This window comes from Rhopalosiphum maidis, chromosome 3 (genome assembly GCF_003676215.2).
Source record: "Rhopalosiphum maidis isolate BTI-1 chromosome 3, ASM367621v3, whole genome shotgun sequence".
Taxonomy (NCBI): domain Eukaryota; kingdom Metazoa; phylum Arthropoda; class Insecta; order Hemiptera; family Aphididae; genus Rhopalosiphum; species Rhopalosiphum maidis.
Genome location: NC_040879.1, coordinates 10,298,457 through 10,442,635, shown reverse-complemented (window position 1 = coordinate 10,442,635; position 144,179 = coordinate 10,298,457). Strand labels below are relative to the sequence as shown.

The window sequence follows — 144,179 nt, the reverse complement described above, 5'->3', positions numbered from 1 at the left end:
TAAATAAATGAATTACAGGGAAACATGAAATGAGATAAGGCGATTATGTCTATGTGTGGAGGTTAACGTTAATTCAAAAAACCAAATATATTCTAGTAGGCACAGATAATAAAAAAATATTTAACTTTTATGCAGATTCGACCTAGACTGATGCTCTAAACGAAAAAATTCGTACACCCTATAATTGTGTACCCCTACAACTATTACCATTATTTGAAATAAAAATATGTATTTCAAACATCAATTTAATTAGTTAATAAAATAATAAGTTTATTATTTGTCAATCAAAAACTATACTAACTATCCAATTCCTAGTTTTTACAGTTATCAAAGTTAGAGCGTTAATTTTTAAAAAAGATTATTAGGCATAATATTTAAAAGTAAGACTGTTAATCATGTATTTAGTTTTTTAGGTAATTTCGTAAGTGCGTACGTGCGCGTCGTGCAAACATGAACGTAAACTCGATAGGTAGTCGAAACTTGAATTTTTACGAAGTGTTTTCTATGTATAGTTTAATTTTAAAAATATTTTAACTTTTTTTGAGCTATTTATTTATTTAGTAATTTTGAAATTGTCGATTTTTTTTTAATATTATTTTTTTTTTAAATACCGATAAAAAATTATTAATGGGCACAAATGTTTGAATATTTAATAGCTCCCACCTAAATCACTGGCGTTTTATAAATTTCTCTCAAATGGCTAAACAAATTAAATTACAATACTAAATACTATTTACAACTATAACATAACAGAGAACTAGAAAAGATGAAAATATTATATCAGAATTTAGTAATAAACAGCTTTTTGGTGTGTCAGTTAATACTAAATGGTTGTAATAATAATAAAAAAAGTTTGAGGAATACTATTATACGCAATTATGTTATTGTTGTTATCGTTCTGCGTGCCCACATACAGGGCCGCATTTAAGATTTTGGCGCCCTGTACAAATTAAATCGTACACCACCCTCCCTCTAGGGCATATTTTAGGGAGATATGTTTGGGTATTTATCTCCCCCCCATGAAAATATAAAATATACACTTTAATATAAATACTTTTAAATTTTATAAAACAGGAATATTTTATTGAAACAAAACAATTATTTATTTTAACATCTCATAATAATAATAATAAAATAACTTTAGTACCTACTTAATATATATTATATATTATTATGTGTATGTATAAACTTATTCTATGTTATATGTGTATTTAAAAATATACTTAGTAGATTTATACTTATAAAGATATAATTAGATATAATTCACGAGAAATATTCAAAATATTTGAAACACAATTAGAAGTCAATAGAAATTATTTCTAAGGAAAACGTAATTGTTGCCATCACTTAAAAATAAATTTAAAACAGTGCTCCACAGTCCACATGGAGCCAACCATTTACCTATACATTTTAATTTTCTAATTAAAATACTGTTCCTATTATTATTTCTATAAAATATTGTAACGCGCTGAGCGCGTGATTAACGTATTTTTCTATTATTGTGTTTCGTCTCGAATGTGTTAAATGTTAAAAAGGTTTTAAATGACTAAATTATTTTTTTTACTTTCCATCATGATTATTACAATTTATTTAATATTTTGTCCCTCTTTATTATTGCTCCTAAAAACTAAAGCCGCCCCAAAACATTTGCCGCCCCAAAACATTTGCCGCCCGGTAAAATTGTACCCATTGTACCCCCCTAAATGCGGCCCTGCCCACATATAATATTACTACATGCATCGCACTTGGTACATAGGAACTAGGGAGTCGCAATACTTAAATACACGTACACTTGTTATAAATATAAATCGACAACATTAATAATAATAATAATCATAGTTACAAACAATCATTTTCCAGCATACACGAATTTCCTGTCTACAGTTCCTATAAGTTATATAAGTTTCAGTAAATTATAAAAATATACATGTTTTATCACGAACAACCAAAAAGGAGCAAATACCCACTACGCCACATGCCCACACCGCCTGCTCTAAATGACGCCATTTTAAGGAGGGGGAGCTTCATTGAAGCTGTAATTTATTTTTATGTACCAACATGTTAAATGTTATCATTTTTTATTGTACACGATAAAAAGGCATAGAGAAATTAAATCAGTAGTTTATCACACAATAGGTTGGGATCTCTAAATGAAATAGTATTAGTAGTAGGTGCGTACCTTACCTACCATAAACTTAAGTAGTTTGCTTAAAAATGGTAGACATTTATAGTAATAATCGAATACCATTACATTATTATTATACTATGGTATTTTGAATATTCAATAAAATATTTAATATAAAACTACAATTATTCATTTAACAAAAAAATTGAACAAAATATTATATAGGTATAATATAAAAATGCAAAAAAAAAAAAATAAATAAATCAGTCATATGTGAATATTTAAGCCAATAATAGCCATACAATATTATAGTAATAAAGTATAAATATGTTTTTGCGGGTTCAAATATATGGCATAACCAGGTATAAAAATTGAACACTGAAATTCGTTACATTCGTATTTTCTTTGATACCGTACATTCAGAGTTAATACGAAAATTGATGAACTTGTAGTCCCGAAACCTTTTACGTATAACTTTATTTTTAATCGTATATAGAAAAATGTACGTAAATATAAAAAGTTATTAAATTACTATCAAAAACATTTATGAGTTCTGGGTGTTTATCCTTAAGTATGTACTTATTTATATTTTATAATATTTTCTTTGAATGCGCGCTTTGAGTAAACTTTGTTTGACATGTCGGCTGAACATTTATTTATTCTTACAAAAGCAATTTTACCGAGAATTCGTGACGGTTAAGCATTTTTTTCGTCAGTAATATTCTCAAGAGACTTCTTGTCACTAGATAATTTGGTGAGCGCATTTACTATACCTAACAGAGACTTGTATTAGTTTTTCGCAAAATATTAAATTATACAGTTAATATGCTTTATATAGGTATATATACTCGTAAATATATAGACATCAAGCAGTATGCTTTGTCAATTCCCTTGATATTGCTGCAGCCGTTGATTTATTCATGTTATAAGTCTTACTCCGCAAACCAATTATTTTAGTTTTAGACCGTTTCGTGTATGCCTTTTAAAAATAACACAAATAACATAAATTTCAGGCAGTAATACTCCGGGGAATGCGCAACTAGAATAACAATATTTTTACTTATTGGTGTTTTTTACTTTTGCGTGTAATGCGTATACATTAACTGGTATATTGAATTTTCAAAAGTCAATTAGAAAGCAACATCGAGTAACCACATTTAACCGTACAATATGCAACAAAGTCAACAGCAGATTGACAAGTATAAATAATTGAAAACAACGGTTTATACGAAAAGCTGCAGCTTCGACAAAGCGCCCGAGAATATATAGTTGTTTAAATAGGTAGTTTAATTTTAATACTGCGATACTACCTACATAACACGTACGTAAAAAATATATCATACCAATATAATCTTATATCATTATTAATTGCAACATTAAGTTCAAAACGATATTACGGAAACGTTGTAGGCAGTGGTGGTCAAACGGTGGGGGGATGAGGGGGATAGATCCCCATGATTTTCTTCTTTAATATTTATAACAATTACATTTATGTATATTGTACTATAAGGTTAATGTATTACATTTTGTTTTAATTTTTTCTCAAAATAACGCTTATGAGCGTATATTAGTATTATCTAGATTCTAGACTCATTCTAGGAACAAAGCTGTTATTATTATTAATATTTAGTAATTATAGTTACTCATACAAAATATACAGGAATTACCTATCCAGCTCGGTGATTGTGAATATTCAATTGCAATACACTCCCCCCTTGACCGGTACATTTGCTATGATCTACATCAATAAGACAGAGACAACATATGCGGGTAGAACGTCTTCTTAAAACAATAACACGTAGCTATGTCATTATAATTGGCCAATTCATTGATTATTATTACATTTGTCACAATATTTTGTTACACAGACCAGTGTTTTGGCTTTCGTACTCGTCACTCGTGTCTCGTACAGTCATATACTGTGTCGCGCATTGTACATATTTAAACTATCTGCTGTAAATTGTAATGTAGTCTATTTTATAAATTTATAATGTCTAATAAAAAAAAAAATTACCACCTATTTTACTTGCTCTACCACTAAACACTCGGACTAGGATGAAAAAAATAGTATTATCCCTAAGATCATTACAGAAAATGAAGCTGTGGGCTTGCCGATAATATTTGTTTAACTAATTAGTGTAAGTGTTTTATTTATGTCGTCTCAATGGCTTGTCCACTATGACTGTTAATCGTGGGATTATAAATATAACCTCCAATGAAGTACTGGATACAGATATTGTTAATATTACATTGTTATAAATAAAGTAGGTACCAATTTACCTTAATTTAAAAAAATTGATATTAGGCATAACCATAAATTATACCTATTTTAATGATTAATAGTAGTGTATATTCAAAAATCAGCCATATCCCTCCCCATGAGAAAATCATTTGACCGCCACTGAATATAAAACCAAATCATAATGATTATTTATGATATACAGAGTAATCCGTTTAAAATAATACACTAATTATTTAAAGACTATAACGTTTTTGAAAACATTACTTTTATATAATTTTAAGTCGTTACAAACAATAAGCTAGGAAAATATTATGCTTATTAAATACTATTTATTATCGTTATCATTTTTTTTTAAGGTTTCTATTCTTTTGAATGACTACATTATGAATTTCACATCCCTAATGCAGAATATTATTCGGACTATTTCGATATATATGAAAATGTTGGGAAAGTTGTTTACTATAGTAGAAGGTATTTAAATTTTAGATAAGTGAAGAAACAGATCAACATCATTTTGCGTAGTACCTCCCTCCACTTGTAATACATTACTCTGAAAATCTAAACTTAAAAGTTAAAATACTTAAACATCGTACACTGCTCGTTCAAAATCCGATTATACAAACTTTGATATCGAAGTATTCCAAAAAATAGTTTGTTTGTAATAAGGAATTAAAAATTCATGTTGTCATTTAAAAATTTTGAAAATGATAACGATAAAAAAATAGATTTAGGTAAATGTTTTTTTAATGACTTAATAACTTTTGAAAAAATGAATATCTTACGTTAAATGAATTGAGGATATAACTCACTGAAACAGAAGCGTCGTGCAAAGTGATTAGTAAATGCGAACACGTTTACTAATATGAATATATCATAATATATTAATATCATATTTTTATGGTAGATAGATACTTATAATTAATAACAAGATTATACTACAATCGTAGTTATAATATTTAAAACATTTTTATTAATTTGAATAGGTTTCTTTGTAAATTATTATTTCAATTTAAAAAGCTTAGGCTTATATTTTACTTGAGAAATTGAAAGACTTTTTTTATTTATTTAGTTTTATTTTACGTAAATGTACGCATACTTTAAATTAATTAATTACTATACTTAGATTTTTTTTTTTTACAAAACAGAAGCTTTTGGCAATGTTGAATTATTATTTTATTGTATAGTATGTATATTATAAATCAATGTACCATATTGTATACTTATTTAATAATTTATAAGTACTTATATATTTTCCAACAGGTACATGACTTCCAATGAAATATTTTATAAGCAATAAGATTATATTTTTAACAAAATATTATGAATTAATTTTTACAAAATTATAAATAATCTCTCAATCAACCAACTACGAGTATTTTGTAAACACAAATTTATAGAATCTTTAATTTTTATAGATAAGGTTTGAGTATACGATCTTTTTTCTTAAAAGTCAATATTTCGCAAATTGAAATTGATTCACTGTAAACAGATCGCAAGTAATATTTAAAATTAATGTTAGGTCCATTCCGAAATCCAGTGGGGATTGCTGCATTATAGTGACTTACTAGACACCTATACTGTACAGCAAAGTGGTATCCACTTGCTCGATCGACTATTTTATTTTATTACGAGTGACCGTACAAGCATCGTCAGTCGACGCTGATACCAAACGTGAAATCCGTACATATTTTCGGGTTATGTACCTGTATAGGTTGTGTATTATGATTAAAGGATTCCAAATCAAATTCCGGCGCACTGGTTGCAGTCCATAAGATATTTCAATTTAACTCTGATTGCTGTCGGTCGTCACTTCGAAGAAGGTACACTTACAAAGATATAAGTAGATATAGGGCTCCCACAAGGGGGGGGGTCAGGAGGACCCATGGTACTGGGGCCCGGACTTTCGAGGGGCCCGGCGTCCGTGCCGGGCTAATAATAATTACTTCAAAATATATTAGAAAAAATGTTTTAAATACATAAATTTTTTTCAAGATTCATGTATAAATTATTTTAGGGTTTTTTTAATTAACTCGAAAATCATATGCGAAATCTATAGCTTATGATCATATTCTAAATATTATGATATCACACCACTATTAATAACTTGAAAACAATTGATCGCCTATGAAATTGTTCCTTCTCTTTCCTTAACTAGTAACCAAAGTTGGTTAATTTATAAATGTATATACGTGGTATTTTTGTTCGTAATAATTTAGTTGTGTCATATTAATTGAATAATATTTTTCTAGATATAAGTGTTAGTTTATATTTATATATTATATCGTTATGTTATATTATTGTCGTATATTTATTTTGTGTAAGTATGCAGTTCTACACATAGACATATTAAATATTAAAACATTTATTGATTTATTAATATGTCTATGACTCTTCATTGTCCCACAAAAGTAGTGGTTATGTCTACGGTGTTCATAATAACAAATGTGTATAAATATGATACGAACAAAATTTATAATCCGAAATGTAAGCAATATTTATATTTATACAATAACTGATAATTGGTTTCATTTTAGTTTTTACTATAGCGGCGTATCGTATAGGCACATCAATTTTACAAATTTTTACAAATCGTAAAATTGTAAATATTATAATGTCTTCAATTTATAAGATACCTATAAATTTGTTGATATTTTATTTTTTAATTATACCTACTCTCATAATTTATACTTAAAACTAATATTTAAGGTTAAAGGTATATTCATGTCGAAAAATGTATTGTTATTTAAGAGAGGCCCGGATTTAGTTGTGTACCCGTGCCAAAAATATGATGTGGGGGGCCTGAGTAGATACCTACATTAATTTATAATATGGCAGTGGCACAATAGATACGTAGGTACTTTACCATTCCACCGAGCATGCGTTGGCCTTATCATTTGAATCGTAACCTTTGTTCAAAATCAATACAATTTACTTTTAATTTCTATGGAAACAAAGCAAAAAAATCAATAAACGATTAAGAACGTTTCTGTACTAATGTTTGTCTAGTACACTATTATAGTACGTAATATTTAAGAAAAGTATTGTTGTCCGGCATAGCGCGGCGCGATGTTCATTTACTGTAAATAAGTTTAATTTTAATATTTTGTTAATCCAAATTGACATTATTTTTTTATTTACACTCGTTTGTACTTCAGTTAATTATTTTTCTTATACATTTAACATGTATTTATTTTTATAAGTAATATATTTAAAATACAATAATTGATTATTTTAGTGTTTCAATACTTTCATACTATCGATATTTCATACATTAGAAGCGTGCGCAAATAAGTTTTGCCCCTGAATATTTGAGTATCCGATTCATTCTACAACTGTTGTGGTTGTATACCATAATTATAAATATCAACTCACATAAGAGTATAAGACATAACATGTAAATTTACACATATAGGTACTTATAACAAAATAACAAACAGCAATCACATAAATCATCTGTATAATATAATAATAGTTACCAATGTTACCATAGAAAGTATCCTTATGATTCCAATATGTCAGGAATACATTTTGTAACATTTTTAATCTACAATAAGTGTTACAAAAATGAAACAAATTGGCTGCTTCCCGTTGTATTTAGCTGTGGGACTTACAACATATCACTGTGTAGTGTTGGTAATATGATATAGTGTTTTGTGGTTTTGAGATGAATAATACTGCATACGTTTCACGCATCTATAAATACTTATTATTGTTAACTTGAAACGATAATTTACATAACATCGTGACTATCTCGTGAGGATTTCAATCTATGCCCCAAACATGTACAATAATATACAACGTTTTTATTTTTTTTCGTACCATTATTTTTAGTTTATATTTCTTAATTATTGAGGTCGTCGTTAAAATTGAATTTTTTGAGTCGATATTGTCCTAGTAGAGGTTTAAATTTAACATTTTTTTTTTTTATCATCATTCATCAGTATGACAGGACATTTTCGTGTAAAACTACTATACTAACGAGTACTTAATAAGTTTTAAGAAACGTCTTTATAGATTGATATACTTTAGAATAATGTTATTTTCTCCAAGCCGATGGAAATACATAACACTGATATCCACCGAAAGCTTTCGAATAAAAAAATCGTGGCTTTAATTCAATTTCACGCTGAATTGCTTTTTGAATGTCATGATTTATCACTGTTTTAAAATTTATGATAAGTTTACATAGCTTTCTATAAAATATATACCAGATATCTGCTGGTTTCTGTCTGTGCTCGTTTTTTTTTCTCACAAAAAACCTATTTACCAAACCTCTTAAGAAAATAAATTTCATTACGTTCTTCGAGCCCGAAAACTAATTTTAATTTCAATAAAAGCATCGTCGTTACTATATTCTGTCGCACTTGTCGTTTACGATGAATCTCTCGCCCATCTAGACGCGTCGGATTTTTATAGGGTTTTATTATATTATTATTATTTACCGGTTAAACGAGATTCTTCTTGCATTAACGACTAGCCGACCCTTTGTGGCTTAACAGCCACTCGTTTATTTCGTTGTACTACCATCGTGTTTTAAACTAGTAATTTAATAATAATTTATAAATACAAGAAGTAGGAACCAGTTATTTTAAGAATTCTATATAAAACTCAGCCCCTCAGTCAAAAATAAAATATAATAACCATTATGGGTAAAACTGTATAAGTCATTTGTCTGATTCGCTTGTCTCGGCGTAAGCCGCAGGTGCATATTTTATATTTTAAATCACTGGTATTCGGGGAATAAATTCGATTCATTAAAATATGTTTTGTTTTGAATACGATGTTATTAAAATGTTAATTATTCTAGTGAAGTCGTAAAACGAAATAATAATGATCAATCGCGCTTTTAATATCATTTTCAATATACAAACAGAGAATGTATTTTCTTACATTGTATTAAAATTTAAAAAAATTAATATCTCTAAGATTGCATTGAAATAATAAATATAAAAATACCTATTTCGTGACAAGTATATATACAAAAACAAAACAAAAAGGAATTCAATAATAATTGAATGATTTTTTATGGATAGTATTATATTTTGATTCAAAAAAATCAGTAACAGCTCGGTTAATATTTTAATTTTTTTTAATTTTGAACAGACTGATTGTTATTATATTTTTATAGCTTTCGAAGATCAAATACAATTTACATTTGAGATATAGCTCTGTATCCACGCAGTAATGTGCTCTCGTGACTAAATAGTCTTTTTTAGTGCGCGCGCTTCTAATATTATATTTATCATCGTCAATTCGTTCGTATCGATCGCAAACGGAGGTTTGGCTTATGGGCGAGGGGACCGTATGGAATATAAATCACTTAGACACAAAAGGGTCGAAAATGCACGTCACGCGTGTGGGGGTGTACGATTTTAGGTCGCTGTTCAGCTCAAAAAAAGAAACCGAACAACTAAAATATACGCACACATGCATTGTATTATATTATAATAGGTGTCTAAGCCGAGCCGAAACATTGTGCACTATTTTCGACTCGTTATAAAACGAATTATACATATATCGTACAACGATGTAGGTACACACATGTATTATAAAATACTATTTCGTTTTGTACGGTACACGTAAACCAACCCGCCTGCTGTGTCGATGATATAATGTACCTTTCTGTTTCTATACCACCTGTACCATACATGCACCCTTTATTAAACGGGACGCGTTATCGACGCCATAAACGAGTACCTACCTACGATGGGCCATCGGCGATGGCGCGCTTTTTATCTTTATGGTTTATACTTTTATAATAAAAATAAACAACACCTACACGTTTGCGATCCAAAAATATTATTTTGTTTACTTAAATTATTTTATGATTGAGAAATATATCCGTAAAGTTATAACATGTTCATGATTACCTATGTAAATTTCGTGCATATTTTATTATATATTATACTAAGTTTTGGTAGTGTAAGTAAAATCATTACAGACATTATAATATTTAAAGCACAATATCGTGTGATTTTTTAAACCAATGATATATATTTTGCCGTGTGCAATATTACGGTGTTGTGTTTTCTCAAATATAACGAGGTAAAAAATCGTACAATCGTGTTGTGTTTTATTTTTTTTACAAAAAAAGGTAAAAAGTCCGGAATTGCGTTACGCCTTTACACGTTATACCACACTGGTTTATTTTTATGCATAAACATAATATATGGTAGTACACTAGTACGTTATAATTATGTACAACGCTAAATCGAAATATGTAATTCCAGTGATCCATATTATAATTATGTATATTTTCGTTCGAAAATAATGTAAATGACAACCTACGTTTTTGATTTCTTATTCCGAGACACATACTTTTTTTGAGTTATGAGTATTGATATTATACAAATATTTATTAACTTATACAAGTTTATTATTTTTAAGCATTTGAAATTTTAGTTCAAACGAGTCCAATAAAATGGGCATATTTGTACTAAAAATAGGAACCGCCTTTTACGTAAGCAATTTTTGACTGTAAGTTACATTAATGGCAATAAATAATAATATGAAAATTCGTTAAGCTAATCAAATACATAATATCCTATACGATTTCAATACCCGATAACTTAGTTTATATTTGTACATAAGAATATTTACCAAAAAAGGTATATAATATTATATGAAAACGAAATTGAGTATTTATTTATTTTTCCAATGGAATAAGAATAATACGATATATTATAATATATACTAAGTAGTATTGTAGTTTGATTATCGACATACCTAAAAGCATCTATAAAATATAAAATTAAAATTAAATGTGTGTCATGTAAAACACAATTATCAAACAAATCTTTTTTTTTCTTTTGTAGATATTATATTGAACTGTATATATTATAGTAGTAGATGTCATATTTTATTTTTCACAGTAGTGTAAGAATTGTATTCTCTTTTGTGATTTGTACTTCGAAATGCTATATTTATAAATGTATGTGTATCAAAATGTACAAAATATTACTCTTACTAACGTTATTATTTATCAATAATTAGTATATTAATACTTTATTTTAGAAAGTAACATTATCAAAAACTTAAAATAATTATAATTGATATAATCACTTGATAAAATATATCATTTTATAATATATATATATTTGTAAAAATTATAACTAAAAAATGCATAATATTATATTATAAAAAAACCTGTATAGATGTTGAAATTTGGTTACAATATATTTGTATGAAACATAAAGACAGGTACTATAATAAATTAGACAGGGCAATTTTAAATTATATAATTATACAAACATATATATTTAATATTAATATTAAATATTTTTATAATGAGTAATTATACAGAAAAAAGTTGAAAAAAAAATATATATATATATCATTAAATTAATATTTAATATGTATATAATATATTATATAATGTACATTTTTAATTCAATATGTTTTACAGGAAATAATGTAAAAACATTTTTATTTTTTAAAACAATTTATGATTTAGTATTGTAAATTAAGTATTTTAATAAAACTATTTGTCGGCGTACATATTTTCATGCCGATCAACAACAACAAACGATATATTATTATGTTTTTTTACGCTATGAAATTCAAAGTGTCGTGCCTTTTTTCAGTGTCAATATAAATAATATATAGTATTCAATGGTTATTGGGTTTTGTGTGTAATATTATAACAATATTTTTAAAAAGGACCCGCAGACGCGTACCTTAAGTTAATTCCGTCTCGTTATTATGGTCACAGAGACGACATAATGCGTAGTATTTGTGTGCGAGGGTGCGAACGCATGCGCGTGCGTGTGTCTGTGTGTGCGTAGGGGAAATATAACGAATGCGTTGTTACATGTTGTTAAAGATGGGGCGAGTGAGATTGGACGTTGGCGGTGCAGGCTCCACGTGGCGTCGTACAAGTCCAAACAAAAACTTATTTGATGAAAGACGTTTTTTCTTTTTTTTTTTCTTGTGGATCATAACTACCTGTATATAATCCTGTTTGTGGAATTTTGTTTTTCTTACCGTACCGCATTCCTCGCCCATCGCGGTCGTCCGATGCCGGATTTTTGAATAGCTAATAATCATAATAATATTGTACTATATAATTTAAAATAACATCAAACTGTAGAGTTTTGAAGGACCCATACAAACGACACAGTCTAAGCATAAAATAACTGATATGTTCGTACAACTTATGTAAACGGAAAATGGCACGTGTAAAATCAAATGCTCTAGAAACGTCTATTTTACGTTATTATTTTTTTTTTGTCGAAATGCAATAATATATAATATAATAATAACAGGGTGCGATACTCCTATTCGTTATATTTCCCTAACGAATTCATTATTTTTTTTTGTAGAGTTCAACCGTCAAACTATTCTATATCGTCCGGCCAAGACGTGTATTGAATTTCGGATACATTACCCGTTACGTATTTTTACTGGATTAATAATATTATGATAAAGATGTATCAAAACGAGCTAATTAATTGAAAACATTTTAGATTCCACAGGAATGGAGGGAAGGTAGGTTATAGGTAAATCGATACGGGTTTCTACGATGATTACGTGTTTACTTGAAACCGCTTTATTTTAATATAATGTAGCCATAATATTATGTATATTATGTATAATACAGACATATTGTATACCTACATAAATATACTGGAAATCGGACTATATTCCATTACATGTTTTTGAATTTCCCAATAATATTAAATTTAAAAAAAAAGGTTTTAATAAAATCGGTTACTTACATAATGGCTTTAACGTCCATTTGTTATAAATCTACCGAGTTTATTTGTTCAATTAAGTACGATAAACGAGGTACGTCATACATGTGATATACAAAATTCCCACCTGTCGTTCGTGTGTGTATCACAAATACAGTAATACTACCCGCACGGACGATACCAAGATTATTTTTTCCAAACGAGTGATTAAAGCAACATCAAAATTGTATGATTAAATATTCAAAATTCTTTCACCTCGATAAATAAAATAATAATTAAAACCATTATAAAAAAGTGCAGTTGTATTAAAAATAAACATAAAATAAATATGTGTTTATTATTTAAAAGAAACTTAATTTAATTTATTATAATACTGCGATAATTACGTGCAACGGCAAATTGATAAATTCTTTAATTTATCCGTTTTTAAGCATAATATTTTTTATCCGAAAATGTAGGTATTATAATTATTCTATTTTTTAGACGTTTTAGATTGTTTTTCAGTACGTTTTAATTTGACCAAATCGTGTCCTTTCAATCAACGACAATGGAAATTGCACTCATAAAAAATTATCAGGTAAAATTAAACTATAGAGGACATTATGATATATATACGTGATATTAACATTCATTTAAATTGATTAATCGAAAGATATTATTTTAAAATAAAAATTATTTTTTTCACTTTCAAAAGTATTTGTCATAACTTTAGAGCTTAAGAATAATTTTTAGTTTTAATTCAAGAGAAAATAATATAACCATCATTAATCTTAGGATCGAAGGGCGAGATCATCGTGAGCGAAGTCTCTTATTGTATATAAACGCACAATAATTTATTACGCATCATTTGCAGTAGTTACTTTTACTACATTTATTATTCATATTTCGTCGTCGAGGCAGATTTTACTGTCGTTCTCGATAGAGAAAGTTTTTTTATTGATTTAAATTTATGGTAATTTTTGATTGTTGTAGTTTCGTTTAAAAAAAAACATCCCTAACAAGATGCACGTTTTATTTTCAGGCAGTAGACTTTATTGGTCCTGCATATATATTATTTGAATATAAAAGTTTCGAAGTCTAACGTTTGGTGTTGTTATTCCATTGTAATCGCATCATTATTTATAGATTACAATATATAACCCTACATAATACCAATACGATAAAGACCGTTTTTTGGACGCTGGCATGGCATGTCTTTGTGCGAGTAGTGAATAATAAATTGTATGTGTCCCAGTACCGCCTAACAATTATTACCCACATCAGATGATAGATAAATATAAAACTCACCCGTACACATGTAATTTTTTTGTTTATCTGCAGGTATAAGAAAATATTAAATCAATTTATAAACGTTAAGTATATAGGCATGTAGCTATAACGTCTGACAGAAATGTAGCTAGGGGCTACATGTTATAAGCCATTTTATAAATAACTTGAGTATAATACTATCTTAGTATTCAAATTCAATCATTTTTTCGTTTAAATTGAGGATTATCTGACAAGAGATTAAAAAATAATTACTATCTTATCATATAATATGTATAATTTATATTGTATTGATATTTTACTGTTTCTTCAAAATATAATCATTATCGCTATTTAATTTATGTCTAGATACGCTGTACGCGTTTATAAATAATTATTAGTAATAATAATAATAATAATAATAATAATATAATTATAACTGTAATAAATTTAAGTTGTTGTTAATAGCTGTTTCTACTAAAGAATTTATATTATTTTATTTGTCCAACACAAATTAAATTTTCTCCATTGTAAAAAATAATTTTATTTTTACAATAACGCTAAGGTTTTACAAATTAAAATTATACCATAAACCCAATTGCATGGAGAAATTGACTTGAAATGAAGATAGTTTAAGATAGCTAGATAACATATTATATCTTTTTTTTATTATAATTTAACCACATTTCTATTAAGCTTACTATTATTAATTTAATTAGTCATAAGCAAACTTATGTTGAATCGGGGCTAGCCCGTTAAAATAATAAAAAGTGATAACCTTAAGTCGTTATAATATATCGAATCATATTACTTTTAAATTTTAATACGATATTATTATGCCAATACGTACATATTATGTAAGTTCCAAAATGCATAAACTTTGTTTCTTAAAAATTTAGCAGATATTTTGTGAATTAGATCTTAAATTTTGAATAAGATCAATAAAATTGGAATCAAATAAATTATTATTGTGTCATTGAGTACGATAATTGATAAATAGCCCTTATATAGCTCGGTATAATATTCTACCATCAGATTGACGTAGTTATTTTCTTTACGTGTATGCGTGGTAATTTATTAATTGATTTTAAAATGTTTTAAAATGGATGTCGCGAATATACAAGAGTCCTTTATACAGCAATTATACAAAGTGTCTCTACAATCTTCATTATGGAATATATGTATATTAATTTAAAATCTGTTGTCACGTATACCATGTGAGTGACAGTAATGGATGAGACGTTTTAATCTTATGCAAATACGACTACATAACTTTACACGTGGATATATTTTATAATGGAAGTGGTTAACAGTTAACAGAATTTTAATGTCATACCTTGATTGTACAAATTAATTAACAAATCTTCATTCGTTTCAAAAGCTTTGGATTGTTGAAGTCTGATTTGAGTATGTTATGATATGTGGAATGTGAATTTCAATCTAAGCATTTAATTTTGTCCTGTTTATCCTATTGCAAACAACATTTATAATTTATAATTGTTAACTAAATTGCAATTACATATATATTATTATGTATAATTCATGGTACAAATAAAATCCAAGATTCCTGATCTATATATATATATGTTATCATCAAGGCTGGACAAGTTAGCTAATTTTATAAAAATTATTTTAATTTTACAAATTAAATATTTCAACACAAATGTGCAAATACATAATAACATAATAGAATAAAAGAACAAGGATAAAGAGGAAAATGTTTAAAGTACGGATATTATTGGTAAGGGTATATGTGGTAAATACGTGAGGACAGTGTGTGCAGACAGGTCTATGTGTATCCTTCAGTGTCCTTCTAAAAGTCAGGTAACACGATGATCCCTGTTACTATGCTGCATATGTTAATAACAGTCAACTGACAGAATAAAGAATTTCAGAAACGTGAGTTGGGTCCCGAAATATTTAATTGCGCATTAGGTTTAGCATGGGATGGGTCCGCGGTGTTATTTGATTATACTCGAATTGGGTTCACACCGTTCACGGTAATATTTTATTTTAACGGTATCTTGATAACGAGAGTTGTGGTCTTTTTAAGCTAATTTAAGCTAAAATTAAACTAATTTAATAATTATTTTAATAATTTTATACATCAAAATTAAGGTAACAAAAATTTAAAAAAATTACTGATTGAATAAATTTTTTAAAATTTTAATAATTTGTACGTCAGACTGTTACGTTTACGTTACAAAAAAAACAAAATTTAAGACCAACCCCTCGTCATACCTAACTAACCCTGGTAACGTTAATAAGCTGGATCTAACTCATGAACTTGATAATATAACTCTGGTCCGAATTCATGTCGTTTTTTAAATTTGGAACCCAACTTGAGGTTATTCTTTAAAATGACCGAGAAAAAAGTTTGTTCTATCGAGAATTCATTACAACGATATTCGTATTATAGGCCAAGATATTTTCAAGAAAACGTTAGTTTCGTTCATTATATATCGTGAGTTGAGTGTAATTTATTTATACGTCATGTTCTATGGTGAACTACGACGTGTAAATGTGTTTATGCGTCTTAGCGTCATTAGAGGTTATTTTAAAGGTGTTGTTTTATTATTCTAAAAGAGGGTATGCATGATTAATCTACATACATTAATTAATTTTTATTATATTTTTTTATCATATGTGTATACATAGAAGTTATGTGAACAATAAAATGTAATAATATACTAACCTTATTCGTAGTAGCTGGTAGATAATGGTTCAATATAATTAGAAAAGTAACTTCATACGAATTAAAATTATTTTTTTTTAAATATCACTGGAGATTAATAATTGATTTGTCCATACTTTAAATATAAAATGGCAGTCAATATTCGTATTATTAAGTCATTTAAAATGCTTATTTTATCATATTATTTTTTATTTTTAAAAAATATTTTTTAAATAACAATGATTTTTCCAAATTACTTATTTAAAATAAACCTTTTTTATAAATAGATATAAAAAAAATTCACAAAATCGTACTTATAAATTATTATGATATTACATACAAATAATAATAATAAAATGTATTAAAAAAGTAACGAGTGATTTATTTAGTAATTTTAATATGAAAAGTAACTTCAGTTACTTATATTAAAATTTAATTAATAAATTCCAATAAATTAACTCAAAAATTAATTTTTTATAGTAACTTGTAGATTTCCCAATATATGATTACGGTGTAATATAAGATATATAACTAATCTTCTTTCTTGTTGACATATTTCAAGGAAGAGTTTATTTTATAGCATTCATGACATGATGGATGATTTTTAAGGAAAGCAGAAAACTATAATTATGTAATCCTATTCAAGTTTAAAAATCAGCTACTCAGTGTACTCAAAGTGGTTTGTTACACTAATATTTTCTTGCAGTGATCACCATAGTGAAATTTGACGTTTGTTGTATTTTAGAGTGTATTATAAATGATTGAGTGGTAACAAATAATGTTAAACTTTATACTAAGCGAGTTTAACAACATTTTAATTCATGCTTTCAAAGTTTCTCCATGTATATTGATGAGCTGCCATTATCCTGGCACAACTACACCAAAGACGTATCTCGCGATGTTTATCAAAGTAATATGTTACATACAATAAGGTTTTATAGGAATTATTAAATAGTATTGAATAAACCCCAATAAATCTGTTTTTGAATTTTAATTTATGATGCAACTTTGGCTTATAAGCACCTATGCGATTCAACGTGTGGCTCAATTAAATTTGGCTAATTAGTTAATATCATTATTAATAAATTAAACTATGCATAAAAACGTGTCAACGTATTTTCTTAAGGTTTATGAGCATAATAAAAAATAATTTTTATAGTCAGAATAATGCTAATACTAGTGTTACCATATTTATGTATTTTGTAATACGAGTATTATTTAGTAATACGTGGTGATATGTGCTTTTAAAAAAGAAAATTGATCAACTAGTGTACAAAGTTTTAAAAATATTATTTTCAAGTATTAAAAAATTGAATTAGTATCATTAATTTATTCAGTAAATTATGAAAATGTATTTAAAATGTATCACGTAATGTGACATAAATAAACAAATATTATCTACGATGGCTAAAACAATATAATAAGTATTGAAAGTCTTATTCAGGCAGACTGCAAAGGTTATTATTTTTTATTTACAATACTACCTGATTAGTAATTTATATATTATATAGGAAGTATAAACGTATGGTGTTTTGTATCTACTAATGGAACTAGTCATCGATGACATCAATACAAGACTCTAAAAGCCCGTTCATTTATTTTTTTCTCTAATATGGCACCCCGATTTATGGAATATATAATAAAGCAAATTACACAAATCTGATTAGCAGAAATTATTGGGTTTTTATTTATAGTTAATTTAATGCATAACACAAATATTCTAAGGGATACTTGCGTCATTTGTGTACAGTATATGACTTATCCATATGAATATAAAAAAATGTTGGATAAAATTATAATTTTGATAATGATGCAGTACAACACTGCAACAAAATTAATAATGAATTATGATGATGGTGATGATAATCAAAATATTTATATTAACTCATGTATAAATAAATTGCATTGACATATTTACAGTTTAACGGGTGTTGGAAATATCAGCAATTCTACCATCGACCTTGAAAAAAAATCCAGTTAAGTAATAACCTCGTTATTGCCCTTATATAAAACTCCTAATCTAAAAATTAATAAAATTAAATCCCATTTGAAATATATTATGTAATATAATATTGCATACATACTTGATATTTATATAAAAAACATAATGTAATGCATTATGGATATGTTTAAAATATTATAAAAAATTAAGCAATTTATCGATTCGTTTTATTAGTTTTTTAATTAATATTATTGTATATAACAGAGAGTAAGGGGGTTCGATATTCAGTAAACCACAATTATTATCGCACCAAGTTTATATATTCACTACTACAATATCGATAAATATATACTTTTTATGGTGAATATTTTATATTTGAAAATTGAATTTTAAATTAGTTTATGGCTTTTTAGTAAACATTCTGAAATCAGCCTAAAAACAAACTCATGCTATATAAAACCTTACTAAAACCAATGGGGTCTTATGGCATACAATTTTGTAGCGCTGTTGAAAAAAAACAAATATAAATAAAATACAAACTTTCCAATTAATAACATAACTATATAAAGTATGATTACAAACGCTCCTTTTTATGTATCAAATATCATTCTCCACTGAGATTTAAACATTCAAATCACCTTTGAGGTAGCAAAACAATCTTACAAGCTATTTCGCTCCCGCCTAGCAAATCATTCAGACTCTTTGATCTTTGCCTTTGGTTCTGTCAACATCTCTGTAGAAACCTACTAACAGTGTAAAAAAAAAATAAGTCAAAAACATAAGACATTCATGTCATAAGTATTACTGTTGGATATTTTCTTAAAATTAATTCATTCATGTACATAATATTATATCATATATACTTATTGTAAAAACAAATTGTTCAAAATAAATGTTTAAAGAAAAATTATTTTAGCAAATGTAAAGTACATAATACATAATGTTGTGTATTTCAGTGTTTGTATCACAACATTTTCACTTAGTAGTTAGTACTTATACACTTTTTAACATAATTATATTACAAAAATTAACTTATTACTAAAATTATTGTAATATGTCTTATCATTATATTATATTATAGTTTTAAATATTAATAAATAAAATATCTTTTGAACACACTTTTAACTTTAAGTTATAATATCAAAAGCACAAGAGGTATCTGAGAGAGTGCAGCGTTTGTGATTGCATTTTCTTAAAAAAAAAAAAATAAGGACTTTTTCCAATTTTTATCAGAAATACAATGTTAAGATCAAAGTATTTTTATATGATACTTTTTCTCTTGGCGACAATAGTCAATAAAATGGTTCGTCGAATGATAATCTAGTTAACGTCAGCTACAATTTATGATTTATCATAAACTGTGGTATCTATATTAACGGCTACGACGGTTACCAAAGTCACCACTATAAATAATGCTATAAACTATATGAATTGATAGAAAAGTAATTTTAAAAATGTTAGCACATCTTAGATAAGTGAACGGCCACAATTATAAAAATACACATCATCATGATAAACATAAAAGAATAATATTTGAAAACAATAATTGCTTTTTATTTAGTTTACTCTCGAGTTTAAAGATTTAATTTCTCCGATGCTTTGTAGTAGCTGCTCCACATCACATCCATTAACTACATATACAATCCGACGGCATGTCTAGTGTTTTCACTGTGATTTCAACTTTCCACAGCTGAGTAAGGTTTTAACCACTTTTTGTATTATATTTTTCTGGATGATTGGTCGTTGTCAGTTACGATGAAATAATATCGTTGGCTAAGAGCGTTTACTCTTTACTCTATGAAAATCTTCACCAACCCCCTAAATAGTCAATATAACGTATATAATACTATATATTTTAGTTAGTTTAGTGAGGTCGCGCTCGTCTATATTTTTTCATGCCATAGCCGCCCATACATAAAATACTTTAACAAACAAACCAAATGTGTTTGCTCAAGCGATGAACGAGCCGAATATGTGTGTTTGCTTTCGTGATGGACAATCATAAAACCAATAACCGACCATAAAATATACGGAAAATTATATTACGCGCGGTCGTTCGTTGTCGAAAAGTGTATTATGTCATATTGCGTCCCTGCAGGCGGGAAAACACGTGATAGCCTCATACCTAGTTTATACAGTTACCCTTCTGTATAGCTTGCGTATTGGTTTGAGGGGCGAGTGTGATATAATATTTTTATATTAATATCCTGTCAATTGGGTTCATCTTCGAAATAATAATATTATTTTAGCAATCACGAATTCATATTTTCCCCGCATAATATGATGCGTACAAAATAAATATTTATTTGTCCGCTGGCGAAAAAAAGTTATTACTTACGTTTAATTTTTTTCATTCTACCGACCGGAACTCCGAACATTTGTGGATTATTGGCATACACCGCCAACTCTACCACGACACACTACCACTTATACCGACGGTCAGGATTAAATAGCCAATGTGTTTTATTATTACAACCGTAATGTTTGTTTATTATATAGAGGTGTATAATATTATTGTTATTAGTCATACGCATTCAAAATTATATTGGTGATGAGTCCACCCGTCGGGCAGGGTTGATATTTTCGTTTTATGGGGTTTCATGTTTTATATTTTATCCGGCGGCGTTGAATTTGTCAATTTATTGACAATAATACAATTATTATTGAACGGCTCGGTATAGTCAAAAACCGCCGCCACCGCAGGACATCCGATGTTTGAGTTCACAAAAAAAGTGTAAAATTATGTTCAAAATTTTATCACGATTATCGGATAATAAAGTTTAGGGTTGGTTACGAAAAATGTTGGACAGTAAAAATTAAATATGTTTAGATTCCTATGTAATTAATTTATTACCATTCTATAATATTATATTAATAATATGTTGTTTATAATTTCATACCGTCCAATGCATATCAGAACACGGTTAGTTTTCATATAATATATGCATAGTACAAGCTATACGATGTGCATAATAATAGGTACGAACAACAACCGGAAATATACGTAAATTGATTGCACACAAAGACCAATTTATCATAAAACTATTGGATAGTAAATAGTATCTTTATAGCTGAGTAATTCGCTAATTTTCGTTGTCTGTAGATATTAATAAATCATAAATTAATAACTTATAACTTACATTACAAAATATAAAATTTATTTTTGTCATATGATGACATTATGAAAGTATAAGGATTACAGACATTATTGGCATTGTAAAAAATGTTCATTACTATAAGTTAGTAGTTTTATGTATTAAATATATATATATATATATTATTGTAAACCGATTGGCTTAGTTGTTTTAAATTGTGAAGGAGCTGAATGTATTGATTTTACAATGATGTGTGTTTGTCTGTCATTACTTTTTAGAGTAGTAAAAATATTGTTCGATTTCGAGGGTGTTTAAGTATCAAAAATTCAGTCATGAATCACGATATGTTTCTACACAAGCGTTTCAAGTAAGATATTCGATAATAATTTACTATTATTATTAAGGTAGGTTGATACATTTTTTTCAAAAACAGCATTTATCTTATTAGTATAGTATAATTTATTTTTATAATAGCTAATAACATATATATAATTATAATTATAATCATTACGACATTACCTCTCGAGTCAATATACCGTCTTACCATAAAATGTACATAAGTTCATGGTATACAACTATAAATAAGCAATATCTTAAAATTAATCTGTATATTTGAAGGATATAATTGACTATAGAAAATTCATAATATACAAAAAAGTTTTAAATCTCCATAAATAATATTTTTGAATTATAAAAAAAATAATAAACATAATTATTCATTATTAAAATATTAAAATATGTAATTTCATCGACATTTGAACATTAAATATTTATAAAAAAATAATTTTGATAGTTTTTTTTTTGATTTTCCATAAAAAATTCTACTACATTTTCAAACTTTTGCTTTAAAAGTTGAAGATCTTATATAGTTATTGCATATTATTTAAATTTCTTGTAGTTTGTACTTTCTCATGATTTTAAAATATTATATAGAAATTTGAACTTCAAATGCAAATTTAAACAAAAATTATGCCTATGTACTTTTAATAATTCAACATAATAATGTTATGATTCATAACTTATGAATATTTGAAGCATTTAAAGTTATTACTTATTTGTTTTTCAGTTACAACAGAGTATTAAAAACAGTTATTATACTAGTGAATGTCAGATATAATATAAGAATGGTATAATAATTTGAACTTTATAAGGTTATAAATAATTTAAGTCACATTCAGGTAAACCTTTTATTTTTGTTAAAGGTAGAGACTAGAAACCTGAATGAAAAGTCTTTTATAGAATTTTCAAATCTGAGGTAAAAAAAAAATTTTTTTACGAATTTTTAATTACAATATAATTTGAACAGTTTTGAGATTTTGACGAAAATTCTTAAAATTCTTAATTTAAATGCTTATAAAACAATATTGTGACTATAGATTATTGATATTTTTAAATTATTAAGTTGTCAAATATTTTTGTCCAATTTTATAAATTTTTATCAGCATTTATAAAATAAACTAATCTACAATCAAAATTTATCAAAAGATTTTGAAAATCATAATATAATAAACACTTGGTGAACATTTTGATTATAAGAAAATAATGGAACCAATTTTGTCAATAATGATTTGGCTTAAAAATCTCTATTTCTCCTTTATATTTTATTTTTTGTTTTTCCCGATTTTTATTTTTTTTTATTTTTAAAAAAATACTTAAAGTACTAGAGCGAGTACCAATTAGATCCAATTTGCTACCAGAACCTCCCCTACCCTAAAAAAAGACGATGAAAAACAGAAAAAAAACACATAAAACTGTAAAATCAATGTATTCATCGCTCCGCTCAAAATGTAGTATAATTATTTACGAACCGCAATTAGGATTTTTTTCGTCACTGCTCCAATTTACCGAAAAATAATTGGTTCATCGTGAAATATGAATATCAACAATATAATTGAATCTTTTTTTAAAGATAACACTTCCGCGTGGTTTTTAGTGATAATGCTAAGTATCATTTTAAATCACGTTTTTAAAAACGTATATGTATACGTAATTAGAATAATTTACGTCTAGTCATGAAAATTTAATTCTTAAAACGCACCACAAAGTTTACTTTTATATTTATGAATACAATAATCCTTATTGAAAGAATATTAATATGCAAATGGATATCGTCATTCACGGTTTGTTTCACTCATATCGCTTGAAGCACACTTTCGTAAAATTAATAATAAGGCGCCGGGGTCTATAAATATTATAGTTGTTATTAAAATATATCACCGTACCTATAAGAATTTCGAACAAAAATTATTTTTTTATTTTTTAATGTCCCAACTACTTTAAATGCAAATTACTTAAATATCATATTATTAATTGAAAATAAAACACTGATAATCATGACAAAATTCTCATTTATCGTAAAGCTAATGTTGATATTTATAATATATACAAAATTATTTTAAAGGTTTTTTCTTTTAGTTATTATATTTAAGTATTATCCGTATTATTTTTTACTATAGCTAAAATAATTGAATATTTGATTTTTTTAAAAATTTGAATGCATCTAAATCAAAATTGAAATGACTAATTTTGAGTTATCAAGTTTATGTAGGCACCTACTAAGAATAATAACTCTTTAAGACGGTTATACCTTATACATAAAATATAAACAGGATAATGTAGGTACATATATACAATGTACTTAAAATACCTATTTTTTCCTCTTAATATTATTTTTTACTTAGTTAAGTTATTTATTTCTTGTTTGGAATTATGTTTACTTACTTATATTTTTATTATATTAATTGACTATACAATTAAGGGGCTAGCATGAGGGTGAGACTGATTTTTTTGATTAAAAACAATAAGTACATTATTAAAATATGATTTAATAATAACTAATAGATATTATTCAACGAAAATGGAAATAAATGAAATATTAGTTAATATATATTTTATGTAATACGACTAAATAATGTATCTCTCTCTTTTATATTAAAATGTATTCATATTTTTTTTTCAGTGAATGTACAGAATATACTACACTTTAACTACGGTAACTAAGTAACTGAAACAAAAACAAGAACAGTTATTAAACATGGTACATATAACTGCAGCCATGAGTTAAAAGTGTAGAGTGTCTTTATATAGGATAAATCCTCCAAGTAATAAAGTAAAATGATAATATAAGTAGTAAAAAAATATTAATTTATACAATTGTTAATGAGTTAAGTTTTTCTATTAAACATAAACAAAGAAGTTAATATTTTGTATTATATTGCGATTTTTAACAGCATATTCATATTTTGATTTGATCGAGTGAAGTAAATTGTTTTTAAAATAATTCATTATCGACAAATTTATTTTTTATTTCGTGAATTCTTGGAAATTTTTTTTATTCTTTCTTGTTACTTAGCATATATTTACATTTCTATGGCATGGCTTAATTTAATTTTGTTACCTGGTCGATATCCACTCTCTGATATTATAATTTGTTTTTAAATCTTTAATAATTACAATGAATTGACATTTGTGGTTTTTTTATGTTTTACACCAAGTTAAAACTTATTATTTTAGAGAAGCAAAACAGGAAAATATTTACTGTGCATAAAAAATAATTATATCTTGCTGTATCATATTATGAGCAGTGCATCAATGTGTTAAATTCTAAATTGTATTATTAACATTAGAAAGTTATTATTGTAGATGAAATGTCATTACCTGAAATCGTGAAGGCAATTAAAAGTTTAAACGTAAAAACACAAACAATTTATAAAATATTCGAAAAACAAAAACAAGATAATGCTGAATTGAAAATCAGTCTTCGTAGACTTCATACTCAAATACAAAAACAAAGTTAGCCAAAGCATTGATATTTAAAAACGTTGTTTTGCTAAAAGTTATATATATTAAACAATTTTAGCTTTGTTTAAGAAGAAGTTAATGAAAGAAATCGTGAATATTGATAAAACCAAAAAAGAACTCGTAGATGAACTAAATAATAAGATTTGCATTAAAAAAATAATGGTATCAAAAATCAATATTCAATTCGAAGAAATACAAAAATTAATGGGTGAAGTAAAGTTTAAATAAAACACAGATTTAAAGATGTGTAAAAATATAACAATATATTATATACAAAATACAATTATTATTTTAATTCAGTTAAAAATAGATAACATTTTAATTTTAGATTAATTGTAGAAACAACAATTTATTTGTGTATTTATTGTATTTAAAATGTAATAATAATTTTATTTAAGTAGTGTTTACTGTTTAGTATAATATAATATAGATCAGTAATAGGTAGAGAATTGTAATTATTTTCGGGGGTAACATTTTATCGATAAATTTTTAATGAATTTTAATTTACCTATTATCATTCATTATAAATAGTATTTATAATCAATGCTATTATGTACTTTTTATTTTTTATATTGTAAAATAGTGTTTTAAAATTTGATCAATCTATATCAAATTTATATTTTTATATTTCAGAATGAAATAATGAATATGATATTTTTTAGTATATCATAACATACGTAGTATACTCATATAATTTATATCTTGCATTTTTATAGCCGAAAAAGATAAAAATATCGAAAAAATTGATCAGCAAATGAAAATCACCAACGAAAATTATATCTACAAAAAAAGTATACAATTGTCAAAGGTATCTTTTAGATTTAAAGTACCTACTTAAACTAAATTATTTGAATATACTTTTATACAGTTTGAGTATTGAAAATATATTTATAATTTAAATACTTTTTCTTTTTTGTATTTGAGTTGAATTTAAATACTTTTATATTTTATATTTATGGTTCATAAACTTTTATTATTTTATTAGAATTATTAGAATTTAACGTTTATGACTTTTTGTAAACTAACGTAATATAAAATAAAATTACGCATTTAAACCTATAAATACAATTAAAGAGCAATATTTATTAAAACATATATATCATATACTCAACTAAACATACCCTCAAATTATATTATTTATTTACGAAACAATAATAATAATACTAATAAAAATATATTTCATTTAAAAACAAAAATCTACATATTATAATCTGAATATGTAGTAGCAAACTCTCGTATAACCGTAAAGTTTATGGTGGAGATGACAAATTATGAAATAACTCAAATCTTGCACCTAATAAAAATAAAATATAGTTTTTTATCTAATAAAACACTTTTATTTTAAACAATGTCAATGAAATCTTTAACTTCAATATCATTAACAATAATTTCCTCTGCGGCCATAAACGGTAATGCCTCTAATTATAATATAAATGAACGGACCTCTATAAACCGTTGTCCACCGGAAGAAGTTCCGGTATTTCACCGATATAATCTTTATAACGAAAACAGTATACGAACTTTTAATTATAAATTTATAATACTACTTGAGCACTTACCAGATGCTTTTATAAATATACAAATTTTATTCAAATACAAAAATTTAAAGTTAAAATTATTTTCAGAAATCAGAAAGAGAAAAATTAAATGAATACTATAAGTCATTGTCCAAAATATTGATGACAGAAGATATTTTACATAGTAAAATCGTTGTTGACAAAGCCAAAAAGTTGACTGATGAATACATAATATTAAAGAAAAAACATCATAGTTGTATAAAAGTGCGTTTAAAAAATGAGGAATTAGTTTAATAATATACTATAGTAGATAATTTACTACAATTGGTGGTCCACCAATTATTAATCGTAGATAACAAATTGTTATGTTTTATTATTTACTAATGTATAGGATCTGAAAACGGTATTGGGTAAAATCGAACTATATAAATACAATGTTTTGTCATATTTTGATGAAAACTACGAAAATATGGATAAAACAAAAATATTAAAGGTTGGTTCATCATAACTGATAAAATTAGTGTAACAAATATGTTTTTTTCATCTGTGGCTATAGATTTTCTAATATGCAAAAGTCCAAATTGCAAACATTTGTAAATAAATAAATTGTATAACGTACCTACTATATTATAATACATTGTCAAGGGGATTAACAGTGTAATCACTGAAGGCCCTCCCATGAGTCGATATAAAAATGTAGGTTGATATTTTGTGTGTTATTTAGTATAAAAAATAATAACGAATGCTTGTATTTTTAAATGTAAATTATTTTGCATGCACAAAATATGATAGTTAAATCTTTAAATAAAAATTTAAGACACTCCATATACGAAATATTGTACACGCAATTTAAGGTTAATTTTTGCTAATTATTTAATCATATTTCATGAACATTTCCAGAGGACTTATAACTAGATAATTTGGCCAATGTATGATTTTAGCAACCCCCCCCCATCTACAGTGTAAACAGGTTTATGGGTGAGGGTATTATAAAAATATAACATATATTATATTTCTTATGATATAACTGAATACAATAAAGCAATCATATTTTTCAACAATGTGTCAATGTATAATAAAAACATTTTAGGTGTGATATGAATTGTTTTATTTAGAAAAATAGATAAATCAATAATTGATATTCCTATATTGTATTATGTATTTTTTAATTTGCCTATCCCTGTCTATATAATAATTTAAATATATTATTATTTGACAATATCATATTTACTATATTATTTTAGTTGATAACATCAACGTTTAATCAATTAATCACTGTTGGATATATGTGTTACTGGGAATCAAAAATTCAAAAGTTTAACAAATTTGCAAAGCTTTGGACAGTGCAAAATCCATCCGGAATGCCTATACAATTCATTACACCATTCAATCGGACTATTATTTCGTTTCCTACTGCAGATGTCGTGCCGTCATTTGAGGCTTGTTATAGATTCAAAACCGCCACCCGCATAAACGAAAATACAATTGAAAATAATAACCAGAGTATCAGACAAATGAGTGCTTCGAGTCCATGAAGTAATAAAATAATTGATGTCCTTAGACTTGAATTCACATCTTACATAGGTACTGTTTCAATATCTATATCAGCTGTACACTTACTTCTAATTACGATGTATAGGTTTAAGGTTCATCGATTGATATGAATTAATTATTATTATATATTATTTGATTTTACATTGATTACATTTTGAACGTATTCGTTATTGATATTAATCACGAGATACTTTATGACAACCATTAAAACACGATAGTCTAATAAATCAGTATAAGGACTATAATTGACTTTGATTTAATTGTTTTTATACTCACAACATTATTTGAAAAATGTTATTTAGTGATCAATGATATGGTGTTAAGTGGTTAGGCGGTAGATCATGACGGTATCCGGACCTTTCCACTCAACTGATTTAAAATACAATCATGTAAAATGTTATATTTTTACGTAAAAAAATGTGATTATAAAATTATTTTATATACCTACATGGTTGTTAAAATTAAAATTTATAAACTCAATAGTTTTGTACATTTTATAGTAATAAAGAAATTAAAAAGTTGCAGTGATAATCCTACAATTATTCTATTGTCTTGACTGTTGACTGTTGACAGTACAGCCATGATATAGGTATGGTATAAGTATTGCGTCCGACAGAAATTTACCGTCCACACAATGTTAGAAAAAATCATCACCTTGAATAATTCATAAATACAAAACTGGCCTTATATATTCTGATAATATATTTTTACCCTAACGAATTCAAAATCTGAATGATTTAAACAACTTTTTATTTTTATATGTAAGTACTTATACTTCTTTCAAAATTAATGGGTTCCTGGAGTTATAATTCAATATCAATGTCGTATAAGAACACTTATCTGAATTACATTTTAGATTCTGGCCGGTGAATTTAAATTCTTTTTATTGAGTGTTTTTTTTTTTTTTGTCATGTATAATGTATATTTCTTATGGCTTGGGGTCATTCTGATTTTTTTGGCGACATAGAGAGTGAAAAAAAAGCATTCGAATACGTATAGTTGATTTTGGTTGATAGTTGTTCGACGATGTCTGCAGGCGTACATTATTGGTATTTGTAATTTTAACACATAACTTTTCATAACTATATTAATAACTTACTGTTGTGGTAAATTAATTAGTATAACATAGCAATAAGTCATATACATATACTGATGTATCTGTATAAATACAGTGTGGATATTTGTTAGGTTCTTTTTTTTTTAAAGAAGGCGTAATAATACAATACTTCTACGAAGCATGGATACTAGGTACTCAATATCTAACATTTTATTAACTTATTATTATATATTCGATATTCAATAAATTAAACACACAATAATTTCAATAATAAAACTATTCTTACAATTAATTTTTTTTTTGTGTAATATATACTCGTGTGTACTGCAATTAATTATTAAGTCAGTTTATAGGCTCAATATAATTAAAATTAGCACATTATCCGAATTCAATAATTTATTTTTATTATATTCAAATCACTCTATATTTCAGTGTTAATGACTAATGTCGATGATTGACGGAAATATCTAGTATCCCATTAAAAAATGATATGAATAATATATAATATAGTAATGGTAAAATTATATAAAACTATGACTAAAAAAAAATTATTTTTAAATAATTATCTCTATATTTTAAAAATTGAATAATATCACCAAACACAGTTTCGTTTAATTGGACAGAATTTTTGAGAGCATTTATATGTGATTGATAAATGTTATGGAAACCACTCGATTGATATAAAATATAAAAACATAAAAATAAAATAAAATGAAAGTTCATGTCCGAGTATCTTTTTATTGTATAAATATCTTATAAAATAATGGATACATAGATTAAAATGTATCATTATACAAAACACAAGATTCTTTTTAAGCATTTTAGATATAAGTATAAATCTTCAATACTGCCTATTCCTATATTTTATACTAAATGTGTATACCTATTTTTTCATATTCAATTTGCTGCATAACTTCATAATTAAATATTTAGTTACGTATTATAAATATATTCTTGACAAGCATATTATTCAAATGAATACTGTATACATGTGTTGATTGTTTATAACTGAGCAATCAAAATAATACAAATATTTATTCTTCTGTTGTTCAATATTTAGGAAATGGATTTTTTTTCATTAAACAAAGAAGTAATAATTTACACGCGAATAGTCAAGAAATGATTGGTTGTCCAATAAATTTAATTATTAATTGGAGTTTTGAAAGTAATCAAATTTAGATTCAAAATCGTATTAAAAATAAATCAGTTGATAAAATCAGCCCAACGTAATCTAAAATTTAAAACTTTTACATTATATATAACAATTGACTTAAAAAAAAATACCGTATTATAAGTTGTTTGAAAAAACCACGGGGCGGTGTATTATATTAACATTAAGGTAATCTGAAAGAAGTGGCTCAATCAAAGAGATGGGAATATTTAAAAATTGTAATACACCACAAAGTATCGCGGTCAATGCAATCGAAGTCATGATTTGTTTTAGTAAATTAAAAAATAGTAAAAATAATAGATGCATATAAATGATATATAAAAAAAGAAAAAAAAATATATATATATACAACAATTTTCATAGTACCTAATATAGATCAATTTTTTTTTCTTGAAAGTCGATCTATTATTAATTGAATGTCAATTTCAATACCTCAGTAGATCTTTAATAAGGCCAAACTAGTTAATCGTTCCTTAACCTAGTCGCGCATTTAGGTAGGGGATCAAAGGGAAAATTGCCGCGGCGGCAATATTTTTATATTGTTATCAAAAAATAAATCAATCAATACATAATACACATACATTATACGCATTGTATATTTTTATTATAAATTTATAATTTTATTATGATTTAATAAACACAGTAAAAAACTTACAATCAGTTAAGATTTATTTGGGTACAGTCATAGATATTTATAAGTTATTAATCACTTCTGTAAATGAGTTTCGTACAGATAAAGAATATATAGTCTTAACTGAAGAGTATTAACACAGCAGTTTGGAGTGTGAATTCAAATGGTCCATGATTTAAGAAAAACATTAGAAAATATCGTTGTTAATACTTTTTTATAACGCTTATAAAAGTTTAAAATACCAAATACATAAAAATTCACTGTATAGGTAAATACTATATTGTCAAAGAGATTAAAAATTATAGTGCCTAAAAAATCTTGAATAAGTATATATTTAAATTTTAACAATGTACAAAGTTCACGTCGATATGAATTAATTTAAAAATCATTTAAATCCATTTAAATATTCGTTTAAGGTTTCCATGATAATATAATACCGATTGTTTGTTTAAATATACGTACAACCGATAATAAAAAAATAAATTATGAATCAATTGTATAAAATATAAATGCAGCATATTAATGCAATAACACGTATACTTCTTACGTAATATGGAATTTAAATGTGAAAAACAAGTTTTATAAACAATTTTTATTCAAACAGATTTAAATAATGTGCCTATACAAATGTTCTCTTATTATCGTCAAAGCGCGTCTTAAGTCGTACTCAGTCACTGAATAGAGAATAGTATAGACCTGCAGGGATGGGCAACTGAAAGTTATTAGAGGGCCAATTTTTAGAAAATTAAAATTTAGCGGGCAAGTGCATAAAGAGCAAAAAAAAAGGTCATTCAAAATATGTATTTTAATTTAGCATAGACGTAGCATAGGCGATAGAGTATAGACGATTGACTTTGAAATTGTATGATGTAGTTTGAAAATGTAGTTCCGGCTCAAATAAAAAAGGTTCGCGGGCCGCCAGTTACCCGGTCAGCTCCCATTACGCCGCCGTTTCATTTTGCCGCGGTACCATTTCGCCGAATTAATTTTTTCGCAGTTCCATTTCGCCAAATTTATTTTTAAGTTACTCTTTTAAGTAAATTTAAGGTTACAAATTACATGCTAATTAGTTATATTTATGTAAAAATAGTAATAATTAGGTATCTTATATAGTCATAAATAAAAAAATCAATATTTTCATAATAAAAATAATAATAAAAGTAATCATTTAAAATAATATAAAAAAAAAGTTTTTTTAAACTAGTTATAATAATAAAGTTATTATATATTATATAAAATTATTCGTTATGTTTAATTAAATAACTAATATTGTCCAATTAATCAATCCATTTCATCTGCGGAGGATCGCTCGTCACTCTTTAAGACTACAAATTCTTTGTTCCAGTTTAACATATTTGTTGTAAATTCTTTTTACTTTTTTTCCACGTTGAAGAAGTTTCATGTCATCCTCAATTTTGGCGTGTTCTTTTCGTAATATAACTATAAATTCAAATATACTGGGATGATTTCTACTTGCTGCTTTATTTAATGCATAATGCCAACCTTCTAAATTTTCGCGCTTTTGAAATATTTCGTAAAAATCCGAACTATAAACGTTTATAAAAGAAATTGTGACTAATAATTTTTGATTTTTTTTAACTAAAATTTTCAAGTTTCTTTGGTCATTTAACATTTTTTTATCGACACTCCAAAAAAAAATTAAAATTTTTATAATTACCTTCGGAATTGGTTCAAGAGGGTTTTCTTTTGCTCTCAAACGAAGTTTCGCCTTAATACGTTTTTCTTCAATTTTAATTGGACGAGGGCTGTGGATGATTACAAAACTTATCGGAATGTACAGTGAATTCATCTGAAATTATTACACGAGCTCCACAGTTTTCAATACACTTCCAATATTTTTTATTTTTTATTTTTTTATCAATTCTAAATTAATAGTTATTGAAAATAAGGCATTCCCTTTTTTGCTGTGTAGAAATATGTTCAATATTCGACATTATTATTTAAAAATTGTGAACTATAAATGCGCAAATACCTACTGGTGATAATCATACGACACTGACTGTGTTGTTAACTTTGCAGTTATCGCTGTGACGACACACTATTCATTATATTTTATTTATATAATTATTGGGGATTTATCAAACGATAGCTTCAGAACTGAGATAGTATAGCACTAAGATCGTTTCAAACGATAAACATTTCTCTGTGTCTATTTATCACTTTTAAAATCACAAATTCATAATCATGTTTTAAGACAAAAATAATTTTATGTGGCGAAATGGGTCGGCGGCAAAATGGGATTATTTTGGCAGCGAAACAAAACGGCGGCTAAATGGGATACGACCGGTTGCCCACCCCTGGTACAGGCTATAGATAATAAGCCAATCGTAATTTATTGCATGCGGTGTTTACAAGTAAACATATGGGAGTAATTGCACCATGAAAACGTAGCTTGACCGTTCATATATTTAATTGAGTGGGTGGGGGGAATACGTCACTCGAAAAATCATTGGTCACTATAGGCCACACTGGCCTTAAAGTTTCCATCGTAAATGGACATGACAAATCGGTCGGTTAAGACGATTACACAAAGTCTATATATAGCGATGACTCATCCCTGTTTAGTATAGTACATAATATTCACTATATACATGCTGCCATGCTCGACAAAAAAAGTTGAGACACAATTTGAACATTTTCGAGGAAGATTTTCAACTATTGTTTAGGAATATCGGAAACGAGCTCACGCGGGGGTGGTGGAGTGGCGAATGGCTTACGGAAATCGTATTCGTTACATACACGCGTAGTTACGGCGTACATGCGTTTGTAGCTCTCGATCGTAGTATATATTTTTATCAAGAATATATAAAACTACGCTCTAATTACTACGGTTCAAAGAGGTTGCCATTGATTTACCGATTTCACCGTGTCGACTTTTTTTAACATTTCCAATTTGTAAATCGTACTTAAATTTTGTTTATAGATTTGGTTTTTTTTACTATTTGTCCAACTGTCAACAAAACCATTTCTTATCCACATAGCCACACCCGTACCTTTTCAGTATCGTTCTACTCACCTGCACAACATTGTCAGGACGCATTTTACGCGATCAACTATCGGTAAATTGCAACAGTTGATTGATTTTTATAATTTTTGAAGCTATAGCATCTCACAGATGTAATAACAAGTTATTACATCAATTGTGTTTGTGTATTTAAACTTTAAACACTTATAAAAAATATCTTTGAAAAAGTATTGTAAACAGTCTATAAATAACACGTTTAGAGCTCTAATATATTTTTTAATTTTTATCTTACCCATAAAATGCTAATACTTGGTGAAAAGCTCAAGTTTTAACAGATATATCAATTACAACAGAAAATCAATATATTTATATTAATCAATTGCATATTTGAATTTTTTCAAATAATCTAATTTTATTGATTGAATAAATTCATTATAATGTTTCTTATTATTGAAATGTTAATGATTAATTATATATATATTTTTTAAATAATAGTCGCTAGTTAATATAAACAATATAAAAATATGTATACAAATGTTATATATTTTATTCACACCAGAAATATCATTATAAAATGTATAAGTTAAATTCATTTCCAGTTATTGATGTGAATAGTGTACATGTGTATTATGAAATCAATACCTATATATATAATTAAGATGCTGTTTATACTTTGTATTGTACTATAGTTAAAATTTTAAGTACGAATACATAATTTACAAAACTAATAAATAAAATGACATTTAGCATATATTCATGATATAAAAATTAAAATATTTTTTATGATTATAGATAATATAAAATTGAAAAAAAATAACAAAATTAATAGCATCGAAAGAGAATAAGCAAAATCATACAAACAAATATAAATTGCATACCAACACATCGAGATATTTCTTAGAATTTCTATCTGTATTTACAACCAACACGTAAAATGTTAAAAAAAAATGCATCTTCGTGTAAATGTACAACTATAATCATTAGCCATTGATAATTAGTATATTATTTTATTGTAATATTAAATAGTTTTTTATTCAACGTGATAAAATATCATCACAATAGCCATTTTGGCTGTAAATATATTTTATTTTAATTTAATGATTTCTATTGAGAAATAAGTAAAAGATATAAAAATATCATATAGAGTAACATTTAATAAATCAAGTTACTAAAATACTATTGCTATGTGCTGATTTAATGTTCGTCAGTTCGTCACAATTAAATTTAAAAAAGGATGATTCTGGGAGGAGGAGGATGATCTCCACGGCACATCTGTGGTCCATTCTTAATTATAGAATTAAAAAAATCCATTAAAATAATATGTTTATTAATCAACGTGTACGGTGCAGGTACAAATTATAATTTATATTTTTCGATAAACAATATAATAACAACTTGAAACGACTGACGGCGTCGGACTCGAATAATTGTTTATGATCTCGTGAAGAGAGGGGGGAATGTATACCATAGAAAAGGTTCCTTTAGAAGTGTATGCAATATATTACCTATATTATTAGGTATTATAGGTCCTACAATATACCCGTTTAGTCAGGTTCGGCCGCAGAGACGCAGAGTATAATATAATTAAATAGTTTTTCTACTTTTTATCTACCCTCCCAGAGTCCCAGAAATGGTATAATATATCGATACAGAATTCTTTCCTAACAGCGATCACAACGGTTTCCTGTGTGTGTATGTGTGTATCGTTTTAAACACTGAATAATAATTATGGTCATAAACATAAAAAAATAATCATAATAAATAACACGATTGTATAATATGTAAGAGTGATTTTCGTGTTCATTGATTATTATCGTAGCCTACAATACGTTTAGTTTCACGGAAAACCTGTCTACAGCGATATTTTTTTTCTTATAAAAACACTTTAGTACGAACATCGTTTTTAACGACGTATCAATACCATTAATAATAACGTCATTGTCGTCTTAGTATTGGGATAATTCAAAACGAATACTGTTGTTTTTTTGGGTAATGACGATGAAGACGCAATTGTAAAATAAAGATAATATGTTTAAATTTCGGTGGAATTTGTTATAATACTTTGGGTATCATACATTCATGCGTTCAAGTTTTATTTCACTTACAGCTTATCTCAGATGGGTCTTTAACCCGTGACCCGCCTTGTCATAATGTGCGGCCTTCGATCAAATTTGAAATTCAGTATGTATCTTTTATATTTCAATGAAATTATAACGAGTAAGCCATCGCTATTGGAAATATGCATCGTCTCAGATCAAACCAAATATAGAAAAATTAGTTAGTGAAAAACAATATTAGTTATCATTAATCACACTAAAAATAAAATTATTTATTTATAATTAAAATTTTTTTAATATTTTAATATGTTTTAATTATAATTATAGTTTGTAATTTAAAATTTAATCATAAAAATTGTAATAATAAAACTGAATATACTCAATATATGAATGCATGTTTTTACTACAAATGCGAACATCGAAATTTAAAAAAAATAATACGTGGCCCGCTGCATAAAAAGGTTGAAGACCCCTGGCTTACATGATTGTGACACTGAAATGGAAATGAAAAAGTACCTACTTATCGATATATTATTCTTATAATATTTGTTGATCTAATGGTAATTCTAGCGTGTTACAGTATTATAATAGTTTACTAAATAAATATAAGCATTTTCGTCGTAGTATTGTGACAACATATTATGTCGAAAAAAATATATATAATAGATAATAATATTTATTATACTATAAATTAGTAAATATTAATCATCACACATTCACACACATTTAAAATTAATATCTCTATTCACTACTTTGTCTGAATTTCGATCGTATTATTTTATTTAAAACGTCCATTTAATTTCTAAAATGTATTATTAATAACGGTGTCCTGGACATGTTTATTCTTTTAACATTTAAGAGTAAGTAAATTCAATATTTTGCAATAACTGATTACGAATTATTCTTTTTCATATAAAACAAAATTTAACTGTTTAAAATTCATGTTATAGTTACTGTCACGGATTTTTAAAAGCTTTACTGAAAGTAACATCTAAAAGTTTCCATTAAACGTATTTAATTAAATATAGGTACAGTAGAATAGATTATCCTGATTAATTATAACATCAAAGCTAACACATCAAAAGTTATTCACATGTATTTATGTATGTTTATGTATTTATAATTTATTACATAATTTAACATTTGTAGCAATAAATACATAATCTATGTCATAAAAATTAAAATATACATACCTACTATAAATATTTTAAAATACAAAACTGACTTGGAAAAATTATTTATTTAAAGGTTTGAAAAATTATGATCTATTAGTCTACTTCATTATTGAATTTCAGTGCAGGTTGGTTCTTCAATAAGTCCAGAAACACTTTTCTGCATTAACCAAGTTAACTCGGCATCTTCTATAAATTCGGGCTTATATTTTTTCATTATTTTACGTGTCAAAGCATCTTCTTCACCATTGAAATTATTCACGTACCTATGGATAGAGTCCGCATTTTTTTTAATATCTGAAATTGTGGATGTTCCAACGCCATACTTTTCAGCTAATGCTCGGCCTGTTTCTCCTTTTTTCAATTGACCAATGATGTCAACTTTTTCTTTGATAGTAAGTACTACACGTTTTCTTTTATACGACATAGTGACGCTCTAATTAACTCGTTGTAACGACTGATAAACGCAAAGTTTAAGCAACAACTGACTTAGTCAAAAAATGCCGAAATACTGATGCCGTAGCGATGATCAATTATCAGCGTTCGATAATTTTATGGAATAGTTTTTATACATTATACATTATACATATTATATACTTACTGAAGCGGCGGATATCTAATCTATTATATGGTTACAATTACGGGCTATGGCGTGGAATAACAAAATACGATTACGAGTTATTAAATTTATTTTTTATTTTTATGATCGCCCGGATTACATAGATAATGCCCGATTGACTTGCGTTCGGATAACCATACCATGTATAAATTAAATATTCAGATACGTATTAATAGAAGGGGGATAATGCAGAGTATGGCGGTGATAAGATGTATATAACGACCTTTAGGTGAATAGTTCGAATATCATTATTGTTCATATTTTAAAACACCAGCAAACAAATGTTGTTTTTGTGAAAAACCTTATACTCGTATATTGACCTTGATAAACTTTAATCATATTCATGCATAATAACATATTAAAGTAACAATGTCAATCTTCTTATAAAATTGTTTGAAATCAAAATGCGTATTCGTGCAGTATATGATCACAAGATTTGAAGAATCAGACTTTTAATACATATTCATACATTATATTGATTGACACTTATAATATATCTTAAGTGTAAAGTTATATATTTAATGGTCTCATTCTGTTTTAGGGCATTTTAAAATGGTCCTTGGCACTAGGGAGATGTGCAACTGTATACATTTAGTAAATTCATCACGAATATATCTATTGCCATCGATTAATCTCATAAGCTCACATTTTATTACAGCGAAACCTCTATTAATGGACACCTCTCAATAGTAGACTCTTCTTCTCTTCATAATAGTGGACACTTTTAAATTCCTTGGAAAAAAGGTATGAATCTCTATAGTGGACAACTCCCTATAGTGGAAATTTTCAATTCCCCATGGCTGTTCACTATATAGAGGTTTCACTGTATTTATATTCTTATTTATAACATTTAGACATATTTTATTTGTATTTAGTGTTTACTAAATGGTGCATTCAACGTAATTTAAATATTTTAATGACATTAAAAAAAAAATACACTTGCAGTATAGGTACCTACTACCTATATATTATGATTAAACTTCAAACAAAATAAATGATTGATAACTGAGTGGAATAGATAACATAATAAACCGATTTGTTGAAAAAAAAAATACAATTTAAATATATAATAGATTTATAATTCATTAATAATATATTTTTATTGGTTTAAATATTATGTCAATTAAAATATAATATTTTTTTTTATGCGAAAGAGAGTAATTTAAGAACCTGCATATTTATTAACTTGAATATTTATATTGGACAATTATTTCATACCGATATTATATATTTATAAACGTACTCAATAAATAATAATTTTAGGATGTCAACATTACGTTTGTCAAATACGCTCGTATGTACAAGTATATAGTCTGTACACAAAACATTTTATTGTTTAAATAATATACTTAAGCCTTTACGTATATACTTTTAAAATGTCCTTTAAATATTTTAATTATATTTATGGTATCTTATAAATGTATAGAAAACACAAAATACCGTCAATATGACCGTTCGCTAAAAATTAAAATATCTAAGCGTTATGTGTATACCCAATGATGTAAAAAAACCGTATTTTATTTTTCATTTGTGTATTACGTGTATTTTACGTGTATTATACGTGTATAATACAGTATTTTTTAAAATTATTATGGTGCTTATATAATTATTAAATATAGCTATCCGCGTGTAGTAAGATCAAATAAATCAATACTATTTCAGTTTATTGATGAATGATGATGCATTTTGATTATTAAATTATTTAATGGCAGCAACATAACATAGTAAATTATAATAGTAATTATATGGATATTTGTTTAAACTTAGTTTTATATAATATATTAGGTTTTAATATTTGCAATAATTTGAATTAGTGCTTGTGTGTTAACTGTGGCTACTGACTAGTGCTTATACGACTAGCAGAAGTATACGTCAGAAGTATAGACCTTGAATATTAAAGTTCTAAATTCTAATAAATACAAACTTTGAACAAAAAAGAAAAAACTTTCATAGATATTATTAGAATCTTATAATATCTATGTATGAATTGGGTATATTTTATTTTTATTATTAGCCTATAATTTATTATTATTTTTCTTTTTTTTATACCATTCGTATTTTATTTTTTTGTACATGACGTATAATACAATATTATACAATTTACATCACTGTGTATACCTATAATACCAGATTATGAAATTAACCGACAATTAATATTAATAGTAAAGTATGCTGTGATTAATTTTGCATGGTTAAATTATATATTTACGTTGAGCACTCGACTACATTGAGTAATAATTTATTAAGATACGTCTTGTTAACAATAGTATCGTACTACTACACGCAGGTTACAAATAATAATTAACGCTATTTCGAGGTATTCCGAGGTGAATAGTTATGCTTATAGTTTGTGATGAACATTTAATAAAATATCGCGAATAGAACAGAAAAATTTCAAAATACAGTAAAAAACTTATCATACGGAATTTTGAATAGTTTGTTATGCCCTAAATTTTTAAATTATATGTTGAATGCCCATCCTCATATATATATATATACATATATAGTATTTTGAACTAACACTGCTGTTATATAGATATTATATAAATAATATAAAAGATGCATACCTATTTATATATTATGTAAATTATTATATTAGTGTGTCCTTGTAACAGCAAAGGTATAACCCTTATAACATATATTTTATGTTATCCTGGACTGTCAGTATGTCTTGATTTATTGACTTTGTTATATACATAGTGTTTACGTTAATGTACCTTCGAGTATGAAAGAACAGGATTACTCCCTACGTGAATTCCTTTTAGAAAAGATAAGAATCTACATTAAAAAATAAATAAGAATAATCGAATACCAAACCGTAGTTTGAATTACATAAACATATCATATTACATTGCAGTAAAAATTTAAAAAATGGTCTATTTTTTCTAAATACCTTATTGATTTTTGTTTATTTTGTTTTTTTTTTCATATTAAAATAATAATATCAAAATGAATTATATTTTTCATATAAGCCATAAAAAGTGTTTCGATGTGCTTTATTAAATATTTATTTAAAATGTATTTTTAGGAACGCAAAGAAATGCTTAAAATATAATAAATGACTATACTTTTCAAAATTACTTCAAATTTCCTAATCATTGAACTAAACTACAAAATTCAAATATTAAATTATAGAGTTGCCAAATTCTTGGTAGGTAGCCGAAGATAGGATTTATTCGCTCTAATTATTGTGAGGTATTCACCAAGGTATAATGTAAGGCATTGTTAAGCATTGTTTGCGATATTGAGAAAATGTTTGCTCTGTTGGAAATACATATTTATGATGTTGATAATGTTATTATAATGTTACGGATGAGGCTGTTGGTGTAATGGTTTGAAAATTATATTTTTCAAAAACCACATATGTAATAATTTTGTGGGAATTATGCGAATGTTAGATGAGTGATTTTAAAGTTTTAAATATTACATATTAAATTACTATACCAGTTATACATATTATTTTAAAGATTATTTTTTGGAAGTCGATTGCCTATATTTGCTTACACCGTATACATAGACATAGTTCCCGGTAAGCGGTCACTTTGTAAGGTCCAATATTGTTTAAACTGCATAACGCAGATACTGTGGACGGTCAGGTAAAATTTTAAAATGCAGAACACGGACACTTTGTACTATTATATACATAAAGTATATATTAATATACACACACAGGTACATACGTGTTGAGTGTATATAATGTGAATTATTAAGTTTAAAAATTAAATAGGTACCATAAATAAAGTAAATTTATTGAAAACGTTATAAAATATAGTATATTAATATTAGTCAAAATTATTAGTTTAAATCAATTAAAAATGTGTACAATATAAGTATATATAAAAAATAATATCGAAAAAAATCTATGTCAAAAACGAGAAATAATGTTAAAACCAACATGTATATAGTACATGTCATTTAAAAATTCAAAATTATTTATATATTTTTGTGCTGGTTACATAAAGTTGATAGCTTATTATTTTCACCAGAATTATATTTTTGCTTCTTACGTAGCCTATTGCCACATTCGTCCAATTGTATTTCCCGCAAAATTGTCCAAAATTTCGGGGAATGTATAAGATTCTTAGATCTACCAAATAATATTTAAACTTAATAACATTTTTAATAAAATTGTAAATAATAGCACTAAGTATCCGCGTTTTGCAATGAACCTTTTTACCCGACCGTACAAAGTTTCCGCATTACGCACTTTTAATGCTCAACCGTACAACGCTACCTAGAACCATAGTTCAGTGTACCTACCTGTACACTTCAGTACTATGTGCGGCATAGTATTATACACTATTTATAATTTATATTATGCGTTAATTAATTATATTAGTATATTTTTAGTGTATTTATATAACGAATGATATTTTTACATTTAAGGTAGGGAATTTAATACGTTGTTGAAAAAAATCCTTAGAATAATAAACACTGATTTTCACATAATTTGATATAGCGGAGTTTTTTTCATATACTTTACCGATTTATTATAATATTCAATTCTCCGATTATATTATTTTCTCACTGTATGTATTATTAGATTATTATGGATTACTAGAGAAGTGACAGTAATTGACATAAGTAATTAGAACGAACGAAAAAAGTCAAAAACATTGTTGTTTTGTTGTTGACGTTTGCCTCGTACATGAATTTTGTAGCATCATCAATTATATACTTAGCTAACATAGTAGAATTATATTTCATGTATAAATAAATATTTTATTATATTTAAACGATGGTCGATGGTAATACCAAATATTTGCTATTCAAGTCAATCACTATGTCAACTTAGCAACCTTTAAATAATTGTATTATGTATGTGATGTAATGGTGAATTGTGGGGTTGAATTTAAATAATTTGCATGCAAATAACTTTTGTGGGCTCGCACCATGTTGGTGTGTCAGTAGGTAAAAATGATTTAGGGGTTTGTAGGATGGGTAACGAAAACTGGTTATTATAATTTTGTAGAATACTAGCACGATCCACAACAACGAGAAAAATAAATAAATACATTCTTATTTAATTTAGAAATAATTATAAAATTTCGATATTACGACTAACAGTTAATACGAGTACTGAATTCGATAAAAATAAAGATCTTAAGTCTAAAGATAAAAGGATATTCAAGATGACTATAAGATTAATGTAGTGATAGAGTATCGGTGTTACGATAAATATCTATAAATATTTCAAAATAATTTCTGCTGGCGTTTAGGCCTTAGATACGAGAATGTGTTTTATAGGCGTACCTATGACATGTAGTTAAATATTCATTACATATACTTCCTATAATTTTGTCATTAAAATTATTTTCAAGTGTGTGTACAATAAACATAAAATATATTATAATATATTCTGTATATTATTGATGATTTTTTTATATCAGTAATAATAATACGTAAAGTACTAGAAATCCTTACTCCTTAGGACATTTATGCGTATAATATATTTTTTTAGCGTTATTGATAATTTGTATTCGTTAATCAAATATTTTTTAACGACAACAAACAAATATTTTTTTCTAAATATTTTAAAATTCTAGTATAATATAATATTATTCTAAATAAAAATTTAGTTTTTATTCATAAACAATAGATCAGTTTTTATTCACATATTTATAATTTTAATTCCGATGAAATTCACAAATTGTTTATGTCTTTTACTCATATTTTATATTTCAAGTGGATAAAAATATGTATTGGCTGTAACAATACACAATGAGGATATTTGATTTTTTATAATGTGAGTTTGTCGTTTTGAATCTGAGAATTCATCTTAATATTTAACATTAAAGTTAATGTATATTTATTATTATATGTATATTTTAGAAGACCTAATTTTATAAATAATTGGAAAAAATTTACTACTATTAAAACTATTTAACAATTATAAACTGTAAGAGAATGAGAACATTTATCCAATTAAATCCAGTTTTCGATAAAATCGATATTATTTTTAATTCTGAATGGAATACTTGTATATATTTGAAATGATCGACTTTTACTTGTAACTTAGAAGTTGCAAGAATATTTTTTATCGTTAAGTAGTGATATTTAAAAATATTAAGATTACGCATCATTTAAGCTATGATCATAATAAGTACTTGAGATTTTTAAATTTGTCTAATATTTTTTTTTAGAACATTTATATAACTCATAATTTATGTCTATTTTTTAATTATTTACGTTACCTGAAAATACTAGACCAATACCAAAAAACAGTTTTCTTGATTAAATTCTATAGTAATTTTGGCAACTGTTTTATTTTCTATTTATAGTAGGCATTATATATTAGGTCGAAAGAATTGATATCATCTATATTGATACAAGATGATTTATTGTTTGGAAATGTAATTACGATCCTCACTCATGATATTTATTCGTAAAATACTATGCATATTTTTAATGTATGCATTATTGGTACATCCACTGTGTGGGTTTTGAAGGGTTGTCCTTCCACACGCTTTATATTTTAACGCGTGCATTATAAATAAACAATAATAATAGAATAGCAAAGCAAAGCGTATCACTCGATTAAGCTCTTTTCAGAGCATTAATTTGGTATCATTCACGGGTGCAAATATTGTATTTTATATAATATATGCAAAATGCAAATACGTGGAAATATGAATTAAAGAACTTTAAAGGTTTTAGCCCTGTGATCGTATCACTGGTTGGTAGGATGTTGGGTGAGTGATTGATTCGGAACTCTGAACCCATGACGTGTTTATTTACCCTTTTCATCTCTTCGGCAGGGGTCGACTCTCTACCTTTGCGGACCATCACGGTGACGCGTTCCATGTAGATACATAATAATATGTCCTATCTCTGAAGAGCATTTGTTATAAAGTTGATAACCTATCGATAATAAAGCTGTCAAATATCACGCCTGGTCAGATTTAGTTTCGACAAATGTTAATACTGAATTGTTTAATTTAATACATAATAACCCATCAATCACTTGTTATTTATTGTTATTTATGCTTTACTGTAATATATTTCACAATTTTAAAGAATAAAAACATATTTTGGAAAATTTTAATTAATACAATATTAAATATTCAATAATAATTTCCAATTTTAATAATTATGTTACTTGTTTGTTCTTTTTTAAGATTTTAATTACGGCGCAGTTGGGAATTATAATTTATACACGTAGTAAAACGATATAAAAAATAATTAGTTTTTAATGCCATAGTAGCAGAGAGCAGCATATAAAATTCGGAATATTATGAGTTAGAAAACCTGAAATAACAAAAGTAAAAAAAAAAACTAATACTTTTATAGAGCAATATAGTTATACAATAAAATAATTAAAGGTAATAATAGTAAGTATACAAATCAATGACGTATTATTATAATAATTTGCAAGCAACTAAAACTCTTCAATATATTAATCTTGAAACATAATTTATCTGAGATATGCGTTCATCTCCTATTTTCAGTGAAAATATATCTACCACATGTTTCTACATGCAATCGTTAATTGGACATAATTTTATCTAATATTGTCCGTTTCAAGTACAATATTTATTTTCTTTCTATTTCCCAAAAATTAGACGACAAATATAGAACATACAATTATACGAATTTATATCAATTAAGTACTTTTATAATTTTAAACATTTTTTTTTTTTTTTTTTGTTATAAATATACAATATAAAAAACTAGGTACTTATACAATTAAATATAGTCGAAACGCGGTAACCTTGATAACTCGAAAAACTTGACAACTCAAATTTTTTTTTATTCCCTTAGAAATATAAATTATAAATTAATCAATATAAATTCAAGTTAGATATCTCGCATAATACATATCTCGAAGCTAATTATCTCCCTTCATTTCGAGTTATCGTGACTTGACAGTACCTAATAATTATTTTTTATCAATAATGTAATTGTAATATAGATTTCATCAATTCAAATCTGAATAATAAATAGCATAAAAATATAATTCTTTCAAATTAAAGTTTGTTTTCTTGTTTTTAATTTTTTTACACTTCTTTAAAATAGTTTCCTAGTCATCGGATATAAAAGTAAAATTGTTGTGGCCTGATTATTAGTTTATACCTTTTTGAAAAACGGTTCAATAAAACCAAATTCCCAGCAATCTAAAAACAATATGATAAAATACGTATTTTTTAATATTGTTTTTAAATAGGTATCCAATAATTTTATGAATAGTGGCTAATAAATAATAATCAATAATAATTTGATTTCGGTACAGATATCTTTATAAGCATTAACTTTAAAGAGATTCTTAAATTTGCGTTCACAATATTATTATTCATATATCAGATGTTATAACTATATAATACAATTCTACAACAAAAATTATTTGTACTTTAAGCAGTTTAGTTTATCAATGACATTTAATAAATTCAAATTTATCTAATGCGTTATTCTATTATAGATCTATTTAAACAATTTTTTTGGTAATGAACATTAAATTTAGACACTATTAAATCAAATTAAAGGCAATAAAATAGTGGAACACATATTAAAAAATATCATTCATTTTATTCACATAATATATGTAAATAATTTGAAGAGATTTTAAATGTTTAAATTATTAATAAAATATATTTACTACTTATGTATATATTGTGTCCCAAGTCACAAAAGTCGCCCTTAGTTCATAATTTTTGGGACATACTGTATATTTCTATATTATAATCACTAGATATAAATATTAAATTTATTTATATAATATATGTTGTAGTAGAAGAATATTTTATTAAATATTTATGTTATTTAGTATATATTTTATATAAATTTAAGTGGTAATTGTAACTATAAATTTCTTACAGCATAAATTATTTTATAAAACTCTAATATAACAAATATAATAAATAATAAACCTAACTTTTATTCATAAAATAAAACTATTTATTTTTACCAGCTCTGTAATGTAAGTTTATTAAATTGTAATATTTTAAAAATATCTTTCGAATTATATAACACTTAAGTATATTCTAAACTCAAGGGTCTTTATGGGTCGTTAACATCAGTTGTATTATAAATATCTTATTAAAAATTCTACATATCGTATCTTATGTATGTAAATATTAAATTAACAAATAACATCTGAATAAGCTTGGTTAATATTTTGGTAATTTACTCTTATAATATGTTCCGAATCTTTTGAACATACCAACCCTACCGCATGCATATACAATACTCTTTGATCATGCATTTTTTGTCGGGAAGGGTCGTTTGGCTGAGCGATCCTTCATCGTTACTAGGGAAACCCGCGAGGGTAGAGAGTTGTTTGTGTGCAGATGGTTTAGTAGTATCCCTTATTTTGAAAAGAGCGGCGGTGGTGTAGTATTTCGATTAAACTCTCACCACCGCTGAATTTCTGAATATACAAGTAGCTACAAGTATAAGGGGTAGTTATTTTGATTGAATTGCTTTGATGGAGAAACCTTTAGAACATTTGTCAGGGTCACTGCACGTGCTGTTTTTTCAAAGATCCTTTTTATAAGTTATGGAGTTGGAAGTTGGAAGGAACGACATTATATTATATGTTATATACACTTCATAAACTTTTACTACCAAAACTTTGTAACCGTATATTTAAATAATGGAGTAGTATCATCACGGTAATAATATGGATATGTGTAGAATAATTGTGTCCTCCATGTCAACTCTCTAATTGGTAATTATATTGTAAATAATCTTCTGAATATATAAATATATTTAAAACTCTTGGGATACGTTGCTTACGACATATAGCATAAAATATTTATATCTTACAAAATCATGTAGGTACCTAACTAAAAATATTTTAATTGTGTAGAATAACGATATATTTTGATCCAACGTTTCCCAAACTGAGGTTAAATAATAATCATGCATGAATAGATAGCATAGGCGGATCCAAAGGTCGTACAGGTCATTCTACTTGTCTAATTATATTCACATGTGTAGCAGTAGAAGTCAAAATATAATGTGATATATATATACCTTAAAATCGGCTTTGCAACCGAATTAACCCGAACCCACAATACCCTTGAAAACCAAAATCAAAACCAATATAACCCGAATGATTTTTTTTCAAAGCATCCGAATTAACCAAAACCCGATAAAAAAATTTTAATTAACCTAAAATCCGAATAATTTTATGTCTTACAACCTTCATGTGATATATAATTTCGTATGTATTTATTGTAGTTAATTCCATTTAGTAGATGGTTTAACATTAATAATAATATTTACAGAAACAATTTTACAATCAATTATAGGTAAATTTAAAAAACATTTTTCTTAAAACTAAAATCCGAAAAATAAACCGAGTTTAGTCTAAAACAAATGTTGTTCATTCATGTTATATTATAAAATAATATAATATTAATAAGTTATTAATAATAACATAAATCATTTAAAAAAAATGTATTTTGGACTAGAGGATTTTTCTGGATGATGGGGAGGATAAAAGTTGTGGTTTTTCTAGATTCTAGACTACTAAACGTCCTTATTAACCATTATTAGTCCTAAAAAAAACAGTTAATAACATTGTTTAAATGTATTATTTCGGTGTTTGAATACCTAAATACATCCAGCATCCTAAACCCGAAAAAATGATTTGAGTGCAAAGACCTGCTTTAAATTATTGTTATTATTTTTATAAATTTAAAGTCATAGCATTTTGATTGTTAGTATAATTATTATAGACATCTACAAATAACCTGACATTAATTTTTAATTTAGATACTATATAGACATGTGCTTTTAAATTTCAAAATTTCCAAAAAAAATTTGTTGAACGAGTCATATTTTACAATAAATATTTAAAAATTTAAAATAAATACAGTTTTGTTTACCTATCTCCTGTAAGCTAAAAACTTGTATTTGAGGTAGGGAGTTATGATATTTACTACACGGATAAAAATATATAATTAGGTGGTTTCTTAAAAATGTAAGTTCATTAATTATTTAACTACATAGTGCTCTTAACCTAATAGTAAAAATAAAGAAAAAGTGTATACTATAATAAAAAAGCACTTACAATATAAATTAATTAAGGTGATACAACATTTAACCAATTAAATATATATGATGATAACAGCTCAATAATTTACAACTAAGATATAATATTTTAATATTTTAAATAATATTTAATATTTTTATTCATGTATAAATATATATATATCGATTTATCTGTAATAATATTTCTTTTAAAATCAAGAGGCATAGAATTATAATCTTACCTAGAGTAGTTATGACCTTTATTAAAATTAAAATTCTGGAAATTAATACATTAATTTTCAAACAAATTTATATTTTATTACTATTTTATAACTGAAGTTACTTTTCACGCCTAAAATAATTATTTTGATCTTAACTATTTAAAACAGTTAATCAGTTTGCGTGGTTATAATTAACCACGTATAATTTTTAATGATGTTTATTAAACAAATGAATCTTGAGCAATTATACAATTTCATTGTTGAATGATAATGGTTCGAGAAAAATATAAATATATAATTGGTTAATTATCTGGGAAAGTAGTAGTAGACAGTGTAGTATAGATTCACAATTATATGTATATGTTAAAATCGTTTATAATGGTTTATAAGATATCTCATGTCAAAAATAAATATTTAAAAACCAAATAATTGCGCCTATTATATATAACCCATAGAACTGTTATTTATTTCAGTCGATTTAAATGGTAAATCTATAGTTTAAACAGTAATTTACAGTGTTCTATACTATAGTTTGTAAAATGCACGCGTTACTTATATCCAATACAGCTTTAATGTTAGCTAACATAATATAAAATGTAATATAGCGTTAGTATTTACTAACTGCTTTGAAAATGTTGTTATGTGTATTAAATGTAAGGTTCTATTTTTATAAATGTTAAGTTTTCCGCTTATTGCGTTGGATTACAACACATTCGATCACTGTCGAAGTGTCGAACAAACATGATCGAAAGTTCTTCGTACTCCCGCGGCGTACAGTAAACCTGTGGCAAAATCACAAGATGTATTATGGCAATATTATACCTTTGTACAACCGTATTATATTGGAAATGTGTCGGGCACAACATAATTGATGAGTTTTGATAGTACGTATTTATTTACGCGATGAATACGATTTCGCGGACAGGAAACGACGAACGGAAAAAACGCGTTGCCGTGACGGCAGGGTAGACGAAATCGCGTGGCCAATGTCGACCACGTGCCGAGGCGCGTCTCGCTCAAGTGCAAGGCGGCTGCACACGCAACGGGCGGAGACGGTGGGCGTCACGTTCTCAAGCCATTCAGCCAATCACGACCTCGGCGAATTGGCGGACGGGGTGAGCGGGACATCAGTGAGCTTTTGCTCCGGTCACTTTCTTGCGCCCAGCGAAAAAAGGTCACCTCTGATTCGCCACATATCCGGTGGGTAAACACTATACGCACACGCACGAAAGTGTCACCCTTATCGAAAGTCCTAGGGGTTGAAATTCGGGGTGGTGTGCGTGCGCCAAATGGGGTGATTTTGACGTGGACCCTAAAATCCACCATGGTTGGGTAATGCGCGCGGTGCTTTGTTACCAAAGACCGGTGGAAGGATCGGAATGCAGTGGAGGGTGTAGGGTAAAAACGTGGGAGACGTGCAGCTTGATTGTGGCTGGCGGGGGTGGTTGGAGTGGGCTTATTTCGAAGTCACCCGGGCCGGCAACCTGGGTAGTATTTATAAGGGTACCCTCGATAGGCCTAAGTCAGTCCGTCGCCGTCGTCCTTTGCTCGCAGTTCTCTGTACTTTTCAGCGGCGGCGACGGCGCGATTTCTGACTCCGACACACACACACAATACGTTGCCGGCAGTAGCGCCACCAATAGGTGACTTCGAAAGCACACAACAGGGTGCGTTCGCGTCGCTGTCGGGGTGGTCCAGACGACACAACCAACGGTCACCGGCGATCAGTCTGACGAAGACGACTACAGCTTCCAGTCTTGGGTTTTTCACTGGTCCAGAGGCCGCTCTTGCTACATCGTCGGACCGCCGTCAGCCAGTCGCCTATTGGTAACATAATATTTTGGTATTACTTTATATTATTATGACGTGTCGTCTCTTATTGCAATATACTATACAGATATAATTTACCTTAAAATATATAATATATAATATCATTGATTTACTTAAGAATATAATATATTATTTTTACATTTATTAGATATACGAATACTTATATACAATGATGAAATAAATATAGGCCCATACATTTTGTTTCTCTCATACTTCTTGATTTCTTTATACTTTGAAATGATATAATAAACTTATGACAATTCGATAATAATTATTATATTTTCATATTAAAAAAAACTATTGTTCATTATTATTTTACAACGGATTATATTTTTCTTCAAATTTTAACTACTTAACGTTAGTAAAAATACATTTTCTTTAGTACCTCCTCCATTTCTTTTGATCTATTTTTCCAATTTTCAATTTTAGTAATTATTTTTTATTTTATCTTTTAAATATTTAGAATTTCTATTTTCATAATAATATATTTAAATATTATTATTTGTGTGGTATATTGCACTATGACACTCAGTGGCGTGCTCAGTTTTTTTTAAAGGGGGGATATTCTTTTATGACTTGTCACAGACCCTAAATTTTTTTTTCATGTAGATAATATATCATTACAAAAAAATCCAAATGGGAGATATCCTCCCTCTGTGAGCATGCCACTAATGACACTACGAGGTGTATGATACTTAGATTTAGATCGCATATATTTTGAATAGTGCCTAAGACCTAAGTATATTATTTAGTGTTTATGTACCTCCAGAATATTTTTACTTTTTAGACAGTATGACAAATATAAATTCCTTTGACAAGAATTTGTATAGAGTAAGCATAATAGTAAAAAATATCAAATTATTAACTTAATGATATTATATACCAGTAATTTTACTAAAAAACTTTTTTTTATTAACTTCAAATAAATTAGGTATCTGTATAATAATTTAGTATCACACTAGTATTACTAAAATAAATTTTCCAATTGCTTACTTAATTATGTATTATTATTTATAATATATTATGTACCTAAATGGAATTATGCTGATCCATATTTCTTTGCATTCATTAGGTTCCGTATTGATCATAATTTACAATATCCCTGTTTTTCATTTATTTGTAATTTTCATATAATTTATAACAAAATAAAACAGAAACCATCACCTAAATCGTGTTACAAATTTACGGTTATGGTATAATGAGAAAAAAATATGTTAATTTTAATAAAAATATACGGTATTATACGATAGAATAAAAATAATTGGTCATAGAAAATTTTAAGTACCTACTACAATAGTCACTCGATAATTCGAACTAAACGTTTGGTCCCCTTAAAGAATCTCTATAATTAGAAGAAAATACACGTATTTTAGTTTTCTCGACAATTCGAAATTTTTGTAAGAGGGATTGTGGGAGACGTAAAATATTGATATTCGTTTGGCAACTGTACCACCCACATAAGCACTGACTTTTAGATATTAATGCGGGGAAAACCCTCTGTTAAGAGGAAAAGAAATTCTGTAGTATTCTATAACTTGCTAACCGCGATGGGTAATTACCTGATTGCCCTGTAACCCCCTTTTAATACATTGTTGTTAAGCTCTATGTCTCTAGGGTGCAAAATAAAATATTACGCATGTATAATATTAGAGACTAATTTAAACTGCAGTGAGCGATCTATACTTCTACAGTATTTATAATTAATGATCAAATTTAGGTATTACACAAATATAAAATTGTCGATGTTCATAATCATAATCTGATTTAAACAAATAATTATTGCTGTACACAGCGTGAGCGAAGTTGTACTTTTGCCCACGTCAAATCAACGCACAGTGGCGATCGCCTCCTTGGCCCCCGCGGAGTCGGTGCCTATGACTGCCCACCATAATATTCCTTATCTTGAAAATAGCAAAATTCAATTTTTACCTCCCAATACAACTTCGAATCTCCTACCATTAGCCAGGGAATAATAAAAAATTGTAAAACGACTTACCGGAAGGACATTTTTCAAGAACTTTTGGCTTACATTGATGACGTAACATGTAAAATGTCTATTATATTCACTGCTATGGAAATGGTACACACAAATTATCGGGCATAGTATATTCATAAATATATTTACATACAATGTATGTATATAAAAGATTTTTTATTTCTGTTTTATTTGAATCTTTAATTTTCCCCTCGATTATCCGGACATTTTGTAAATTGAAAATCTTTATAAATCCAATTTTTAGATAGATCCCCTGCATTTCGAATTATTAAGTGACGACTGTATTAACCTTAATAATTTTACAATAATACATAAATAAAGTATAATTGGCTGTAATTACCATAAAGATTAATGATTTTTAAATATTTAAGAATACTTATAAGTTATAATATACAATTAATTATTAATACTTTGTTATAACATTTTTATATTTTATCATAATATGTTGAAATACCAGTGGTTACTTGTTACTGATTACCGTGCATCGCTTCAATCGAGCAGGTTTCTTTGTTTGCTTATGTTTTTGATTGTCATGATAATAAACGTTAGGATAATCTATATTGTATAGATATATGTACTTAATACTTTCTTGGTGTCAAAAAGAGAAGGTATAATGTCTTCAATATGATACAACTGTTGTACTCAATGATTCTAAATTTACCTAAAGTGTAAGAAAAGGATTGGATTAGATGGGAATGCGTGAATTTAGTGTCAAAGCAGGCGTTTTACGTAGTGGAGAGCGTGGATGCAAGGCTTAGTGCAAAGGGGTGAAACGTTAGAGGGGATTGAAAGAGTGGAGAAGGGCTTGGGATCTAAGTGGGTCGCTACCGCGAGAGTTCGAGTCCAAGGACCGATAGACTTACCCCTTCACACCTTCAATCTGCCAAAACTTATTTACATCTTTTACGATTACAACAATCGTTGTCCTCAGTTTCAATTCGTTCTCTTCCAATAGAATCGTTCGATATTATTTCTTAATTTATTTCTATATCATGACATCACTAATATTATATTATACTAAGTACCTAATCATCATAAATAGTTTCGTATTTTCTATTTAGTTTGAACTGATATTTAGAGTAATTGCTACCGTCGTTTAATATGTTAGTCGTTTGTTATGTAACAATATTAATTCTATGATATTACTATCACAGCCCCGGTCTGTTATATGTACACGACTACAATATGGTGGACTTTGTCGATATCGTGTTCTACGTCATGTCATATGTCAGCTGTATCTATAACCACGACTCCTTACATTCCGACGACACCTTTGAAATTGCAACTAACCAGTTCGTGCAGCAATCACAAACGCCACCTATTAACGAATATCCAGACCCATTTTGCTGTCAGAATAACGCTCTTTTCACAACGATTTTAACGACGGGGGCAATGATGTTCATATTTGTGTTGGTTTTGAGTATGTTTCGAGGGGTTTTGGTGTTGATAAATGAAGTTTTGGATAAACCGCACGATGAATTTCGACATCAGTGATGACAAGGCCAGTAAATGCTTTTAGTCCACCGTCATTGTATTGCTGGTAAAATAATTTTTATTTATAATATTATAAGTTATAACATTATTTACATTACTTACGGACTATTATGATTACCGTACAGGTTGTAGATGTACATCTATCATTTATCATCTATTGAAAACATAAATATCGACATCACTGAATTATTCATTAATCATTTTAACACTAAAAGTTTAAAAAATCGTTTGTCGTGATAAATGCTTTATAACGCAGTATACCTATTATATTTTACCGATAAAATTGTCATAATTTTTTTTCTTTTAATATTATGTTTTATTGATGCGTCGTTTGCCTATTTTTAATTTGCAATGTATTTAATGCAGACACTTTAATTTTGAACGTGTTTGTTACAAAAGTTCAATATCCTTATATTAATATATTTAATATTTATATATTATATTATGACAAAATAATTGTAATATTATGTACGTAGTCTATTGGCATGTTTAACTTTTTGACATAAATTCAATATTTACAATATATGGATATTCGTATAATGAATGTGAACATCAACGATATATGTATAACAATAAAATTGAATAAATTATATCGTTTTTCATGTATAATTTATTGTATTATTATTAGTAGAGTTGAATGCTTTCGCTCGAACCTACCCATATAATATAATTTATATATTATAACTATATTATAATTAGGTACCTACAATCGTTTCAATCAGTGCGTATAATGAAAGGTTTATAAATTCTGGTGGTGGATTCCGTACTAATAAAATAGTTGTGATTTTATACAAAGTCTTAAGTTGAATTTTGATCAAAACATATTATCTACTGTTATAAATGATATAATATAAATGTTGATACAATTGATCGATAAAGTTTAATAATTGTCTAATTATTAGAAATGAGTTTTTTGTATACATAGTAAAAACCTCTGAATAGCGGATACTCTCGGTAACCGAAATTATGTCCGTTATTCAGAGATTTAACAAAAAGTAAATATTTTAAAGGAAAAAATTTAATACATGTATTATGTTAAATTTAATTGCAATGTTTTAAAAGTTGACAAATAAACGAAATAAAATATAAACAAATAAAACTGTTAGCATTTAAAATATCTATTTATTTATATATAATATCAATACAACACCCAGTTTCCTTTTAAAGAAATTAAATGATAAAAAAGATTGGCAAGTGTCGAATAGATCACTGTAATAATTGATGTATTCAATTTATATTAATTATCATATATTATTATTATATAATCTTAAGCTAAAAAAATGTTATCAACACTTAAAAAAAAAAAATATTGAAAATCACAAGTGTTTATAAAAAGATTAAAACAAATTAGAAAGTTGTTTCATATTAAAGGGGCTCGCAACTGACATCAATTTCAGCTCAAAAGACCTTGAGTTTTGAGTGTTTTGACAGAATTAAAGTTAGTTTAAGATGTCCGATTTTGATTCTGAAAAAAATTTGAGTTCGGCAAAAAATTTTCTATAGATCGTACGGAATACTTTATAAAAATTAAATCTTATATTATAATTAAGTGTTAATAAAAACTTGAAAATATGATTCAAACTATAATTAAACTTAAAAACGGAAAGTGTTTGATATGATATACAGACATTTTTCTGCTGAATTTAAAAATTTTTTCATAATCAAGATCAGACAACGTTAACTAACTTAAATTTGATTAAATCAATAAGTAAGTTGTGGTAAAATTCGTATAATGATTTTTATTGTTATGTTATTTTTTAAAACTTTCAAGTATCTTTTGTTATCGATTTGTCAAATATTGATTTTGCGTAAAAATTCCTGTAATTCATGATTTTTATTTTATATATATATGTCCGTTAGAGGAGGTTTTACTGTAGCCTATAGGTATATTATATATTTCTTACAAAATCTTGATATGTCGATCTTTTATCACCTGTTGCCAACTATAACAAAAACGTATATTCATTCGGAACGCTTAACCTTTCCTTCAATATAATCAATACACAAAGTCACATATACGATAATATACTATTCTGATGTATTCAACACTATGTTTAAACAAGTATATGACGTTATACGAGGTGGTTTCATGTAGTGCGCAAATTGGAGGAGATTACTGTAGTTGGCGTGGTGGGGTCATGCGAAACGTTGTCCTAGGACCGGTGCACGATGACAAGGCTGATGGTAGGGTGGTGAAGGAATGAGCGAAGGTCGTACGGCGGGCGGAGGAGGTTAGTGAGCAACTGTTGCGTGTTTGTCGCGAGTCCGCTGCGGCATCGTGGTCGGTGCTACCTTTCGAGAAATCGCGACCGTGAGGGGATGAATTGGCCGCCGGTCGAGCTGATTGCTGTATTCGTCGGGTAGGGCTGTATCTTGAGGTCATGAACGCCGATAAGCAATAGGGGGGGGCGGGTGTAGCCGGTAGAGAGCGTTCGCGGCGCGTGTTCGTGCTGCACTGTCCCGCCGTTTCGCTTTCATTCGCACTGTCGTTACCGTCATCAGAGCAACGTTTACACCGTCAGTCCCTTGCACACTTCTCGCACGCGCGCATGCGCACACTCCTCTCACGCCACCGACGCCACGCTCCAACCGGTCGCATCAACAATAGCAGCGCCGCCACCACTGCACACCGAAACCACCGTGTACGCCGCACATTCCGATACCACAACGCACGGTCGTATAACAATATACTACATAGTTACTTCCACGAGGGCACCGTAGACAGTAGTGTAGAGCGCACCGGTTTGATCATTTTTCCCGTCTAAACGATTCGCATTAGAGGTAAATAAGTATTTTACTAATTGCTAAGTTATCATGAATCGCAGTATTGAAGCCGAACATATTCATTTGAGACCCGAGGATATTTTAGTAATACCCACCGCTTTTAGACTAAACGATTTAATTATTTTTCTTTCGGGATTCATTTTGAATCTATTCGTTATTTATCCGAGTTTCGGGTTCTACAGAAAACTGATATTTATTACCTTAATTTTCTCCGAAGTTTTGGAGGTGCTGTGGTCTTATAAAAACTCGATCCAGTTGCACCCTAATCGGTCCGACATATCCAAACTGAAGCAAGATATTATAGACAAGGCGTTGGTCATGTTCTTGATGTACTTCTTAATGGTAACGTTCCGTATGATGTATTATTTCCACGATCAGATAACGGACTTGATAACACGGTTCATAATCGCTTTTTTCGATCTCAATAATATCGATGATAGCTTCTTCGATACCCATAATATCAATGGCTCAGACTCCGATGACTCTGGCGACGATGACGACAATGACGACGATGACGTTCCCCATAACAACAATCGCCACCCCCGTGACGAAGAATATGAAGGAGATAATGAAGACAACGAGGGGAATGACGAATTCGAACTAATGGAATACGTTCTACGTTTTGTCTATAACGAGAGAATGAGCTCCGGCTTCTATGGTGAATTTCTAGCCAATAATGAGTATCCAGATTATGGTAATTATCCAGCCAATAGTGATGATGAAATCTTAAGTGATGCCGACACTGATGACGATAGCACCGACGGTCGTGCATACTTCTTATTAGAGCCAGTTAACTACTCCGACGGCCATAACTTCGGTCTTCGGTAACAATAACATCATCTAATCGACGTCGTAAAGGCAGGTATAATCGTTATCATTGAGTAACATAAATATGACAATACATTTGTCAAAAACTTTCTTTTTTTCTGGCAGATGACAATTGGCAATAAAACATTTTATGTACTTACATGCATCCTTTTTTTTATATATGTATAATACAATTTTTTTAACAAGCAATATTGTATTCAGATACTTACAATATCGATTTTCGTATGAAATTATTATATATATATATATATTATATTTATTTTCAAAATTTTTTTACTTTTTCACACTGCTTGTTGCATAAAAATGTCAATGTTATTAGGTGTTGGGTAACAGCTTTTGTTTTTAGTTTAAAAAAGTGCTTATTGCGTAATAAATTATTTTTATCACATAATTTTATCACGTAGGTATAATAATATGCAGTCATTATTAGATTTCTATAATTTATGATGCGTTCAGAAAAATACAATTTCCATTATACGAATATAAATTTTAATTTCAATAATAACCATAACCTACGCATAAGTGGTAAATGTTAAAATATAAGCATTATGTAATATAATATTAATAGCTCTGATAATGATTAATATTAAGAGGACACTGCACCCGCATGATATGTTGTCTCCGTCTTACAAATGTAAGACATAGCAAAAATTGTTTTGCGCGGGATAAAACCACTTAAGCTGTAATAATAGTTAAGACTTATTACTAATAATAGTTGAGAACATTATCTGTGAAGTATAATTTTTATGTTTTTGATATTAGTTATACTAAAAAAGTTCTTATAGTTTCAAAGTCCATTATTTTTAAACTTGAATAACTTTTTTGTAGTTCTGATATCGAAAAAATAAAAACAATATTTCACAGCCAAAGTTTTCCTTTTTATGTTATTAAAATTTTGTTTCTTAATTATGACTGTAGCTTTTTCGGTTATTTCCAGCGTAAAACAGTTTATGCTATGTTTTACATGGATACACGTCAAAATATCGCGGCAATATTGTCACGGTAAAAATATCGTAGTAATATAGAATTCGTGACAATTTAAGTAAAAAAAATGTTACAATATAAAATAATTAGTCATATATAATAATAGCGTTTTATTTTCATTATTAGTTAAGTCATATATAATTTTAATTTAATTTATATTATTTGGTATTGGAAATGGTGTGATATACCACGTAAGTAGTCGTCAACTGATCTATTTTTATAATCATCTCATATTTTCTTCAGTTTTATAGTGGAATCTTTATTTTTTTGTTTCTTTGGTGGTTCAAATCCTGCAGTATTTTGTTCAATTTTGAAACGGTTTAAACTTTCTTCTTTTTTAATGCAGTAATGAATGCCTAAATCGATGGATGGTGTGCACTTAGTATAGAATTAAAATAATTATGCCAACCTTCGACCGAAATGTTTGTTTGTGGAATATCATCGTTTAACATTGAATAACAATTCCAAATTTTAATTGAAAATAAAGGGGCTCTTCTAGTTCTACGATTAGGTCTACCGATCCATGTATCTTCAAAATAATCAATTAAATTTGATAACATTTCTTGTTGGTAAAATTGAGATTTGAATAAAGTTTCAAAGGCAGACACTACATCATTTTCTGGAATATAAGCAAGTGCAGCTAGTTTTCTCAAATTAAGAACAAAATCGGAATCATTTGAATATTTGGACTGTAATCCGTTGGACTGTATATGTCGTCAAATACTTTGACATAAATGAAAAAAAACAGCCCTTTATATCGACTGAAGGAAATACACATTTTGCAACATTCATTGCACCTTTTTCGAAATTGAAGATAATAGATTTTGGACTGAGTTGTGGATGTAAGGATTTTAATGCAAGAAACATGCATTTATAAGTCTCTTTTTTCTTATTTGGTAGTAAAATATATGCAGTTGGTACGACATTTGAATAACTAACTCCGTGTATTGTGTAAAGTTGATTAAAAATATGAAGTGAACATGAAAAAGTGCCATCCGCCAACCGATGTTCACATATTTGCATTAACTTTAATTTTGTTTCAGTTGTAAAAATTAAAAACCTATCATGGTAACCGTCGTAATTAACGCTATCTACTGTAAAAAATTTTGATTGTTATCTTTAAAAATAATAAATATTGAAATAATAATGATGCGCAAAATTATTGATGTGCTATGAAATGAACCACGACATTACTTCAGCGATATTATTACCGCGACAATTTGACGGGACACCGTTTTACATTATTAAGACAGAAACAACACATGCGAGTGTAGCGTCCTCTTAAATATACAATACCGCAATGGTCTCAATTTAAATATTATGGAAGATTGTATTTATGAGATGTGTATTCTTGAATAGGTAATTAATTATTCTAAAATTTAGGTTCAACATTTTTTTTGGTCAAGTAGTATAAATGTATAATAAATAAAAATTTAACAGTTATTTAAGCATAGGTGACATATTTTTCTGTCCTCAACCGCAGTACAAGTTTCAGATAACATAGCCATTCATTTTTTTCAAAAAGTGTGCTAAAAATATCACCATCATTATCCCAAGATAAATATAATCTCACAATATTATAATAACTTATAAAATATATCTAGGTCATTTTCAAGCGTTTATATCGTTATTTGTTATTTTTTCCATTGTAGTTTTTCCTTATAACAAACTGTCAGTCATTAATGTAGCAAGTCAGTGTAAACACTGTTTTATCGGGTTCGTTAAAAAATAAAACGATATAATTGTGTATATTATTGTTTCGTGACCTTTCTGTACGGGCGTTGAATTTCATTTGATTACTGCATCGTGCCACAAATTCTATTTACTTATTAACTAACCATTAGTGAAAATCAAATTTTTTTAACAAAACATTTGTTAATCACAGCTAAAAAACACATGCAAAGTTTTAAAATGTGTAACTTAATAATACATTTTTAATATAAACATACATACAATTAAAATGTGTTGTCATATTTTATTGTTTGTAGCATGGACTGGTACTAAATTATTTTATTAAAATGTTTTGATTTAGATTAAACTATGCGTTCAAATCATGGGATTGCTTATAATACAAACATTCTTTTTTTAATTTACTATTTATTATTTTCATAATTTATATATATATTTATAAATATCTTCCAAGGAATTCTTAATAAAGACAAGAACTCTAATTTTTTTAATTACTTGAATCCATGAATGTATTGATGTATATTATATTAATATTTCCTAAAATTATCTTATTCACATCATGTAAATATCTTAAGAAGTTATTCTAAATTTACTTATTCTATAAAATATGCATGGATTGTAAATAAGTTATAGCCAGTTATAGGTATCAAATTAAAAAATTAAAACAAAAATGTTTACAACATCTAAACAAACTTAAAAGTGTCATGTCTGTGGTTAAATAAATTCCGTTAATTTATAATTAATTATGAATTATAATAATATGTACACTAATATTTCTTCAGTAACAAGCTACTTAAGATTTAGTAATTAAAAATGCATTGTTCAAAATATCTTAAATGCAATTCTCCATTAATCATTAATATAAAATATTGCTTAGTAATTGCATTTAATTCGTAAATTAATCTACGTCTGTTTTAATATTTTGATTAAGTTGGTTAATTAATTTTGCTACATAATTACCACACTTTGAAACAAAACAGCTAGCATATATCCTCTTACATACATGTATATATATTTATATTTATTTTTGATTATTCAAAAATATTTTCATAATTTTAAATTATTCTGTTTTGAAATTTTGGTAAACATGATGAATTGCGCTTATGATAAAATATTATTATCATGATTAAATAAATAATACAATTTAAATCATACATTATAATATACATATATGAAATATGATATATCATTCGTTTTCTAACCGATTTAACTCATTATCATATTGTATCATTACTGATAAATAATATCTTATATTTATATTACTCAGTTTATGTAAATACTATTTACATCACTATTTAGTATGGAAGTAATCTTATTTTTAAAACTTTAATTATTATTATAATTATATTGGGGCTTACACATTTCTATAGTATTACACTATTACTGATTTTCGTAATAAATACGAAAAAATAAATAAATCGACCTAAAAAAATAGTTCGCTCCAAAAGTTGAATATAATTAGGAATCAAAATATTATACACGCAAATATATAGCTCTATTAAAATATGTAAAAAACCATGAAAATACACAATAAATTATGTTTAAAATGCATTGAGAATTAAAAAAAAAACTTGTGATGTTGCTCTGTTGCGTAATACATAGATGAGTGTATTGTGCATAATGTTCATCATAATTGAGTAGATAACATTAATATTATGTGTGTTCAATAAGAAATTAATAATGAATTATTGTAGATATAAGAAACAACTAATCTGAACCACTACAGTCTATAATGATAGTTTTAAGGATAAAAAGTATATATCGATATAATTTATTTATTTTTCTTTCAGTAATGCATGCCGGTAGATTAAACTTATTGCTAAATCAAATCAAATCTACTACATGATATTTATTATTAATAATATTACTTTAATTATACACATTATATCTAGTCAATAATTATCAATGTACCATTGAACAATGTGAATAGGTCTGTAGTGTAAATAGCAAAAAATTAATGTATACCTTTTTAAAAGCTCATTGTCTACATTAAATAATATTGTATAATAGTATATGTGCATAGGTATAGTGGCGAAAAAAGTTTTAAAGGCCTACTGATAATATTGTATGAATTAAACCCATTATAACAAAATTAATAAAATTATTATTTTTTGTTTAAATATAACATTTTGTTGACATTTAAAGTTTAAAAATATATTAAAAACTGGGTTTTAATTTTAATTTATAGTACTTTATATAACAGATAATTATTAAACAAATTAAACGAAAACATTTAAATACTATTAAATAAAATAGGTATATCAATAAACATAATTTAAAATGAATAGTAAACAATATACGTATATACTATATTATAATGTAAATTAAAAAAATAATTACAAAATAACGTTAATAAAAATTGTTGTGCTTTTTTTACGCTATAGGTTAAGTTAGGGAACTTACTTATAAACATTATCGGTCCAATGATAATTCATTTTTTTAATCTTGTAGGTATAACTAATACAAAATTGGCTAACTAAAATAATTAATATTTTCTGAAATACTTTATTGACGTTTTTTGAATTAGGTACATACGTTTCACTGAAAAAGTTAACAGAACATTTTTTTCTCGTGTTTATGTTGAATTTCATTGTTTCAAATCAAATAACAATTAACGTTAAACGTTAACACTTACATAACGTATACATATTCGAAAACGTAAAAACAAAATGTTTATAATTTAAAAACTTTTATCTAATTAAACGTAATTATGTAAGTACGTACATACATTATATTTTTGAGATTCTTAGGTTATAATAATATATACTATATACATAATATGTGCACGTAATCACAACGTCGGTCGGATTTTGATAACCGTCCATGATTAGGGTAAATTAATTATTTTAATGTTTATGTGCTAATATCTAGTCATTTTGGTAGTACATTATAATACGACTACCATTATATAATACGATTCCCATTACGTTCGCGCCATCTGTGGAACACTTTAATAATATTATTATTATTATTACGAAAGTCGCGTAATTTAAGCACCACCCTCGCACAGCGCGCGTCGGCGGCGGCGCTCGATCGATATTTCGCCGCCGCCGGCGGTCGTCGCTTCTGTTATCATAATTATAATAATAATAATAATAATGTGTCTATCGGCGACTGCTCGGCGGCGGCAGTAGACGACGCGTGTCTCGACGATCGTTGTCGGGTGTTGCTCGTTCGGCGTTGTGCGTGCAAAAAACACGCGATTTACGTAAATATTAAAACGAATAGGCACGTTATTACAGTAGTACTACACGGGTGACTGGCATTTGTACGTGTAGCGTGTGTGCCGGAAAATACCTTATGATATCGTAATAATATTGTTCACGTACCGCAGTAATATCGTGATCGTGTGATTCCACCGACACCTACACGCTAGTGCACAGTAGATGATAATATAGGCACGTAAAACGTGTGATGTGTGAACTGTGATCGCATATCTTACCATATTATAATAATACAATGTTGTAATCGCCATCGCCACCGTTTTGTCTTGTAATAATATTTGTCGTCGTCGCAATACAATAATATTATCATATCGATCGGAAGGTGCGTTTGTGTGTGTGCGACAGGAAGACGGCGGTGACGCGCCCGCGGGAATACGATCGTAAATAGGTGAGTGCGGTTTTGCACTAAAGTGTGAAGTAAACGCCGACACTCGGCTTACTTACGTTATTGTTCATAACAATAATATTATTCGCGTACATTTCTATCATTTGTAACGATTTCTACCGCGTCTGTACGTATACTATTTCTTTGGTCGTTCGAACGATTTATCTTGCAAAGACGTGAAAATATTGTGTTATTCGCAGTCTCATCGTCCGATATCTGTTCAACACAACGGACGAAATGATAAATTTTATACTATGACGTGTTAGGCCTGTGTAAAAGTCCATTATCGAGTTACAGTATTACATCGTTGTACTAATATCGTGTATTATAATAGGTTAACAAATTGGCAATAATTATATATGTTATTCTGATCATATTCCTATATATACGAGTTTAAATCAAACCCACTTTATTTTTCGTATTTTCACGTCGAGTATACGTACAATATTTGCATATTTAAAGATTTTTTTCGTACATATAGAGCATAATATTTACATATTTAATGACTTGCGCCGTTGTATATTCGTTGAAATTATTAATACTTGGTGTATAACAAAGGATGTTGTGTTTGCTTAAATCTTGCATTTAGATTTTCATTTTTTTTATTTACTTTACAGATTTTCGAACCTTAAAACCTAAATTGAAAAACTGACGATTTTTAGTCAGGAATATTTAGGTAGTATATTTTCGTGATATTGACAGTTTTTAATTTCCAAGATTTAAAATTTAAACGTTTATACAATTATTATGCACGAATATTTTTGATATTTTTAAATGTCTATAAGAATAATTTATAAGAAATCTTATTTTAAATTTACAAATTTATTGGCCAAGTATAACATTTTTTATCAAAACTAAAAATTACAACTAAAATTTTTCATATATATGAAATTCCTACAAATTTTCTGAATTTAATTTGTGTTGTAATTTATTTTTTTCATTTTTTCCTAAAATGTTTTTAGTACATTAAGAATGTTCCAATTAGGTTTAATTTAGTACCAGAAAATACATCAAAGTTAAAGATTAAATTATGTTTACTACTGCTAAAAGTGAAAACAAACCAAACACAAATAGTATCATTTTATACATTTATTACTTAGATTAACATTTAAAATATACCTAGTGTTTGATGTTTAGATATACTTTTAAGTTTCAATTTTATTAAATCAGTATAAATATTATAAGCGCTAAAATAAATTCATTACAAATTAAGTCGTACCTATATTATGTTTTCGAGTTTATATTACCGAAAAATATTTATTTTTAAAATGATTTATAAATTGATTTCTAATGCATGTAAGATTCAGTATAGTAATAATTATTATTACTAGATATCTCTACAATGTATTTATAAAAAATAATACATTTCAATAGCTTTAATTATTACTTTATCTTTTAATATAAATCTCATTTTGTCACTTTATTAGTGTAATAAAATAAATCATACAATTATGTTTAATAGATTCGTACAATCTCATTCTATTAAATAACCAATTTTTTGGAATTAAAATCTGTCCTTTATTTTGAACTGGATTAATATTTAATACTATAAGTCTAAGTAAGGAACACTGTTAGGAATACAGTATAATAATTATTATACTTTTAATTTTAGTACACAATTTTATTAGGCTATTAGTTATTACAAAATGTGGTTACCTTCCTATAATTAATTGTATTGTTAGTATTCATAAACCTCTTCCATCTTTATTTATTTGTTTAACTATTTAACAAATCTTGTTCAAATCAATTCCTATTTAGTTTTTAGTGTTTTTATACTGTTCTAGAATTGATTTATCAATAAAAATGTCATAGTTGTAAATCAAATAAAACAATTTACAGCTTAAAACATTTTTTTTAAATAAAAGGTTTTACATTTCGTAGCATAAAAAATTGACAACGTTGATTGTAAATTTAAAAATAAATCTTTTTTGAAATTATTTTAAATCGAAAAAAATCGTTCACCTACACTATACTATTGAATTTATCTTCATGTATAGCAATAAACATAATTTACATCACAATCGTATTATCATAATATCATTATCAGTGAGTAATATTATCAATGAGCTATGGCGTTATTATATTCACGTTAATATATTATAGTGTTATTATAGATTATGGTGCTATAAATAATTAATAATATTGAATAATTAATAAATAAAAAATATAAAATCATTAAATACAGATATACTTAAATCATCACAATCGTTACATTTTAATTATTGATACCTATACAAGACGCCATCATAATAATTTATAAACGAACCGTTTTCGCTATTTTACGCACATATCAATCACGTTTTTCTGCACATCTAAAACTCGTTATTAATATAATATTAGACTCAAGTATAATATTATAGCAATATAATACTTGTTTTTTTTTATGCTTGGATTGCTATTATGTATTATTATTTTGTGTCACACATTGTTTTTGTCTCGACCGGTCGAGGACTCGTTGTTGAGTAGACATATTTTGTAACAATTATTATTTGGGCTAGGATGTATATATATACACAATATAAAATAGTAAAATACACAATAAACTAACGATTACCAATAGTTTTCAAATAATCATATAAATAAATAATTTTTTTAAATTTAAAATCGACTGAATGAGAAAACCTAACTTATTTTTATGCTAGCTAAATAATTGTTGTCAGTACTTATGGATAATACTTTAAATTAAATTCACAGTTATTAACAAATTTTTAAATTGTTTTTCTCGAAGACAAATAAACCGATTTTATGTAATCGAAATAATTATCAGAGTAATATGACTCGACATATAGTTTTTACATTATTACTTTCGTTTAAATAATATATGTCTGTTTCATAAAATATGCACATTCATATAGTTACACTTACACATATTAAATAGTTAATACAATGCAATTGTAATATTCAAAGTAAAAAATAAATAGTTTGTATCGCAATATACGCGGCGATTTTTGGACACTACTAATCAATTTTCTAAAAAAAAAAAACACTTAAAAATAAACGGCATACCAAAGCTGAATGCATATAAAATATAAATCCTAGCCCTAAACAAAATATTTTGTTTTTTTTTTTTAAATGCCGTCTATCAGCAGCGGGTCGACGACCGTGGCTTACCACGTTTATGTATTATTATATATTTTTTATTTATCGTTATTGATCGCAATATTACCAATACTTATGACTAATTGGCAAGTAAACGAATCTTTTTACTGATTTTGGCTTGGTTCGTAATAATTTATATCGTATGTCTGCATGGTTTGCATGTACTTTGGTTTGACCGGAGTGTCGACTTATAAAAATATAAAATAACCGAAACGTTTTTATCTGCGTGTAGATATTTACGACAGCGGAGACGGCGGCGGCGGCAGTAGCATCAGCAGTGGTACAACAACAACTCATCACCACCACCCTCAAGCAAGCGACAGCCAGACGCCGCCACTTTACTGTCGAGGACGATACATTACAACTTCGTCACCATCTGTAAATAATAATAATAATAATAAATATCAATAAAACAAGACCGCCATCACAACCATCACCACTACAACTATCTCCCCAAATATCATTACCAAAACCACTATATCGCAACCACCACCAAATCGACACGACAATACTACAACACGGCCACGTGGACTTCGGTATGCAAGCGTCCACGTCGCCCGCGTTCGCGCCGCGGCGCCCGTCCGCCTTGCGCGTGGACGGCGTCGGCGGTCAGCGCACTACTACGGCAGCCGCTTTTTCGTCCGTAGACCGTCTGCTGGCGGACATCGCGTACCAGCGGCAAAAGGAACGACAGCGCGCGGTCGTGAACGGCCGACAGAGCCGGCAGAGCCGACGACACCGCGACGACAGTTCGCGACGTTCGGCTTCTACCTCAGCCACAGGTAAATGACGATGGTATTTCATAATGTATTATATTGTTATGTACGTATTTACTAGCGGCGGGCGTCCCACACCCGTTATTTTATCGTCGAACGTTTTGGAGAATATCATAATAATATTGAAAAAAAAAGGTTAGGTTAACTTAGTTTAAGTAAGTGATTCCTAACGTGTGCGGTATCGCCTTCTTGTGGGATTTTTTAATTCTTAGGAGTCGTTTTACTTAAGGTGGGCGATTCTACTCTGACTTTAATTTTTATTGATTGTTAACTCATTGCAATAAAATGTATAGGTAACTGTGAATGATCAAAAAAAAAATAAACAGGTTAGGTAACAGGTCGATGTGTCGTCGTGTAGAGGAATAATAATAAAAAAAAAATATTAATAGTACACATTTCACAACAATAGGCCATTTTCCGACGCGTAAAAATGCAATGAATTACAATTTACAGGCCCGTTCAGTTCACGCGTTTTTTAAGTTCATCGTGACGTTGTCGTTCTCGTTTTTATGAATACGTCTTACAATGCATATGTATATATTTTTTTTAATAAGGAGCAGCGACTACAAATTGCGTAACAACCACCGGATCTGAACTCGACGACGAGGCGGCCTCGGCGTACTGGTGGACCGACGTGTTCCTCCGATATTTTGTGTTCGACGAGGACTGCACGAAGACTACCGCCACGGCCGACTCGGACGACTTGTTGTTTTTCGTGCGGCGCCGGCGAAACAGGCGCAAGTGCAGTAAGAGCCGATCGTCCTCATCACAACGTAGGCGAAAGGTAAGGACACATGTGCATACACCTATATATAATAACTCTACGAGACTATGAAACACCCTCTTCATCGCACTGCGAGTACCCTAATACCTTAATTCATAAACGTTCAAATTCTCGTCCTGACACCGACCTATGTTTTATTTCATCTTACCGCATTAGACGTATACTAATATTTTTCTAAATCTTTTTTTTTTTACAAAATATATTATTTCTCGTGTTGCGTCTCACGCCGCTTCATATAATACAGTCATAAACTCACTTTGGTTTTGTCTATCAATATTCGATCGTTCATAAATATAATCAAATATTATAATCTTGCCAATAATCTTGTACATACTTCATTTATATCGATGTATAAACTGTATGTTTTGAGAGTAGGTAGGTACTAGAATTATTACCACTTGTTTAGGGGACAGTAAATAAATACAATATATCAGTGGTCGGCAACTTTTTTAGACAAGCGGTCACATTCAAGAATTAAAAAGAATTTGTGGGCAATATAAAAGTAAAAACTTTATATTCTAAAATTATAAGGTATGAAAAAAAAATACTGTCTAAAACATTAAAATAAAAAAATGTATAAAAAATTATTCTCGTTCTAAAATTTAAAGCGGGTCGTACAATAGCGGCGCGGGTCGCCGGTTGCCAACCATTGCGATGTATGATATTCTGTAAAAATACAGTTATAAGTTAAGCTGAAGGTAGTCGTTTTGTATATCATAAAGTATACAGAATTTTCAACAAAAAAACATATAAAATATGTACATATATAAAATATATATATATATATGTGTGTGTGTGTGTGTGTGTTGTGGGTAATAATTTTAATTTTTCTTTGCTCACTGATCACCTCGGCGTCTATAAATAGGTAACTTACGACACTCGGGCTTACCGAAAACAACAGCACAACCAACAGCAGCAGCAACAACAGCAGCAAAAACCGACCATGTTGCCGATCGGCGACCCAGCAATCCTGTGGCGGCACACGGTGTGCCTGAACGCCATCGTTCATCGGCTGCGGTACACACTCACGGTGGCCGTGTGCGTGCGTGTGCCCAGAAAAGCCGCCACCTGTTTCAGTTACTGCGACGGTTCGCGAGAATTCGAATCGGCCGACGACGGGCAAGGAGACTGCGAATACGATCTTCAGCTGCTGTCGCGACACGTGCACGTGAGTATATATTATATTATCTCGCGGACTTTCTGCGCGGTCTTCACGGCAATTTCTAATTGATTTTTGTCGCTGTTGACTTAACACGGTATGATGAAATAATAAGCAGACAGTGTACGCATCGACTAGTGGCAGGCGTATGGACGCAGCCAAGGGACCTAGAGAGCGGCCCGTGTATCCCGCCTTGTGTTGGGCCGTCGACGATTTTGCCGAAGTAGGTGCTATATTATGTATTATGTATATGTTAAATTATATTTAAAATGTTGCGTTTTGTTGCGATTTATTATGATATAGTATTAAATTAATATCGATCTACATTTATAATACATTTAATTTAATTACGTTATGACAATAAATATCCCAAACGTGCTGGATATATGATCTCGTTTTAGGGTTAGAATCCTTTTACACATAGTATGGTTGTGAAATTGATTTTTGAATTTAATAATTACAATATTAATGTACTAGATAGGCACTCAGAAAACTAGATAAATAAAACATGACATCACTACAAGTCAAGTATCATTTGTTAAATTTACCAGTTCAAAAACCAAAATGTGTATCAATTTTTTAAAGAATTTAAAATTATAATTCGTGTACACTAATGATTATATATTTTTAATAAAAATAACGATTTAGTTAAATGGTAGATAAACTAATATATCAGTAGTAAGTTGAATTGTTAAAAAAAAAATTGAAATAGAAAAAATAATGATATTTGTATTTAAATTTAATTTTAAGAAATCATTACCAATAATAATCATGAGTAAAATGTTGCGGATAGGTAAATGTATAATACAATACTTATTAATTGTATAATATTTTCGTTGTTTCTAATACATGATTAATATTATAAGTATATTATAATATATATAGTAATATATTATAGTATATTATTATATTATATTATTTAGTATTATTATACGATAAAATTATAAACTAATGTATTTGTTTTGTGCATACATTTATTACTAGGATAGCTTATAATAATTAGTATAATTGAATAATTCTATATGAATACTGAAGGTAAATGATATAAATTAGTTTTCATTCGACAAAACAATACGTCAATATCTGTCTATATACATCATTTATTATACTGATGGGATATATTTAATATGTTTTCCAACTATTTTGTGCCATTTGACATTTTTATAATTGACATTGGTCAATATTGATTTTGAAAAAAAAGCTCTGTGAAGCATGTATTATTGCGCACATTTTACTCATTTTATTATAATGAATTGAATTATTGTATATTAAATTTATTTCGTCTAACCTTAAACTTGTTTGTGAATATGATTATCTGCATAACAGCCTTCGCAATTCGATTACAATACATTTTTAAAAATATCATCGTATATATTATTTAGAATCAATACAATATGAATATATTATTTTATTTTTAAATATATATATTTTTTTTTAATATCAGTGATTCGGATTCTATTTGCTTTTTTTTAATCGAGTTCCAACTAAAATGTTAATATTTTTTAATCCGTAACGTAGGCGTTCCGCACAGTGATTGTACGCCCTGGACAAACGGTATGCGCCGAGCTGGTTGCAACTTGGCCTGGTCCGGCAACCGTGGTCGAGGAATACCACAATAACGACAACGATGACGGCAACGACAAAGATTTGGATGACGGAAATTGCAACCTATTAAATCGTCACAAATCCACGCCAGTCAAACTAAAACAAAATCAAAACAGAGCGGTTCTGTTCACCGGTGCCGTCCCTTACGCCGCGGTGCGCGCCAGCATACGAGTGCAAGGTGATTAGATCATGCATTTTTAAGACAAATTTGCATTTACATCTCTACATAGGACAGAACTTTTGAAAGAAAAATATAAAATACACAACTTAAAAACAATCTCAGAGAGATCATTATTCGTTTTATAAAATAATGTCGTCACATTTACCCAGTACATAAAACTCCACAAAAACGTCCGTTAAACGTTCTCTTAAATGTTAAACTTGCGTAGTTAACATAAAAAAAAGGCGGGCAAGTGGATATCGCTTTGCTGTATCATAGTAGACATGGATATGAGTATGTCACTATAATGGATGTGTAAAATTTGAATGCAGTGATAGCTATCATTGTATACGAAAAACGATTCTAAACGGAGATGATTTGTAAGTCTAGGATAATTATAGGAGGATATATTATATTATTACCTATATTTAAATTGTAATATATTGTTATTTTATTCGATTTCGTAAAAAAATAAATTTTATACGCTCATAAATTTTTTTCTTTATTGACGCTGGAGTTTTTTTTTACTGTTATTTGAAGAAAAAGTTATGGAGGACCTTGTGTTGGGTTTTTTAATCTTAGATATAAATCACCAAAATTTTATGAATTTTCAACTTCAAAATGCCTTGCAAATTTTCGCAATTTTGACATATTTTGTAAACATTTGAACTTTTAATGCTTATAAACAAAAATTGTGAGTAACGATTTTTGATTTTTTTTTTTTAATACAACAAGAACAATTTATAATAAACCTTGTATTAAATTTTAAAGATTTTTTGAAAAGTCAAATTTTTTTATCGGCATTTCAAGAAAAAAAAGTTAGAAAAATCGAAAATTTCAATGGTTTATAAATAGTTTAAAAAAATTCTAAATATTTTGAAAATGTAATCGTAAATAGATAACGCTAATATAAACATTTGGTAAAAATTTCAAGTATTTACAATGATTCGTTTTTGAGTTACAAAAAATCGATTTTGTTGAAAGTGGTTAGGTAGCGTAAAAATTCTGTCTTTCCGTTACTTTTTCAGTTTTTCAATATATCATCCGAAATAAATTATAAAAATTTCAAAGACTCGCTGTAAATTCTACATTGGTTTGATATCGTTTATAGATCAATTCAACTTTAGCCATTACTCGTCTCAATATAAAAAACTCACAATCTGCCTTTTTAGTACAAAAATATGTTTCTAGTATTTATTTATTTTATTTTTTTGTTTCGTGAACCTATGATTTTTGATGTTGATATCGTGCCTTGAATCACAGTCGAGTTTAGTACATTATTGCCATGTAATATGGTACTTGTGTTTGGTACTTATAGCAATCGTTTACAGATGAGCTTGTACCGCAATGCGGAACGCCAACGCAGGAAACGGTGGCGGCAACAGCAACGGAAACGCGGAGGCAAGAAATCGTCGCTGGGCGCTGCCCTGTCCGCATCGTTGACGGCGCTGTTCGTGGGCGGCAGCAAAGACTCTGCCCCGACATCAGACTGCGGAGACTATGATAACTATTACGGTGCTGGCTCTTCCACGACCGTCGCTGACGCGGATCGCGTGGAATATGTGACGGTACGTGGTTGCCGACCGAGTTGTGATGACGACGACAGCGGCGGCGAATTGTCATCGGATGACGAAAATCGCGACGGCGACGACTCGGACTTTGACGCGGACGACAGTTGTACGAAGGGCCTGGCTCAGATGGCCGTCACGCTCGGTAAGTACAAACGCTTTATTTATTTATTTTTTCTTACAAAAACCCGTACAGCGTGTTACGTCCATGTTTGTGATTATTATTATCATCGTTATCATTATTCATTATTATCGTGATTATTTTTATCACACGACCACCGACAATCTAAAAACGAACGTTTGTCGGTTACAGTTCTAACTCAGAACTATTCTAGATTTGTAAGGAATGACCAGCAATTAAAGACAACCAACTAATACTACCTAATCTGAATTTATGTTGTTTTCTTTCCGAATTCCGAACGGGATATTATGCACAGGTACTATTATATATATATATATATATATTATATTATATTAGTAAAAATACTCATAACCATGAAACCAATGATATTCGTATAAGTACCGTTTAAATACTAAACATTGTCTTTACTTGATATTATTTTCGTACAGGTGCATTATACGAATAATCAACAATTCTAAATTTCTAATGAAGAACGTCATATTATATTATACTAAATACTCATTATTTAGGGTAAATTCATATCAGATAACAGGTTTTTAACGCTAAAAAATATTTTCTACCTCAGTCACTTATTTTTTGCCAACCGTACTGATTATCAAATACTACACCATCTGCATATTTTAAAATTGCCATAGTTTATTTTAAAAAAAATTACTTTTTTAAATTTGAACTCTTCAATATTTTATTTTTAAACTTTGTATATAAAAACTCAAAAATTAATTCAATTAACCCTTTCCCTGCTGAATTATTTTTTACCAGTTCACAGCACTGTGCTGAGATTAAATTTTATTTTTAAATATTTTTTTCGTATTGTTTTAAATATTGTTATAGTTCAAATAATAACTATCAATAAAAAAAAAATTTTCTAGTAACTTTTTTAGCAGATATTAGTTAATTAAGTTAATATTTGGTTCCTAAATAATCGATAATGAACTATTATTTGAATTTATCAAATAATAACAATTTGGGAACCATGGAAAATCAAAAAAATTAGTTTGCTTATAACTTTTTTAATATTTATCGTTTATTTATTTTATTGTCTCTTTGGATTCGTCTAATTATTTACCATTTAATGATATTATCACATTATCGATAACAGCTTTTGTTGATTTTTAAAATATTATTATTTATTTAATATATTAGATATTATAGTTCCAATATAATTGACAAAATAGTTTGATACAACTGAGTTTAACACATGACGCTTAACGGTTCGTTCTTGTTAACTGCTACGTGCATGCGTGTAGATGTTTCCCTTTATTCTAATCAAATCATCTGAACTTAAAACCACTCACACAGTTATCATTCATTAGACACATAAAAAATAATTGGTTTCCAATGGAAGAAGTCTTTTTTACTATATTATACAAATGGGTCGAAATGGGACACTTTTTGTCTATATTATAGACTACAGATTATTGATAGTACCAATTATATATATATATATATACTGATTTACACTAAAATATGGTTTGAGGTAGATACTACCACGATGTTTTTCTGCCCACAGTATAGTCAAACCTAAAAAATTCGATAATTTACAATCTAATATTATACTAAATTTTTTACCCTACCTAAAATTCTTCATATCATTTTTAAAGCGTATTTTTTTGCATTTTGAAGTATTTCAATTACATTTTCATTTGCATGTCAGTTTCATAAGTAATTTTTCCACATGAATTTACTAGGCCTTTAGTGTGTGGCTCTTTTTATGCATGACGTTTTTCCAGTTAATAATATATTTTAGGTACATTAATGTAACACTATATTTTTTAAGTGGAATGTTATTATCCCTTAACGTATATTTATTATAAATTGCGCGCATATTTGACTAAAAACAAAAATTTTCCATTTACATAAACACTCTCATTTAAATTACAGCACAATATAATTTATGGTACACGCACGGTTGATAGTTTTCGGCACCAATACTTTATAGTTTTTATATTATTATTTAAATATACACGTGGGAAATACATCTTATTATATTTTATTAATGTATATTCATTAATTTAGTATTTTTAACTGAGTACATGAAATTTAATAATAATATAATAAATAGTAAATACTGATTAAATACATACTGTATTCGCTTTACAATAACATTAATACATACATAGTGATGTAACAATAAACATTTGTAATACATTATGATAAAATATATAATATACCCATAATATATATATAGACCAGTAAAATTGTGAAACAAACTTGAATAAAAAAAAAAATAATACTTATATAATTACAATACACTACATATAATAATAAAAAATTATTTCTGACAAACTCTATTTTAAATAAATATGGCATATTTGTTTAGGTGCATAAGGTCAACATGTATATATATAATTTAATATGTTTTTTAACAAACTTAGGATAATTTTTGCTATTAATTAAACTATTATAGATTATTGGGTATTGATAAAATAAAAATGGCCGTGTAACAATATAATACCCGTAGTACATCGTTGTATTCGTTCAATATGAAAATATGTTAATATCTAGTGAATTTTATTTTATTTTATAATAAAAGTTAAAGTGTGTGTGTGTGTGTGTGTGTTTATATTTATCTGTTTCTATGCTTTATTATTATTTGACTGAGTACCTATAGTATATAGGCATGTAGAAGAAGTACTAAAATTAAATTACTTGTTATTAATGTAGAAATCGTTGATAAACTATCTAGGTACACAACAATAAATCATATAGATTTTCTATTTTAACTAATCGCAATACGAATATAGATATATTACTTCAATAAATTTAATATAATATTTTTGTGTAAAGCTAGAATTTATATTTCATAAAAAATAAGATAAATATGCAATAAACTAACAAATAATTTCCAAAACACTATAATATATTATATAGAATTAAAGTAAAGCATTTTCTAACATTTAAAATTTATTGAATTAGAAAACTGAAGTATTTTCCTACAAATTACATAACTGTTGTTAGTATTATTTTCAAATACGTAAATTCATGGAATTTTAATCGATTTTTAAAAACACTGACTTTACGAAATTGAAATTTACAGTGTAACATAAATAGCACAAAAATACAAAATATGCCCTATTCATGTTTATAATAGTAAACATTTTTCAAAATAAAAAAATTTATTATTTGTATAACTACATACAGCCATTCGTGGACATTAGTACATTACTAACTACATTTGTGCGTAAAAGGACTGAAAAAATACCAATTCATAGATATAAATCTTAGCCCATGACTTACCTTACATACTACACACATACGACGTACCTACTATTTATTTATAATTATAAACATATAATAATATATACATTATACATGTACATATATACGTATGAAATAATCTGATATACCTTCTGATATGTCAAATTTATTATTTATGCAGCATAATATCATTTACCACTATTTGCATACTTATTACCAACCACTTGATATCCACGTCCCTCGGTACTTAGTATCTCCAATATCTATTATTATTGCAAATTTTAATAGTTTTATATGCCGTACTCTGTCTTACGCAACACAATAATTACGTTTCAATGAAAACAAATAGCGTTTAGAACATAACATGATAAATTTTGTTTTAGAAAATGTTGTCGCACGCATCTCATACATATCTGGAACATAAAAATGGACCTAATTTGTACCATTATACCTTAGCACAACCACTTATATTAAAAGTACCGACTTAATAACTTTCTTGTCGCTATTGGTTATATTTTGCACTTCGTTATGTTTGAACAAAAATATTATATACTCGTTGTTAAAAAAGCAATATCTTGTAGAAAAAAAGGTATTTTAAGGCGTGTATTTCAAAATTATTAGAAAAATTTTATAATATTTAACATTTTTAATAATAATATCAAGTATAGCTCATTATTTCCAAAAATAATATTATTGGCATTGAAAAATTTAAATCTTTTATAAGTATATCAAGCTTATTATTTATAATATCATATATATGTTAGTATTATGCGAATGTAGGTGCGTATATGTATTTATGTTATTTTTTTGTGTTTTTTTACGCAATTGCTCGTGTCAGTCCCACGTGTATATTTTATAGTAATGTGCTCCGTATTAATATTTATCATCGGAGTACCTATATAGTAGGGTTTCAAGTACGAGTAGTTATACTAGGAGCAGCCACTACCAATATATTATAATTTATGGAAGTAATGTTCAAGCGAGTCAAAATCTGCGCTCGTTCAGAAGAAGACACTGTGTTTTGTGATCTGACGGTGGCGCTAAGACGATCAGCCGCGATCAGCGGATCCATAACCTAATAGCCCAAAATCCAAATATGTATGATATAGTAAGTATCTCTGTGCCATGTATTTTTTAGTTGTAGACTTAGTGTTTCGCCAATGTGTAGGTAAAAGCGCCGTAGTGTAATATATGATAGTAGAGACTTTAATATAGAAGTGTCACACGATTTAGTTTCAGTTGTTTAAATTATCATCGTTACTGGTTGTTTTCATAAAAAATAGGACTCTATAAATTAACTTCCATATATACAAATATACAATATGCACTCTGAACATTTTCCTCGGCATGTTTCTAACCTAAAAAGTTAGTCTCATATTTAAAAATGTATAATAACCATTGTGTACCAAGTTATATGGTATTATAATTTCATAAAATTATTGAGAATCGACTACAGATAGGTAGGTTAATAATTTTATTTTTATTTTGGTAGTGAGCACGGTTTTTAGCAGTTCTTGCTTCATTTGATTAGTTACGTGTATTGTAATATAATTACAAATTAGTTTGAACATATTTCAGGACATACTATTTATTTTGTTTAGTCTTTAAAATTATTAATATTGATATTATGTAATTAATTATTATAGACACAAGTTATGATTATTAATATACATTATTAAAGGCTGTTAGATAAATACACCCTCAGGGATTATTTTCGATAGAGGATAGATACCTAAGTCCAGAAATTTTCGTTTTTAATATCACTAATTTATTTATAATTGTATACATTTCAATAATTTATTGTTAGATAGTTACATTAAAATGTTTTAGAAATTGTATTTTATTTATTTATACATTACATTCTACTTCAGCCCCATCATGACATTGTGTTGAATACCCGATAGCAAGTGTTTTGGGTTACATAAGGTAATAGTTCCGTTAAAAGCTTATTATTTCAATAATGAATATGATAATAATAATAATTACAATCAACTATTGTAACGGATGGTAGTAAAAACACTAATATTAGCTATATGCGTGAATTTTATGACATTAATTATTTAACAGCACCAATACAGCCGGTTGAAACGGTAACCTCAGGTTTTGATGGTAATCCTGAATACCACTATCACCAACAGGAGTGTGGTGGTAGAGAAGACGATTGCGGCGAAACCAGATACGATCAGAACCCTGATTTTACTACCAACGCATATTATGATCAGGATAACGATGATTACACCACAGTGATTGGTTACCAGCAACAGCAACTCGAGTCCTACACGACACCGGCAACAACTTCTGAACCGGGTGATTACTATGATTACGGATGGGACTATGAAACTGCGGCCAGTAGCGAACAGCAAACACCCCAAACGCCTTCCTATTATTATCAACAACAACAGCAGCAACAACTTGAGCGTCAACGACGCAGGGGCCGCAAACCGGTAAGATATATTTTATTGTTTAATAATACAATGAAACTTATTAGATGGAAAGATAGGTTTTTTTCACAAGTGTCTATTAGTTGTTGGATTTGACAATAGTAAAGTTTGTATGCCAGATTTATTGCGGAACTAAGTCAATATCAATCTATTTGCACATCTTTACATTATAAATTATAGTCATTTTAAATGAGTTTCATTATGGTGATAATAATAATAATAATATATTCATTTTAACAAAAAAAGCTTATATACTGAGATGTGATGTATTTTTAAGACAATTCATAATCACGTACAAATTATCTATAAAAAAAAATGAGCCATTACGTTATAAAAATGATGTAATTATATAAATTTATCTTTAATTAAGCATTGGTCTGAAATTGTATGCTTCACTTAAAAAATATTAGGTAGCTATGCTATTAGATTTAGAAAATAGCCAAGTACTGATATATTTTAATCATTTTAATAATTCTATACAGTTTTATTTTTAGTATGAGTATTCAAGTATATTATATTAAACTTATGTGGGTCATACTAGCATTAGATAATATTATTGATATAGATATAAAATATTTAACCAACAAATATCATTGATTTTGTCTGCATTGTTACTTGCATTCATTGATGTTTTTTTGTTTTGATCTCACTTACAATAGAGGCGACTCAGTGACCCATGCTCTACATCTATTTTCGATCAGCTGGATAACAATGACCACGATACAGAGCAACATCACCAGCCCTACCAACAACAGTACGAAATCAATAATTATAATAGCATGTGCGGAAAGAAAAGTAGGCGAAAACAAAAGTATAACTACCAGCATCGACTACAACAGAAACTGAATAGTTATGGAAGTGTAAGAGGATTATCGTCGGTCGCATCGACACCAGGAAAATCTGGAAAAATGCAACATCCACATCGGGCCTGGTCTGAGAGCGATGGGTTGGATCAGTATGGCGGTGGCTTCGTTCAACAAATTCAAAATCAGCAAAAGCCTCAACTGTTACTTCCACCTCCTGTACCTTATTATTGTGCTGCTGAAGCAGCCGAATCGGGTTTTGCGCAGTACGTGCACAAAAGTCCGGGTGGCTGGTGGACACGCACTAAGAACAAGCGGCGTAGAAGACGTCATAAAAGTACGAAGCGAAAGCAGAGTAGTAAGACTAATATAACCGTTATAGATCGACGTCGAAGTTCCAGCGCTGGTCCGAATAGTTACACCGTTACCGATTACGAGAATAGTTATGGCTCAGATTCGGGATCAAACTCAGACCATAGCCAATCAAACTCTGATGAACAAGAAAGTGATGGCGAATTCATTGGGGCGCTCGCTGCTGCCGCATCATTTGGTCAGGACCCTGATCGAGAATGGTTGCAACGGGGAAGCGCTGGTGATCCAGTAGCTGATTGGGATCGGTATGACTGTGAGAGTGACTCATCATCTGAACCTAATGACGATAATATGGTTGAATGGACAACGGAGATCATGGCCACTGATATAAGGCGTAAACAACCATATCCAAACTGTAAGTATAAAAGTATCACAGTAAATTACAAAAATCAGTTTAAATATAATTAATGAAAAATACGTGTGCGTTCATTTGTTACAGGTTCAACAATAGCTATGTCATCTAGGATGGTACATGACAATTCTTTAAATTTTTGTGATGAACAGACACCGACACCTGTTTTTACAAACCGTCATCTTCATCATCAACCAAAACAGCAATCTGTTGGGCACTCACAACAATTTAATCGGCGGCTATTGGTGCCACAATTCCGACCTCAACCACTCGAGCCACCACCACCACCTGCGCTTAGCGTTGCATTTACTGCCGTAGCCTGTCCGTGGTGGACAGTCCTAGAAGGTGAGCTAACTTAAATTGCTTATTACATTTTTGTACAGAATAATTGAATAATAAAAGATAAATTGATTTTATGTTTTTAACAATTACTTGTTTGCTTGTTTGGTAGATGTGTTGCATGTGAATGCCAAAACTTCAGGAGAGCAATTATCATCAAATAAAATAATCACGAGATTACCGCTCCTCACGTTTGATTAAATATAAACGTCGCTAAGAAAAATAATGAACAAACAACGTTTTAATTTTGTGAACACATTAAAAATTACTTTGTATGCCTTAGTGATGGCGTTAAACTCACTAATTACTCATAGAGTATAAAATATATAAAAATTATTGCATGATGGAAAACAAAATACTTCATCCTAGCTTTCGGAGTAAAACAAACAGAAGAATAAACGTCAGCTGTGAATAATTAGTATATTGATTAAACTTTTACGATATATAAGACGTAATATGTGTATTATACTATGTTAATACAAGAATATAATGGACACTCAATGTCTTGAATACAAAAAAATTAACTCAAAATAATTAAAATTAAGAGTCTTATAAGATATTATTGATTCAAAATAGATTTTTGCTGCTACAATGAAAAACAAAATACGCTGATACTTTAATTTCAAAACTATTTTTCTTTAGAGAAGATAAATAGCATAACAAGCATACGAGTATTTCTATGAATCATGAAAACCCATCCGGATAATGAAAGTTGAATTTAAGTTTTGTCCCACTTCTAGAGCTCTAACAGAAAAATGCAAGATTCATAATCATAGTGTTCCGACTGTTTTGAACATACTTGTATAGTATATATATTATGTGCTATTAGAATATTATAAGACACTTCATGTCCATTAATTAATTAAGAATAACTACTATAAGAATTTATAAATAAATTATTGTGTTGAAATGAAAATCATGATAAATAAACATGAACAGCTGGAATTATATTATATTAATTACAATTATATGATGAATAATTTTCGGGTATACCGTATAAGAACAGCAATTAATTTAAAGTATGAATTTAATTAGCGATGACAAAAAGTTCAAACTAAACATGCTTTCTTATGTACAAATATTCATTGATTCAGTCTTTGTTGGAAAAAAATGTCGTCCAATTTCAATCAAGTGCATTTATTGATTAGTAACTGTGACCATACATCTGCCATGGCTTAAAAATAAATGCTAAGTCGACATCCCAGTGGTCCTAACAATGAATTATTTCTTTGTAACTGAGAATAATATTTAATACCTGACGACCACAAGGCACAAACTGTATTCCCATCTAGAGAACACTGATGTTGCAATCATTTGAACAATCATTGTCAATGATGGATATAAGAAACGTTAATTGCGGTCGTCAGGATTATTTGGCAAGTTTATATTAGGTATGAATAGTGTTATTTATTCTATGTATATAATGATACATTTAATATTTATTTTTGATTTTTCAGTTGGCGGGTGCTGTGACAGTTACAAAATCCATTATCTACGAACGTAATTAAGTTTTTACTGCTCAAATTCTGGAATCAACAGGCACATAATTTACACATAAACATAACTAGTTTTTGCGCATGTCTCTCCATTCCACATTAATTACATCACCAGTCACCACACCACACATACAGCATCCAATCATTTCACCACCATATAAACACTCAACTGAATTATTATATTTTCATCAAAGCTTAGAGCATTTATTTATTACAAAAAATCATTCACTCAATAAAACCTTGTATCTAAACTTTGTTTATACGTTAGTTATGTAAATGCAAACTGTGTCGAGTACTAATAATTTGACTGAGATTCTAATGATAGCAAAATGCACATCGTAGACAAGTAGCTTATTTATGTAGAATTTGTGTAGAATTTTAATTATTGTATTTGTATATAAATACAACACAATTTATCAAGACTACATTTAAATTTTAAATATTTCAAGTACACCATAAACTTAAATTTGCTTAAAATTGTCTATGAAACACATTTACTTGTTTAACAAACTTACAGTTGTGTTATAATTTATTTTTCATCTTATAATGTTGCTTATGCGTGTATCATTAAATTTGTTACTTTGTTAGCAACGATAGCATCTCATATAAACCTTTTTTTCTATTGTAATATTGTATTGCCAATTCAGCATGTCATCTTTGTAAGTTGTATAATTTTAAATATATTTTCAAAAATAAACATAGATTTCTTACACATCTCTTTCGATTAAAATCTTACCAATCACATGTGTGTTTATTTACATTTGAGTGAAAATAACGTTTCTTCTTAAAAAAGGATCTGCACATTTAATTTCACTACTGATTGATGGTGTTGGTGTTGGTGTTGGAGTTGATACTGTTTATTATTCTTGAGAAAATCCTGAATTTTATTTTCTAAGTATTACTTATCTATTGACTATTTGTTTAAATCACCGAAACAAAAAATATGATTAAATGTTATTTCTTAATAATCATACTAACTTCGTTATTTTGTAAATTATGTACTCTAACCTTAAAAACTTAAGATAAAAGGACCAACTCTGTATATTAAATTATTAAATAAAATTTAACATTTTTATATAAATTATGAATTGTTATATTCGACTAAGTTATATAATATGATTAACTAGTAATGTTTTAAAATTGTTTCTACTTGTGTTGATGGTTTTGTATTTTTATTCAGTATTAGTTTAATAAGTGTTTCCGTAAGTTCTATCTTACACATTGATATGTTGTTAAAATGTGTATTATTTTAATATTATTATTCATTACAATATACTTTGTTTGTACTTTAACGTATATGTAACATGAGTTTTTGTTATTTATAAGAATATAATCCTCTTAAAGAGAATTATATTAAATTTCGAAAAATATTAAAAGGTACTTGGTATATATTGTGTATTTATTGTTTACCAAAGTACTAAACAATAAGATGGCAATGTAATGTAAGTATAACGTATAACAATAATGTGTGAATTAAAACAATAAAACAGTCTAATGAAATAAATTATAAGCGTATCCTAACAAAGAAAATTTAATAAATATAATGTATTCTCAATTCTTAAATCCTATGAAAAATAAAAATATTTTAAGAAATATGTTTATTTTTAATGATATTAATATTTCAAAAAATGTCCAACTTTACAGGCGCATATAAATTCCACCGATTTATATTTATAATAATTAATAATGACCACTAGTTAGTGGTTGAAAAAAATTGAATACAATTTAAAATATAGATTGATAATGTTTAGATACAGCTTTAACGAATTGCATAATAGTAATATTTTTTTCCCTTGAATAACGAAATTATGGTATTTAAATATTTTTGGCATGGTTTTGATTTAGAATTTCTGAGATTATCAGGTTCATTACATCAACTATATTAAAAATATTTTTAATCTATGGATTTTACCATGGGTGGAATTTACATTTTTTTTTCAGGTAAAAAAAACGTACCGGTGGAATTTAAATGTTTTAAATTCAACCCAAAAATCGACTAACTATAAATCGGTGGAATTTACAATCACTCAATTATTATAAGTAATTATGACATTTTCTTGGAATTTTTTTCTTGTATTAAAATTAGTTATACCTATATTAAATGTTTTTAGTGAAAAGACGAGTTAAAGATAATATATGTATATTTTGCAGTTTTTGAAATATGTAATTACAATTTATGAAGAAAAATTATATTGGAAAGATAACTCAAGAATCGTACACTAAATTAAGGGTACGTATTTAACCGGCATTGAAATGGCTTTTAATTGTAAGTTATTAATATTCATTATTTTTTGTTATTATTTTTGGTTACTCGAACTCACATGATCTCAGAGCTCACTGAAAAAAACATTGCGATAACATAACGATCGAGTAACTTGCAAACAATCAAAAAGATATGAAAGACTTGTAAAGGATTTTTGGCTAAAGGTGACGCGTGTGATATAATTATAAAGGTACTTAATGATAGTGACTGCGGTCGATTACAATTATGTGTCGATAGTACGTTTATCTATTACGTGTTAATATTGTTCAAATTCTAATTTTAATATTACAATTTATAGGTACTGAAATGTGCACATTCGTTTTTAATTATACAGATATTTGGTATATTAAGACAAACCAATCAACTAATGCTGAAACTATTTCTAAATACAGTTCTCAAGCCATTGTTGTCATAAATCATGTTTTTTTCATAAAGTGGAATATGCATATAAGTATAAAGCTGTTAAATAAGGCAAGGTAATTGTATACAGTATCATTCAGTATTAAATACAAGATTGTACTATTAAACTACATAATCGATTTATTATTTGTTTATGTATTTCATTGCACACGCCATTGCCGCTGTGAGATAACCATTGTAGATGTATAAGAATGACAATGAGTGATCATTTCGACAATATTCAACCAAAGTTATGCCAACCACCTTATAGTTATCATAATCGCTGTAATTAACATTAGTGGTAACGATATTGTTAAATACTGCTATTAGTGAAAACTTAATAATTTATACTTGAAATATTCCAGATTGGCGATTGACACCTTAGCTTCTCGTGATGAATTAATCAAAGCACATTTTAATAAATCAGAAAAAAAGAATTAGGACGTAAAAATTAAAGACTAAATTTGGTAATGATATTTTTTGATTGTATTTAGTAATATAATTTTTTTGACTCATCGTTAAATTACAGAGACAATTTCAATGAGACAATCAAAGGAGACAAATCTACATCTATTCTCAATGTAAGATTTTGTTAGCGAGTATGCCACTACAGTGCCTAAGTGGGGTAAACGTTTAACAAAGTTTGTATTTCATCGTACTCTATAACAACTGCATCGATGGACAATGGTATCAAATACAAGTGTATTGATAAATGTATAATATTTATATTATTATAATTATTATTATATACCTGTTGTGTTGTGTATTTTTCAGATATATAACATCGATATTTATAAACTTCATATACAATATATTTATATAGGTACATAGTTGCGAAACACATGTGTGTAATTTATTTCATTTAAAATATTTTACTTATATGTTTACCTTGTGTCCTTGTTGTATTATAAACGTGTATTGTAGCTATTATTAACAAGTTGTAGGACTAAAAAAAAAGCTATTCTTATTAAATATATATATATATATATATTGTATTTAATTGATGTGTACATAACCGTAATTAATTGCAATTTTCAATAAGTTCTAACAATTTATTTTTATTTATTGATTTACAGATAAATGCAAATTTTAATGAGCAGAATTTAACACTCGCCGACGAGTGAACACAGCAATGGCATTATTGAGTGAAGTGATATCGAGGATAGTTTAGTCGTTATGATAGTGGCGACGGTGGTTCCGATGGCGTTAAGGATCTGTGATTAGCGATTTCGTATCGTTTGACATCACAGACGTGCTGAACACCGTTGTTGCTTGAACGGAGTACAATAGAAGACGTCGTCTAAAGCCAGTGACCATTTATTTAGTCACTATAGCGCTTTTGCCCATGGCGCGTCTTCTGGCGTTCGTATTTCTGGCCATAAAAGCAAACCACCTCCTTGACTCGTCCGGTGCTAGTTGAGGAAGAGTGGAATTGTGGGCTAAAAAGGTTGAAGCCGAATTTCGGCCGCCTTATGTTTATTTAGCATGCAAACCATGTACCATGGCTGTCGTAGGAACGCAAGCGATATCAGCCCTATGGCTGGTATTGTAATAAATGCGTAATAACGGTGGTAGATAACTGCGTACCTTTAGAGCAGTTGGCGGCAATCTAGACGTCCAATGGCGGTTGTAAAACCACCGTCACCTTGATAAGCGTTTCGCTAATTAGAAATGACGGTGGACCAGTGTTTCAAAGGTCTAGGGTGAAGATGAATTTCATCCGCCTGAAGCCTTTGATAACACGCTTACGGCGTCGGACGTCAATTAAATAGGTTGTTGTAAAACCATTATAGTTGAAGCGAAACCAGCAATATATTGGTGGAGTGACGACAAATATGGACCAATTGCCTAGAGGGCCGCGAACTTCGACCAACTGCCACGACAATGCAATGCTTATGCATAAAACATACATTAATTTTAATTAATAGCGTTCAATGGCGCTGAGTAGTAAGTCAGTGGTAAGACATTATTGAGATGAGAACTTCCCCCCTCTTCAGAGGAGATGGATATCGTCTTCTCAACGCTTTGCGACACATTCGTATCGGTTTCCATGGTAATGAGGCGGAATAATTTAAAAAAAACAATCATACTCAAAACCGCAAATAAAAACAATCACTTTTCATATGCATTTCGTTCAAATAAATCCCATAAGAATAAATGTATTTTTGCTATGTATTGGAAATTGGATATCCCTTTTTTCAATGTTAGGCGAAATACAAAAAGTTAGAATTTAAATTTCATCGATTTTAAAAATAAATCGCGTGTATTCTATCGTTGAATTTGTCAGATTTTGAAACAACACGAAGTTCTTGAATAGTTGGCGGTCATTTTAATTATTATGAATCCTGAAAGCAAGAAGTATTCGTTCAAATCCCAGTAGGATTATCAACATCATTTCTTTCGAAGTAAGTAATTGTTTTTCTTATTTATTTTTAAACTTGCATGATATGCATCATGCAATCTCTTTTCTTGGATATTTCTGTTGGACATATTGAATATTGTTGGCCATTTTACTATTTTTTTTTTCAACATTTAATCAAATTAAATACACCTGAAATATTTTAACTAAGGCACCTCGCTATCGCTGTCAATTTTAGCTCTGAAGACGTTAAGTTTTAATAAAATTAAAATTAATTTAAGATGTCCAATTTTGATTCTGAAAAAAAATTGAACTCGGCAAAAAATTGTCTATAAATCGTACGATCCGTACGAAATACTTTGTAAAAATTAAACTTTATATTCTAATGAATTTTTTCAAATCAGAATTAGAAATAAAAACGGTAAGTGTTTCGTACGATCTACAGACATTTTACTGCTGAATTTAAATATATTTTTAGAATCAATATCAGACAAAGTAAACTAGCTCTAATTTTTTCAAATCAATAAGTAAGTTGTCGTAATATTTATATTGTGAATTTATATTGTTATCGAGTTATTAACATATACTTGTGGGTACGAGAGTTGTATCCGTCAGCGGCTCAAATCGGCATTAAATTTTACTCACACTAATAATAATTCATAACTAACACATAGATCCCGGCGGCTAAGATGAGATTATAAATTACCCAAATGTTGCCCCTTAAATAATAACCGTAACGAGGCCCCATAAAATTTAAATATCAAAATAAACAGCTGTTCTATATTCTTAAATTATTTTTAAATAATATCATACCAATATAATAAAATAGGCAATATAAAATAATATAATATGTAATATTATACATTTTTACATAGGGATCGAATTTTACATTTATTAAATTAAATTTATACATATAAATATTTATTTTTTTTGTTATAGTTTATATCTGCAGAATATAACTGCATTTATTGGATTTTACGTGCCTTGCTGTATTTTGTTCTTCAAATATACCTAAAATATAATAACATATAAGTAAGTATTTTTACGATTTTCAGTACATTATAGAGTACTATATTAGATTTGTTTAAAAAACGATATTGATTTTTAAATATTATATAGTCATTATTCATGATAAACATGTAATATTTTAACTCACTTGGTTTTTAAATAGCTATCAATACACGAATATTTATTTTATATCTAAAATGTTGTATTCCTTAACTTATAGACCTATATATTTATATTGTATATTGAACTGGGTATGCTATAATCTGAAAACTTAAAATACTATGAGTGGTTATAACTTATAAATTATAATAATTAATAACTAATAATTATAAGTTATAATATTTGATAAATATGAGTGTTAATATTTGAGATATTATAATTTTTTTATCTTTGTACCGTGTTTAACAACATCAGGGCAGTAATGTGAAAAAACTATTAGTTTAATCTTTTTTTCGACACAATGCTATTTGGATAAACAACAGTAATCATTGCCACACTTAATTTGTTCACAAATGACAACAATTATCAAATTTTTAATCGTGGTATTCATTCTCTTCGATTGATGGAAAACAAGAATCTACCAATGTTGTCAATCTTGATGCTAATGAAAAGTGTACTTACTGTACTTTTATATTAGTCATTTTGAAAAATGACTCATAACTTAATAGATAACCAGGATTTGTCTAATAATATTAGACGCTTAAAAATTGTAAGTTAAAAGCTACTACAGTAAACTATACAATAATTATTTTAAATGATACATTTCATAAATTCAAAACATTACTGTCATGTTCACAGATTAAATAGCAATAATGTAGTATTAAGTAGTAAATACTATACGTACACTATATCACTATATTGGTTTTAACTTTTTTGATGTAATTTCATGGTCACCTTCAGTCATGATAGACCACCGACAACATCATGAAAACAAAACGACTCATCGGTCTCTAACGTAAATTGAATCTACAACAACTTCCACAAACACCTGTACTGAGCGTTGCATTACCAGCTGTCCATACTGGCGGCTATGTAAAGTGTGCACAGCTTACTTACATTTGACATAGACGGTTAATTTTATAGATCATATCGTACGAGGTTTTTTTTTAAATAGTGAGTACTGTGCAGTATATCAACACTAGAACTTCCAGTGAGCTATGATCTTTGAATCAAACCGTTTAATTGTATCGTCATGTTCGAAAAACTACAAACAACACTCGACCACAACTATACATTATGTACTATTGGTCATTAACAAAAACATAATTTGACTTGAATTAACCACGAAAAATCATAATTTTCGCCCTGGTGATAGCGTTAAACTCATCATTGCTCGCCGTCCACAAGAATACATTGAACCATTGTAAATTTCCAAAATCTAGACTTAAAAAGAATTGATGAAAAATCATGAACGGTGAATAAAGAGTGTCATTATTACACTCTTATGGTGGATTTATATTGGATATGTGCTATTGTGGTTTGATATGAACAAATAATATACCCACTCTGAATAATTGAAATTTTAACTGCTTATGTAACCAATATCAACCATTCATTAGGACTATTTAGAAAATTAGAATTTAAAAAGAAACATTTAAGTCATAACGAATTTTGCTACAAGAAAATTCAAAGTTCGTTAAGACTTAGATTCCAAAATGATATCTTATTTTTGGAGACATTATAGAACTATTATGCCTACATCTAACATGATATTAATTTTACTAAACCATGGTTGATGATGAATGTTGTACAACTGCTGGTACAAGAAAAATAATTGAAACATCGTAGAACTCGTAAAATTAGTGTATTCGTTAGAAATACACATAGTGGATGAGATGAGTATTATGAATGCGCCTCAATAAGAACTGTATTCTAACAGTTGAACGCAAAATTTAGTATCGTATATAATAATTATACGGCACTCTAGGATCACCGCGCTCAGTCATCCATGCTCGTTTACTATTGTCAGCGCTCAAACGCCGTAAATCATTATAAGAACATAATCTGTATTGTAAAGCTGTTAAACAGGTCATTTTTACATTGGAACAAAAAATAACTTTACCAATCTGAAATTATTATCAATGAGAGTACGGAAATGATCCAGTACCTCTTTGATTAAAACCGAAACAGCAGAACATCAGCTGTACCTGATGATAAACACAAAAAAAACATTATTTAGTCACTCCTCCATACATTGATCACCCTCGTAAATAAATGCAATGATTACTTGAAAAAGACGCCTAAAATCATATTTTTGCACCCCGGTAATGGCTTTAAGCCATCACTCACTTGTCGGCTATACAAATACATCCGTTGGTTGAAGAGAAAGTTCGTCCAACTCCCGGAACTAGAAGAACAAATGAATAAACCTGGAAGACGAGTAATTAGTGTAATTATTACAATTTTGTAATATATAAGTTATGTATATATTATACTATAATTGTTTATTTATAAGAATATAGTATGACACTATACGCATTGAATAAACAACAATGATTATTAGTATTTAAGAATCAATTAATGAGTGTAACGGATTTTAACTTCAAAGTAATACGAAATTCTCCAAAACAATGATTTTAAATTTACGTCTACCTTAAAGAGAACAATTATCATAACACGGAACAAAATACATTAACAATCTATTAAATGAAAATTACATCAGATTTTTGAAAGATGAAATTCAAGATAAAAAAGCCTGAACGCTACGTAATTATTCGACTGTCAACGTGACCAGTGAATAAAAACTAGGTACGAGATTGAGATCAACATTAAACTTTCCATTAAACCATAATGTCAATCATCAGTCCAAATTTCGCCGTATACATTTATGGCCCCAATCAATACAAGTACACATTATAGTTTTTTATTCTTATTCGTTATTATTGTATTGAAATCTATTACTTTTATGTTTTTCGAACTTAATTAATTTTTTTTTAATTATAGTATTGTATAAATTAAAAAAATATTTTTACTCCACGATATAATTAATCAAAAATAAGTAAATATAGTTTCAAACTTCAATCTTTTTTTATATTTGTATTGTATAAAAAAAAAATCATAAGTTATTGCAGTTAAATACATTTAAAGACAAATAGATATAGCCTATAAAAAAGGTGTTCATCACTATTCACTAAATAAAATGAATAAATATTTATTTTTTAAATTGTCTAAGTATTGTTTTTAAAATCATGATAAACATAAAATAATTTTTCTTCCAATTCTTGGAAATATGTCTACATAAAATAATCTAGTTTTACGATCAAGTCCTGTTATTTAAGGGACCTTTCTACGGTTATTATTTAAGAGGTAATATTTAGGCAATTTATAACCTAGTCTTAGTCACTCGAGATCTATGCGTTAGTTATAAATGATTATTATTTTTAATAAAATGCAATGTGGGTACAGGCTAGAGCCGCAGACGGATGGTACTCTCGATCGTACGCGCACGCACATGTCAAAAACTCGATAACAATAAAAATTCACTATACGTATTTTACTACAACTTACTTATTGATTTGACAAAATTAAAATTAGATCTTGATTTTGAAAAAATATTTAAATTTAACAGTAAAATGTCTGTACATCATACAAAACACATACCGGTTTTAATTCTAATTATGATTTGAAAAATTCATATTTTCAAATTTTTATTTACACTTCATTGTAATATAAGATATTGTAATATATAGTTTAAGGTCTTTTTAGCTTAAATTGACAGCAGTAGCGAGGCCTGTTAAGTTTAATTGGAAAAACAAATTTAAATCATTTCTACGTAATGCATATTAGTAGGTAAACCTATATAAGATTAAAAAATAATCTAATAAGCAAACGTAACATTTTTGAATTCACTGCTCCCCTAAAATGAGAAGCCAATTCCAAAAATAAATTTATGTTACTGTCAGAAAAAGTAGACACTGGTAACTTGTACTTTTTTCAACTTGATTGTATAAAAATGCTATTAATATATTAATTGACAGACAATTGTAGTTATTTTACCTATATAATTCAGTTAGAATGCATTGACATTAGTCGTCTTAACTACATATATGAAATAGTTGAACTATAACTAATCAATATTTAGTTGTGGTGGTAACTATAAAATAATAGTATCTAGAACTAATAATATAGCATTGCCATAGGGAACTATAATTTACAAATAATGTATCCTAAAATTGAATTCAGATCAACCAAACATTTTTTTCCGTGCTCGAATAGCAATATCGTTGACTTTAAGCACAATTGAATGCAAAAGTAGTAGAATATTAATTGTAAAGATATAGATGTAGTAAAATTGTACAACATTTGTAAAGTTTAGCATTTTTTTTGATATTATAAAAAAAAAAAAATTTCAAAATATTAATATAGGTATTTACAAGTGGTACATCATTAGAACCGATTTTTAAAAATTTATAACAGCATAAAGTAACACATTAATCATTATTATTTAAAAAATAATATGTTTTATTATAAATTAATTGATTAATCGATAAATGGCTAAAACAACCTCAAAAATACATCAATTACAGTTACGATGGATCAATAAAATTAGAAATAACATTAATCGTAAAATAATAATAAAAAAAAAAAGTAAATACCTATAGTACATAAATACTACTATGGTAGGCAATATAATACAATACACGTCATGTTCTATGAAGAAGGCGGTTTACCATTGAAATAACATTATATAAATTTGAATATGATGTCATTATAATCTTCATAGTTCACGATACAATTATTGGACTCTGCACAATAATATTATTTCAACTTACAGTCATCGTACATCGACTGATTGGAAAATGTGGAAACATTTTGTACTAACTGTTTGTACGTTTAACGTATAATAATTCGATTTTTACTTTTTAGACTGTATACTGTATAGTAATAAAATATGATACGCATTAATATATTGACTCAATACTATTGAGTCTACAGACTATATAGGTAGATTCAAGTTGGACATAAATGATCACAGTGGCGATAATAGGTACAGCACAACAGCGATTTGAGTTCATCACTGCCATTCTTGTCATTAATATTGTGGTTAAATGGATGTCTGAAAATTATAAAAATACAATTATTAAATATTTTATTAGAACGGTACAATGGATACAATCTTAAATAAGTTCGTTTTCATAGATTTAACAACAATAATAATAAATACTACGAGTAATGAGTAGTATACTATAATTATTATCGCGCTATAGATATACGGAGGCTATAGTGATACAAATATGAAAAAAAATACACTCAAGATATATAATGGCCCGTCAAATTAATATAATTTCTATACAAAAAATAACGTAACGATCGACGGTATAAGCAATTATAATTTATAATGAATTACAATGCTCGATTTTCTATATTATACTATGAGTCAAGCTAGAAATGCATTTTATCATAAATACGCGTTAGGTATTACAGAAATCTATATTGTATTTGGATCATTGAAATATGCACTTAAAATGCAAAAAATACCCTTAAAATGGTTTTTATTTTAATGTTTATATTTATTTTGATATTAGTATATCATATGCATAAACATTTATTTATTTAATAAAAAAGTTGATTTAGTTTTAATTTTTAATTTAATTGAATCTTTAATAATACTATTTACCTGAATATTTTTTTTAAAAATGTTAATTGAAAATATTGAAAATGAATTAAAAAAGAGACGATGTACACGAAACGGTGCGCAACGCCAAATTGGAAACTTACAAATATATTGTCTCATATAATACCCAGCCATTTTCTTTAAAAAGAAAGTGTAGTATTTTAAACGATTTTTAAAATATATGTTTATACATACGACATACTGATTTAATAATATTTAATATTGCATAAATAATTTATTAAAATGTAAACGATTGAGAAACAATAACAACATTTATAGACATCTGAAACGTCCTAAAATTTCGTATAATTTTAATATTTTAATATTCATATTTATTTTTTACTTTCTATCGTCAGTAGCAATAAAATTAATTTAACAGAAAATCAACAGACTGGTGATCAATAATCATCATTCACATATAAAATTATTAATGATGCACTTTGGGTAAAATATTTTAGTAGATTTCAACCATTTTGGGTCCACGGCTCCTTTTGATTTTGTAATAAAATATACGGCTCCCATACAAACATTTAAAATAATTAAATTTACATTATTTAATCTAACTATGTTTATTAATGATGAAATAAACATGTTTTTATGTAATTATTAATAACAGGAAACATTTTTAAACATTAATAATAATTTTAATATTTATAGTGGGGCGACTGTGTTTGTTTTTGTTGCATAATATTATCAAATCATGGCGTACATTTTTAAAGCGCGATTCTCATTTCCTCATTTCCAGATCGTCCTCTGAAAAATAATTTTGGAATTGAACAATAAGTTGTAATAAGTGTTCCGTGAGGTTCTAAGTCACGTTGTACGGTCAAGCATTAAAAAATGCAGAACGCGGACAATTTGTACTATTATATACATAAAGTATATGCATGTGTATTTTTTTTATCGTTTTTGAGTTACAGCAAAATAAGAAAATTGATTTTGTCATAAACAGATTATTCGTAGAAAATAAATATTCTCATTTTTCCTAACGCTTTTGAAACGCGCATGCACATGTCAATAACTCGATAACAATAATAATTCACTACACGAATTTTACGAAAATTTACTTATTATTGATTTGACAAAATTAAAGTTAGTTGACGTTATCTGATCTCAATTCTGAAAAAAAAATTTTAATTTAGCAGAAAAATGTCTGTAGATCGTACGAAACTTTTCGGTTTTAATTTTAATTTTAAATTGAATATTATGATTTAAAAAATTCATATTTTTAAGTTTTTATTAGCACTTTATTATAGAATATAAGATTTCATTTTTACAAAGTATTCCGTACGATATATAGATAATTTTCTGCCAAGATTATATATTTTTTCAGAATCAAAATCGGACATCTTAAACTAACTCTAATTTTGTCAAAACTTAACGTCTTTTGAGCTCAAATTGACGGCAGTATCGAGGCCCCTTAATTGTTATCAATAAATAATAATAATACTTTTGTGGTGGCGGCGATGGTGAAAACGGTTGGAAAATTCACCGTTTCTTGTTCTGCATCCGAGCGGCCGCGTTCCGTTGCCGGTCAGCGCACAAAGGTATGTGCCTCTCGGCGGAAGCCTCGTTGAACGTCCGTCCGCAGTGCGGGCACTTTACCAGGTCCGAGTCAACCTCGTCGTCCTGGTCCGCCGCCGCGTTCTCCAGCTCCGGCGGCAAGTCCTTCACCGTGCCGCCCGCGGCCAGGTGCCGCTGCACAGCACGCGCGGCCCGCACGTTGCGCACAAGTTGGTCGTGCTTTCGGCGCCACGCATCCTTCTTCTTCTGGAGTTTCTCAGCGACTCGCTGGTCCTCCTTTTGGCTCTACACGTAAAACAAATCGCACACGTTAGGTCCGCTGTTGTGGGTTACGGTAAAATGGATATGGGAGTACGGGACGCACTCCGTTCGAGTGGTGCACACCGTGTGGATAGAACTGAATAAAGTTTCGCATTGCAACGCCGGTCACGTGCAATGGGGCGAGCATCGGGGTGGAATAGGGTATAAGTGAAAACGCGAAACGCGTAATCCATAGTTTTTTGCGATCAAATCATCATCTACGAACGGCTGAAAGTAATTTATTTTCATTTCGCGGTAGCGTCAAATGTGACAGGAAAGTGTTCACCACGTGCGTTCCTCGCTTTCGCACTTGTATAGGACGTTGACTGGTTAAAAATTATATTTCTTAATTTAATTAATCTCGCAAAGGTGTCGGAGCCAATGTATAAAAACTCGACTTACAGATATAATAATTATACTATACGTTTAAACTATCTAACTCCGCTCTTATATGACTCTTTTTCGCATTATTTTAGTCTGTCGGTACATACAACATTCGATTATAATCTTTATGACACGGTAAATGTTGTATATACAGTGAAAATTTGATTTCTAGTCTACCGACAATACTACGACCGTACAGACTAAGTGGTTGTTTTGTACCACGTAAGTTACCGACCTTTTTCTTGAACGACGAAACGTCCACGCCGGCCTCGGCGGCCACGGCTTCCAACCGCTTTTTGCTCGTGTCGAACACTTTGCGCTTGCGGTCCCGGTCACGCGTGCGCCGGCACACCTGCTCGTGCTTGGGCAACCGGTCAGCCGCAAAGTCCCTGGCGCACAGGGGGCAACGGGCCATGCCTTTGGCGGGCGGGCCTCTGTCCGCGGACAGTTGCTGCTTCACGGGTTGCGGTCGGGACGACACCGCGGCGGGCGTAGTACGCTTGACGACCGGCGGTCGGGGTGATGTCTTGGCCGGCAGTGGCGCCACGCGCCGTGGAGCGGCCGGCTTTTGAGGCAGTTTCGCCGCCCTGACCAACGGTTTCTGAACACCGGCCGCTGTGGCCGCACTAACGCTAGCCAACGCCGCGGCCGCACCGGCACCCGCCGCCAGCGCGTTGATCACTGTCGGCTGCACGACGGGCGGCAATAGCAACTTATTGGAGTCGTTGGACGCGGCCACCGGCTTTTTAGCAACACGGCCCACGCCACCGCCACCACCGCCACCACCGCCGCCACCGCCTCCGCCGGCGTTACCGTTGACCGTGGCCAATGGTTTCTTCACGACCGTCGCTGTTTTGCTGTTTATTCGCCCTGCCGGCCGCTGCAACTGTTGCTGTGGACAAACGAACACTAATCATTATACATTTATACACATCGTTCGAGTCATAAAAACAGTATGGTTATAAATATAATTTTCAACTCTTAAACTCGAATAATCGTAACTTTGAAAATTATTTTTTTTTTTTTTTTTTACATTTTTAGTGCAATTTTTAATGATCGATAATTTACACGCACAAATCTAACGATATAATAGCTAATAATCTATCACCGAAATACAGTAGTCTTATAAAGTAGTCAAGTAAAAATATTCAAATAACTTTTTAAGCTCTCAAATATGTAGCTATTATTTTAAATACTTTCTCAAATTATCTGTATTTAAAATTGAAATTAATTTAAAATTACTTTACCATTTCTAAATTGATTATTGATCAAAGTTTTTTCTCAAAACAATAGTTTACTAGTACATAACTGTTAGTAACTAAACGCTGTATAAAATAATATATTTGTAAAATTTAACAGAAAAAAAATCATTATTATAAAATTGATCTTAACATAACATTTGTGAGAGATCATTACTATTATTTCTTATTAAAAATAAATAAATATGACGATTTACGATCTCTAAAATTAAAAACTAAAACAATTTGGAAGGACCTCTAAAGTACCTAGATAAGAATCTACATTTATTTCAGAATGTACAAAGTATATTCTTATCTGGCTTAGTGGATAAAAGCCCCTATTATTATTATTCATATAGTATTATATGCATATCATTATATTATCAGTTTTTACAAGTGCTGTTTTGATATTTATTTTGTTATGAACTCACACAATAATATGACACGCGTACATGCATTATATACTGTGCTATTTTTGATACTACTTACGTCTCATAATAATATTATAATAAATAATAATAACAATTTTACTACCTACTCTATTACTACATTATATGTATATACGGTAAGTACTAAATAATAAAATATATACAACTATAAAGCCCGATATAGAAAATTAAATGCAAACTACGACACAATTATTAACTGTTTCATGACATGCTATTTGGTCAGTACCTATTTAATTTTTTAACGAAAATTCGTGCGTACACACACAACGCAACATTTGACATTTTAAATTCATATTTTACGTCCACTACAAACTAAATACTAACTATACGTTTATACACAATGACAACTCCGACAAATCACAAATATATTATAAATTCAATAGGTACCAAATTATTTTATTCTTTAATTCAAATATAATTACATATCTACAGTTCACGTGTATAATACCTTATACTTCAGGTTAAATCAGTCACGCATAACAACATGAACAGTATTGATATTTCTATCAATAGAAGGACATAGACAACTTAGTTGACGATAATAATTAAAACAAAGCAGTTATCGTATAAAAATATTCAAAATTGTCTATACAATATAAAGCTATGGTACATGTATAATATGCTTACACAATACATTTTTAAATAATTAAAAATACTGTTTTATAAAAACATAATATACAAAATTTTAATACATATATCTATACACAAATAATAAACATATACAAAAAAAAATTCAATTACACTTCACCAGTTTCTAATGCTTATACCGGTACTAAATTAATACAAAATATTCTCAAATATAAAGTGTACAAAACATTAAACAACAAAAATTAAATAAATGCTGTACATAATAATTTGCAAATAATATTAAATTGCATCAAAACTTGAACAAAAATCAAACATTTAATATTGTTATATATTATATTTTACAATAAATTAAAATTTTGAATTGCTGCAAGCTTTACAAAACTTTTCTAAACTTGTAGCTATAATATTGACCAAAAAAATCTTAGTAACCAAATTAAGTGTATAATACAAACTTTACTGCCAAATAACTGAAAATAATATTTTTAAACGATAACATTATATATCGAAGGCAATATTATACCTGTTATAGATTTTATTGTCGATGGTGTAAGGTGCAATTTCATTGGTATTCAAGTGTTCTAAGCTCCGTGTCGATTTATTAGTTAACCTAATCATCGAATTAAAAAAAAACTTATTCATTAAGTTCACATACATCCAAAAATAACTATATACAAGTGGCGTCACAAATATATTATTCTTTAAAACGTATATATATTATACAGATAAAAAAAAGTTTCAATCAAATTGAGTTCATTTATATGTATTACACTTGTAAAATCCGCATCAAAATATACGTATAATATGTACAAAGTCGTTAACCAAAATACTTGAAATTAACGTAAACAGTGACTACTAGAAAAATAGTAAACAAACAACAGTGAATATAATGCAGCAATAACTACGAAACGTCGGTTTATCGTTTGTTTTTTGGAGGGGAAGGATCTGACTTTAAATTAAAATTAAAAAATAAATTAATACATATCCCTTGATTTAATAATTGCCTAAGCCTACCATAGCTTGTATCTATAGCATACAATACGTAGAAATAATAGAATGCATTTTTAATACATCAAATAAACAATTTAAAGTTGCACCATCGTGTGAACGTATTTTTGTATGCGTTTTATACTGTCCGATTTTAAATTTTAATGTATGTATGCATTTTTTAACAAAGCATTTTATTAGTTATTTAGTTATTTAGGAAGTTGATTTTAACTTATAAAAAACTTATAATATTATGATATTGATTTGAAAATTTCGTGAAAATCGTGAAATAATTACATTACATTTGTATATACTTAGGAATCTCCGGGGACATTCGATTTTAAATAGAATGATTCCTAAATATTCTAGTCTAAAATCTTATGAATTTAACTGTTTTTTTTTTTTTCAAAATTACAATCTTTAAGACATGTTACTGCTTTTAGAAGATTTTGTTCTTATGCAAACAAAAATATACGTAGGTAGTTATTTCATTTTTTATAACATTTTGACATGTGCATGTACGTGCGAAAGTTACATTCTACCAAAAGCGATAACACAAATGTTCATTTACTACTCATATATAAATTGATATCTAAATATTACTCCTTAGAACATGCTATACACCACCACCTTAAGACTGTTGAAAACGGGTCGTTTTTTCGTGCATTTAGATAAATAACGGCAATAAGCGGAAGAAAAAATTACCCAGTAACAAAAGTCCGATATTAATTTTGAAAAAGTGAAATTTGTTAATTTGTAAGGTGAATTTTGAAAAAAAAAGTTATATATAAATATAATTAATTTGTTACCATAGTAATTAAACAATACCAACAATTGAAAATCCATTTCCTACATAACCTAGAAAAGAGAATAAGAAATTCAAATATATTTTTAAAATTAAAATCGGACTTTTGGTACTGGGTGATGAATTTTCATCCTCTTTTTGGGATTTTCATGTAAAAACTTTTTTATCATAAATAAATGTTTATTACATAAAGCGTACGGGGAACTTACGCACACTAATGATCAGTCACAACACACACAGTTACACATATCTCAAGGAGAAAATCGAATATTGCCTAAATTCGACCCCCTTAAAAATGGTTCGCTTTCGACAGCCTTAATAATATATTACATACTACAACTACACAACGCGTTGTCGGTTGGTATCTACTCGAACGATTAACGCGCGCTTGTCTGCATGGGACCTGGTAGCTACGACACACAAATTTGCTGATGGACTGTATAAATGTCGTGAATGTTACACGCATTTTTTCATGTCTTTTTCTCGTTGCCCGAAGTACATATACAAAATATGTATATTTGTAATATATTCTCAACGAAATTTAAAAATCGGATGTATTTGATAAAGATACTGTTGAACGCGAACCATTTTTAAGGGGTTGTATTTAGGCAAAGTGTAAACGTTTAAAGTTAAATAATTTATCATTATTGTATGTTAACAACATTGACTTACTTATCATAGGTCAATGGCAATCGTAGGCTATAATCTGACGTTGACATAATTCGCCTGACACAAGTTAATTTTATCGTTATCATCTCGACCATTTTGAAGGTTATAACAATAATGTGGTATTTTTTCCTTATACAACAAAAATACAAAATAATAGTAAAATTTACGATTATTTTTTATTCGTAAATAGGGGCTCTGGTGACTTTTGCAGGGGGCGTTGTGGGGGCAGCCGACTATGACCACCTATATCTGCCTATGTATTTATATGTTGGGTACACACCAAAACTCTGTATTCGGCGCGAATGACTGTACGTAATCAATAATATTAATGCCGGGTTGCATGAAACCGCGAACTTTAAATTTATTTAATGAAAAGTTTTATCGAACCGTGAAATATTTTCACAGACGTGTTTGGGTTGCACAAATCGTACGAGAAAAATAAATTGTAGAAATTTAAGCTCATCACAAAAAAATTACTATAAGGCATGGAGTAATATTCTTATTAACGGCCCATTAAAACTATTGAACGTTTAAAGATTGTTTAACGAATGAACAGAATTTTAATAATTCGTCAGGGCGCTAACGGCTCGTTAAACGTTAAACAGGACGTTCATGCAACTCGGCACAGGTGTATTATTTTACTTGCATATATCATCATCATGGGTGTCGACAAATTTGTGACGCCACCGACTAAACGCGCCGTAGGTGTTACTACTTTTAACGTGCTACGACTGCCACGACACTCAACTACAACACAGCACACCCGCTACATCGCACCACTAATATAACAAATAATAATAATAATAATTACGTGTTGGACTTCGCGTGTTGTGACGCGCTAACGCGTCACGGTCTTATTAAACATTATATACTTTGCGCATGCGCATGCAGCGTGCCCGTGTCGTTAAACTGTGACGATAATGACCTGTTGGTCGTCGTCGTCATCGCCGTCGCCGGAATCGCCGTGGTCACCACCTGCAGCCGCCGCCGGTGCCGCCAGTCTCTTTACTCCGCCGCCTTTGGCGGGTCCGGCAGCCCCGCCGCCCGCCCTGCCGGCACCGGTGCCGCCGTCGAGCAGCCACTTGAGCTCGGGCGCCGACTGGGCGGTTTTCATTTTTCCGGCTCCGCCGCGGAACGATTCCGACAGCAGCTGTCCGCCCAGGTTGGGCAGCCGGCCGAACAGCGCGAGAAGTTCGCCGCGCACGTCGCCGCCGTCCGTGTCGTTGATGCCCACCAGGCCGGCGCCGCCCGCCATCGACGGGGCCGTAAAGCAGACGGTCTTGCAGAGCGGGTCGTCCGCGTCTTCCGCGCCGGACAGCGGTCTCAGCGGCCGAGACCGGTCGCGGCCCGTCAGGCTCCGCCGCCGCTGCCGCCGCAGTTGCTGGTGGTGCTGGTAGCCCGGCCCCTGCGCCTGTTGACTCCGCTCGGCAAACAGCTGCCGTACCTTCGCGCCGGGTCAGGTGATCAAGTTAATCGGATTGTGCGGCACTATGCGATACGATTAACCGTACGCGACACATTTTCGCATACGAATCGGTTTGATATCGTGCGATTGCACAAACGGTTATCGTAACGCGCATTAATATATACCTATTAACCGCATTTGCCCGTCGTATACGGCACAATGGTTAGTGTAAGCGCATGAAATCCAGTCGTACGACGGGGTTTGTCATACGAAAAGTAACGTGTGTAGTGTCGTATCCCCCGCACGACGGGTTTGGTCGAAATGAACCGAAACTTCGCGTGTTATTATACGACTGTAAGTTTGATAAGTATTGTACGCGTACTGCGAGTTGTTTCTATTATCGAAATTGGTCTCGTAAGACTTAAAATGACCGGAAACGAGCAGGTCGTTAACGAGTGGTGGAGTGGATAGCGAGGTGTTGGACGCGACAATTTCAGTAGGTACGCCGTAAATATATAGCGCGCTATACCTGTTTAAAAATAAACTGCAGATTTGTCAACATGACACAGCGTTCCGTGTTCGCCGTGTACTGATTCGACGGTAAGGTTTAGGAGATATGTACCGATGAAATAAGCAGCTGCGCTCCCCGTTAACCCAACCACCGTATCGTTCTATCTTAGCCCGTAGTTATATAGTACCTACACTGCACTGCAAGTGCGCCCGAACAGCAACGGCACGCGCGGAGATGACAAAAAAAAGCGAGTTTTACACACCACGCAGCTCCGTGGGTGCTTATTAATCGGTTGTTGAAACCATGAGCCATGTGTTTAAAGTAATACAAACGTCGTTAAATAATTTACAAAAAAACGATGAAAAAAAAATGTTTTATTACTGCTATTATTGGAGACAATATAAGATAATATGTGTTTCAGATAAATTCTTTACGACACTGCGTCGGAGTAAACAGCCGCACCCGTGGTATAATAATTGTATACTAATATACTATTAATTATTGTACTATTGTATTGTTAATTATTATGGTAAAATGTGTAATGTAACTGTGGAAAAAATCATTTGACAATCGAGCAACAACAAAATAATTAAACGATTTCGAGTGAACAATCGAAACGTTATTTGATACGTCGCCGCCGTTATTCCGTGCTAGACATATTATGTGCATACGGTTAATTATTCGGTACGGCGACACTGACAAAATAATAAATAATTAAATAATATAAAAATAATAATAATATGATTTAATGTTTTATTAATAAGACGCTGATGACACTATGTAACGACTATCGTAGTGCACCTAAGACTTAACATAAACGTATACGTTCATCGATGCGTGGATAGGACGACGGTTTCGTGCTACTAAATGCGTAAATATAGATGTTTAACGAGCAATGAATATGATAGATATAATGAGAATTTGTACGGATTTATTAGCCGATTTTGACGTTGGTCTATGATCATTGATCAGCTATATTAATATATTATACTACAATATGGCCTATGACGCTTGTCGCTTTGACAAGATAGATAATTCAGTGTGTGGGAGAATGGTTGCCTGAATGGTTCCTAACTGCACATAAAATAATATTATAATGATAATGTAATATTTTTAACCATATAATATATTTCATCAATGTAGTGGTATATTTTTATACGCAGAGAATCAATGAAATAACTCGCCATGTGTATATTTCAGATGGATATCGGCGCCAGTGGTAAAAATCGTAATAATTGTTGTGCGATAATAATCGTATTACGCATTGCCCGCGCAACACAACAGCAATCCATTTCGTTCGATGATAGCGTGTGAACATAAAATATATTTTTGATATAAGCCTATTACACTATACTCGTACATCGGTTTGTGCATTATCGTACTACACTAATCAAAAATAATTTATGAACCGTATCACGATAAAAACAAATGCCGAGAAACTTCCATTGTTAATTATAAACTTAAAATTAACTAATCGCAAGGAACCTTATTAAGAATCACTAGCTAATGAGTTTTTCGGTGATGAGAAATTTTAACTTAAAAAGTTTTTATGTTTATAAATTGTTGTAAAAAAATTTGTAAAATTGAACTTTATACGGAATAGCTATATAGTTCCCAAGACCATACGTCTTAGTACTGTTACCGACTCGCTAATTTAACAACATGGACTATGATGGAGTATAGGCAACTGAAAACTTTATTTGAATAAATTGACTTATTTTTTACGAGTTATATCACTTGTGACACCACTTTTAAAAACCAACATCATAATAAACAGTAGCTTGTTACAAGTGTCCAATATACGAAATATATACTTTAAACGTCATCGAGGTTTGTCAATATTGACTATAGAAGGGGGTATAATGAACTATGATTCTATGGCAAATAATCCATGTAAAAAAGGTCTGCATATTATAAAATTTCCGTCGCTCTTTCCAAAAAATAGCCTGTAATTTATATTTTGTACTTTTTTTTTATACCTAATTTACTTCTTTACACTCACTTTTCTCCATAATATATGGTAAAATTTTAATTACTGTACAAAATAGTGTCGTTTTACCATGATCGATTTTTTAAATAATATATTTAATATAAAACTAAATAGATTATTAAATTATCATTAATTTATGGCGATTTTCAGAATTGAGCTTCCTTAAATTTAATTATTATAGACATATATTATACAGGATCTCGAATAAATTATTTCGAGGTTTCGACTAATAAATTAAATATTTTTTTTCAATAATACGAGCACGTGAAGATTACTGCAGTGCATGTTGCAGGCAATATTATTACAAGATTACCTATTTACAGCAGATGCTTACTATAAACAGCCACCTAACATATGATGGTAATGATATTATATGTGATCTATAGACGATTAAATACGATTTTGTTTAAACTGAATGAAAAAAAAACCCCCACGCAGGTAATATCGACTGTGTTGCGCAGTCTGTGCATAACGAGTTGCGTTCATCTATGCGTTCGCTATTTTCTCCTCGACAGTCGACGCGCGTACGAGGAACACATTATATTATTATTATCGGTAGGTAATAAAAATATTACGTTTGTAACGTACCTTTCCCTTTACGTCGACCTGTACGACAGAATCGCTACCGCTTCCGGATCCAGCCGGCCTGCGTTGCTGCGGTTGCACAGCGGGAACGGCGCCGACGATTCGCCGAACAGGTGGCACCGGCAAATCACCGCTTCCGGTGGTTTTGGTCGACGAAGTAGTTGACGATGTTGTTGACCCGGCGACGTTGCCTTTGATGGCTGCCAAAGTGGCCAAATGTTTCTCCTGAAACTTTTTCTGCACAACGGCGTAACACGGTTTTAGTAAAACATAATGCATCGTTATCCACGGTACTAGAAGTTGGATTAGTCATATATTGTATTCACCAGCTTATAAACGGAGGCGTTTTTATTAATTGTTTATATTATTGTCTATCAGCCACATAGATGCTTATATGTTAGTATGTAACTGACCATTCAAACGTCCAGTATAGGTATATAAATTATAATATCGTCTATGTGAGTATAATAATTTAACGTTTATTATATACAATATACATGTCAATATAAATTACTCATGAAATTGTACCTACGTATTTATGAGTTCAATGTTAAAAACTATCTCTTTGACATATACTTTTTCAGTAATTACAACTGAATTAAGACCGAGTTTCTTAAAGAAAATTATTTTATGGGTGATCCTACTGTCTCCGATAGCTGTAGGATGATTATAAAAAGATATATTAAAAAACATGTTATGATACAACTGTTATAATTAATATTACTACTAGCACGATTTTTGAGCTAGAGCTTATCACTCTATTTAATCAGAAGTGAATAATATATTGGAGTGAATAGTTAATTATTCACTAAATATTAATATTATATATATTTACATAAATATATTATTTACTGGTATTTATTATAAAATTTAATTTAAAAAAATTATAAATAACTTTGACGTTTGTATAGGTATACCTATTGTTTTTTAAAAACGATACCTACTTCATTATAAATATGATAACTTTAAATTCAATTTCTCAAATATTTTCTTATAAACCTACCAGACGACTATAATCACTGTTCTACGTATATGTAAACATGTTTTTATACAAAAAATTTGAAATTATAAGAACGACCATACCTGAAGGTAAAATGTTCTATCTAAACGACGGAATTACATAAAAACAGAAACAGCCCCGGTTCATATAATAAATTTATAATTATCAAAATGTATTTTCTAAGGCCGTGCAATCTGCATTATATTGAAGAAAATTCACAATAAATAATATAGACAACTATTCCGTTCTTGCCGTCACTTACTTGCATGTCCATCAATCTCGATTGTGGTTGACCAGCCGCCGCCGGAGCCCGCAAAGGCGACGACGCCATGATCACGGTGATCTACTTTGTCTGCAGTGGTCGCGTGTTTCGTCGTCCTCGCTTCTACCGTTTTGCACAGGTGTTTGTACAACAAAAGATGTGTGGATTGTTGCAGATGCAGCTGTCGCCGATTTTCGTATTCTAAAAAAATTGTAACATACAAATATAATAAAACCATAGGCGCAAATAGAGAGGGGGCTTTAGGGGCTAAGCCCCCCCAACCTCGAATACTTCAATAGCCCCCCCCCAAACATTTCCTAATTTTTTTTTAAGCTATATCTGTATTATTATAGTTTATGATACAAAATTCGTGTTCGTATTTTTAAGATTATGTAATTCTTAAATGAACAAATATTATTTATCGTGGTATTATTTTTATTATTATTGTACATTGTAGACTTGTAACCATAAACCATAATACCTGCCCAGAACTAAGAATAATAAGCTTTCTTATTACGGAATCTATTGTTGCAGCTCATATTGATATACCATTTGGCTATTATACGTCATATTTTATACGCCTATTATACGGGCTATACTATACTTTTTTTAAACTATTTTGTTTTTGTTTGTATATTTGTGTACAGGATACTTTTGATATCAATTCTTCAAACTTGAAATGTGAAATGAATGTAATGAAAAACGTGATGAAAGAAGTTAATTTTGGAAATATCAAAAAACATCTAAATGAAGAATTATTTCCTAATTTATTCAAAATTATGCAAGTGGCAATAACATTACCAGTGAGCTCGGCCACTTGTGAAAGGTCCTTTTCAACCATGAGAAAGATCAACACATATTTCCAAGCTAACATGGCTCAGGGCCGATTTAGTAATTTAGCAATATTGAATATCGAAAAAGATATTATAGTAGATATTGAAATAATATTAAACACATTTGCTAAATCCGACCGAACAAGCTCTAAAAATGTATTAGGTACATTTTTTTAAATAAAAATGTGTTATATAACTATATTATTTTGTTGTTACTTGTTGCTCTAAAGCCATACTTACAGTAATAATTTCTATTGTTTTCCTAAAAGTTATGTGGTATATAAATGTATAATGCATATTATATATATAATATAGTATATTAGTTTTGACAAAATGTTATAATAATTTTAAAAAAATGTTCAGTAAGTTTTATTTCCTGTCAATATTGTAATTAAGTAAGCAGTATACGATATATCTATATGTTGTACTAAAAAATTTTTTAGGTCTTAATTACCCGTATTCAATGCTTCATTCGGTAGCTAGTGCTTCAGCCCCCCAAAATCTCAAACGCTATTTGCGCCTATGAATAAAACACTAAATACTTGCTACCACTATTCCGTAACTCGAACTTAATTTAAATTATAATATCAATAAAATGTGCCTAAAGACTAAAACACTATAACCTACCTAACCATATAACACTGTGACCTTAAACCGTTGTATATTAACCTATACTAAAACTAGTTTTGTAAAATGTTTACGTATTACCTTCCAAATCATATAAATAAGACAATACAAATTTTGCCTATAAGCTATAGAAATTAATGAGTATATACTGATCAATAATCTACTATAGGTTTCAAAATTATAGTTTTTAAATATAATATTATGTATAGTGCATACTTAATGTGTTATACAATTATGTCTCACATAGTTACTGCAGTTATGACGACTTATTAAAGTTGAATACAATATAGTGAGTGCTGACAGTAGTTGACATAATTTAAAGAATCATAATTTTGTGAGTTATGACATACTCGTATTTAGCCACGATTCCTAAAGATTATTTCAAACAATCAAGTAAAAATATTCATCACTTTCTACAAACTTTTGATTTTTGAACTTCGCCAATCATTACCATTTTCTTTTTTTACATAAGCAAAAAAAAAAATAACTTTTTAATCATTATTTTGAAAAAATATAATTTACTAATTTAAAATTAACAAAAGTATACTCTAATAATACACATTATTTAGTATGTTATATTATTATACTATAGTAATAATAATTAGAACGATGAAAAAGTTAAAATATTAAATAATTATTAATTTCATATTATAACCATCGGTCTAGTCAAAAAAAAAAAAAAATGTCTCACTGAACTTTTTATGATTTCTCGGTGAAAAAAAATTTGTAAGATCTTCGTTACTTTTAATTATGTAAAATTATTGTAATCTTTGCAATTGCGTTACACTACAATGTATAAGTTAAATTCTATCCTCCTATATCCAACCTTCAGAAAAGATGTTATATAATGTTAGAACAATAATTATAATAATTACTGAATACTGATGGTCATCAATAATAATACTAATAATAATAATTGAAAATAAAATAGTGATGCTTCCTATCAATAACCGTAGGTTTTAGGGTTATCGGATACACATCGCATTACCATCAGACTACTATCTCCCACTTCAATGTTTTTCAGTTAAATAAGTATAAATACTAGGTTTTCTAAAACGATTTATATCATGAAATAATAATAACTATAATAATAGAGATACGTTGTGTTTATGTGATGGTGGTACTGATAATGGTGTTGTTCAGTCATATTATACAGTTAATTAGTTGAGTAATAAATACAATTTTCATATATTTTCATGATAACGATTACTATCGTGGCGAATGGAATAAACATCATGCAATTCCTTTAACTATTTACCACCAACGTAGTATTATTATAATTTATAATGTATAGGGTTAGGGTACCTACTACCCATACAGGGTGTCCCGCGAGGATTTACCCATTGCAATATCTCCTGAAATAATAGAAATATCATAATTCTGGTTTTTTAATAAGATTCACAGGGACAGAAACTACAAATATTTCATTTTTTCATTTATTTTTATGTTTTAGTAAAAAAGTTAAAAAATGTATTTTTTTTTGTTTAATTATTTAAAAAAAAATCGAAGATAGCCATTTTGAAGAGTTTGTTTTCTGAAAATATTGACGTTTTAGCATTTTAATTTCATCAATTTCCTGAGTTTTAATATTTTTTCTAGTTTCTAAAAAACTGCGAATTATTTAATACGATAGTGCCATAGTGGTATCATTGTATCAAACATTGGCCCGCGTGCTCGTACGGCTGGCGAACGGGTTTCAGTGTGGCTCCCAATAAACATCATATTTTATTTCTTCAACATTGTTAAATTTTTAAATTAAGTTAATAACTATTGTACAAAATATCAATATTTACATTTTTGTTATACCTAGGTTTATAATAATTATAATAAATAGATAAAACAAATGTATTTTGTTTACTTTGAATTTAGTAAAAAAAGGTGTTGACCGGATAAAAAAAAAGCCACAAAATAACTTACTGAAATTTACACGCCAGACTTTTAAAAAAAAGCGTGTGACCAATAATATATACATTTTTTTAATACAATTTAATGTTGTAAATAGTTGCGTTAAAATAATACTTTCATTACAATGCATATTTTATTACTAAGGCTCGGAAATTATAGAAATTAAAATCTTTAGTATAATAACAATTTTTAAAATAAATTATAACTTATTAATTATCTGCTAAATGATTATAATATAAAAGTGTATTACTATTTACTATACAAATGTACATATTACATAAATAAAATATCATAACAATTATTCTTATTTTTTTTTTATCGAAATAAACTAGGTATACTTAGTTATAATTGAAATGGAATAAAAAACAGGTCGTACAAAAATAATAATATGTCATCATGGAGTATATTATAGGCCATAATAAAACCATGTTATTATCAAAAAGATTTGCCATACCTAGGTTAGATCAGGTATTACCAAAACCTATAGTGGAAAATTTTGAAACTGTACAAATATTTAACAAAATAAAATACCCATACAAAATAATTTAGTAAAAAATATGCAAGGCAATTAAATATATTTATTATAATATATAACTATGCTTAAAAATTAAGATAAAACAATATGCAACATTTTTAAATTGTCGAAAAATGTAAAATTATGCATTTTAAATTCTAGTATTTAGTATCATCATTATATGAAATGGGTTTCTAATAGAAACTTTCTATAACTTATGGTCAGCAATGAATCAAGTACATATATACAAATATGCGAATCCCATAATTTCCGAGCCATTATATTACTTATGTATTATGTATACTAGTATACTACAGCTTAGGTTAAATTTGATAATTAATAATCTGAATAATCATGCAGTTAGCATAACGAACGAACAAAACATATTTATTACACAAGCAATATTAATTATTTTTTATTATTATTGTTTTCCAATCTCGAAACTCCAATTAAAAAATATTTATGTAGGAAATATTCTAGAATGCAAACAATTTATTATTATTAATAAATAATGTGCAGATTTTTAAAATATTATTATTAATTGGACGATTTGTTTAAACAAAAATATAAAATATTTCAATTGTATCAGTTTACCGTAGGTACAATTTTGTGAGAGAAAAATATTATAATGGCCCAATAATTGTTATATTGGTGACACGATGAGACTCTTCATCACGAAGAGCAGTGAGTTTTGACGAATGCTGTGCACGAATTATTTGTCGAGTGTGCCTATACAATAATATAATAGTAGGATTCCACGGTGCGTATAGCGCTCGCGTAATTTTAACGAAACGTCACGCATCGTTGTCGTAGTACGTCATCATATTATTATGAACATTGTCGAAGAAAACAATACGATAATAATAAATAATATTATGTAAAAAAAAAAGGGCGTGCAAATAACCATATCAATACTGCCATGGTTAGTTTGATCGGATGACTGTGTAATATAATATTTTAATTAGACTACAACACGATAAACTATATGGTATAAATACGACTGAAAATAATAAAATGTGCAGTATTATAGGTTCTGTATAATCGTTTATGGACTTATGGCGGTTTCTGCAACATTAATATAGTGTCGACGGTGCACATAATATTATACGTATAATATACTATAATAGCCCTACTGGCTGAAAGCGATTTCTAATTGGGTTGTTACGATTTACGGCTAAAATGAAATCAATAAATTACTATTATTTATTTCATCGATTTCAATGCCTTGTTTTTAAAAACGGTATAATTAAGAATATCCGTCGGTTACGGGGTCTGATGTTTTATCAACAATTCTGAACCAAAACGCCCAACTACTAATCAATATAAGTTTTATATAATATATTATGTTGTTATTATATTTTCATACGTGGCAGTTTCATATAACGTATTTATAACTCATTCATCGTACGATTCGTACGAAGGTTATGCAAACGATGACAGACAAATAATAACTATTATTCTGTATATTGCCCTGTCACGTGAATTGCGTAATACCATTATTTTATGATCACATTTTCTTAACTTAAGTACCTATAAGTATTATAACAATAAATTGTTATATTTTGATTTTCTTTTACTCAAAATAAATAATTTTTTTCAAACTCCACTTCGTAAATATTTTAGTCATCAGAACTATGCTTAATACTCATAATAACTGTCTAAATGATGAAAATTAATTTTGAAACAATGTGAAACCACACAAAAAACTATAATGTATAACGAGTATAGGAAATAGACCAAGGCAAAGAGAAGATATTAACAATAATTTGACATAAATTGTCAAGTTTTAAGCAACTATTAGAATACATTTGATAGAAGAGTATATACCTCGCTAGTACATACTACATACCTATATAAAAACTAAATTGCTAAATTGCTTTAGTCATAAAAACAAAACTAAGTCACCTGCAGTTAAACTTCTCTATATACTGGACATTTGTGATTTCCGTTAATAACGCATACAAATATAAAATATGGATGACGGAGTATTGGCGAATAATATTTCAGTCAAACGACGGCGTAAAATCGATTGGTCGTTGAGCGATAATAATCTACTTAGCCTCTTACACTAAACGATTTGTGACGGAGTCGATATAATACGTATTATATACTGATGGAATTAATGGTTTAGTTAAAAACTATCTGTATGATATACGCGTTCGAAATATAATACACCAATATGGAAATCGTTCGCGAATTAAAAAATAATTAATTTATACCTCGACGATAGTTGTGCGTGACAGAACCGCGTGATAAACCAATCACGCGTATACAGTAACTACCAATATGCATACATTGCGATATTGATAATTTATATCATATGTATATACATATATATATATATTGCGCTCGGACTCGGTACATAATAATATTATAAACTACCTACACTTTATTCCTATTGCAGGCGGTACGCTGCAGATGCTTCGCAGCCTGTGCCGTCGCCCGACGGATCTCTTATAATAATATTATTATACGTACGTATATATTACAATATAATATGTGTATTATTATCCGTTCGACTGAACTCACCTCCACCGATCGAATATAATATCGTAAATACCATGCCTCGGCGCGCGAACGGTTTTCGTGTTTCGTCCCCTACGTACGTTGCGCCTCCCACGCACAACTGTATTACATTATTAAAATATATTATTATTATTATTGCATACGACCGTGTCGGAGGTAGGCGTACACATCTATGCACGTGCTGCGATGATTGTCTTGTACGCGCTCGCCGTATACATTTTTTTGCTGATTTTTCGCGGAGGCGGCGGCGATAGCGCTCTAACCTATAGCCGAGGACGACTTCGCCCACGCCGTCGCCTCTCCACCGCCCGCCGCCACCGCAATCGCAGCCGAGTCATTGCCACTCGCGCACAAGCACAACAACACACTCACTTATAGTCACTTCACTCGCGCGTAAGTTGTGACGGCCGACGGTGGCGTTATAGTAACGACACACACACACACAATAATACAAACAATCGTATGTGTGCATATTTCATAATAAATTGAATAATGACACACTCACGAGAATCGATCATGTTTCTAACCCCTCGCCAAAACGACCTTATGTATCTTGTGACCATCCCATCACCCCCCGACGGCCGAGTCATCGATCGCGCTTGCCGGAGTGTGCCTTGATTTTCACGAGGTACCTATAGGATATAAGTACATAACATATTACCGATATAGGTACATGCGACATTAACAGATACTTAGTATTATAATATGCATACCCACAGCCTGTTATACGCATATTGTCAAGGTTTTTTTTTTATATTATTATTTTAGACATACATAACACACATATATGTATAGACCTGTATGATGCGTATTATTATTGCACATTATCGTATCTTATACTCGAGAAACTGATGTATTTTTTTTTATTGGATTCCATTGAATTGCTTTTGGTCCAAACTTAATTATCATAAAGGAGATCAAAATCGGAAGATAATATTATTATCATGTCCTCTGATTCTATGTGTTCTATGATAAAAATATTATAACTTATTAGTTATTTTTATTCAGTTCTGCATTATCATAGTTTAAGCTATACTTAATCCGTAAGCATTATTGTTTTCAAATAATTTGATAATACGTCTAATATATTGGTTTCCGAATACATGCAGCCTGCAAATTCTACATTTTTTTAACGTTATAATAAATCTTAATTAAATATATACTTCGTATTTTAATACGTGAGTCGAATTATTAAGATGAAAAAGACTAGGTAACAACATTAAAAATTATTTAAAAAAAATTACGTTCTAATAAAAATGGGCAATACCATTTGGTTAATTTAAGTAATGAATATTATAGTTTTGCATTTGTATTTATTATCTATTTTTCCCTAATGAAATTTGGGTATTAAAATATGTAGCTTGGTATATAGTAACCTAACCTAAATGGTTACATACTTGGTAAATTTCTGTACTCCTTCTAAAAAGTATTCTAGTTCTACCTATAAAATTTAGCACCTCTTCCCCACTTTCAAAATATGTTTATTACAACTCTGTTTAATTCTCAAAATTATATCAAATATTTAAACAATCATACTTAATTTTTTGAATGTCAAAATAAAATATACATATTGTCATTTTCAGTAAGATAATGTGGAATCTGTGATTTCAAAACTTCACGGAAAATGGTCTGAGTATATGGGCACGCCTATATATGGCTATAAGGAATAATCATAATATACTGTATCGCTATTATTACTGATTACGATGTAGCACACGGCGTTGAAATAACAATAATAGCGACGACCAAAACTGGATTAATAAATTATTATTAAAGGCGGCATCGACCGGTCGACAGTAGCGGTGGCATCGTGTTTGTGTTCAGGCGAACGGGTGGGTTGATGTGCGTGTACCCCAAAAAGTTGTACCTATATATTTTATTATATTTATGTGCGTTTTATACAGTAATATATACGATATTATCAAGGTGTTCCAACGTCTATATGTTTATAAATTTATAATCACATTATTAATACATGTTATTATTTGTAATGCATATAAAGGTATATAGGTATTTTATATGTATGATACGCAAATATAATACTTAAAGAGGACGGTACCCATGCATATTATGCGTCTCTGTCTTATATACGTATGGAATTAAAAATTTGTATTCATCAATGTATATTGTGTATAAGGTCAACTTACTCTACAACATTAAAACAAACAATACACAATAAATCCTGAAAAAAAAAAACAATTTGATATAACATTTGATATAGTATGGAAATCATAAAAATACAAAAAAGATTATTAATGAACAACCATCAAATATTTTTTAAATGCTTATAAAAAATCTATAAACAACGTAGACATTTCAATTCAATAAATTTGGAAATTAATTTTTCCCATTTAAGTAAGTACCTTAAAACGTTTCCATAAACTAGCGATAAACTGTTCGTGAGTACAGTATTACAGTAAATAACAACTAATGAAAGGCATTTTTGAAACTTAAAAAATCTCAGAAATACTTAAGAAGAAGACCGATTTAGACTATTCAATTACATTATTTCTTACACTAAAGCTTATATAATCGTTTTTATCGTGTACTATAATTTTAGTTATCTATTGAATATTACTAAACCACTTGAAAAGTTATATACGAGTAAGAATCTATACTTAGAACTTAAAACAATATTTTACATTCTCAATATTAATTATATTATTTTTATAAATACTCAGAAAAGTCAGATCTAAAATAAATATTAATTTACTATTTATCATGGTGAACAATAGTTGAATAGTAAATAACTGCAAGCTATTAAGTAGTACTTAAGTAGGTTAGCTATTTTTATTATTATTATTATTAATTATGTCTTCTATGTATAATAATTTAATATGAATGTGTTATTTATTCAGTATAATATAATACAAGCGTATCGAGCGTAAAGTCTGAGTAAAGAATGATTGCATTACTTCTGACGATATATTTCACGCGGATACAGCGATGACGATAAATAGAGGACATAATTCAATTAATCAAGTAACCACATAATAACATTATGTACCATATTAGGTACGTAATATCTCCTTATTGGTTGTGGAATGCACATCGTTTGAAAAAGTGTATGAGGACATTTTTCTTACAAAAAATTAATAGTTCTTGTTTATATAAGTATTAACTACTATAAAATTGTAAATTATTCATATTATAATTGGATATTGAAAATTAGTATGATTTATGTTATTGTTAAAGTCAGAATTTAATAATTAAATATATAATTTATTAAAATTATTGTTTAATACAATAGTACCTTAAAGTTTATCTGTGAATGTAATAGATGAAATAAATTATATTAATTACCTAGTAATTTGACAATTTTGTTAATTTTAAAAATTACAATCATTTAATAAAAGCTCCTTGTTTATATTGATCTCGAAAGTCTTATAAAAAAGTGACCATATATTACAATATCTAAAGCTGTTAAGAGTATTAGAAACGCACCGCTTGTAATAATTAAGTATAGTGACATGTACAGCAACCAATAGTATGTGAAGATGTATAGTTATAAAATGTCAGCCAAGTCCGGATTAAGAACATTAATTAATACGTTTATTTTATTAAAATAAACAACTGAATTTAAAAAAATATATACTCTTAAATTTAAAAATATTAGAAATAATTAGTATTTAAATGTTACATTTTTTTTTAATAACTATTTTACTCGACTTTACTTAGGTTAAAATGAATTTATTGATTTATAGTTTTTAGTTAAAATATACAGTACAAAATCACAAACACAATTAAAATGAATAATTTTATGATTATCCACTTTTTAATTCTGGATATTATATTTTTGATATAAGCACAAAAACTGGACAGATTCGACGAATACTTAAGTCAATGTGAATCCAATATCGTTAAAATTGGTTTTCGTCTTTATGTACTACTTACATCAAAAATATGTCCAAAATTAAGAAAGTAAATCAAAAATGTAATCATTGTAATAATTTTGTTCATAAGTACATATTTAATTTTAAAATTTGTGTTTTTTTTTAATATACTTATAAACTTTATTATTTGACGTATAATAATTATCTCTATTAATTATAATTATAATACCTATTATTTAAAACTTTCAATCAAAATTGTATATGTTTTATATGTATTATTGTATGATTTATTAATCTTATGATAACATTAAAATTTTAAATATTCGTAATACGCATTTTTGTGTACATTAGGTTAAATTAAATACAATTAATTAATAATTAATTAGATTTAATTAATTTTTACCAATTAGCCGAAATATTTTCAATTTATATAATATTGATTGAATGTTTAATGTGTTTACTTTAATATCCATTAACAATTGTTTCCATTTAACCAGTAAATAAAATTATTTCCAAATAAGTCTAAAAGTCGTTTAAGGCACTTGAAGAAAATAATATTATATACAAGGAACCTAAAACTTTATTTTTAAAATCTATATTATCGTTTTAATGTAATTAACTAATAAGATCAATTAATACGTTGGGATGAAAATATTTCTTTTTACCAGGACAAAGCGTCCGTTTCGAAACGCATCGATAATATTTTAATAAAACATATTGCTATATTTTATAGATACGTATTATTGTTATAGCTATTACTATATTTGCTGAAATGTTTGTATTTTGTAGTTAGTTGTTATAGCCTTCGAGTTACTATAATGCATAATGTATTTAAAACAATTAAATGATTATTATAATTTTATTTATCAATCATTCATTCATAAAATATATATTCCTAATCACTAAAATGTGTAACATTATGACTACTGGGCTACACCTATAACAATTAAAACATTTATAAAATTTAGTTATGAACTTATTATCTTAAATGTTCGTTGATAAATTATCGAATAACTCAAAGATCAATAGTATTTTTATAAATACTTAAGTAATGTATTAAATATGAAAAATAAATTAATTTAATGTAGGTATATGATAGTGTTCTGCTCTTAGTTTTTTATGAAGATAAAATGCATTGATAAGCAATCATTGTCGGAAACTAAACATCATTGAAGAAAGTTCTATGGAAAAGATCATTAATCATTTTGGGAAAGTACGCCGAATAATAAATAATAATAATGTAATGTAATATCTAATATATCAGTTGCATTACTTTCTAAAACATGGTACGTAAAACATGGATGTTTTACCAAAAACTGTGACGAGTATCAGCGTAAGTACATATTTTTATTTCTTCCGAACGGTGTATAATAATATTATGTACAGTATATTATTAAACCGAGAAAATATTAAAACCCTAATTGAAATTATCGGTATTTAAATATTATATTATACTTGTATTTCTACCGGTCACGATTGCCGAGGACCAAATACCACGGATAAAAACGATAATAATATCATCATGGTCTTGATAAATGTAAAATAATTAGGTGCTATATTATTTTTTTATTATGTATAATACTACTTAATATTATACACATACGAATTCGGCATTGCGGTGTTATACTTAAGATGAGAAGACTTAGAACTTGTATGTGTTGTCTCCGTCTTACCCAAGGACAATTTTCGTTCAGAGGAATACATTTTGTATAAATAACTTTAATACGCATCAAAGTCATTGAACATTTGTCAAAACTTGGAGGTAAAGTCATTTCTGTGTCGGTACGTTGAGCATTTTTAGATTATAGTATTTTACACTCTCATAGGTCGCTTAAAAATTAAAGTGTCGTAAAAAATCACGTACACAGATAATATTTTCACTCAAATAATAATATTATAGACGCAACACCGACACGAACGACGAACGAAATTTAAAAAATAATCCATCAAGTCACAGTACTCCCTCGTTTACACGAACTCGGTCAACACTAATTATTGGATAACGCGAACCGGTTTTCCGGTCCCAAGAAAGGCTTAAACAGTAAGGTATAGGTTTTTTATTTTCTCACATCCTCAGTTTACACGGAACTTGAACTAACATTAGGAATCATGTTGTCGTTTTGTTGACTAACACGAACTGAAAAATATCGTTTTCTTTTTTTCGTTTTATTACTTGTATAATGTGTATCACTCATAATCTTTATTTTAGCTAAGTAGTTTTATTTCGAATTTATTTACATACTATATTAATGTGATAATGTAAAACAACCTCTATATGCATACATGTTTATTATATGCATAATATAACTTGTTGTACGCATATGTAATTGCTCGTGTATTTTAATAACCGTATTTAAATTAATCTTCTCTAATAACGCGAATGTGTTTCAGATTACACGATTTTTTTTTTAACTGTTAATTTTGCAGTCCCGTCGGGTTCGTGTTAACGAGGGAGTACTGTAAAGTTAAAAAAGTTTCTATACGATATTTGACTTTACGCAATTCGAGTCAATTATTTCCATTGACTTGTCCGCCGACGTTAACGTTAACATTCGTACATAAAATAACATATATACAGGTGCATATTATACGTAAATGGTAGGTACCTTCGAAGTCGGCGCGGTATGATCGCGCCAAAAACGGTGAGGTCGCACAGGAAGACTTGACGGCGGCGGCAGGCTGGATCGCCTATTCAAAGTCCGCGCGAAACGTGACGACGGCGATAACTGTGTTATATTATTATTATCGTCGGTGTTACCGCACCCGCCGCCGGCAACACGTGCGCGCGCCAATCGCCACAGCTGTATATTACAATAATAATATGATGGATAACGATATCGCGCGTACGACTTGCTGCACCGTCGAGTGCGGTTCGAACACTGACGACTCGTCGCCGCGGACGCGCAAAAGAGGCGGTCGGGTGGCCAAGTCGTAGGCACGTGGGCCGCGGCGGTGGACAACGACGACGGTACAATATTTGTTAACTTCGTTCGTCAAAATAACGGCGTTGATAACCGGCGGCGGCGGCGGCGGCGGCGACGACCTAATAGGGAGTACAAAACGACGGCAAGGTCGGCGGCGGCGCGGCTCTCCCGCTTCACCGACGCCCCACCGCCGCCGTCCTTTGTCAGGTGTTCGGTTCTGCGTGCGTGCGTTATCGCGGCGCGTGGCCGTTGCGCGACTCTCGCCGTCGTCGCGCGGCGTGCCGTTTTGCCGAGTGTGGCGACCGAGCGAACGGCCCGGCGGCGGCGGCGGCGGCGGCACACGCGCTCCCGGTAGTCGGCGTCCTGGAACGATGACTCATCAGCCGGCCGGCCGCGCGCTGGCGGTCATCGGGCGCGTTCGCTCGATGACCGGCCATAAATGGGCATCGAGCGAACGCGCGGGTGCTGCACGCGGTAAAAACCGATTGCCTAGGTATATTATATGATATTTTTTATTGTTATTAGTGTATTTGGTGCGCGCGCGTGACTATATACGCATAACTACTAATACATTATATTATTGTTGTCAAAACCGTCTGCGAGACGAGTGGCGGTGGGCGGGACGGGGCGGATGTAGACGATTTTCCTTTCCTGCAGGATTCGACGCGTCTCGCGCGAACGATAATAATATTAATGTTATTACGCGAGGTGCGGTGACCGCGCAGGTTAGATTAGCGCCTGCAAACGACGGCAATGAACAAGAGAGGATTTGTATTATGTCTTAAGAGGATGCCAGCGTAGTATTTGTTATCTCTCTCTAACCCACGCGCAACATAGCAAATTTTACGTTCACAAAAACGACAACCATATCAATTTCTCAAATTAGAGTGAAATGACCTATTATAGAATTTAAAGTTAAAAACATTATCTAGGGCACCTCCTAAGCGTTTTATTATATTTTTATAATTGTAAATATGCATCTTAAAAAACTCATAATTTGTTTTAAAATGAAAATATCAAAAACGCTTAGGAGATGCCTTAGATAATGTTTTTAACTTTAAATTCTATAATAGGTCATTTCACTCTAATTTGAGAAATTAATATGGTTATTGTCATCTTTGTGAACGTAAAATTTGCCATGGGTTAGAGAGAGATAACAAATACTGCGCTGGCGTCCTTTTAATATAACGAGACACTTATTAGTTTTACCGAAACGATGTTATTTTACACGCCTATGTCGAAGTACGATATTTTAATGTAATAATATAATATTATTAAATTTTATTTTTTCGATAATCCGGTGAATACGTCGTGAGAAATATGTATAGTGGCAAGCCGCCAAAGAATTATTGTTATAAAATGTCGTCGAGCAACCAAAAATAGTTGTAGAGATAATAGCTATAATAGGTACGCAGTGTGACTCCGCAGCGGCGTTCTTACGTTTATTACGGTGGCACAACGGCGCGAGATGACGAGGATATCATATCTCCCATATTACTTAAATTGTGATCGGCGCGATGAATGTACTTTATTTATTATGCTTATAAATGAGTAATGGCTATAATAAGTATTGTCTATTAACTAACAGTAAGCCGTAGTACCTGTAATGGACACAGTAAATATAGGTAATAAATTCCACTCATTTTAAACGTACCTGTATGATATATAAATACATCATAATATGTAAATAATACCTGACTTATAAATTATAAGAGTAGTATACACTTTCTGATACATATCTCAATGCTTAATGGGGTAATAAAGTGGGCATAAACTATAGAAAAAAAAACATTAAACTTCATGTTGATACCGATAATATATTATTATATTAACTTAAAATCCTAAAGGTCTGTAATACACACACACACACAATATATTATATAAGTACAAAGTTTCTTTCAGATTTATGTTTTTGTTTTTATATTTTGATTTTAAATTTAATCACAACCTTTCCAAGTAGAAACAAACCCACATTGCAGGTTGTTTTATTTGTTTTTTGAATAATATTAAAATTATTTTATTATAATTTAATTTGGTATGAATTCAATTAACACCATAACAAATAAAAATTTTCGAATGGTTAAAAACCTTGAACACTTTATACAAGATTCCTCAAGTTGTTATAGCCATTTAAAAATATTAAAGATTCACATGTGATCTATTTTTAAAAGCATTTAAAAATCAAATAAAGACGCGAATTTAGTTATTTAATAAAGAATCACAATTTTAGTTATTTTTTTATAATTTAAAAATATTATTCGTAATTACTTAAAACATTTAGTGTACATAATTATATTTTATACACACGATGACATTTCTGAATGTAATGTTTTCGACAAAAATCAATAATAAAAATTATTAATTGTAAAATAAATTACTTTACTACTATAAAAATATATTATAAAAAATATTAGTGTTTTAGACAGACTTGACTCAGAATAATTGTTCGTATACAATAATTTATCATTGACTTAAATTATAACACATACATTGTAATAATTTAATCAATGACGAGGTCAAAAAACAATCAACACCTACTGTACAGCAGAGCGGTTACCTAATCTTCCCATTTCTTTAATGGTGTTTCGATAATTCTTGTACTTGCAATTTGCATACATTTTTGTAGCGATTACAAAATAATAATAATATTATTATATTTATAATATAAAATAAGTTATAAAATATTCTCTATGATAATATGATATATTTTGTAAAAAAAAAAAAGGTTTTTCAAAGAAAAATTGGCAAGGAATCCGCGATTTTTTAGTTTTCCATTAGGGATCCGTGTTTTACAAAAGTTTAAGACCGTTGTTGTAGACTATTACTGTAGTTTGAAATGTATAAAATAAAATAGTTTAACTGTAATAATAATTAACTTGCTAAAGTATAATATATTAGAATACTATAATTATTTCAAATTTTAAAAATACGAGCATATATTTAAATATGGCACTATAGTCTAAACTCTAAAGCAAAGTTAAAATATTGAGGTTTTATTTAATACAAAAATTATCCTTTTTAAAATTATAAAAAATGGATAAAGTATTTATTAACAATTGTATTACATTGAGAGAAAAATAATTGTTTTTTAATTATTTAACTTTTGGACTTCGGTATTGTTTATTTATTTATTATTTTATATTAATATTATATTATTAAATGTTTAAACTTATTGCATTATAATAAGCTAAAAAGTAATATATAAGTATATTTATAAAAAGATGCCATTTGTAACACATTTATTTATGATTTAAAATTTTTATTTCTCTCTTTTTTCAATTAAATTGCCTAGTTTAAACCCCTTAAAAATCATGGTATACAATATTATATTTTCATAATAATAATACTAGGATTTTATAGTGAAACAACAGATATAGGCAAAAAATATTCGAAATTATTATGTTCATCACTTCAGGAACTAATAATAAAAAACATTTTAACAAAGTATTCAACTATTATTGTTTTTACAGATACACCTATTTTAAATATCATATTATAATATACAAATATACAATCTGGCAATAAATTGATAAGTAAAATATCGTTAATTATAAAAAATAATAATAAAAAATTGTGTTTATCTATTTTTATTCTCTTATTTTGGTTTATATAATATATTTATTTGTTTATAAATAATATACAATTGTGTATTATCGGGTTCCCATTGTAGCCGGCTGTGTAATGTGACCGAAGTGAAAAACGGGTTGTTGTATATGATATACTAACTTACTCCGGCAGCCCCTACAGCAACAGACCGGGAGCGACTAGCTAGGCGTCCTCAAAAGGGTCTTCCGAGTTTGCGTCCTGGCTCCTGGTCGGTGGGCGGTACCCGCTCCTCGAGTTTTGCACTCTTGGGTGCAGATTGGTCCACTTCATTGCCGCAAGTGGTGTTGATCGAGACGAACAGTACGCTGGCAGCCTCCAGGGTCCGAGGTCGACGATTGCTGGCTAGGCCTTCCTCTTTTCTTTCTACTGCTGAAACTTACGTTTTTTCTGCGCCAGCTCCGCCTCCGTCTTCAATCTCACCTCCGGCGTGGGGGCTTCCTATGACGTTCTGGATACCCTTGTCGGTTCCCTAGGCCTCACGAAGTCGTATACCCTCACCGTTCTGGCCGCGGCGTGTTGTTGTGGCGTCTGCGGCGTTGAGTAGTTGACCGACCTCGGCGTGGGCAGTCGCAGTGGACCGGTTGCTAGTTGACTCCTCAACGTCCACTGGATGTCTATCGTCCTGTCCTCCCATCCCCGGTGGTAGATGGCTGCTCTCACCGGGTCCTGGAGGATTTGGGTAGTGGACATTCTCACCACTTGTGCGGTCGTCCTCGGGGTTATCGGCGTCCCCTGTCACCAGCCCGAGTTGAACAATCAAGTCCACCACCTGTTGCCATTTTCCAGCGTTTACTTGTACGCTCATTTTATCTTTATAATATTTTAAGGTGATGATTCCTCTGCGGGAGACAATTGATGCGGCAACGGCGGTTTCGATCTGGCCTCGGTCCGAGGTGGGCCGACCTGGTGGATAGGAGGTGTTGAGAATGTTCAAAAAAGAAATTCTATACCGTGTCAACAGATCAGGTCAAACTATTTTTTTTTGTGAAAATAAAATTTTATTACTACTCTGGAATATAAATTACAAAATTATTACATTCCAAACAAACAACCATGAAGTACTACAGTAACAAATAAATTATAAATTAACCTGTCGTAAACAATTGAATGGAGTAAACAATATTGGATAGTCATTTATAAAATATCAAAATTAAGTACGTTCTCGTACCTTGGTAACCAACATAAAAATTGAAAGTAAATATTATGTCGATTTTTAACAATAAAAATAATATGTTTTCACAGTGACAGTAATAATTATAGTCTTGTATGAACCTACTACCTATATAAAATTTAAATTCATAATACATTGAATTCAGCTTATTCATCGAATTTAAATGATTGTTCCCAACGGAACCGATCGATCTATCAGACGGGGGCTATAATAATGACTATAATCTATAATAAATTAATAACGGACTGGCTAGGATGCAACAGGATTCCTTACCCTAAAATATATTTTTCCCTATCAGTATAAATATGATACCTAAATTACTTAAACTAATTAATGTACATATTGAAAGCGAAAGTTACAATTCGTTGATATAGTTGTAGGTAGTTCAATTATTTATAAAATAACTATAACAATCATAAATAGTAAATATTTTTTAAAATAGCCAATAAGGAAATAGGTTAATAATCAGATTGAGTAGATTTTAAAAAGGGGTCATTTTTTCGTGCATTTAAACCAATAAGCGGAAGTAAAATTTACCAAGTGACAAAAGTCCGATATCAATTTTGAAAATATATTTAAATTCCTTATTCTCTCTGGGTTATCTAAAAAATAGATTTAACATTTTTTTTTTAGTATGTACTTAACTGATTTCCAAGAATTTTAGCCGTAGTTTATCTTTAATTACATAAAGCGTTGAGGAACTCATGCACATGCACATTATAATGATGAGTCACAACACACTCAGTTACATATAACTCACGTAGAAAATCGAATATTGCCTAAATTCGATCCCTTAACAATGGTTCACTTTCAACAGCTTTGATAATATGTTATATAGCAATGCCTCGCTACGGTTATTATTTAAGGGACAACATTTAGGCAATTCATAATCTTGTCTTAGCCTATCCGAGATCTATGTGTTACTGTGTTAGTTGTAAATGATTAATAGGGTGAGTGAAATTCAATGCGAATACCGGCTAGAGCCGTCGGTGATTGTCACTCTCATACGCGCATGCGCATGTCAATAACTGGATAAAAATATAAAAATTCACTACACGAAATTTACGACATTTTACTTATTGATTTGACAAAATTAAAGTTAGTTAACGACGTTAACGTTGTCAGATCTCAATTCTAAAAAAGTATTTAAATTCATCAGAAAAATATATGTAAATCGTACGAAACATTCCGATTTTAATTTTAAATTTAATATTATGATTTGAAAAAATTTATATTTTCAAGTTGTTATTACCACTTCATTAGAATACAAGTTTTAATTTTTACAAAGTATTTCGTACGATCTATAGACAATTTTCTGCCAAGTTCAGATTTTTTTTCAGAATCAAAATCGGACATCTTAAACTAACTTTAATTTTGTCAAAACTTAACGTCCTTTGAACTCAAATTAACGGCAGTAGCGAGGCCCCTTAAGTATTTACTTTATTAATTTATTATTTAATACAATATTTAATGTAATTTAAACCCGCACAAGTTTATAAGCTGCTTAATAATGTACTAAAAGTAAAAATGTTTTAAAATTATGTATTTGTGTAACTGAATAATTAAACAATTATTATTATGTTAGATATTAATGGTACTTTTTACATGCTAAAACAAAAACTAATTTTTTTAAATCAACTGTAACGTTGTTAGCGCAATAAAATGATTGTAATAATAGGTAAATAATGTTATGTAATTATCAGTAAAAAAAAACTTCCCTAATATTAATCTATAAATCGTTATAATAATATAATAATAAATGGTTTTTTTAAATAATAAAAATAAAAATATTTAAGTTTGCGATAATTAGTTCTGCTTTTGGTCACGTCGTCGACGACAATAACGATTAGCGATTATTAAATTTGTTTTTAGTCTATATTTCATTAGCCTGTATAATAAACATTCTATCTATCATTATAATAATAATTATTATTATTTATAATATCCTCCGTTGTCGAACATCGCCGCATGCCTTGTATTGTAAAACACATAGATAAGGAACGACCCGTAAACAGTTGACGGGTTACTTATGGTCCATGGCGTAGGCGTTTATGTATCTTCGCAGACGCAGTATGCTACTTTTAAGGTTTGACCTCTTATTTCTTAAACAAAACGCATAGAATACATATGATCGCCGGTTGCACAATTTACTCTTTATTCCCAAGTAAATGTATATTCGTTTTTACTTTATTTTTTTTATTCTTTTCTTAAAAAAAAAACATAATAGATCAATTTATTGGGTATAATAAGCTAGTAATTCAATAAACCATATTATGTTTAATGTTAAAACAAGATTTAATTGATTCTTTTAGTTTTTACGTATAACACTGAACACATAGCACACTAGTATATTCTATATGTATTCTACGTGTGTGTGTTCCTGTAAATTTGGTACTTTATTTTCAATGCATTGATTTTAAAATTAGATTATTTCACACAATTTATTGCTAAAATATGGGGAAGATTAAAAATACAGTCGACTCTCGGTAACTTGAAGTTCAAGGGGGAAAAAAAAATTCGACTTACTAAAAATTTCTAGATATCAAAAACTTTTAAAAAGTATATTTATTTTTAAATTATTTTACATTAAAGAAATAAAAAAATGTTTTCTTACATTCCTACTTACATATTATCATTTTTAAAAAATTGGTGTAAAGTTAATTGTATTTGTTTATTTAAAACATTGTTCTCAGTTCTATTTTCTAAAATACCTAGTGGTTTAAATAAATTTTCCATACCTTCATTGCCTTTTATATATTTACGTAATGTTTTTAATACTAGTGTCGCTTCTTTATTTGTAATGGTGGATTGTATTTGTTTGTCTTCTATATATTATATGGAGTAATCAAGGTTTAAATTTTAAATATGTAGTTGACTATAATGGTCGGGTTTTACGAAAAATAATCGCCTTAAAATACTATTTTTAGTATTAAATTTGGATAAGAAAGTTTGAGGTATCGAAAACTTGTCAAATTAATTTTCGAGTACACAAGATTATTTAAACATTAAGTGTTATTGTTATTTGAAGGGAAATTTTAATTATTCGAGATCTCGAAAATTTCGAGTTACCAAGGTTCGAATTACCGAGAGTCGACTGTAAATTGAATAGGTATTGGTAGCCAAAATAGAAAAATTAAAGAAAACAAGTTATTACAATTAGTTGCAAATAACAAAAATCAAAGAAAATTGTGTTTGATTCATATGTATCACCAGTTGGTATTGCATTTTTTAATAGGTACAATGCTTATCTAATTCTAAAAATGTTAATCATGATAAATTCTTATAAATTATTAAAATCAATGGGAAGGAAAAAGATGTATGAGACATTTGTTACAAATTTAGAACCTATTGCATTATTTCATTAAATACTATGCACATCTGAAGAAATGAATGAAGATAATGAACAAGTCACTGAAGTTGGAAAAGAAAGAGCTGATAAGGAATAGTTTAGAATCTTTAGAATCTGTTACACTCTTTCCCTTATTGCCAACGTCAAACACATTGATTAATACAATAGGTGATTTTTATTTTTAATCAATATTCAATATATGTACAAATTGGAATAGAACATAAAAATATTAAAGTTGATTTTGAAGCACATTTTTATGCTTTTGTATTATTGTACTTCCAAATAAAAATTATAGCACAGTAGCTAAATTAAAATCTTTAGAGCATCATCATATTCAACCAATTATTGCAAATAATTCCAAAGTTAGGTTTGATCCAAGAAACATTTATTTAAATAAAATAATGACATTGTTGAAAGGAGATGGATTTCATATTGTGATTTTAATAAATAAAATAATATATTGTAGTACTACTAAACTAATGTTTGCATTATTTTTATTAATATTATTATAATTATTGTACGGGAGGTTAACATACAAATGTATAACTATTAACTGCTATATGAGTATTGGACTTATAGTCTACCTATAGGCCACCTATGGCTGGTATATCTTTATATTTTTATTTAGTCATGTATATACTATATGGCAATTGTTACAATCAGATTTATTATTTATGATATTTTTAAGGTAATTAAATATAATATCCTATCGTGTAATCACAGACCATCAATTTATTTTTACTTTTTTAATATTCAACTAGAATTTTAGGAAAATTTTTTATGTAATATTGTACTATTATGATTGAATGTTTGTTAGTACTGTTTAAAATTTTTATATTTTTATAACAAAATAAAATATTTTAAATTTGCCCAAAATTTTCCCTTTAAATTATTTAGTATCTCGTGCCCCTTTTTCAACAGTCCACGTCTGATTAGCCATTAGGTACACACTTATACTATATATAGGTTAGGTTATTTGTTTTTAATATTATTATAACGCGTTATTTACAATGTTCTGTTCAGACGTACAAAGTGATTATTTTATTTTTTTTTATTTTTACAAATGTTCTTTTAACATAACTTTTACCACTGTTATTACAAAATAACATTTCTAAAAACAATTACATATTATATTCTTAATTATTTTTTAAGTTTCTTACTTTTCTCAACGACAGAATACATTTTTAGTTTCATATTTCAAACCAAAATATTTTTATAAAAATTAAAAATCGATCTTTTGAACGAATACCTGTTAATCTTTATTTTCCTTGTGGTATCGCCTCATGAGGGTGAACCGTTTGCACATACTTACTCCCAAACCTAGTTAATCTGTTATAACTGTTATAAGATATAGATCTAGTGGTGTCTTCAGCATACAGGTAAGCGGTAATTACCATTATTCAGTATTTCAGTATCTGTGAATTCGTTATTACCGAAAAAACGTACCAAAGTAATTTCCAATAATAACGTATTCATTTCTGTAATTCTGTCCAAGATATAAAGAGTACCGATTCGTAATATATTTGGATAATCTATTTTTGGTATGTATTGTTTAAATAACATACGGACATAATTCATAGTCCTACTTTGTAAACTTTATGGTGAACCACGAAATGCAAAAAAGGTTAGAACTAAAACAGTTTTTAGAGCTAAAATATTGTTTACTCAATCCTCATTTATTTTTGTAAAAGCTTCCCCTCCACACATGGTATTAAAAACTATTTTGAACAACATGATTACAAATTATAATTTTTAAAATAGTATGATGATACTACTTACAGTAACAACAGTTACCGAGAAAACGCGAATAAAAACTGACAATTTCGAAGTACGGAAAACCACGTTTACGAGCTTTCAGCTTTGTGATTAAGCGTGATATTATCAGAAAAATCAAAATTCATAAAGTTTGGTTGAGAAATATAGTTTTTTTACTACATAACGTATTCACAGCTATATGTTAAAAGCTTGGACGTTTTTCAAAAAACTATGAAAACCTAATTTCTTTACTATTGCATTTATCGATCTGATTTTTTTTTTTTTCAATTGATTAAAATGGTTTTCTAAGACATGTTGGAAAATTTTCATCAACTCTAAGACCGAAATAATGGGGTGAAAATTATGATATTTTGGATCGTCACAAGCTATTGCACATGCCAACTACTATGCCCAGTAGAGAGGGTTCGGTATGTTTATGTCACGTATACCTACGTAGTTTATGCGAACGATTATTTGGACAATCTTTTTTTATAAATAAGTGCCGTATTGCCACGTATTTATTATGGAAAATGAATCCGGCATGTAATATTCCGAATAGTTAATTACGATGGCCATGTGTTTTTTATGGAGAATAAATCATCGTTTGATGCATCCTTGTAGTGACGGTGGTTTTGAAAGTGCTGTACGTAAGTACTCTAACATATATTGACTCTGAAATTATGAAATTATACTTTTTGAACCAATTTACCCCATTTACTCAGAATAATGTCTTATCCCGTAAAAAATCCATTAAAATTTGTAATAATAATTAGTTTAAGAGCCGCTACACGTAATAATTTACGTATACTACGGGTTTCATACATACCACCACGCCCCACCCAATCCAACCAACAGTTGTATGTGTGTAAAGGATGAGGAATTTTATATAGTGTATGCCGCAGTGTATGTCGCCCCGTCTATAGTGACGACTGTACTTAAAAAAATACAAATTACCTATGTAAAAGAGACGTAGTTTAAGGGATTTGCTATAGGCAATTTGAGCAACGGATTATTAAAAATAATATACAGAATGTCCTGCAAGGATTTACCCATTGCGATATCTCCTGAAATCATGGAGATATCACAATTCTGGTTTTTTAATAAGATTCACAGGAACAAGAACTACGAATGTTTCATGTTTTAATTTATTTTTATTTTTTGGTAAAAAAGTTAAAAAATGTATTTTTTTATTTAATTGTTTAAAAAAAAAATTGAAGATAGCCATTTTGAAGAGTTTGTTTTCTGAAAATATTGACGTTTTAGCATTTTAATTTCATCAATTTCCTGAGTTTTAATATTTTTTCTATTTCCAAAAAAAACTGCGAATTATTTAATACGATGGTGCCATAGTGGTATCATTGTATCAAACATTGGCCCGCGTGCTCGTACGGCTGGCGAACCGAGTTTCAGTGTGGCTCGCAATAAACATCATATTTTATTTCTTCAACATTGTTAAATTTTTAAATAAAGTTAATAACTATTGTACAAAATATCACTATGTACATTTTTGTTATATCTAGGTTTATTAAATACGGTTATATTATAATAATTATAATAAATAGATAAAACAAATGTATTTTGTTTACTTTGAATTTAGTAAAAAAAGGTGTTTTGTCCGCCAATGTATAAATACGTAATAGTTAATATTTTATAGCTTGTTGATAATTTGAATATGACATAGTCCGCAATTTAAATACCTAATTTAATGTTTCGATATTATTATCTTGTCCCATTTTTTAGCAAGACATAAACATAATATTATTAATTTATTGTTGGTATACAAAATGATGTAATATTTTGATAAAAATTATCACTAGGTACATAAATTCTAAAATCACATCATTTTGTACTCATGTCTATCATATTAATTTATAAAGTAATAAAATGCAGTGTTGGGTAGTAACATAACGTCCGTTACTCGTTACTGTAACATAGTTACAACTTACAGTAACGTTATGATAATTTCGTTACTATTATTTTTTTGTAACGACAAGAGTAACGACGTTAATTATTTAGAAATAACTTACCAGAAGAACGCGTTGCATTATAAATTTAATTATATATTTTTTTTTTTTGTATATCATGGTGCTATGAAGGCCGAAGGGGCACTTTGCAGGTAGTCCTTCCCCTCGTATCAGTATCAGAAAATTGAATTATATTTAAAACTCATGTAGATATAATTACTTGTATGTGTAATTACAACATTTTCCTAGTATAAATATTAATTAATAATATAATATCCATGTATAAATAAACTACAGTTTCAATTTTCTGGGAAAACTGATTATAACATTGATAAACAGATTTCAGGAGTAGAGATAGCAATTGCTATATCTTATTTATTTTTAGATAATGTCTGATAAATTATTCAACATAAGGTCGTCTTTGGATTACCGCTGTTATTGGTGATTAGGTGAAAACTTAATTAGGTAACGTAAGAGTAACGTTAAAGTAACGTCATTGTAACTCAATTACTTTAGTACTTGAGTAACTAACAAGTAATCTAGTTAAAAAAGTAATTTACCTAACACTTACTATTTTACTAAAATGTATGCTACTTGTGATACTACGTAGTACGAATATGTACGAATTTTACTTTTTAGAATTAAGAACATAGGGAAGTTATTATATACAATAAATATTTTAGAAGGTAATAGCTGAATATATTTTGAGGAGGAGGTTAACATTTTTTTTTTTTACAATACATGTATATTACAATTGTGAGTGTACAAACACTTAGTTTTATGACTATAATGCATAACACAGTAAATTTACCCAATAATGTTAATTTAATATACTAAAATAAATAATGATCTAAGTACATAAACATATAATAAATGGCGTATCTAATTAAAAAAAAATATATAACTGTTCAATTTTATGAACAGGTTGAAACGGACAATGTGTTTTTGAATATTTAATGTACATAATATATTACTTTATTTAAAAAAAACTTATATTAATAATAAATTACTAAAATGTTTACTAACAAATAAGTAATTATAAAAATATTTATGATTATATTATTATAGCAAGAACTTCAACTGAGTAAAAAAACCAACGAGAAGATGTTAAATGAAATGATAAACCATAAAGTTGATAAAAAAGTAGACATAAACCTATATTTATTTAATTTTTCTTTAAATAAAATATGATGAGTTATTTATTACTGATAAGATTTATTATTGATGAAGAAAATAACTAAACATAAAATAAGGGTTTATTTAATAAAAAAACTGTAGAAGAATGTTGAGTTCTTTTTTAATTTGTACCTACATTATCTCAATCTAAGTAAGAAACTTACTTTTGTCAAATTACTAATTTTAATTCAATAACATTCTGTTATAATTAGGCCTATATGTATTACATTATACATATTATAACCTAAGTTCTTCTTGTTATGCTGCTAGTTGATGAATAAAAAAAAATCAACACTTAATAATATAAGTTAACAATTTGTTGACTAAATGTTCAAAACAAATAAAAGTAATATTATATTATTACTAACGATTTGCTATTAGCAGAGGATTCATGTATAATACAATAAACTCCTAAGTGTTTCAAATAATTTAACCATCATTATAAGAAAAAATAATGCCACATATGTCATGTAAAAAATTTTAAAATATACATATATAAATAATATGTAAGTATAAAGTCTATTTTTAGAAGAATTTTTTTGGGTTTCGGTGGGTGTCATATACCGAGAGAGACAGAGATATTTTTCTGGTACCCACGGAAACCCAACCAAATTTTTGATCGGGTAATAGGCGTCAATTTATTCTCCGAGGTATTCTACACTATAATCAGTTTGTCATTTTTCCAAAAAGTTATGATTTAAATCTATTACTATTTAAAAGTCATTTGGCGTATACGATGTTTTTAAAAAACTTAAATAACACGTTTTCAACAAATCAAAATTATATAACTTACGCAGTTCGCTACGGGGATCAATTTAATGTCTTATGCTTAATCGAAATTGAGTTTTAAATTTGCATAAAATGCCGTGTAATTATCTGGCACACCAATTCTCCCCTGGATCTACATTTGTCTGTTGAATTTAAATATTTTTTTCAGAATTAAGATCAGATAACGTTAATTATCTTTAATTTTGTCAAATCAATAAATAAATTGTCGTAAAATTCATTTTGTGAATTGCTATCGATGAGTTATTGACATTTGCATGCGCGTACGGGAATGGAAACTGTCGGTGACTCCAGCTGGTACTCGCATTGAATTTCACTTACACTAATAATCATTTACAACTAACTAGATCTTGGACGGCTAAGACAAGATTATGAACTTCCTAAATGTTGTCCCTTAAATAATAACCGTAGAGAGGCCTCTTAAAAAATATTTAAATTCAGCAAAAAAATGTTTGTAGATCGTACAAAACTTTCTGGTTTTAAATTTAATATTATGATTTGAAAAATCAAAAAATGCATATTTTTGTGTTTTTATTACCACTTTATTAGAATATAAGATTTAATTTTTACGATGTCTTCCGTACAATCTATAGACAATTTTCTGTCGAGTTCAGATTTTTTTTCAGAAACAAAATCGGACATCCTAAACTAATTTTAATTTTGACAAAACTTAACGTCTTTTGAGCTCAAATTGACGACAGTAGCGAGGCCCCTTAAAGTATCCAAACATGTTTTTCTGTTTATTTAATAGACTTTAGTGTAAGTTTAAATAATTATAAAATATCCATTAAAAGAAATATAAATAACAGTTTAATATCAGTCACTAATAAATTGAAGAATTTTGGTTAGTATTCTGACTAGCCTATATTATGGTGAATGAAATTTTTAAATGTTAATTCTCAAATGAATTAAAATTTATACTGGTTTAGAAATGTAGGTATATTACATGAATTTTTTTTTAATCTACTAATAACATTTTTAATAATACACTTGTACGTTATAGGTTTATGTATCAGCATGCAAATAGTAGGGTTTATAAAATACAATACGCATAATAAATATTATGTACTTACATTATACATATGAGAATAATTACTAATTAAAAAAGTTATTTTTTTATAATACGGTTGTAAAATGCTATAAGAAAATTTAATATTATTGTTTAGGTATACCGCACCTGTAATAGGAAAATATACGTAATGTACGCAATGAAATTTTAGCAATTGAAGATGACCATATTAAACTTATAAATATTAGTTTTATATTTTTATTTATTAGTTTTTTGAATTTTAAGCAATTGCATTCTAAGGCTAATTTATTCTTTTCATAATTAATTGTTAGATATTTTCAAATGTATTAATAGTAACAATTGACAAACCGTATAACTGACAAGGGGGCACCTGGCCACGATGCCACTTATTATGCAACAATCTATAACATATATACATCAATATTCTACAGATATGCTTAATTTAGCTATGATATTATTAGAATTCTCTATTCCGTTCGTTTTTTTCAGAATCACGGAAGATAATTTACTTGAACCGACTTTTTAAAAAAGTACAAATACTATTTTACTTTTGAAATAAATATAAAAATTTTACTTCCTATTTGCTAAATTTACAACGCCATTTAGGATGATGTTACTTACTTGTTTTTGTAATATGTCGGAAACAAAAATATTGCTACAACTTGTCAAGCGCTAGCCCACATTTAAAAATTGTTTTTGATTAATAAAACATGGTATCATAGTATAAATATGTAAAAACATGATATAATAGTTTAATGAACAACTAAAATCTAAGTAATCACGTATCGTATATTTAAAATACTATTCAATTATTTGTAAATAGAACAGGTTTTACCTAATCTTTTATGAGTTATTCTGTTTAATATGATAACGTATTTTAATTTATAATAAATTATAGTAAAAAAATAGATTTATACTCATCTGATATTTAAAATTAAAAATATATATATCATTAAATTGTTACACAGAAAACAATAAATTATACAGTATTAAAACTATTACATAATATACCTATCTAATTATATTAGAGCTCAAACATAAATAGCACTAATCATTTAGACTATCTATATTAAATATATTTTATACCTATCTATTATTTTAATTTTGGCTTTAATACATTATAATTTATATAAATACATATATATTTAATTGCATAAACCATTTATAACTATAAAGGAGGAGTAAAACGTAGATGACATATATAAAAAATGTATTAAATGATAATTAAATGTACCTATAGTTAAAACAATATACTACTTAATTTGTAACGACTACGTTTTACGTTTATGTTTTGTAAATTATAACAATTTAAAAAAAAATCTATTTAATATATAACTATGATGTGTTTTATAATACGGACTTTACCCTTCCGGTTTGAAAATTGCCTATCATTATTCAAATATTCATATATCTATATATTTAGATCGTACCTACATAAAATACATAATTTTAGTCACGCTAACCAATATATTGTTTAAATCGTATTTTCTACACATAATTTTATGACTTTCTTCCGGACCACAAGATTTCGGTTAACAATCGATATTGTTTATGTTACCTAAGACCTAGCGCATAACTGTTATAGTTCCGTCGTTACACTATATTTCTACCACAGATATATTCGAAAATTATTGTAAGAGGTACATAAATAGTTTTGATTATTGTCAATATTTTATTTACTTAATTCTTTGTTTGGTAACAATTTTATTCTATTTTTAAATATTTTTTTAAGTACCTAGTTATTAATTCATTGCTTACAAGTATAAGTCTATATTTTAAAGTTATATTTTCTATCTACTTACATACTTGGTGAATATTATAATTGTTCTATTGTATTAAAATATGCACGCATTATCAGGGTTTTAACATGTTGACTGCGGATGTACTTTTGCAGTTTCGCCCAGTGCGTACCTATGTTAATTTTTTCGTTATGAGTATTTGATTTAAAAATTAAAATTGAAATGTGCTTTATAAAACCTTCAGAAGTCCTTTTAAATGTATACATGTAAAATAATAATTAAAATTTACATTAAAGTTAAGTTTAAGTTTATTACTCTCTATCTACAAGCAATCATCAATCAATCAAAGTTGGAATTTATAGAAAAATATATTTATTTACTTATTTAACTATTTACAGGTATTGCTCCCATGTTAATATTTATTATAATTAAAGCTAAAAACATAAAATTGAAATTGATAATGGCGATTTTGATATGTGGTCTGTTTGTAAAAAGAAAACAACACACGTGGTTGTAATATCCTATTAATCTTATATAATAATGTAAGAAATCGTAACATTTTACCCACGAAGTTCAATGAAAAATATTACACGTGTTGCAAAACGTTTTGTTCGGTTTTTCTTAAAATTAAAGTAATTTATTTTTATCTTTTCACTGTAAAAATAATGGTTTAAAATTATAAGTTGATTGAAAATAAAATCAATGATTATTAACTATATTATAATATTATATCATATAATATTTTGTAGAGGATAGATAATATATAACAATACCAATAATTATTGATCGCTAAAATTAGTGTAATGTATAATACATATTTTATGTGATTTATCACAAAGATAAGAGGTTTAATTTCAGAGAACTGAGAAGTATCAAATAATTTATATTAAAATCTTGAGTGTAAATTTAGTTTTTGTATAGAATGCATTGTTATATGGTAATTAAATGTCTTTTTGAATTTTGAGTGAATATAATGCGATGAATGTTATTGATTCAGAAAGTTATTATAATATGTTTTTGAAAATGTATTTAAAAAGTTTCTTATATTACAAAAAATTAATTGAAAGTTAAAGTATACTTATTTAGACAAGTAATGTCTGACAGTAATACTAACTACTATAATTCTATGAGTAAAGTAGTGTAATACACTAAATACTATCATAGAAATCAAAAAGTACGTATATTATATTCTCAGATAAGTTTCTTCTTCTACTTCTATATAACTTTCACTTTAGTAGTTTTGCATCTTATTTATTAGATACTTTCTGATTATTTTTATAATTTGGGGGTTAGGCATTAAACGAGCATATCTTTTAATATACGATGGCTGAATCTAAATGTTTAAACTCCTCTATATTATATTTTTGGTATTTCTAACATTCTAAAACATGTCGTGTCTAGTTTTATTTTTTATTAATTAAAATCTACTCATAAAAACCTATCAACCCAAACCTTACTTAGAAATCCCAGGCATCGTCTAAAGAGGAACTGCTGCCATCATTTTTTAGAAAACTAACTAAGGAAAAGAGTACATACATATAATATGAATTATATGTATTATAAATTATAATATATGAATTTGATGGTTAATTAAACAACTCCCGATCAAATGTCACTAATGGGTAGCTCTTATTCCAATTATGCATTACATTTGTATTCCATCATCACATATATGCTTATATCGATTGATGGTACAGATCGCGTATGTTTTAATATTAAATAAAAAAATAAAAATAAAAGTTAATTAACTAGGCACATGCCACATGTATATCGTATATTATGTGTAATATAGATTTAGTACTTAAAAATGATTTATATAATATTCTACTTAATCACTATTAGATATATACGTTTTATAATGCTTTGGCATGATAATTACATGAATTTAGATCCATCATGTGATCATTCCAAAAAGTGGAACGATACGTCGTGACTAGGTATATGAAAAAGATGTTAGGTAAATCGAAAAAAAACATAGTTTCTAACAACAGTATCGGCTCAACACGTAGTTTAAGTCTTACTAGTGTAACATACAAAGAAACCAAAGATACTTTCCCCAAATATATTAAATAAATGTTTTTGTTTTATTATTTTTAACAGATTTATATATTACATAAAATGTTGACATTTGAAAGCAGTAAACTCGATTAGGTAGATTATTAACAGATCCTATACGTCTTGTCCCCAATAAGATTCAGTAAAACTGTAAAACATTATCGAAATATTAAATTATTATCCGGTTATTAAATTTAAACATTTCTGGCGAAATAAGAAAAATATTTTCCACGAATAATAATATTAATATATGATATATAATATATTAATAAGGTTAATATCCAAAATATATACTATATTATATAAATATATTTTTTAAATACCGTATATGTATATGTAAAGCTATAATGACCCAGTCAGCGATACTAAATGTATTCATAAGAAATCGATGATAAAAAAAAAACTATAATAATAATGATAAATAGATATAAAAGTGAAACGAAACTTTTGAAATGTTTATTTATTTATAGAAATAAACGGGTTTTATAAAACATTTTAGCAAGGTAACAAAATAATACGAGTACAAGTTTCAATATTTTATAATAGTAGGTATTAACACAAATTAATTTATGTATAAATTCGGTAACAATATATAATAATAATATTATACTTTACCCGTAGTAAAATATATCAATTAATATAAAGAATGTTTTAAGTATAAAGTCGCGGGTGAGTTGTCGTAATAACAAATGATATACAACTGAGCCCTTATTATATACTATATTATACTAGTATATTACTATAATGTCATATGTATAAATCCGTAAACACAATTTTACACAATTTATATTATTGAAAAACGTCGATCCCAATTATTTGTTCGATGTAGTAATTTTATTGCTTACTCCGTTACTCGTGTATTGACGTATTGTCGTTTGGTAACTTTGTATAATATGCCAACGTCTTGTAGGTATCGCGTTCCCGCAACTAAATGTGCTCACTTTTAGGTGCTATAATTTTATGCGTAAGTATATAGTGTAAACGAGTCATACGATAACAGTCATAATATAAATATAGACATCGTTACGTATTATTATCTATTATTGTTGGTAAAAACAAAAAAGTGAAAACGGCCACCACCGGTTGAATACACACGGTTCATCCTATATTGGATAGGTGTATTATTATAATATATTAGGTATATTATGTATGGTATATTGTTTACGCGGATTCTCGGCATTCTCACGGATACACCACATACGCGCGTGAATAAATTGCATAGAATCGCGCTCGCCCGGTGGAAATACGACGGCGATGATGGACGTGGTATTTTTTTTTTCAAATATTTTACATTATAATAAACGCGAGTATAGTGTAAAATGTAACGGCGGCAAGGAAGCGAAGGCCCGGCGGAAATGCGCGCGCGTGAGAAAAAAATAATTCTTAGCATGGAACGGATACGACCTATAGCGCAGAAAAGTGAAATCGCGAATCGCCACCACCGCCGCCGCAGCAGCAGCAACAGCTCGGACATCCGACAGACTGCGGTGGTCGGGCGGCGTCGAACGATCGCGAATGTCGTCGGTCGTTACAGTATAATAATAATAATAATAATAATCATAATAATCATTACAGTATTATTATTACTGTGCAGATGTCTACCGACCGGTAATTGCGGCGTTCGAATGCGACGCCACCGTTGTCGTAGATTAGTACCTACCCGCGGCACAACGATAATAATATCGTTTTGTGCGGTGAGCACACGGTACCTAATAATAAACAAATTATCTTGTATGCGACTCGAAGCGTATACACAGTCTCGGTCGTGCCACCTATTTAATAGAATAATAATAATATTATTGTGCATTGTCTGCTACAGCGCCGGCGGCGGTGTTAACGTTAAAGTTCCCTTCCGATTTCCCGATACGCGCACGACGGCGCGCAAACGCGAGACGCAATAACTGCTTCAGTGATTTATAAATCATAATAATATTGAGTACATAGGCAACGCGTGCACGCACAACAATTAATGGTAATAATAATGTATAATAATAGCAATAATATGATGGTTTTGTAGATAGGTAGATAGGTAGGTATAGATAGTGTAATTTGATTAACACTATATATAATTAATAGCTGCTGTTATTATTTCGTTAGACACTGTTATAAATGTTCTAATAATATTACTATATAGGTACTATATTTTATGGTTTCCCGGCCGCTGCCTCGTTGATGGAGCGTGAGGGGGTCAATCGATGTCGGATGGCACATTTTATGTTCGTGACAGAATTTTTCATTAAAAACAAATAATGAGAAAATAGAATTTCAAATCTCTAATAGGAGGTCGATCGCGGTTTTAAACAATCAATCAACAGCTGAACTCCAGTACACTCACGCGGTATAAAATAATAACGATACCACGATCGTAGTTATTATATTCGAGTACTCGGTACGTTAACTAGTAGTCGAATCGTTTTTTTCCAAATTTTAAAGTATCGTTTTTTCACTCACGGGCATTTTGTATACCTATAATAGGATATTATTAGGATACGTAGATGGAGAAACATCTATTTGAAACGAGTGAAAACCAGTATAATACATGAGATGTCTTCATTGGTCATGGTGTTTATTGAAAGCTGTAAACTAAAAAAACACGGACTAAAACGATGCTATTAAAGAACCATCAGCTATCAGAATAAATACAACTCTAGCTGTGTGTCTCGGCTTAGAATAGTGGTATATTATGTTTTTATGAAATAAATTTGAAAGCAATAATAAAAGTTAAATCCTGCAGTATGGATTGTAATTTTTCATTTATTTTGCATTAATTTATCCGGAACTATGACTAGTTACCTATTATATTTACGTTCGTCTTGTTTCATTTAGAATAAATAAAGAAATCACACTATGATCATAGATCATTAGAACGATTCTACGCGTGGCGCCTACAGTTAATAATCCATATCTAATAACCTGCACGCTTAATTAAATCATTTCTACCACTGCAGTTTTTCTTATACACTTATAAATAACAAATAAATAATTAATAATGTAAATTACAAAATAAATATCTCACTGTGACGATTGTAGTGTTTTGAGACTCGTAGGTATATTTAAAAATTTGGCACAAAAGGCTACCAAAAAGTTTTAATTCACATTCAGTGGTTTTTATTTTGAGATTCTGAGTGGAGGGAGTAATATCTATTGGTTTTACAATGGTATTTAGTTTTTAGTACCAAATAAGTTGTGAATTCCGATAAGTACTTTTTTATCGTCAAACTAATGAAAAACAGCGCTGAACACAAAAATATTTAATTTACTATATATATATATCGTTTTTGACAAAATTATTTTTTTTATGCAAACAATATTTTATCATAGCTTTCTCTCATTTTACAGGTATACAACTTGGATACTATGGTGATTTATATAACTGTTTGATTTAATTTTAAAATATTTTAAGAATGTTTTTTTCCTTCCCTAAAAATCTATAGAGTAGAGTATTGTAGACTTTAGTTGTAACGAATCATTAATATAAAGGATAATAGTTACCTATAAATTATAATAAAATAAATGTTAGAACTTGGAATGATTATTGAAAGTTACAAAAAACTTATCTTGCAAATAACTAAGGTTTTAATATCATATTAACTGTAAATACGATGTGACACGTATCATTATTAAAGATATTGTTTAACTTTCATTTTGAAGAAATCTATAATTTTATGTCTTAAAAGATAAGACAAGTATAAATGCTAATACTTACAATTTAAACTCGGGGTGATTTTATTATTGTCTTTAGGTTTTTTTAACGAAATTTGAAATTTTCAGTATAAGGAATTGACATAGGTATAAATAAATGAAAAATACAGGTTAACTCATAGTTTATAAATATTATACATTCTTTTAAACGCGTTTTTCGTTACAATAATTCTTCTGTCTAACTTTTAAATCTAACCTTAAGTCTAACCTATTAATAAGTGCACATTATAGTAAACCTTGCGACATTCTTAAACATTTTTGTAACACAATGATTTACGTTTTATTGCTTAAAAATGTACTTTCATTAGTTTCATTACCTACCTAACTAGTCCTGAGCTCTGAAGTTAAATAGAAGCAAACATCAATAAAATATGCGCATAACAAATATGAAAACAAAACTAGAGTAAATTATAACCAATTAATCGTCAGTTATACGTATAAATGGAATAACAAAATCTATATTCGTATGTAACGTTAAAATGTCTGTTAAAAATATCTATTATACTAAAAATTATACGGTGGAAAATTGACTGTACAAAAATAATAATACGTCGTCCGGTCGTCGTAATTTCGTGACGTATGCTGTTCGCTGTCTGGGCGTCTGGCTATAATAAATTCATTTGTTTTCAAAACATTTTGTAACACCTAATACTTATTAAAAAAAACCTAGTAGTTTGATAATTTGACCAAATTTTTGTAATAAAACAACCTACATTAAATATTTGTGTATAAAATATACAGTTAATAAGAAAAGCAAATACATTTTTTTTTTAGAAAATTTTTAATAATTTTAAACGATAATAATATGCGTACAAATTAAGAAATATACACTTTTTTTCTAAAATTTTAATTATTAAACAAAGTCATGTTGTATAATGGATTTCAAGTTTTGTGTGCTATATGAAGCGAGAGAGCATATAGAAAAATACGAAACTTTTACAATAATTTTGTAGTTCTAGACTTGTATCTATTTTATAATAACTATTAATTATTATGCATTTATGTAGCGCGCCTACATCTATCACGCGCTAAATGCTTAAACCGCCGAAGCAAGACGAGTGTC

The 144,179-nt window shown here is 28.6% G+C and overlaps 2 protein-coding genes and 1 long non-coding RNA gene across 4 annotated transcripts; 2 read left to right on the top strand and 1 right to left on the bottom strand.

Annotated features, from left to right (window-relative positions):
• The first annotated feature begins 64,537 nt into the window (after nt 1-64,537).
• LOC113559728 lies at nt 64,538-84,318 on the top strand. Its single transcript, XM_026965470.1, is given in 13 exon segments — nt 64,538-64,993; nt 68,322-68,871; nt 69,420-69,649; nt 70,515-70,817; nt 70,927-71,031; nt 72,327-72,575; nt 72,577-72,591; nt 73,905-74,286; nt 79,549-79,925; nt 80,582-81,452; nt 81,537-81,794; nt 81,901-83,179; nt 83,246-84,318. Coding segments are annotated over 11 exon segments (3,123 nt in total). The 5' UTR covers nt 64,538-64,993; nt 68,322-68,627; the 3' UTR covers nt 81,990-83,179; nt 83,246-84,318.
• A 1,784-nt stretch (nt 84,319-86,102) lies between these two features.
• Nucleotides 86,103-86,602, top strand: LOC113560217. Its single transcript, XR_003406091.1, has 3 exons — nt 86,103-86,247; nt 86,312-86,413; nt 86,476-86,602. It is a non-coding gene; the product is annotated as an uncharacterized LOC113560217 (long non-coding RNA).
• A 7,133-nt stretch (nt 86,603-93,735) lies between these two features.
• LOC113559816 lies at nt 93,736-120,811 on the bottom strand. 2 transcript variants are annotated; one of them, XM_026965580.1, is made up of 7 exons: nt 120,466-120,811; nt 107,622-107,822; nt 106,363-106,596; nt 102,794-103,312; nt 97,371-98,027; nt 96,378-96,736; nt 93,736-94,369 (listed from the first exon to the last, which is right to left on the bottom strand). In XM_026965580.1, exons 2-6 carry the CDS (start codon nt 107,688-107,690, stop codon nt 96,416-96,418), a joined length of 1,800 nt encoding a protein of 599 aa, XP_026821381.1. In that variant the 5' UTR covers nt 107,691-107,822; nt 120,466-120,811; the 3' UTR covers nt 93,736-94,369; nt 96,378-96,415. The 2 variants fall into 2 exon arrangements, with proteins under 2 accessions (XP_026821381.1, XP_026821380.1); XM_026965579.2 differs by lacking the exon at nt 102,794-103,312 and having other exon boundaries at nt 120,466-120,802.
• Nucleotides 120,812-144,179: the final 23,368 nt, after the last annotated feature.

Bases quoted from the DNA above. Each gene is read 5' to 3' on its own strand.
- LOC113559816 (XM_026965580.1), bottom strand. From the start codon at position 107,690: ATGGCGTCGTCGCCTTTGCGGGCTCCGGCGGCGGCTGGTCAACCACAA. The intron at 106,597-107,621 runs GTAAGTGACGGC...GCCGTTGTGCAG, and splicing joins CGAGATTGATGGACATGCAA to AAAAAGTTTCAGGAGAAACA. The intron at 103,313-106,362 runs GTACGTTACAAA...CCCGGCGCGAAG, and splicing joins AGGTCGACGTAAAGGGAAAG to GTACGGCAGCTGTTTGCCGA.